This window comes from Epinephelus lanceolatus, chromosome 23, assembly GCF_041903045.1.
Source record: "Epinephelus lanceolatus isolate andai-2023 chromosome 23, ASM4190304v1, whole genome shotgun sequence".
NCBI lineage: Eukaryota > Metazoa > Chordata > Actinopteri > Perciformes > Serranidae > Epinephelus > Epinephelus lanceolatus.
The window spans coordinates 3425040-3559098 of record NC_135756.1 but is presented as its reverse complement, the minus strand read 5'-3'; the positions used below and the strand labels follow the sequence as shown (position 1 = coordinate 3559098).

Here is a 134059-nt window from a genome sequence, read left to right as displayed (position 1 = left end):
AAAGTCCGTCTTTTGTTATTGTTTTGATTGAGAGACCGCTAACAGCAGAAGTTACACACTGTGTGTTCAAGTGCAAAGTAGTTATTCTTTACTTGAGTAATTCTGTTTTCCACTACTTTATAGGACCAAATAGACTATATGACCTCTCGCTAAGCCCCACCTGCGTCACAGTCCGTCAAGCTGCAGTAAGCATGGAGCCCACACTGTGTCTAAATGCACTCCCTGAAGAAATATGATCATATTTTTGGACAAATGAAAGAGTGATTCCAGAGAGAAGCAGACAGAGGGGTCTACAGTCCAGGGCTGGTTCCAAAAAAGTACTGGAGGTACATCTTAGATCAGAGGTGGTGCACATGCCCGGCACGCTACTCAACACTAAATTATGCATTTTCCAGTCATTTCAAGTGGGATGATACCAGCCAAGCAAGAATACTTAAAGTGTCTTTCAAGTGCTTTATTGCAGCAATATTGTAGCAGAACAAAGAAAAGGCTACATTTAGTCTGGGCTACCTCACCCATCAGACCATCTAGCAACAGATGTTTCTTACCCTGAAAATAAAACATAGAAATTCAAACTAGGCATTCTATCTATAACAATCAGTGTTGTCAGCTCAAAACCATCACTGATTGTTTTAGGTAGAATTCCTAGTTTTTTTATTTTATTTTGTATTTCAAATTTGCACAAACAGTATAATGTGGTACATAGAATTTCTATGTCCTACCACATTATACTGTTTGGCCATAGTAAAACAGATGTCTTCACTGAAGACATCTGTTTTACTATGGCCAAATCCAAAATTTTTACATGTGTAGCAAAACACACCATCATTTTTGCAGGAATATTCTAGCCATTCTCTGTTATCGAACCATGAGCTGCAAAAGGAACGCTTTGCTCCTCCAGAAAATGATGATGGATACTTGAAGTGGCTCCTCTTTACCTAGGTCGTCGGGTGGCAGTGCTTTGGATGAGCCGGGCGCCTGCTCTGGGGCTGGGGGTGAAGGCAGCAGCTCGGGCGGGAGTGAGCAGGACGAGGCTGCCGCTTGCTCCCCAGCAGCTAGGCTAACTTCACGTCGAGGTCGAGTCTCTGTCTCGCTATCGTTACCGTTGTCTGACTTGTTGCTGGTCGTGTTTTGCTTGACCCATGTTCGAATATCCATGGCGATCTTGTTAGCGTTATTTGTGTTACAGGCTGTTAACGGTACAGCAGAAAGCTGCGTCCGGCTGGTGCAGCAGCCGCCGGGCCGGTAACTGAGCTGGATGCAAATGAGTGATGTGCAGTCACGCGGACTTGTCATGACAGACAGCATTGACAGTGATGTTACTGAAGAAAGGCAGGAATTTTATTTAATTACCATTGAATTAAAACTAAACTGGTAAATAGAATATATTGTTATGTCAACATTAATTTAAAAAACAAAACAAAACAAAAAACAGGAAAAAGTTTTTTTTTTTTCATTCTTTTCAACTGAGCATGCAGACACATAAAATAAGGGTGCAATGCATGCTTATGCACCCTCGTAGAACAGGGCCTGCTACAGTCTGTGTTTGAAGGATATATCCACAAGACAATGAATATAAAGGGAAACTTTGCTGATATTCAACCAGCTGTGTGGCATCGCAGTGTGTGCAGATGAACCATGTTTGGCTTCATCCCTTCACTGGTTCCTGTACAGCAGGGTCGGCCTTTGTTTCACTGTTATAATCATTGAAAAGCAAAAGCAGCATGTGTATACATTCAGTAGGCTATATCTTCAGTAGCTAGCTAGCTAACCCTACACTTTTCAGGGTTTGATTTTGGTTTTGGAACAGGGAAGAAACATATATCTTTTTCCAACCTCTCCAGGCACATTTAGCTAAAAATCCACCTGAAAATCAGAGTCTATAGAGCACAGCTGTGTTGTTGACGTACCAAAGAAAATATTCTAAATATAGCATACACATGAACTGGTATTGACTTGTTTGGGTGGCTTAAATACACTGCTTAGCTTCTGCATCAGTAGATTTGGTTGATCAAAGATGCTAGCAAAGCAAACAGTACACAGAATAAGCACAAGAGAAATGTCAGAAAGGTTGAATGACTGTGTTTAACTGTATGTCTTTAATCATTACAGGTATGGCTGAAAATGACATCTGAAATAATCAAGTTTGCAGATTCCACACATCTCTATGATTGATCGTTGCTGAAAGTATGATGTCACAGTGATTTGGCCAACATTTCTACTCCACTACATCTCAGAGGTAAATATTGTACTCTTTACTGCCCTACATTTGTCTGACAGATTTAGTTACTTTACAGACTACAGTTTTTCATCTTCTTCCTGTCCATTGAAAACAATCTATCTCCAGGTGTATTGATTTTTTCAATAAAGCCATTTCCACACTTTGTTAGTACTATAGATCCCCCATTGACCCGGGCAGTGTGATGGAAGGAGCTGCTCTCAGTCAGGTGTCCTGTTCCCTTCTTGTATCATATTAGGTTATAAAATATTCACATCTGTACTTTCTTGAGTGAACTGCCTCTACTGTACGAGCTGTCTGTAAGAGGAGAGGAGCCTACAGTATCAAAATGTCACTCAGCTTCTTGTGGTGTTCATATTGTGACTTCTGTGGATCATTTTTAAGCCTCTTCTAGCACCTTGTTTTTCTTTCCAGTCTCAGCTGTCCTCTGATAAATCCACTGTACGCTACCTGCTCAACAGCAAACAGCACACAGACACAGTGAGACACTAGCAGGTAAACATAGTGAAGCATTAAGCAGCTAAAGAGACAGATATGTCCCTCAGGAGGTGGTGGGGACCAAACATGGAGCTTAAAGTGTCAGTGTGTTGTGGAGTTCTTCTGCTTTAAAGTGTCAGAAAAGTTCATTTAGGTGCAAGTTGAGACACTTTAGTAGAGCTGTACCCGACTTCTTTTCCATATTAAGTTTTAAAGTTTGAACGGGGTTCAGAGGGACATTCAGTGCGACAAGGGCATTCATGTGATATTTTTTGCCGACACCAGATATCAAACAAAAGCCAGAGCTGAAAATTCAGCACTTCCAAGCAGAAGTGAGAAGATAATGTTATCTCATTAAAAGTTTCTCCTCCTGTCTGCAGCCTTCTGTACCAAAGTGTAGGATGAAAGTCAAGAGCGTTCAATCTGCAGCAAAATCTGGGGACCAAAACATCTTCAAAAGTACACTGCACAGCACACTGACTAGCAAGAATACCCCAAACACAACTGCTTGACTTGAAACAATCTCAGTTGACTGAGGGGTCTGTGATTGACTTTTTCTTCTTCTTTGGTGTTTTACGGCAGTTGGCATCCTTCAAGTTGCATAACTACCTCCTTCTGGTTTTACCAGACCACTGTTATCCTAATTTACTACAGTCTTCTGATACGTCCTGTCACTTTCAAAAACCTCCCCTCCACTGTGTCTCCACTCTTAAAGGGATAGTGCACCCAAAAATGAAAATTCAGCCATTATCTACTCACCCATATGCCGACGGAGGCTCAGGTGAAGTTTTAGAGTCCTCACAACACTTGAGGAGATCGGCGGGGGGAGCGGCTAGCACACCTAATGGCAGACGGCGCCCCAGACTAACGTACAAGAACGCAAAATTGAATCCACAAAGTATCTCCATACTGCTCATCCGTAGTGATCCAAGTGTCCTGAAGCCCCGACATAAAAAGTTGTTTCTAAAAACATCATTTGAACTCTGTTTTTAGCCTCATTGTAGCCTGTAGCTCTGACTGCTTCTCTGTGCTCCGCGCTCACGTGTGCGCGCTCAGGGTGATCGGTGATGCACAGTCTCTGAAGAGCAGCAGAAAGTCTTTGCTGCTCAGACTGGGAATTGGCGATGCCTGCACTTGAGAATCTGGACATCAGTACTGACGAGACTGCTGCTCTTCAGAGACCGTGCAATTCAATTCAATTTTGTGTTCTTGTACGTTAGTCTGGGGCGCCGTCAGCCATTAGGTGTGCTAGCCACTCCCCCCGCCGATCTCTGCAAGGGATGTGAGGACTCTAAAACTTCACCTGAGCCTCTGTCGGCATATGGGTGAGTAGATAATGGCTGAATTTTCATTTTTGGGTGCACTATCCCTTTAAGCACTTTCTTAGGCTTTGTTTACATGGATACTGATACAAATAAAAACGCATTCTTATTTCTTCGGTAAAAAAAAAATCTGGGTTTACACAATCAGTTGTGAAAACAATATCCTCGTTTACACGAAAATGCAAAAACGGCAGCTTTTTGCTGCAATTAGCATGCCAGGCCAGTAGGTGGCAATACGCCATATGTCAAACACCATAGAAGAATGTTATGCGCATGCACAGTGATTTGTTTTCCTCTTGGCGTTAGTGATTAAAACAATGATAACCTACATTTTAGCCTTATGTAGCATAGCAGACGTCTTTGTGCGCTGATGTAGCAAAGTGTTGATGCAGCAGTGATAAGTTAATTTGTAAGCTCGTAAGTAGTCCCAAAAGTGCTAACAAAACGTAAACAACCCGGCATATATCCGCCATTGTTGTTGTGGTTCTCGGGCGCATAATGGGCATGCACGAACTGGGTTGCAACGTCATCGTTTTCCAAAATCTCCGTCTATCCTGTTTACATGTCTCCATAGAAACAGATATTTTTAAAAACTTTCACTTTGGAAGCCGTTTTTGAAAATCTCCATCTTTGTCGAGAAAAAAATCGCGGTTACGTGTAAATGATAGGTGCAAATGCAAAGATAAACACCCATTTTCAGAAATATATGGACTTGTATAAACAGGCCCTTAAACCTGCCTCCCTTCATCCTGCCCTCTGTAGTCCTGCCATCATCATCATCCTTTCTTCTTCATACTTCCTGCATGAAATAAAACATGCTCCACTGACTCCTTTACACTGACAATACACAGTTGGAAGTTTACTTAATAGAAAAAGTGTTCTAGTCAAGCTGCTGTGACTTATTCTTAATTTGCTAATAAAATTTCCCTCCAAATGCTTTTCCCCTCTGATTTTGAAAGTTTATTCTGATTCGAATCTGCGACTTTCAAGGGGCAGCCCGACACTTTAGCAGGTGCAACAAATTAGGGAGATTCACATGCTCCAACAGAAGAAGTGTAATCACCCAGTGAAAGTGGAAACACCTGTGTGGGCTCACCAAGAACTTTGGTCATCTGTGGAATCTGTCTGTCATTCACGTGTTAAAACCCTCGTTAATGCAGGAGCACGCTTAGATTTATTGTTAAAATCAGCTGTGTTACAGGTTACTTACTCCAAGCACATTACAGCAGTCTCAATATGAAACATTTAAAGGTTAAATGTTTAACTGGAGCTGTTTGTTGGCTGCGGTGGCTGAGGTTTGTTGGTAATTTAAGCAGAGACATGCTGACTTCCTCCTGCCTGTGTGTCTGTCTGTGCGTGTGTGTCAGTAACGTGTCAGTCGAAGCCAGCAGCAGCAGCAGCAGTTCATCATCATCACCTGTCCCAGCATGTGATCTTCACACGTCTCTGCAGGAACATGCCCCGCTAAGTGTTTCCATAGACCTGATCTTTAGGAGCCTCTCCAGCTCTCCATGCACGTGTCCACCACCACTGCCTCCTCCTCTGGAAGACCCAACACCCTCCATGTCTTTTTCACACTGTTTTTACTTGTTGAATCTGCCCATTTATTCTCCCGAGTCTGGCCAGCATTAACCAAGTGTTTATTCTGTTCCTAACTCTCTGTGAGAGACATGCTTTAAATTTACTCTTGACCTTTATCTGACAAACAACATGGTGTTAACACAAAGCTTATGGGTTTGAATTTTGAGAACTGTGAGGAATATGTGATTTACATATTTGTCCATATTTGTTTTTCAGAAAAACAGTTTATTTTCTACACCTTCATGATATTGATTTTATGATAATTTCAGCCCAGTGATGCTTTTACAGAAACTGTTCTGTTCCTCTGACCTCTCACACTGACCGTGATGTAGGAATAATGAAATCATTTCGGTTGCATGTGAACCCAAACAGACATAAGTCATCTCTGGATTCTTTTCCAACATATCGTCATGTTTTCCAATTCGAGCGGCGCTGCTCTCGTTTCATGCTGTGCACTTATGTTCCTGTCTTCCTTCTGCATAAATATTTGTCTGGCGTGGCCTTAAAATAGCGACGCAAATGACACATTTTTACATTACCGCTGGTGATGAGCATGATGGGCTGTCAATGGGTCGCCTTAACGAAATGTAGCATCCCAAATCCCCTCTCAGCTGCACTAATCTGATGTGAGAAGAGGGAGGAGGGAGGAGAGGAGGGCTGTTAACCCAAAGACCGACCACTGAGTGAACTCCGCTGACGTAACCTGCAGAGACGAAACTGGGTTCAGACAAACATGGATTGAAGGAGCTGACCAGGAAGTCTCTTCAGGTCTTCTCAGGATGTCACTTAGTCCAGTTACAGACCTCATGTTTGGGGACTTTGGGGTTTTCTTGTGCTATCAGTATCGTTTTTGTACAACAAATATTAAGTAAAATATGTCACATTACCTAATAACTATCACTGAGCTGTGACTTTGACATAAAGGTCTTCAAAGTTTGCAGTACCATGGACACAAAGGTACTTGACATAGGCCATTGGTCTTCCAAAGTGGGAGTACATGCAGCACTCCAGGGGTCGTCCTTGAGTGACAGTAACACAGAAAAGGTCGGGGACAAATAAAAGGGAAAAGAAACATACCCAACAACACCATTAACTGCAGCCCGTTCAACAAACAAAGTTAGCATACATAGTTGGCGATGGACTTCACGCGTCAATATTCACAACTTGGATTTAATTTTTTGTGAAAACATCCTTTCAATCTTTTTTCCCACCAGCACTGTCTCCATGTTGTGTCCAGCAGCCAGTGGCCGTCTCACCTCGGAGTACTTGTCTGGTTTTACACCCCGGCAGGGATCCAGTCTGTCAGCTGCCCGCTGGCCGCTGGCATGTGAACAACAAGAGTAAATGATTGATACCAAACAAAGCTCTCTGAAGCAGGCCTCTAAATGATGGATGAAACAGAGCTGCAGTCAACACACTGAGAGAACTCTTGAGTTACAAGGTGCAAAGTGCAAAACCCGACAGCTGATTTTGTCACCTGAGACTGTGTGAGTGTCTGTGCGCGCGCACGTGTGTGTGTGTGTGTGTGTGTGTGTGTGTGTGTGTGTGTTAAAGTAAGCAGGAAAACAAACCAAAGAGCCACTTACCAGGCCGGGCAGAGATCAGAGAGGCACAAATAGCAGCACTCATGTCAACGTACAGTAACAGCAAAAACTGGCTCCCACACAGGATTATCTGTCCCTCAAGAAAACCTGAAATCTTCTCTGTAGAGCGATGACAACAAACCACTGTTAGCCTGTACTTCAGAAAATGACGGAAGCATATTTATATCCCAGTAAGAAATGGGACCATGCCGTTGTTCTGACAACCCAAAATTCCAAAGCTAGTATGTGTAGCATGCTACACTAGAGACATATGTTAATTACAACTATACTTATTTTAAGCCAAACCAAGGTGTTTTCTTTAAACCTAACTATGCACTTTTGTTGCCAAAACCTACTTAGTTACTTTTGAAACAATCTGGAAATCCATCGGTAACAAAAAAAAAAAAGGGATTTTTTTTCTTCCTTAACCTCTGGAGGCACTGCCCATAGTTGACAACATGGTTATCGTAGATTAGCTGGGCTAACCGTTAGCTGTTAGCCCCATTAGCGGTGTCTGTAGTAACTCGGTACCTCAATAAACGGTCCGTGAAAAAAATATTTTTCCATTAGTTACAACATGATTGAGCTAGCAAAGCAGTTTTGTGTTGCTATGTGTGGTATTTATTCAGTTTTGGGAAATCACGATGTCTAGAAAGCATCAGTGGCTGCAGCTGACAGGGACAGCTAACAGCAGCAGCAAAGCTAACATCAGGACGTCATCTGTTAAAAGCCTCCTGTTGTCGGATACGACATGAAATTACTCCAGTTAGCTCAATCATGTTGTAACTAAGACATCCGCTGGAAAAAAAAATGTTTTCACGTTGATGAGACGCCATTTTGGGTGGAGCGGTCGCCATGGACACGGAGCTTGCTGTTTCTGTAGGTGCACATTTCCTGGGGACACCTGCATGTCTCGGCCCCGCCCCCTCTATTGTGATTGGCTAAATCGTTCAAACTCAAAGCCCCCCCACCCCCCGTAGTCGTCTTTCACACAGGGCTGCCGACAGATTCTACAATGTAAATTGCAGAATCTGTCTTGAGAGATTACTTTTGAAAAAGCCTGAATGCATGTAACAAGCAGAGACTGCACATTTCCTGTGAAAACGGAAGTATATTTTGAAAAGACACATTACGTGTGACAAGCATAAATTGACACTCCGTCCCTGAACGTCCAACACTGACGCAGGAGGTTACCTAGCATGTCAAAATTTGACGTTTAGCTTCACTGACAGAAGGGTGGTATTTGAAAAGTTGAAATGAGCGCAGTTTGGATAATTTAATTTAATTTAACCAGTTTGTCAGATATTCATGAAATATATCGATCTCATTCCTGCTCTCCAGACGATGAACCCCTCAGATGTTAATGACCCAGTGAACTTTGCTCTAGCTGCTTTTTTTTTTTTTTTTTTTTGCCTTTATTTGATAGGACAACTTTAGGGTCAAAGGAGGAGAGATGGAGTATGACATGCGTCAAAGGACCGTGGGCTGGAATCAAACTTGCAGCCGCTGTGGCAAGGACAACGCCTCTTCGTACATGGGGCACCAGGTGAGCACTGGGCGCCCTCCTGTGGTTACTTTAGCCATAGTGTGTTGGTACGGGAACCATGTAAAGGAACAGATGGACCTCAGACGTAAACACGGAGGCAGGTTTTATGATGCTGTTTATATCTCTGTGGATGATGTTGCCCGTGTTGCAAACACCACATCATACAGTTATTTATAAAGTTCTTTCTGTCAAAACTGGCATGAATAAAAGGTGAAGTCACTGTGTGAGTAATTCAAGAACACACTGCTGCTGCTGTTGACGCCCGGAGCTGCGGCTCTCTCTTAAAGACCACGTTATGAAAACTTAAAGTACACTCAGCTGCGCGAGCGTCCACCTCTTCCTCCGGCCAGCCTCTGCATCATTTACATAACCCTGCCCCTTACCCTTTGTTGTGTTGGTTTTATTTTTTCTGTCTCTGGTTTGTTTTCACTGCTGTCGTCACACACAGGCTCACTGCCCTGCAGCGAGGCCTTTCACAGGACGGGACGACGTGTCCTTAACACACATTGACAGCGGATACTGGCTTTCTGCTTGTGTACGTGCGCATACTGTAAGGATTTGACTGCCTTTTAAGGCCGGAGACAGAACTCTAAAAATAGCTAGCTGTGAATAATACGTCAAAACAATAGTCTTCAGGACAAAAGGACAGTTTGGAGGATCGTCTTCGGAGGACGGAGGAGCTGAACGGACTGGTGTCAGCTTAATGTCAGTCAGAGAGTCTGTAGAGGACGCTGCTTTGCTCAGAGAAGGAACCAGAAATCCTGCACACTTGTACTCGATTTATTTAATTACAACAGTCTTTACTGTCATTTATTAATTTATGACAACACATATGACAAGTTTGACTGATTCTCAGTGGCTGACAAAAAAAATACATACAGTGCAGAGTAGAGCTGAAACAATTAGTCCATCATACTGGTCCTTATTAACCGCAAAGCACAGGCCTCCTGTCCTCGTCTCCCAAAGGCCTCTGCTCTGTCAGATCAGGGGTGAACATGGTGGACCTCAAACCTGCTAAACATCAGCATGTTAACATTGTTTTTGTGAGCACATTAGCAGGCTAAAGTTAGCATCACAGCTGATTAGTTTTGCTTATTTGATTTTTTAGCACTCAAATTTGCCTGTTCCAGAAAAATGTTTTACTTTAAGGTGATAAAGATTTAAATTATTTCATGAAATAATATTTACAGTATATGGTGTCTTCAGATTTGTCATATCAAAGGTTAAGTTATTTGACATATTTAACACATTTACAGCTCGACTGTCCTCATGTCCTCTGCTCTGATGTCTCATTTATCATCCGAGTCTTTTTATAAACTTGTGTCTCTGCTGGTGACTTGTGCAGCCAGCAGCTTCTTCACAGCTTGTGGGAGTTTTGTCATCAACTTTTTCTGGGTCACCGCTGACTCCCAGGCTGTGGATCAGGTCATAACCTAAAACTCACCAAACCCCTCTGCAGGGACGGCTCGCTTTTAACTACAGAGCAACGGGACGGGGAGGCACAGAGGACGCCTTCAATCAGGTGTTAACACATCAGACATAAGAGATATTTCATGACTTGTTTGTAATATAGTTTTCAGTTTGTGTTTGGATCAAAGGCCAAAACATATAGAAATAATATATTTAAAAAAATACCTGTGAACATGTGGACGAGGCCTTACTGCGTGGTTCAGGCTCTACGTCCTCTGAGATCATTCATCCAACCATTATTTATACTTGTGAGATTAGTAATTAAAGTAGTATTAACATAGCCTGGAAATCCAGACCCAAATCTAGAAAGATTTAGGGTCTGGCTATGAGTAATGCAAATGGCCCAACTCGAGGGGCACCAAGCATGCATTTGAAAATATCACTGCACGCAATTGGATAACACTACGAGCAATCAGAACAATACACGGGGTGACGTACCCAGAGCGCTACCCAGCGTTGCCAGGTGTACGATAATTATCGTATTTGTACGATAATTTGGCCCTCTGTACGATGTACGATCAATAATCCCAAAAAAGGCCAAATGTACGATAATTTCATGAATGTGTGGTTGTAATCAGTATGCCAGAGTTTTTTTTTGTGAGCCCTGAAGGCATCTGTTCCCATGTGACATGTTTCCAGCCAATCGCACTTTGCTTAGCGTGAGATACGGGTGACGTTTGTCTCTGAACAATGAGCACGATTGGCTGAATGGTCAGCTGTACCCGCCCCACGAGGCGCTAGGACCCGTCAGGAAGTCGAGCGAGAATGAGATTCAAAACAGAAGAAGAAGAAGAAGGAGAAGAGGAAAAACAGAAGCAAGGAAAATGGAAAGAAAGTAAACCAAAAAAGTAAACACTAGAGTTACTATATTTGCCTGAAGCGCATCAGTAGGATTGTTATTTTGGTTATGACTGATGTACGATAATTTCCCTCAAAATACGATAATTTTGAGTCTCTGGTACGATAATCCTACATTTCCCACCTGGCAGCGCTGGCGCTACCAGCAGAGCTAACTGGTAGATTAGACTCTTGCCGTATCCGGTCGGCAAAACAGCGAAAACGTCCTTCTTGCAAAGGAAAGACTTGAGCGCCGTCTTCTGTTCCTCTTTTAGAGAAAAAGCCAAGTCTAACTCGTTCATTGTAGCGGCCAAAGCTGTTTCAAACAACTGGTGTTCATCCGTAGCCATCTTGCAATGTTTACTGACTGATTCCGGACTTCGTCGTCGCAGTGCTGTCGTCATCTGTTTAGCTCGCCTCTGGCCCGCCTATATCAGATACACCGATGTGATTGGTGCAGCTCGGCTCCAACGGCATGGGTAATGAGCATCATTACTGATTGCCAGAGTGACTCGCTGAGCAAATTCAAATTGTGCTCTCACGAGAACTCTGGATTTCCAGGGTAGTATTAACATGGAGTCGATTACAAAACAAAGAGGGTCAACAAAACAACAACAACAACAACCAGAGAAAGGCAATGCCCCTATAAAATGCATGAAATTAACTTTTTGATTAGGGAAATAATTTGATAGATAAATAAATACATTATAATAAATAAATGTGTAACATAAATGAATAAATATATAAAAACCCACCATAAAAAAGGCCAAAACATTTTGCAATTATTGTAGAATATTTAAATTGAAATTATTCAGAAATTCAGATGTAAAATATAATATTTTTGTGTTAAAAAAAAAAAAAAAAGCCTCACATTTTGCAATTAGGGTCGATAATTTGACGGATAAATTACAATCAGTTATTTAAAATGTTAATTAAAAGATTTTAATTAAAAAACAATCCAAAACAAATGAACAAAACATTGCAATTATGGTGCATTATTTGGCAGATACATTAAAATAATTAAATGTCCTTAAGGTATAAGTGAGTGTACTGACTGAAATCTTTTTCTCAGGTAAACACAGCAGCATATGATTCCTAATTTTATTTCAGTGAAAGGACAGAAGTTAAAATAAAAGCATAGGTGGCAGAATATCTCCTGTCAGAGTATTATATTTCACTCTTACATGTTAATATTATTATTACTGATGCATTTCTCTGTAGATTTAATTTACAGCAGGTCGTCCAATTTTTAAACCTCATCATATAAACTATAGCTGTCAGATAACTATAGTGAGGCAGGTGTAAAGTCATATAAATGTTTTTTTTTTAATCAGACGCAGGAGGAGATGACAAACAAAAGCATTTCACCCAAAATGTTTAAGTGGTCCTTTTTAAAAAAAAAAAAGAAAAAAAAAAAAGAAAGCTCTATTTGATCCAAACCAACAGCGTGTGTGAAACTGCGTCTCATCTGAAGCGAAGTGTAACAGCCTGAATCCTTTAATAATAATCCTCCTTCATAACAGCAGGCTGTGGTTGCCATGGACATGATTGGCATTTACGAGAGAGAAAGAGAAACCAGAGACACTTTTACTGCACACACACACACACACACACACACACACACACACACATATCACTTTTCTTCTGCCAAAACCCTGATGTCATCCTGAAGGCCTCCGGCTCCACCTTGTGGCTCCACAGCAGCGCTACAGTTTAATAGAAACCAAAACAAACAGCACATTATGGAGTACACATCCCCATATCCAATACACAATCCATCACACCGCCGTGGGAGGGGATGCTGCGCTCGCATGGAGACGAGCCCTGGCAACAGGCAAATACTACCGTGCGTCGCCATGGCAACCTGTGAAGTGGTGAGAAGGGACGAGAGGAGGAGATGTCAAAAACTGAGAGAGGAAAACTGAATGTTGAAACATGAGAGGAGACAGTAAATAACAAACAACAGTGGCTCAGAGGAAACGAGATACGATGACATGACTTGAGAGAGAGAGAGAGAGAGAGAGAGAGAGAGATTCCCCCAGGTTTATTGTTTATTATTATTATTACTGATATGATGAGATGATAAAATGAAATAAAATAAAACTCAGCCTGTCTTCAGAAATAAGGCCAAGGCAGCCTCCAGGACACTTTTGGTGCTTCTACCGTTTTACTTAAATTGCCGTATTCTGTCTTTTTTATTTTTTAAACTGAGTCACGTCCATGATGTGTGACCAGTTTAATGAGAGATAAAGTAGGACAGCCTCTTCCTGCTGGGCACTTCTCAAACAAATCCAGCTCCCTCCCACAACACCGGTAAATAACAAACAAACAAGAGGAGCACGAGAGGAGAGGAGAGGAGAGGAGAGGAGAGGAGAGGAGAGGAGAGGAGCACGAGAGGAGAGGAGAGGAGAGGAGAGGAGAGGAGAGGAGAGGAGAGGAGAGGAGCACAGTTTTCATGATGTTAAATTCAGACTGTGTGGATTATTATGTGTACATACAAGAGCGACCTGGCCAAGATGGCAGCACAAACATTGTTACAACATGTAAACACAAGCAGACAAGAACAACTGTGACACAGCACAAGTTAGTGAGCACAACATCCAGTTCAAAAGCGACACAAAAAGAACAGTCAGACACAAACGTGCAATTTTCTTAAATGATTTCAGTGAGAATTTGAGTAGCAATCACACTGACCAAGAGTGCTTTATTCTCGATCCTTTATAACCGACTTTAATTCCCCCCCACAGTAATCAGCTTAGACAGTTCCAGATCCTTCTGTTAATTATTCCAGAAAGTAGAGGCAGCATATTTAAGAGCTTTATTGCCTAATTCCGTTCGAACCTCATTTTGTTTTTTTACACGTGTACACCGATAAGAGGGAACCAGCCAAAACAGAGATTTATATACAAAAACCAACCAGTGTGAAATAGTGATGGGCAAAGCAGTTCTTTAGATGTTACTGAATCACTAGAATCAGTTCATTTAAAAGATTCGTTCAAAAGATTCCTTCGTTCAGTATCGTTCAGTGCTTGGTGGGAGGAGCCCTGACTGTATTGCGTAGTCCGACTCACTGAACTGATACACGGCTGAGCTGCTGCTGCGTCTGCTCTGCACTGGTGAGTCTCATTACTGGCCAGCCTAACGTTTTAAGTTTGTTTATCTGGAAACTAAGTCTGTTAAAACAATGGGGAGGTGTGTGATTGTGTTCATGTGGTTTGACTCCTGGCTACATTAGCCATTAGCTTGGAGAATTGATTGTGATTTGAATCACTCAGGGATCAGGGTTACGTCGTTCACTGAGTGATTCGTTCAGCGAGTGATTCGTCACACGGTAGGCAGTCCCTCCCTGCGCCCTGGCTGCCTCGCGACACGTGAGTGATTCATCATTCGCACAGACCGAATCAGCAGCTCCACTCCTGGCCTGCACGCTCGCTGCTGAGCTCAAATGAAATGAGAAATGAACAAATCAGTTTGGGAAGTGATTCAGTTCAGTACATTCACTCAACAGATTCATAATTTTGAACGGTTCGCTCACGAACGACACAACACTAATGTGAAAGTCTGCAGACGCACAGTGACATGTTACATGTTTAGTGGCTGCACACAGTGTACAGTGATGAATAAGGTTTTCATGGCCAGTAATAAATGGTAAAGCAAAATGGTGTCTCACTTCTTTAGGCAGTGGTCGAGCGCATAAAACATGATCTATTCCAAACCATAACCAAGAGCTTTTTGTGCCTAAACCAGGGGTCAGCAACCTTTACAATCAAAAGAGAGATTTATGGCCAAAAAACATAAAAAATATGTCTGGAGCATTTTCCTCGGAGCCTTTGTGTTTTTTTGGATTCGGCATCCAAAGCTAGTCCAGCTAGGAAAAGTTAAGACAAGCCAGTGCTGTTTGGGCTCAGCAAAATGTATAGGAAAAGGTATCAGGCCATAGTATTAGAAAATTAAACTGTTAAAAAAAACAATGTAATTAATTTCCGTATAATTTTTTGTCAAAGCCACATGTGGCCTAAACAATCCAAGACAATCCTGCAACTTTGTCGGACTCATGATTGGTGGTAAAAATAGATGAATAAATAAATGAAATTGACGCAGCAGAACCTTCTATTATTCCACAGTCTTGTCTCAAGGCCCAGTGTCTACATTACCCACAATACACCTCTCCCTCAGACAGTTGTGTGTGAGATGACGGTGTGTAATGGTGCGTCTGTTTTGTACTCGGAGGTTGGAAATTCCCAGTTCCCAGTCGGAAGTTTAAACTCAAACGCACCCTGAGATCGGATTTCCAACTCGGAAATTGCACCACATCATCCCCGACTTATGAATTCAAGATGGCTGCCGGTGACATTCATAGTGAGTAAACACTCTGCTAAAGTACTGATTATAGCAGTTCTATCTTATTTGTTTTACATGAGGTCAGCCATAGCCATTATACTGTTCAATTTTTATCCGTGGGCGTGTTGCTACACTGTATGTGCAAAATACCACATAGAGCGTTGTTATCAACTGATATTGCTAACAGTGGCTACGGCTAGCCCAATGGTAGAACGGTAAAGTCCATGTTTTTTTCCGACAACTAGAACGCAAAAACTGGAGGTGACGTCATTCCCACTTCCGACAAAACAAACGCACCATTATGCTAGCAGCAGCTAAAGTAGCCTGCAGCAGGGATGAGCGGTGGGCTGCAGAGATCTCACTTCTTTCTGACTCCACACCAGAACGTTTAGTCTTAAACTGACTCGTGACATAATTCAAGGACATTTCTCACACACCTCCCTCTGGAGACACTGAAGGCTTTATATGACTTTGCACCCACTCACTCACTCACTGGAATTTATCATCTTAAAATCATGAGGAATTCTGCACACAGCAGCAGAAATCTTTGTTAATGAACCTCGGGGTGATTTGTTGTCCACATTAGGGTCAGCAGAAAAACACAAAGTAACTGAAACCTGCATGAATCCGGTCTGACGGACAGTGACACAAAGATCTGGAGCTCGAATATCAAAATCATCCCAGACGAGAAAAGGAATGTGTTTGCGTCATTAAGAGGTGAGCACATGAAGAAAACAGGAAACAACAGCAGCAGAACTGTCCTGTCGCAGAAACTAACAGCGTAAACTGATGCTTGATGGGCAGCGAGTCTGAGAGCCAACATGGCGGTTTAAAGTGAAGCGATGGTCAAAGTCCCCCGAGGTTTCACAGATGCTGTCTGATGTGAAAAAGGGCTCCGAAATTATATAATGACCTCTGAATGCAGACTGAAGGCTGCCGGCACAGTAAGGAGCATAGTAGGGCAAACCTGTGTGTGTGTGTGTGTTTGTGTGTGTGTGTGTGTGTGTGTGTGTGTGTGTGTGTTCTGGTTGGGAATTCAATGTGCAGGATGATGTTCCCTCATGCTGAAAAAATCTGTCCTTCCTTTTCTTGTTTCTCTCCTGGGGTGTGTGTTTACATATATCCGAGTGTGTGTGTGAGTGTGCTTTTAAATGTGATTTTTAATGTGTGTGTGTGTGTGTGTGTGTGTGTGCGTGTGTGTGTTGCAGCTCTCTGCGGGCTCTGAAGGCATCTGGTTCAGTCTAAACAGACGCTGCAGAGTCATGTTCATATATTTTGTGTAGCTGCAGAGATTCATATGTTCACATTTTCAGAAACATGTTTTTATCACGCTGTAAAATAATAATTACTTTTTTTTAATTAAAGGGTAACTTCAGCATTTTTTAACATGGACCCTATTTTCTCATTTTTGTGTGTTTAAGTGACAAATGGGGACAAGAGTTTTTTTAAACTAACCCAGTATTGAGGAAGCGCGCTGCAGCCAGCAGCCGTGACACAGGCTGCAATGAAACCACATGGGGCAATTGTGCACCAGCCGCATACGTCGACTAAAAGTGTTTGTTTTTGTCACTGACAGGCTCAGATTGTTATCATAAGTGTCTGACAACATTATGGAAAGGGCCCCCCGATCCCATGGATGTATAAAGAGAACTGAATACACCGTTCATTCCTACTAAAGCTGCTCAGTGGTGAAAAAAGACGCAGAAAAAGTTAATCTGTTTTGTATTAAATTACCAAGACGGTCAGCACTGCCTCCACACTGTGTGGCCCATAGAACACACTAAACACTTCCACAAGCTGAGCCAACTATTTTGGTTTAGCGCTCTGCTAACGTGAATCGGGATAAAATGATTAAATCTTGCAGCTCTTCAAGACTTCCCAAGTGTTATGGGAGCAAATGGATTAAATCCTGATTGTGAAACAAGTAATTTTTCTGGGGTAGTGACGCTAAAAAATGAATCCACTGATTTACAAATGTCTATTTTGCCACGTAAGTCAATGGAAAAAAAGTCTTTTTGGGCTGCAGGAGATCATGTGACGATGTAATTCTTCTCTTTGGGGCTGCCTAAACCAGGTATTTTAAGCCAAAACATGATCTTTCCAAACCCCTGAGGTCCTTTGACATGTGTGTGGAGATGTTGACCATGTTCTGTCACACAGTGGTGCCAGTGCAGTTCTCTGTGCTGCAGTGTGTTGGGGAAGCAGCTTGACAGACAAAAACACCGAGCGTTTGGGCTCAGTGCTCGGCAGGAGACTGGACCCACTAAGACCTGTGGTGGAGAGGGACACATTGAACAAACTGAAAGCTATGATGGACAATAGCAGACACCGTCTCCACAGCCTCCTGGAGCGACAGAGGAGGAGCTGCAGCAGTCGGCTCATCTCACTGCATTGCAGAACAGAGCGTTTCAGGAGATCCTTCGTCCCCACGGCAACAAGACTGTTTAACACGTCCTGAATCCAGTCGCACACACTTACACACATCACATCAGCCACAACTGGACTGTGGAATGGAATTTTATTTTAATGTAATGTCTATTTGTACATTTAATTAATTTCAACGTATTTCATTTTATGTCTATTTTAATACGACTGTGTTGTCATTGTCTGTTCTATAACTAATGCCCCTTTTTCCATTGTCACTCTTGGCCATGCTGAGTTACGGAAGCGTATTGCATTCACTTGACAAATGAAAAAAAAAAAAATCTGTTTTATTGAGTAATTTTTGTTTTGTTTTTCGGGGTAATTTTTTCTGTTTTTTTTCTGAGTTAAGAGAGCAATAGAACAACAGACGCTTTCATTCCTTTCTTGAGAGCTCGACATAATGGAAGCAGACATGACTTGTTTAGTTTAATCCAGTTTTACTTTGTTTTGGGTTTGAGACACTGGGAGGTACTCTTGTCTTTAAGTCATATAGATGGTGTTATCATTAGTTTGTCGACTTTACGCAGGCACCGGTCACTTGCAGGTGCCAGGTGGGAGCTTCTCACGACATTTTGAAGTATCTCGTCTCCTCGTTCAGGAAAAAAAATTACTCAGAAAAACAGAAAAATAAATAAATTACTCCAGAAAAAAAAACAGAAAAAATACTCAGAAAACAGGGCTTTCTTTATTTGTCAAGTGAATACAATACACTTCCGTAGCGAGTAAAGCCATGCTGCGCCGATTTTTGTTTCCATTGTCGGTTTAGATGTGCCATGCCACGCCAAGCCGCGCCGGAGATGGACCTTCTCAGGAGTAGGTCTGAAAGCCAGGCCACCTGCCCTCAAGCAGGTAGTGGAGATGTTACACCAACCGCAGCCAAATAGAAGTTTATCCATAACAAAATAACAGGGGACTTTTATTGTGAAGGATCTACAGGAAATGAAATGTGTTATCACTGAATTAGCGGAACTTTGTGAGCTGCTTTTCTTAAATAAAGGCAAGTCTAATTGATACAGCAGGGAGGAAGAATTAAAGCACAAACCGCCACAGTGAGATGCTGATGAAGAGCTGCAGACAACAGGCTCTTACTGCACCTCTGCAAACAGCTCACCTCCAACAGGTGAACTGCTTCCACCTGCCCTGCTGTGGACAAACACATGCAGCACAAATAACCGGAGACTTCAGCCGTGGATCAGCACCGTGGTGTTACTACTGTTACTTTAAGATCTGAATATGTGCGTGCATACATCTACATATGTACAGTAAGAATACTGAGACATATAGAGTGACATGGGATGTGTGTGTGTGTGTGTGTGTGTGGGAGAGAGAGAGAGAGAGAGAGAGAGAGAGAGAGAGAGAGTAGAAGACTCTTAATACCTCGCTCTTCCTAATGCTTTTCACTCTTAATACCCTCGTCTGAGAGAGGCAGCGAGGCCGGGCACTTACGCACAGAGAGAGGGAGAGGATCTGTCTGGGGATTTGGACAGCTGTCAATTAAAATCCCTCGACACAATCCACCTCTCATCAGACCGACATCCCTCTGCTCAACGGCACTCCTGCAGCACACATCACTGACCGTTACACACCTCCCCTCCCCCCCCGCCGCACCCTCCCACACCTCTACCTTCTCCTCCTCTTCCCTCTGGGTCTGATAATGCATGTGTGTATGTATTTATGTGTATAAATGTATTAATGTGTGTGTGTGTGTGTGTGTGTGTGTGTGTGTGAGTGCAGAGCTGAGGCAGTTGTTATTATTTCTCCGAGGCTGTAATCCCCTCACTCCCCCCTCCTACAGTCTCTGCTGAGTTGTTGTAGCTTTGGCTGTGCATGTGCATGTCTGTGTGCATGTATGTGCATGTGTGTGCAAGCATGCGTGTGTGTGTGTGCGCGCATGTGTGCGTGCATTGTTAATATCCTCTGTAGGCTGCTGTGAACAAGCAGAGATTTTCTTTTTGTATCTGGTGATCTGGGTTCCTGAGGGCTTTTCAACACAAACACACACATACACACAGGCCTGAGAAGGGCTTCCCCTCCTCCATCCTACCCACCTCTGTGTGTGTGAGCGTGCATGTGTGTGTGTTGGGGGGGGGGGGGGGGGGGTGTACCCAGGCTGCATGTTAAAGCTGGAGGTGTGATTCGTGACCAGTGGAGGCCGATGATTGGCCCACGGTTCCTCCAGTCGCAGTTATTTTCCAGTTCAGTGCTCATTCAGTGCACACACACACACACACGTATGTGCTCCTATATTTGTGAGGACTCTCATTGTCATAATACATTCACTTGTTTCTTGCACTGAACCTTAATGTATAACCTGAAAGCGTTGCTTCAACCAAAACTGCACAAACATGTTTCCCATTTTAACTTAGCGGTTCTTATTCATGCAGAGAGTCTCACTCATCAAAACAAACAGCATGCAAGAGCCGTGCAGGACACACAACAAGCACTGGTGTAAGTAATAAAATCAGTTTGAGCGTCCTGGTTTTGTTCATGCTGACTCAGAGTGCATCTCAAATCACATACTTCCGTTTGTACACTCCAGTGTAGTGCACTATGTACAGTACGTACTTCTTGTGTGGTGCACTGATTTCAACAGGGTAGTGTTGTCTCAAATTGTACACTGCTTTTGCACTCACCAGAAGTGACAACGGGTTTATTTTTTCAAGCTCCTCTTCTTCTTTGTCGTGCAAACAGGTCAGGTTCTCAGCCGCCATGTGAAAAGTTGAGAAGATTGTGATGAAGCTTTTGCTACATCACAAAGATGGCGACCGTTGAGGGTGACAAGTGTCCGTCAGGGTGCCAGTAGTACACTGCATTTTCCTGTACTATGCAGTGTGAACACACTTAACACAATACAAATATTAAGTGTGTAGTAGAGAAGTATGCGATTTGAGACACACTATCACTGTCTTGTCTCACTTGGACCCATGAATAGAACAAGGTCGTTATGTTATTAGTAACACCTGTGCTTTTCCTGCTGTATGAGAAGTCAGGTTATATGCTACCTCTTAGTAACATCACCTATCATTTGCGATCTACATGCAAACTGTGCTCGTAAAATGCTTGGTTGTGTACGGGGACCTGTTTCCTTGTGGTCTAATGGGCAACACATACCAGCTGCAAATAATGTGTTTTAAACACACACACACACACACACACACACACACTCATCACTTTCTAAGTGACACCGCTGTTTTGATGATGGCTGAACATAATTAAGCCGCTGCTGCTGCTTGTCAACACGTAAAACTGCAATCATGCCTCTGTGAAGACACACAAACATCTCAGCAGATGAAATGGTGACTGTAGGTTGCACATGGGCAGAAGGTAAAGCTTCTGAGGGGAGTTTGTCTTTATCTGAACCAAGCATCTGAAGATGAGGGTGTCATATGTCATGTTGAGGCAAATTTGTGATTTTGGGCTTTAGAAATGAAACTGAAGAATGCATCATATGAACATGAGCGTCAAACATGCTGACTGGTTGATCAAACTCCTGTCAGGAGGTGGAATGAACGAAATTAGAGAAGAAAAAATACCTGCAAACATTCAACATGTTCTCATAGAATGGCCCGTATGATATCCTATGAAAAATGCATGCACAACAGTTTAGTTAGGTTTCGGAGAAAGGACACGGTGAGGACGAATCTTAATATTACTCAAACGTCACTCAAAGTTCACAAGGACTGGAACATGCAACTCCAGGGGAAAGTCCTGGGTGATCCATCCACCACCCCAACCTCTTTACAAGCGCTTGGAAGTACTTCCTTGTTTACTGCCATCAGCACATCGGTCACGTGATCGCAGCCTTTCAAAAAATACGTAGGATATGTACATATAAGGGTGTCTTGGTTTTTTGGAAGAAAACGTATGAACATTTTTTGAGAACAGCCTGAAACATTATACATTTTTATACTCATATAGGAGCATGAAACAACAAATTCTACCAGTCCCTGCGAAGTCTGCACGACCTTGCAATTTTGTCAAATCACCGCAACTTTTCTGGACATTTGACCAATCAGCATAGTTTCCCATGAGATTCACCAATCAAAGCAGTGCTGTACACAATATGTGCGTTCACATGGAGCCATGTATTCCTTTTGCATTCGGGTTGGAAGCCCTACCCGAATAGAAATGCTCCTTGTAAACACCTCAACCCGAATGAAAGAAAATCTAATTGGGTGCACAGGGGTGGAATATTCCTTTTCAGAACCCGAATGGAAGAATTTTCCTGTCTTGTATACACCTCCTACCCGATTCCAGCCATTCCGTTCTTTCTGCGCATGCTGGTTTCCTTGCCCTTCTGGCGCAATGACGTATATAGCGCGATAGCAACGGGCTGAGATAGAGCAGTCGGACTCGTTGCACTCACTGGTTTCCATTCGCCACAGCACGGTCTTCTGTCTCCCTTCTTCGACCTTCTACCTCCCTTCTTCTCCTCAACAGACGAAGCATTAGCAGAACAAGGTTGTTGTCGTACTGCTGCTTCAAGAATATCAGCAAAACAAGCCCGAAAAAGGCACTAAGAACGGCGTCATCAAGCATCTTGTTATCTGGAGCGAGGACTACAGTGTTTTCTTCCGGTAAACGTAAATACGTAACATCCGCCCCGCCCCCTATCCAATCAGAAACCTTCCCTGCCCCAAACCTTGCATGGACCCGAATAAAGGCGATTAAACTGATCTCTGTGTAAACCCTCATTCGGAATGAATATTTCTCATGTAAACTACCTGGAAACACTATAATTCCGAATGATTTCATTCAGATTGATTTCATTCTGAATGAGAAGCCATCATATAACCGCACCTATTGTCACGAGACTTACTTCCATGTTCCTGGTTGTGATATGCAGACATATGCAACACAAACATCTCATATCTACCATTTACTAAAACAAATGACTGCTAAAGACCGTGCAAGGCAGTTCTCTGATGATCTCCACAAAACCCGGGGTAAAATTGTTGTGATGGAACATGAACAAAAGTCATCAGCCCAGAGTTTGCACTATAAAGCTGCTATGAAGTCCCTTCTTTATGTGGCCTTTGCATTTTTACACAGAACCGAGCTCCAGTGTGTGCTTATACATTGCGACATGTAAAACATCAACATTGGTCTCTAGTGTAACATATAACATACATGTCAGCAGCACTGTATAAACAACAGCAATGGCATTAACGTGTCAATACCAATCATTTATTGTCCCTGTTATATGGCAGCTGATCTGGTCCTCTGCTCAGAGAGTAAGGAGCTCACAGATGTCATTGTTTTCCCAATGTGCAGACATTTACGACCGCTGCGCTTCCTCTTTGAGTTAGCCGCTAACTACTAACAGGTACTTTTTAAATCCCCTGTGCAACCAGCGAATGGCTGAAACGAGTGGACAACAGATGAGACGAATCACCATCACAGAGGCTGTTACGTTTATCTCACATGCAGCAAGAATCAAAGTGAATTAGATTAAATTTGCAGGGTGAGTGGTGACATCAGGGAAAGAGAGACAATAAACTCTAAACAGTGCGGTTGCCTTTTAATTAATGAAATAAACAAAAAAAGCAACTGTTTAGTAATTTGACCTGCTCTCACAATTTTACTGCAGAAAATGGCAAAAAAAACTGCAACATGCATCATTATTTTTTAGAAAAGCTGCAGCAAACCCCCCTCACAACAGCCGCAAAATCTTGGAATGAGACTTGTCTTCATACGACCCACGTGCATTTTGACCTACATGCTGCTGGGATGTGCCGTGACACCCTGTAAGATGCACCACTGTTCTATTACCCAGCTCATTTAATCATCATATCATTTAACGTGCATCATATAATTCAACACTTAAGATAGCATGGCGTCATCTAACCAGAGTGTTCCTGGTTTGAGTCTGATGGGACCTTTGGTGCATGTCAGAAACCTCTCTCCCAGATGTGTCCAGCTGACTGCTCATTATCAAATAAAGACACAACACTTAGAGGTTACTGTACGAATGTTTTGCTTTGTAATTTGAGTGTACTGACCCTTTAACCCTCAACCAGCACTTCAGGACCGGCCAAACTGTCCTTTAACCCACAGACTGGTCCTCACACAGATAGAAGTACGCACACACACACACAGACACACGGTGTGGAGGAGGAGGCGGTTAGATTGGAGCCCATTTTAAACCGCTGCCATCTTGACACTGATGGCCAATTCTCTAAAGCAGAATGTGAGCACGCTCAGATTGTTTCCTGCACAATCAGGACGACAAGCGAGGACATGATGTGACGCCTCGGCGACCGAGCTGCCTTCACCAATGTGACTGAACGTGTGTGTGAATCATTTTGCAACAATCAGGACCTGAGCTCGTTTTTGGGGGTTTCAGCTCTGAGTGTGAGTATTTAAGGAGCCCAAACATCAGATTGTGTAAATGTTTGGCTTGTATGAGTTGGAACTGAACTTGGCCTCCTCCTCCTCCTCCTCCACATCAGCATCTGTTCGAACGCTCGCTGACAAATCTCACTGCAGCCACCAATCACCAATCATACTTAAAAAAAAATCAGATCCTCTCCCCGGCAACGCTGCCTTGACCTCATCAAAATACATAGATAGTGTTTTAAATCCGTCCTCGGCTATATTTCACAGGACTGATTTACAAATCCATTTAGCAGCATCTGCAGCCTTTTCTGCATATAATCTGTGTGCATGTTTTAAGCTGCGAGAGGAAACTGTTACTTTAAATGACTGGCACGCATGACGTGGTGTCCTTGATTTTCCTGCTTGCACATGTCCTCTCTGTGTGTTATTATGCAGGCATCTGCTGTCAAGACTTCTTAAACTCATCGCAGCGTTCCTCCTGCTCTCCCCTCCACGCCACTCTCTCCATGCAGCCGCCCTGAGCCCATAAACACACACACACACACACACACACGAGTGCATGCAGAGTGGATGAGGACACACAGTGTGAAACGTGCACAAACACACACACACGCGCACGCGCGCACACACACACAGAGATATATGATGATGGGAGGTTAGTGAAGCTCCCTCAGGTGTTGGAGAGTCTGACTCAGGCCTACTGTCAGCCCCGCAGCGCCGCTCGTCTCCTCACATGCACCAAATCTGACGTTTTACTGCTACTGTACCAAAACACACAGACACACACACACACACACACACACACACGCTCGGGAACAAATCTCTGCTTCCTCTGTTATGATGGCTGACAGGTGCATTAAAGGAACACGCTTTATTTCTACAAAGTCTGATTTACTAAAGAAGCATATGACATTTTGGGAAACACGCTTGTTAGACTGATACCGCTCTCATGTCTGTGCTATAAATATGAAGCCACAGCCAGCAGCCTGTTAGCTTAGCTTAGCAAAAGACAGGAAATAGGGGGGAACAGCTAGCCTGGCCCTGTCCAAAGGTGACAAAATCCACCTCATTGACAAACTTGTTACTTCTGGTTTGTTTAATGACTTTTAAATTTGGGTTTAGACCGAGGTACTCAACAGTCACTAGATGAAGGTAATGTAGTGGGAGCAGTGTTTCTGGACTTGACAAAAGCCTTTGATACTGTGTACCACAAAATCCTCTTAAATAAACTGCAGAAATTCAACTTTTAAAATTATGTAATAACTTGGTTTAGGTTATATCTTGAACACAGAGAGCAGTATGTTAGAATAAATTCTACCCAGTCATCTGTGTAGATTTGCTGAATGGGAATTCCACAAGGCTCAGCTTTGGGCCCCTTACTTTTTAGTTTCTATATAAATGATTTACCTGGTAGCTGAAAAAGAGTCACATGCCAAATGTTTGCAGATGACACATTTATATACGTGTCTGCAAAAACCCCTCAGATAGCAGCAGAACTGCTCTCAAAAGAAATGTCTGGTGTGTCACAGTGGCTCCAAAATAATCATCTGACTTTGAACTACAAGACAGTGTCAATGTGCTTTTTAATAAAAGGAAAGACAACGAGAACTTAAGAATAAAGATTGATGAGAAAGAGACAGATGAGATACATAAGTTTAAATTTTTAAGTTTGATAGACCATGATGTTTTCCCACTTATTATACAACTAATTACACCCATTAGGTCATTACATAAACAGGCACTGAAAGTAATGGTTTGGAAACCTGCTGGATGGCTCCACTGCCTAATTCTACAGAAATACAACATATTAAGTTTTGACAACTTGTTAATTTTTTTTATTTATCCTCCTGAGACCCAAACTTTTGTTTGGTATGCATTTTTAATTTCTCCTAGCTATTTGAGATCAGCAAGACCTAATAAGTATAAAAACCTGAGCACTGTCAACAGCCATGTTTCCATCAGCCTGTTTAGATGCGCATCTAGAAGTATCGCATCGGAAAATTATGATGGAAACGCCAAAATTCAAATTAAAATCCCCTGATTCGCACAAACTAAAATACGCTCGCTTTAGCCGGGTTTTAGTTGATTCGAAAAAATGTTGATTCGCAAAACGGGGGATGGAAACAGTTATGTTTGAATTAAGTCTGACGTAGCGCACCTCTCTCCATGGTGATATCCACACTCCGGGTCGGGAAGGCGGTAATGCATTTACAAGCTGGTTGCCAACCACCAGAAAATGTAGAAGAAGAAGAAGAAGAAGAAGAAGAAGAAGAAGAAGAAGAAGAAGAATGCAAGACTTGTTTTGTTTCCGGTTCTGTGTAGTTTTCACCAAAGTCCGTACATTTAACAGAAACACACAGGATTCGAATTTCTTTTAATGCGCATTGCCCAGTGATTTGAATCACTTTTGGATGGAGACATAGCTTATGATAATTAAGTCCCAGTGTCCTTAAACGAGACAATAATAAAGTCTCAATGTCTTCAAACAAGTACTTCCTAATTAACACCATCTTAGCTTGTTACTGTTGCTAAAATTAATCATAGATAAACAAGTTTCAACCATATAATGTGATCAGGTTTTAGACCTTATGCACTTTTGTATCGGGATCGGCTGCAGACAGACTTGGCAGAGATGGCTGCCATCTTGTTTGTACGTGGATTAGTGTATTGTGCTCTTACTACCATTAGATGGCACAAAAAATGTTCACGAACGAGGACAACAGGCCTGAGTTCAGTAGAATGAAGTATAAGGTCAAGTAAACCCAAAATGTGATGTCCTCATTTGTGGACGTAGGGTCTTAGGAAGTTATGAAACTAATTTTTAAGTGTGAGAACAACCTTGCATCAGAAATACTCTGTCAACTGGTGAACCAACAGCATGGTGTAATCAGAACCAGAGTGTAACAAGTGGAAACTGTAGAGGAGTGAAACACAGGACATCATTTGGTCAATCATCATTTTCAGTAAGAGGTTCACAGCATACAGTATGTTGTTTTTATACATTTTCACATATTTGTGTTTATGATAGTTGTGTCTATTCTTTCTACCTTTATTTGTTCAGTGTTTTTTTTTCAGTCAGATTCCATGTATGTGCTCACATATTTGGCCAGTAAAGCTGATTCTGATGTGACTCCTGAACTACGTGACTCTGTGTCATCACAATAAATTGCTAAATAAATACATGGATAATCCCATAAAAGTTCAAATAAGACTGCAAGATGATCTTTCTGCGTGCACTCTTATTAATAAAGTTGTGAATTTCAATGTTTTGACGTGTGAATATTTTGTATCCACACCATGAAAACTCCTGAAAACGACTCTCTGTAAAATATACAGACACTAAACTGAATGAACCAAAGATGAGGAGATGTGGGATGGAGTGAGAGTGCAGTGCAAATCCACCACAATAACAACAACAAGCACTTAGCACTGAGGACACAAATTGGAGGATTTCCACTTCATGATAATAACCGTAAATCTGGTACACTCATTATTCAATGTCGACTCTGTTGGACTGATTCTCCATCAGCGCTCCGACCTCCAGCCCGACGGAGGTGAGCTGCAGCGGCGATGATACACGGCTGCTGTTTCTTTTTTTCTTTTTTTTTTAGAGAAGCCTGTTGTTATCAGCAGCAGCAGCAGCTCTGAACTGTGCCTCTGTAATTAGAGAGCTAATTTGTGAGTTGCAGTCGTTATGGATGCTGGTTGTTAGTGGTTACCTGTTGTTATGGTTACCGTTTCCCTCTGTAACTGGCAACAAGACCTCAAGTACCACAGAGTGGGACTCGGCTCAGCTCCCTGTCTCCCACACACACACACACACACACACACACTATGGCATAGTTTCTGGGACATTAGGTGAAACTAACCCTAGTTAACGTAACTTAAACCCTAAACGGGAACCAGTGTAGCTGCTGTAGTCAAACCAAACACCAGTTTTACTCATAAATTAACCGTCTCTATCAGCTGGTTTCAAACTTTGTCCCCAAATGAGAAGAAGTTGGATATTCACACATCAAGCTGTTCAGTCTCATATAAGTCAACTGCAGAGTTTTGAAAGACAAACTCAATTTGGATTTGAACATTACTGCATTATTATTATTATTATAATTATAATTATACTGAACATGTGGCTTTATTACAGAGAATGCGCCCAAAGTTTTTCACCTAAAAGACATGAAACTGGAGCTCAGGTTTTGACTACACGTGAGGAGGAACAAAGTAAAGTAGAGCAGCCCACATCCAACAGTCACACTTACTGTAATCCTGACCCTCCATTTACCATGACTTTAGATGTGTTATTATTGTTAAAGGGACATTGTGTAACATTTTCAGTTGTTAATCGGCAAAAATCGATGTCTGCATTCATAAATATGTCATCATTGATGTATCATTATCTCCACCAATAATCTGACTTATTCTCGTAAAAGGAGAATTCCAGATTTGTTTGTACATTGTGCAGGTAAGTCGTTTGGGGGGTTCCATAACGTTTGCCATCTTGAGAATACATCTGCCAGCGAGGGACATACAGCACCGCCTTCTGTGTTTTCGTTGAGAGCCAGGCCAGCGCTGCGTGGCTGAGGAGCCGAAGGAGAGGAGCAAGAGGCTTTGCTACGACCCCGGCACTACTGCAGCACAACAAAGTCCCACTCTTTGAGCATAATGCAGGATCACGCATATGCAGCATCACGGGAGACGGAATCCTCGTCGCCAAGAAAGTGCAAAAGGGAATCAAAAAGGCAACGTGAGTGGCGAAATCTAAAAACGAGGGTCAACATCGGGGCAGCCTTTCCCGGGTGGAGAGAGCTGCTGAAGGAGAAAGATAATGCAATTACAGCTAACAGCTGTTTATCGGCCAGCGCCACTGTTAGCTGTTAGCGCTGCTGTTAGCACCGCTGTTAGCTGTTAGCCGTGATTGCATCATCTTTTATAGCATCATTTCTCACCGTGGTCAGTTAGCCTGCCCTACAGGCATGCTGTGTTTACATGGCAACTCGCGCGAGACTAGCTGATGGCTAGTGGTGGTGCTAGTTCTCGAGTCTCGCATGAGTTCCCATGTAAACACAGCACATAGCTGTTATTCCGGCTAGCTGTTATCCTCCGATACCCTGAACGAGTTTTGTGGATTAAAAAACTACACTGGACTTCTTGTTGGCATGAGGGTCAGTAAGTACTGTCTGTATTTTCACTCTAAAGTGGCCATTTTCTTTAAATTAGTGATACTAATACCTAACACCTGCCAAACATCAGCATGTTAGCACGCTGACATTAGCACGTAGCTTAAAGCTCCACTGTGTCTAACCTCTGATAGTATGATAGTATGACTGCAGACATGTTCATATGTAACCAAAACCACTATTTTAGGTACTTTGAGTTTCACCAAACATTATCATAAAAAGACTTTACTTACCAAGAGAATCAGAGCGTATTGGATTTTGCAAATTAGTCACATATGAACATAATTAATGGGATGCAGGGCTGGATTTAGAACTTTTTACAGCACACAAACGCAACATGAGTCAGCTGCATGGTCTTCTTATAAGATTAACATTAATAAAGTGTAAGACACATAAAAGCTTCAGAATTCACAGACCTTATTTCAGTCACCTTACCAAAATCCATTCAAAAACACATTGATTTAAAGGCGAGGGAACCGTGAGTGCTGAACTGCTGACTCATTTCTGGGTTTTAGGACTCATTCATTAAATATTCACCAACAGTTTACACCTTTTTGTGGCAATGTTCTCACACGAAAAAATCCTGGCAAGACCTAAAAAATAAATAAATAAATAAATAAATAAATAAATATATAAAATAAATCAAATTAATATAAAATAAAAATAATGAGAAATACTTATAATAAATAAAATAAAAAAATAATAAAAAATACATTCAATAAAGTAAGTACATAATAATAATCATAAAATATATGTATCAATAAAGAAATAAAAAATTATTTTTGTGAAACTGTTTTCCTAATGTGACAAACAAAAAGGCTTCAAGACACTTCTTATCTCTATGATTTATAATTCTTTGTTTAATGTTTGGTGTTTATTTGTAAACTATCCCCTGTATAGTGAATCTGTATAATGCTCTTTAATGCTCTTTTGTGTAATTATATATATTTTTTTAAAAAGTGCTTCATAGTCCTCTGAAGTCAGAAAAATCCATAACACACACACACACACACACACACACACTGCATATAATATGATAAATAATCTCTTCATCTCTGCACTACACGAACAACATTTTGCTCTCTCCTCCTCCTCCCTGTTTCCAGCTGCAGTTTCATGTTCTTTAAAGCCGCCGTCGTCCGCATGACAAATATTATAAAGTTTATTGTAAAAACATCCTAATGGCTGTATCCAGTGCGTGAAATTGCAGCGTTGCCAGTGGCCAGTCACACAGTGAGATGGATGTTGGTGAGTTATTATTCATGGCTGCGGTCTGAGGACAGTGCACTAATCCAGGGGCGGGGAGATGCACATAGTTCTTATCATGATGAGGCTGGAGCATTAGATAAGGAAAAGGATAAATATAGTGCTCGTGCTTTGTTTTCCTAATCCACCCACGGGGCTAAGAAACTAACCTTTTAAATAGGTCACCTTCTCTGCTTTTAGAAACCAACGCACTCACGCTCTGTGTTTATGTGTGTGTGTGTGTGTGTGTGTGTGTGTGTTGTTTGAGATTTGGATGTTCAGAGCGACTGCATTTTGGACGGCCCTCAGTTAAAGGGTCAGTTCACTCAAATCACAAAACAAGAAAGAAAGAAAGAAAGAAAGAAAGAAATACAGAAATACAGAAAATATGAATCACTCACATTGCAGTTTAAAAAAATATATAATTGTTAATTAAAATATTATTTCAATTCATCTTTGTTATCATAATATCTTCAAAGAATGTTCGTGTGATTGTGATGATCTGTGACTGATTCGTAATGTTGTTATCTTGCGAATCACTGAACTGATCCTGAGGTGAATTATGCTGGTCTGAAGTGAGGAATGATGACCAGCTGTTGTGGCTAATATCGTTAAGCACTTTCATTGTGAGCTAGCAAATGTTAGCGTGTATTGTCTTTTCAGCAGACAATGGCGCACAAAAACCTTCACAGTGCACCGTGGTGAACACTGAAGCATTGCATAAATATACATGTGTTTTTCACAACTGTTAAGATATTCTCATAGAATGGTTTGTATGATATCCTGAAGTTGTCCCCCACAAATGACGTTACGTCCTTCACGTACAGTTATGAAATTAAGGTAAAGTTACTGAGGTTAGGTTTAAGAAAAGAAACGTGATGAGGACGTACCTTAAAGCGACTCAAAGTTCACACTGACTCCCAGGTGAAAGTCAGTTTTTTTTGTGACCCATCCACCACCCCAACCTGCCTCCTTACAAGCGCTTGTGACTGTTTCCTTGTTTACTGCTGTCAGCGCAACGGTCACGTGATCGCAGCCTTTCAAAGTAAATGGATATGTACAAATGCAGACGCACTGCTTTCCATAGGAAACATTTGTGAGAACAACCTGAAACTATTGTCAGATAAGCCATCAGGTTGTTTACTGGGGTAATTCTGTGATCATTTGGTGTTTATGTATGTTAACTTGTCTTAAATGTAATAGATTTTAGTATTAGGCCTATTTACACTACAAGTGATGCTTTCGCGTAGCGCTTGAGAACAATCTCTGTTTACTCACGTTTTCATGTCAGCGAGCATGTTAACAGTTTAGAGCATTCACACCGCATCCGTTCTATGTGCTGCTCGATACGCGCTGCTTTCCTGAGCAAGCTCGAAAATTGAAGAGACGCTGACTTTTTGTGCAAGTCGCGAGCGAATGGTCGCTGTATTCAACAAAAAGTCGACATCTACGGTGGCCAAGAGAGGTCATAACACACGCAAACTTGTGTTCAGTAGTAATACAAAGCAGACAAAGACTACTTACCCATTTGTAGTGCTAAATATTTATTCTCCAACCATTGGAATAATCACTGCTGCATGAACCTGTCCACCCTGGGCTGTGGTTCCAAACTCACTTATTCTTCTTTGGGGTTTATTGGAGATTTGCAAACACGGTGCACTACCACCACCGACTGTTCAGGTGTGGTTAGTATTTTGACGGGACAGCAGCGGCCACTGCACGAAGCGTCTGTTCGGTTTTGGTGTGAATGCAAGTGTGCTGACGCTACGCTTGTCGACCGCTTCGTGAATGCATTGCTTGCAGTGTAAATGAGGCCTTAGATTTGTGGTCAAGTTGTGGATATTTGCAAAATGTGGCATTAACTCTGTAGATCAGCTGGTTAAAGAACCAGCCAGTATCAGCCACAGACATTCAGAATGTGCCATGAAAGTATGTAGTATTCGTCAAATGTTGCTGATAATGCTCCGCACCAGTTGCAATTTGCGAGAAGAAGAAAAACTGTCAAAACTTGTGACGGTCATTTCTGTTAAGTGCACAATGGCTGTGTTTGATTTAAGGGAACACTACCCTAACAAAATCTGTGCACTATGCAAGTAAGAACAGAGTGTACACAGTGTACTACATGGAAGTGTGCTGACAGAAGCACCTGATTTAAGACACAGCGTTGGAGGCTGTTTGGTTATGCATCCTCACAGTTAGAAATGGTTTTGTTTACTACTTAGAGAAATATGTTTTCGGAGCACAGGGTCATCAGTACGTGCAGCTCCACTGCTGATTGATTAACAGATTTAAAACTGCACCTTTAAGAACCTCCAGTTATCCTTTTCAAGTAATACAACTAAACTGTGCTTTGTAGGATTTTACACACAACAACACCTCCCCCTCTGAGACGGCACAATTCAACGTGGCATCGACCGAAAGATCAGAATCTGTCATTTGGTTTCCTGTGCTGGTTTCTTTGTGTTATGAGCGAGAAGTTACTGATAAAAACAAAACTATGATTTCAGAGAGTGGATGGTAGTGAGACCAGAGAACAAGGAACAACTGTGGTCTTTATACCACAGAGGAACATGTGTGTGTGTTTGTGGAGGTAAAGAAAGGAGCCGTCCATCTCCTTCAAAGGCAGCAGGACGAGGAAACATCAGGATAAACAGTGCAGAGGACAGAGTGTGGCCCCGGGGCCCGACCTTGCATCCACAGAGCAGAAGAGGAGCTCGGACACAAAGACAACAAAGAGAGAAGAAGTGAAAGAGTCCATGGATGTCATCATGTGGAAGCAGGTCTTTGTGCTCCGCCTGTAAGGAAATGGATTTGTGTGCATTAAGGATGTTTGAAGAGAGACTCTGATGTTATATAAGATCTAAGAAGAGAACATGAAACATAAAAACAAGACAAACAATATGAAACAGTGGAACACGGACAGTATAAATTAAAGTCAACAGCACATAAAGTACCAGCTACAGTAAAACACGACACGCATTAATAAAAAAATGAGGCTGTTAAATAAAATACAAATTTGGAGTCAGAACTATTTTTGTTACTTTCAGGATAATCCACGGAGCTTGTTGTGAGCAGTTTCATGTAGGAAATTTTCTTTCTACACCCAACAATTATATCATGGTGCAGAAGGAAGTGTGCATCTACTCATGGACAAGGGGCCTTTCCCAAACCACCTTCTACACCCTCTCCCTGCCCACTTCCTGTTTCTGCGTTCATGTGGAGGGTTGACCACGTTGAGTGCGTTCCCAAACCAACTAGTGAGGAGTGGAGGTGAGTTATAAAACCCTCCAACAACGAGCCTGCACCAACGCCGACTTACTGACCATGTGCAACACCGTATTGTGTTCGTCATGGAAGACGCTAAGTACAAATAAAGTTCTGTGACAAACTTAACCTGCTCAAACTAAGATAGACTTTTACAGGCCGATTGTCATACAGACATTAACATGACCTCGTCACATATCGATGTTTGATCATGTACTTTCCACGTCAAGAGACAACGTCCAAGGTGATGTGTTGGTTGTTGACATTCTGGGACGCCGTGTCAGGACAACCTGTTACATGCATTGTCTGTTTTCAAAATACACTTCTGTTTTCACAGGAGATGTACAATTTGCATACAGTCTCTTTCAAAATAAAAGCACTACGTCAGTACAACACCACAAATTGATTTTTTTCTTCCAACAACAACCACACGTGGTTAGGTTTAGGAAAAAAGAACAGGGTTTGGCTTTACAGTCTTACAGGACATGAACATCGCTCTCTAAGGTGAAGGTTGGTGTTTGTTGGACCCATCCACCAATCGTCCCACCCACCCTACGGACATTCGCCACCTTAACTTTCTTCTTGTCCTGCTGCATTTCCCAGAAGCCACCGAGCGCTGTCAAACCATGACAGCAACCAGCGAAGTATCATGCTGACGTTATAGGACGGCTTCTTTCGTCAGTGTCTGACGCCGCAAGTCACCGCCCAAGCGCCAGATTTCGACGACTTCAGAGTGAGACCGAGTTGTATCCACAACATAATAAAGTGCGAAGGAAACGTATGGAGCGCATAAATGTACAATGCCAACATTTTTTCTGGCAGTTGGGTGGAAAAATTCAGTTATTGCAGCAGCACAAGGACAGAAATAGATAAATAGAGAAATTTAAATAAATAAATAATTAATGGTATATGAAAATAAAATAAACCCTAAATGAAGAATAAAATAAAATAAAAAATTAAACTGGGGGGGGGGGGGGGGGTCCTGACTCAGGTGGAGGAGTGTAAGTATCTCGGGATCTTGCTCACAAGTGAGGGTAGGATGGAGCGGGAGAATGACAGGTGGATTGGGTCGATCTACGTTCCAACCCTCACCTATGGTCACAAGCTCTGGGTAGTGACCGAAAGAACAAGATTACGAGTACAAACATCCGAAATGAGTTTCCTCTGCAGGGTGGCTGGGCTCAGCCTTAGAGATAGGGTGAGGAGCTCGGACATTCGGGAGGGACTCGGAGTAGAGCCGCTGCTCCTCCACATCAAGAGGAGCCAGTTGAGGTGGTTCGGGCGTCTGGTAAGGATGCCTTCCGGACGCCTCCCTTGGGAGGTGTTTCGGGCATGTCCAACCGGGAGGAGACCTCGGGCCGTCCCAGTACACGCTGGAGTGATTACATCGCCCGGCTGGCCTGGGAACGCCTCGGGGTTCCCTCGGAAGAGCTGACGGAAGTGGCTGGGGAGAGGACTGTCTGGGCTTCTTTGCTGAGGCTGCTGCCCCTGCGACCCGGACCCGGATAAGCGGAGGATGACGAGTACGAGTACGAGTACGAGTACGAGTAAATTAAATTAAATTAGAAAACTCCACAGAGCGTTTGGAGACCAAAATTGCAAGGTAAATCAAGTCGGCAACAATATTGTGTAATTTCTACATGAGAGAAAGGAAAGAAAAAAATGGAAACAAATCTTTTAAGTTGAAAAATTCAGCACAGGAAGAGTTAAATAAAAGTTTGAAGGCAGAGTAAAGTGGTTGGATGATTGTGTTGGAAAAAATATGGCTGTATTTACTTAAGTTATCAGGATAAATTTATATAATTTAGAGCAAAATAGACCTCAAAGTATCAGCTTAATGTGATGTAATTTGTCTCTGTATCTTTTGTTATAGTAAAAATTAAAGACCGAAATCAGAAGTCTGTCCAGCACGCGCTTCGTCACCATAAACCCAGCAAATGAACAGAGCGCGTGCCCGCCCCCAGAGAGAGAGAGAGAGAGAGAGAGAGAGAGAGAGAGAGAGAGAGAGAGAGAGAGAGAGAGAGAGACGACAGCTTGTCTCACATCCACAGACATTTTCAGAGGCGGCTAAACGGTCTGAACAGCACTTTTGACGTCAGGAATAATCATTACAGCCTACTCTCTCATCCGGGTCCTCTTGCTCTCCTCTCCTCTTGTGGTTTTAATATTTACTTCATCCACAGCAGCAGCAGCAGCAGGAGCAGGAGCGGCGGCGGCTTACAGCCTTAACGACAGCAACAGCAACACATATGCATACATGTAAAGAGGAGCAGCGGCTGGAGGAGCAGCGGCCGTGATCCAAACCAACTCCATCTCCACCTGTTTTTATTTTTTAGAACTTTTTTCTTCCCTGAATTATCGGAGAGGATGTTTGCGTTCCGGCTCAACAAGTCTCTTCTGTTTTTCACACAGTAACTGTGGATGGCTGCGGAATGGAGATAGCCTTGGTGAGTTTTGAGAACGGCGGCGCTAAAGGGAGCGGTGGTGGTGGAGGAGGAGGAGGTGGAGGCAACAATGCCGAGGAGAGCTGCCGGAACGCGCTGGATGTCCCTCAGTCGGGCTTCGTTCAAACTGGACTTGGAGAGGACTACAGTAAAGAGCTGAATACCCGGGGAAGTCCTCAGCAGCAGCAGCACCATCCTCCTCCTCATCATCATCAGCAGCAGCAGAGCTCCTGGAAAATCAACGACATGAACAACACTTTCAGCTGCAGCGAGAACGCCATGGATGCGCTTTTACGCGCGGACCACAGTCCCCATCTGTTCGACGAGGACATGCTGGACATGGACATGGACACAGAGAGCAACGAGAGGGTGCTCATCAACATAGCCGGGCTGAGGTACGAGACCCAGCTGGGCACCCTGAACCAGTTCCCTGATACTTTACTGGGAGACCCCGCCAAGAGGATAAAATACTTCGACCCGCTCCGGAACGAGTACTTCTTCGACCGCAACAGACCGAGTTTTGACGGGATTTTGTATTTCTATCAGTCAGGAGGGAAGATCCGGAGACCTGTCAATGTGTCGATCGATGTGTTCGCGGATGAGATTAGGTTTTATCAGCTGGGGGAGGAGGCCATGGAGAGGTTCCGTGAGGATGAGGGGTTTATAAAAGAGGAGGAAAAGCCGCTGCCTCAGAATGAGTTTCAGAAGCAGGTCTGGCTCATATTTGAGTATCCGGAGAGCTCCAGTCCGGCTCGGGGCATCGCCATCGTGTCTGTGATTGTCATCACCATATCCATCATCACCTTCTGCCTGGAGACGCTGCCAGAGTTCAGGGATGAGAGGGAGCTGCCGGTCAACAGCCGGCTGGACAACAGCACCGCGCCCCGGCCGTCCCTCACCTTCACCGACCCCTTCTTCATCATCGAGACCACATGCGTCATCTGGTTCACTTTCGAGCTCTTCGTGCGCTTCTTCGCGTGCCCCAGTAAGTCGGAGTTCTCCAAGACCGTCATGAACATCATCGACATCATGTCCATCATGCCTTACTTCATCACAGTGGGCACGGAGCTGGCGGAGCAGCAGGGCCAGGAGCACCAGAACGGGCAGCAGGCCATGTCTCTGGCCATCCTGAGGGTCATCCGCCTGGTCCGGGTCTTCCGGATCTTCAAGCTCTCCAGACACTCCAAGGGGCTCCAGATCCTGGGGCAGACTCTTAAAGCCAGCATGCGGGAGCTCGGCCTCCTCATCTTCTTCCTCTTCATCGGAGTCATCCTCTTCTCCAGCGCCGTGTACTTTGCAGAGGCGGACGAGCCGGAGTCTCACTTCTCCAGCATCCCGGATGCCTTCTGGTGGGCCGTGGTCACCATGACGACCGTCGGCTACGGTGACATGAGGCCGGTGACGGTCGGAGGGAAGATCGTGGGCTCTCTGTGCGCCATCGCCGGCGTGCTCACCATCGCGCTGCCCGTGCCCGTCATCGTGTCCAACTTCAACTACTTCTATCACAGAGAGACGGACCAGGACCAGTCCTCCCTGAAGGACGAGCCCAACAGCGGCAGAGCGAGTCCCGAACTGAAGCGCAAAGGGAGCAAATCATCAAACAAGTCTCAGCAGGACGTGGAGAACAACGACGGGGGCGCATCTGTGGAGAAGGCGAATATCAAAGCGAACAGCAGCATGGACTTCAAGAGATCCCTTTACGCTTTTTGCTTGGACACGCGGGAGACAGACCTGTAGTCCTGCTGTCCTCACTTTATTATAAAAAACTATTAAAGCCCATAGTTGTTTAGAGCAAACCCCCATTAATGGGCTCTTAAGTCTTTGCACATAGCAGTTGGAGGATCAACACATTGCAATCCTGAAAAGTTTTAAGAGCGACGGGGTTGATTTATAAAAAGCACATTTTAATCCCTCTCATCTGGGGAGCACATCCATCAGAGGAAAAACTGTTTTGAACAAACCACAGTGCATGTGATGCAACACAGTGGCCCTTTAAAGCAGGAACACCTAAAGAACATTGAATGAAACTCATGGATCAATCAAAACAGGACATGTGCTGCAGATAATCACGAGCAGGACTTGGAATAATTACTTGACATCGCAAGAGGATTAACAGGACCAAGCAGACTCTTGTACATAATGTAGGAAGCAGTCCATGTTCAGTAGTGCAACAACTGAAAAACAAGCCAAATTTTATTTTTTCGTACCTTCCCTACAGTTAGTCGTTATGTTTACGCTGAAAAGTTGCAGCAGATGTGTACATATTTCCCACAAGCCTACTCTTTATGAATCAGATTATGGTGTTATCGTAGATCTGGAGTAAAAACAAGTATATTTTTGAGACGCAGACACCTGTTTTTCCTCCGCTCAGGTTCTGTCAGAGAAGTGAGATACTTTACCCTTTTTTTCTAAATGAGAGCTGATTCACTCAGAGGACCTGAAGAGATTTTTAGCCTTGTTTATGATCATTTCAAACTAAAGAACATTTTTGAATTTTTTTTTAAAAAAAGGACAAAATGTGGAAGTAAACTGAGGGAATGACAGCTAAGAAAAGAGGACAGAGCAGAGACCATCTGGGGAGATCAAGCAACACAGATACCAGGTTAGTGACAAATGTGGTTAAAAATCTGTTTGTATTTGTTTGTATTTTCAGATTTGGTCACTGATGTGACTTCATAGAGTGAGATGGTGCTGAAAGAACAGCTCCTCATGTACGGAGTACCATTAGTGACAAAATTCAGCCCTTGTGTCTAAGTGCCAAAACTGATACTGATATTATAGAGTCTATATTTCTTTACAGAACATAAAATAATCAGCCCGTTTTCTTTTATTTATTTACTTCATAATTAAAACTTAAATAGTTAAATAGTAATTCACAGGACTAAAATAAAATAAAATAAATTTGTCAGTAAAATGTGCACTGACAAAGTTTTCCTAACATATCTGCTCGTAGCAACAAAAACTGTGGTACTGAATTTTATTATCGTTATGTTCAGGCACTCACAACACTTAGTTAAGCTGGTTTTGGTTGAATATTGAATCACAGAACACGTCATGGTTACTTTCTTCAACCTCATTACTTTCCGAGCCATTAAACTGGATCTATTATGCTAATTTTCTGATTAATACTTGTATTTTTGGACTTCTAGGGAGAACATAAGCAACTAAGATTGCATTACCTGATTTTAGCATGTAGCTACATGTAGCAGTGTACTTGCAGCTATGGAGTGACTGTAAGGTCAAGGTCAAGTCATCGTAAACTTTATTATCCCACAAGTGGGAATTTCATGTGGTCATTCCACTCTCCATCACAGAGGCATTAAAAGAAGACAAAAACAAAGGCATGTAAAACAGTAAAGACATTGAGTGAAAACATAATAACATTAAGTCAAAACACCTCAGTAAAGCAGTCACAATGCAATAGAACGACAGTAAAAGCAATAAATAGAACACCATAATAAAAAAAATGGAATTAAATACAAACAGACATGTTCCAGCAGCAATATGATCGCTAATCTGGGAGGAATAAACAACAGCAACAAAGATTACACCTTTTCCTGACATTAGCATGCAGCTACATGTAGCAGTGTAATGAAGAATCGTGGCACTTCCTTGTGTGAAAAATCAGCAAGCTTCTAAACAAAAAAAAATTCCATCAGGACATGTTCCAGCATGAATATAATCTGTAATCCAGGAGATGGCATTGGCAATTAAGTTTATATGTTTCCCTGACATTAGCATGAAGCTACATGTAGCAGTGTACTTGCAGATGGGGACTGACTGTCACAGAGAATAGCAGCACTTTCTCATGGTAAAAATTCACTGATAAAAGCTTCTTAACACAAACTGATATTTTTCAGCATCAATATGATTAAAAATCTGGGAGAAATGAAAAACATCAGTAACAAAGATCACATGTTTTCCTGATATTAGCATGTAGCTACATGTAGCAGTGTACTTGCAATTGGAAAACGACTGTGTATGGTGACACTTTTTCCCATTAAAAGTCACCAATAAGAGCTTCTAAACACAACTGGACATGTTCCAGAGGGAGTATGATCTGAAACTGGGGAAAAATTAACAACATCAGCAACCACGATTATATGTTTTCCTGATATTAGCCGGTAGCTATATGTAGCAGTGTACTTGCAGCCGGGGAATGACTGTAACAGAGAATAATAGCACATTCTACTGTCACTAGTAAAAGCTTTTAAACACAACTGGACATGTTCCAGCAGGAATATAATCCAGAATTGGGGAAAAATTAACAACATCAGCAACCGACATGTTTCCCTGACGTTAGCATGTAGCTACATGTAGCAGTGTATGTAAGCTAAACACTTGCAGTAGCGTGCCTGGAGCAGATGACCAAATAAATCTGTCACAAGCTGACGTCATCTTGTCTTGTTGGAAACAGAGTATTCAGATCGGTGTGAAGTCTGAGGTTTTTTGCTCTCAGGGGTCACTTTTACATACCTTTACCTCGTTATTTAAAACTAGGAAATAAGGAAAAGCATAACAGGTCCCTTTTAACCAAAGTGCTTTTGTTGCCTTGACTTAACCACATGCAGGACTCAGGATGTGAAACCTGGCCTCTAGTGAGTTTTTTATGTGAACATAATTTATTTATTTAATTAATTAATTAATTTATTTATTTATTTTTATTTTATTCATTGAAAAGAAAAAGAAAAAAACAATACAATATAAACACAACATTCCCAAATCTGAATGAAAGGGAGCAGGAAGAAGAATAATCTTATTTAATCTGCCCCTTTATCCCAAAAAATCAATTTACAAAGCACTTAAATTAAAACAACAACAACAACAAAATAAACAAAAATAAATAAAATAGCTGCCGGCCACAACACACACAGTCACGTTCTTTTTAGTTCCCGAGTTACAATTCAATTAATACCATGCAAACATTTTTTTTATTTTTATTTTTTTTATATACTATACCTTTCATGACAATGGGTATGACAATCAGACATAACTAACATATTTCAATATATTTCCGTAACATACTGGCTTTAATTGTGTTTTAAATGTAATGTTTGACTTGGATTCTTTGGTTTCTTTGTTCAGATTGTTCCATAAACTGATTCCTTTCACAGAAATGCAACGTTCCATCAGTTTAGTTCTGGATCTTGGTTTTTTAAAGATCTCTGTTCCTTTTAAGTTATACTTGCTTTCTCTTTTTTCAAATCTTTTCTGAATATTGATTGGTAAAGTTTTTTTATGAGCTTCAAACGTAATTTAAAGAATACTGTAATCTACTAATTCATGAAATTTCAACAATTTTAACTGAAGGAATAATGGATTTGTTGGATCTCTATATCGCTTTCTACTGATTATTCTTATGGCTCTTTTTTTGTAACATGAAAATTGACTGAGAATATGTTTTACAAGCATTTCTCCAAACTTCAACACAGTAGGTCAGATACGGAACAATAATGGTGTTGTATAAAATGTACAATGTTTTATTATCTAATGAATCCTTTACTTTGTGTAACACAGCAATTGTTTTTGATATTTTTACCTTTGTATAATTTAAATGTGATTTCCAACTCAAATTCTCATCCAGGATGACATCCAAAAACTTCATTTCCCTTACTCTATTAATTTCAGTGCCATCTATATTAATTGAAACATCAGTGCCTTTCCCTCTGTTACTAAATATCATAAAGTTTGTTTCAAGATTTAGCGATAATTTATTTATATCAAACCATGTTTTTATTCTTTCAAATTCTTTTTTAACCACATTCAACACCTGTGTTATATCTTCCCCAGAATAAAATAGAGTAGTATCATCCACAAACAGTATACATTTGAACAGTTTGGATACATTAACAAAATCATTAATATACAAAATAAATAGTTATGGTCCGAGGACCGACCCCTGAAGTACACACTTTATTTGAGATGATTCAAATTTTACATTATTTATCTGCACAAACTGCTTTCTGTTTTCTAAGTAGCTAGAAACCCATTGATGTGCCACCCCTCTGATACCATATTTACTCAGTTTGTTAGAAGTATGATATGATCTATGGTATTAAAAGCCTTTTTGAGGTCAACAAAAATACTTAAAAAATAATGTCGCTTTTCGATTGCAGTGGATATTTCTTCCGTTAATTCCATTAGTGCCACTGATGTGGAGTGATTTGTTCGAAATCCATACTGACTATTGCTTAATATATTATATCTGTCGATGAATTTGTCTAACCTGGTTACAAATAATTTCTCTAATATTTTTGAAAACTGTAGAAGCAAGGATACTGGTCTGTAGTCAGAGAAAACATGTTTATCTCCATTTTTATAAAGTGGAATTACTTTGGCTGTTTTCATACTTTCAGGAAATATCCCTGTTGAAAATGATAGATTGCATATGTATGTAAATGGTTCAATAACCAATTCAGTTATGTTCTTTACTAATATCATGTCCATATCTACACAGTCAGTGGATCCTTTACTTGCACAAATAAGTATAATTTGGAAGAGCTGATTTTATTTTATCATTTTCTGTTGCACTATTTATTATTCCCCATGTAGCCTTCATATTGCTTCTATTTTTATTTAGTAAATCACCATAGTATTCCTTTTTATGTCTTCTTATTATCCATACTAATTTATTTTTATATTTCTTATACCTATCTTCTGCTTCTTTTGACCTTACTTTTAAAAAAACATCTATATAAATATTTTTTCTTCTTGCAGGCATTCCGTAGTCCTTTAGTCATCCATGGTTTGTCAATAGCATTTTTCTTGGCAAGACTCCTGAGTTTACAGTTTTTTTCATACAAATCTATCAATAACGTCATGAATGAATCATAAGCTATATTTACATCATTTACATACACTCCATCCCAATTTTGTTTTTTTAGGTCTTCTTTCAGTGACTCCAAGGCTTCTTTTGATCTGTTTCTTATCAATTTTTCTGAGTTGAATTCCGTTGTATTACATTGACACTTTTTATAAACTGTAAAAACAGGTACATGATCACTTACATCAGTTATCAAGATCTGTGATCCACTGTGAAAATATTTTCAATAACAGTTGCACTCTGTGATATGATTCTTGTTGGTTTAGATATCATTGGAAACAGACTCAAACTATACACTGAATTTATAAATTCACTTGTTGTATGCAGTGAACTTGGATTTTCAACATCAATGTTAAAGTCTCCACATAAAAAGACAGTCTTTTTATGGCTCCTGTCAAACAGCTCCATTATTTTGTCTGTAAATGTCTCTACGCAGGAACCTGGTGATCTATAGACACAACTGATTATAACATTTTTAGCTTTTTCATTAATAATTTCCACTGTGATAATTTCCATAATACCGTCGACAACGGTTGTCATGTTACCAACAACCTTACAATTCAAAGTTGAGTTGATTTACCAAGTTACCCCTCCACCTTTTTTATTCCTTACATAATACAACTCATATCCCTCTATCTGAAATTCATCCATATCCCCATCCTTCAACCATGTTTCTGACACTGCAATTATACTAAAACTCTTTCTGAACTGCTTTAATTAATCTTTTATTTTTGATAAGTTACAATTTATACATCTATTGTTGAAATGGATGATAGACAGTGTTCCATTCATCTTTAGTTTATCATTAAATTGCTCCTCAGTGTAATACTCACATTTGTTGTTAACAGGAATTAATATGTTTTTGTTTGTACCCTCTCAGAATCTGCATCTAAGTTTGTATATGGATCCATGTTCCAGTATATGTATCTATTCTGTATCCACTCTTCAATCCATTACCTTACACCTATAGCAAGTACTTTGATTTCAGTTACATCAACCAAGCTTCATTATCCTCTTCTGAATTCATCTAGGTATTTGAGGCTTCTTCCCTAATCCATACATTGCCATTTCGGGTCCATGTTGCTGTGATTTTTTTCTGTTTTCTCAACATCCTTGCCTCTCGTGCGATGTCCCCATTTCTTCTTGTTAAGTGCTCATTTAAGTATACATTAGTACCTCTCAGTTTCTTTGCTTGCATTGACAAATCATTCCTCTGCTTTCTACTGATGAATCTTATGATGATAGCTGGTTTTGCTTTTTTTGTCTTTCTTGGTAATGTGTGACAAACAGACATAGCATCACTTTGAATGTTTATGTTCTTACTGTGCAGAAAGCCCACCACTTGTTGTTCCAGTGTCAGCAGTTCTTCCTGCGGGGCATCTTCTGTTGTCTCCAAGTTTGCTGTAGCTCCAGCATAGGTGCGGTGTCGAGTGCAGCAGTGACAGTTTTGTGCCAAAAGGCTTCGCCGAAGGTGCACTAAAAGCTCGGCAGCTGAAACCAGGTCTACTGTCAGTGCAGGGGGAGTGCAGCCGGTGTGAGTGGAAGTTTGGCTGACCGGCGGACAGTGCGCACACGTCACCAAAACCTCACAGGCAGGTTTCCAGAATGTCCGGCACATTAACGATGCAATAAATAGCCAAAAAACCACTATTCAATGCAACTATCTGCAATCAGCACATAAATGTATCTCTATATCAACTGTCCCGTCACATCTGATGTCAGATCAAAGGGGATTGGCACCGTTTGGCACGTTTGGCACGCGTAATGGAAACCCAACCTGATTTGATTAACACAGCTGCAAACTAATGAGTTCACATCCCTCTCAGCCAACCACAAACAGCCACAGCATCAGATAGGGAGATAGGGAGTATATATTCAGCATCTGTCATCTTAGAAAAGAAACAGAGTGAGACTGCGAGAGAGAAAGAGAGAGCGCACACAAGAGAAACGCAACATTGATTTACAGTTGTGGTGACCTCCTCCCAGGCTACCTTTGCATCATCAGCCCGTGGAGGTCTGCTCGCAGTTCTGTATATTCGGACACTTCGAGCAGACCTTCCAGACCAAAACATCAGTTACCTCCTGGGAGAAGTTTGGCCGTCTGATGCTGCTGCTCTCTTGCTCTGGCGAATTGAGTAAACTCTCATTACGCCTTCGTGCGGCACATTTAAGGGCGAGGAGAGGGGCTCATTTGATTGGTGTGATGTGTGTAAACCCACTCCACGCCTTCTCTCCTCCCTCTTTCTGACTTGCGCATGTAGGAGGGACGGAGGTGGGAAAGAGGAGTAGCTGCGCCAGCACGCACGGTGTGCCAAACTTGCAAAATCCGCCTGGCCACACCCAGTTGGCGAAGCGCAGGTGTGCTGCGCCCCCGCCTCACCCGGTCTGCGAAACTAGAGGCCGTTGTCTCTTCTTGTGTATTGCTCCAGTTCATCCACCCTCTGCTCCAGTACTATTATCTTTCTGTCTTTCTCTGTCAGCAAGGCTTTCAGTGATTTCACTTCCTCCATTAGTCCAATTAGTCGTTCCTGCTGCGATGTTAACTTTGTCAGCTCACCTGACATAAAGTTTAGAGATCTTTTAATCTCTTCCAGGTCGTCTGTGGTTGTCATGTCTTTGCCCCGTGTGTTGTTTCTTCCATTCAGCATTTCTTCCTCACCAGCTGCTGGCTGGGCAGGTTATCTGGGCTGCTCCAGATGCCTGGGCCTTTTGTTAGCTCCCCGGCTAACACTGATGGTGGAGCAGGCAACTCACTCAGCTGCTAGGCTAATAGCCTATTGTAGTCCAGAGTGTAAACCAAGTGTGCCAGCCGCAGCCGAGGAAATTCACCTTCCCATGGCAACGGTCTGAAACCACCACGGTGTCTGAGGAACAAGTTGCCGCTGTAGCATCAACGCTTGAAAACAACTTGCAGAAGACGCTGAGGAAATTTTTCAACTTCCACAAAGAGGCCTCAGACAAACTGAAGGAGGACGAAGAGGAAAACGCTTCATCTGATGTCAGCCCTCCTGGGCGTCCGCACCTGTCTTGTGAATTTCTAGAAGACAGAGTTCTTCAATTAGACAAAAGAGACATTATAATTGGAGATCAGGGCATCTTGAACGTCGTCCCCTAATTAAGCACCGACTATGTTTGATCAGATTTGTTCCTTGTGGGAAGATTTTGGATTCATTTTCTCACAGCCCACAGTCTGACATGGCGAGTATGGATTAGGTTACAGTCCTCAAGGTAAACATTAATCCTCCTCATGGTGGGTTTAGTTGTTTTTGGGTTGTATGTACAGTATTTTGTTTCCCGACCTCAACATTGTTCTCACAGACTGTGCGAGCAGCCGGCTGGCAGGATGAACGCTGAGTTTGTGTTTGACCCGTTTGACTGGATGACAAGTTGGAAATCTTTCAATGCAGATTATAATGGGCTTTCCTGCGTACCATTACAGACGGATGTGTGTGTGTGTGTGTTTGTATAACTGGGCTTGTGTGTGCGGAATAGGGAGGACTGAAAATCATTTTTCCTCCAGTCCAGAGCATTAACAGTGGAAAGAAAGTGTTTTGTGTGCATCTTGCAGCCTTATTTAATGAACCACTTGTGTCAAACAAAAATAGGAAGAATAAAAACAAAAATATTTTGACACACTGCACTAAAAACACTATGGAATAGTCAGTACCCTTACAACAAGTCCTCCAACCCATACTGCCACATACATGTGTTCCTACCATAGACTGTATATAATAATGAATGTAACCATGGTGACATTTTTCAGCCGCGGAGGTTTCCTAAATCAGTCATGTTAGGTACGTCACCTGGGTGTGTTTGACCCATCCATCCACCCCAGCCTCCTCTGTACACATTCCTACACAATTTCTCAGGTTATAAGTACAACAGCCACTAGAGGTCGCTACCTAACAAACGTAAAACTGGGTTGTAATAAGCTGCTTGTACAGTCAGCCAAAGGGGACATTTTTTGAGGAAGCACAGTCTTGTTTATTATGCCAGCATCACACTACATGATATCAGACTGATTATAGCCCAGTGTGGCTATAATCAGTGTCGGCTTGGATCATGAATGACATTAAATGTCATACATAATAATCCATAGTTTCATCTTGTGTAGTGTTTCATAGTAGACGACAACACGTCTGGGACGCCTCACGATGTCCCAACGAAAAGTCAGGCATGTTTGATTTTCTTTTTGTTGTTCACGTCTTCACCCGTCACAGCCGTCACTTTGACCAATAAGAACACAGATCAGTTTGCTGCCATGGAAACTGTAGGGCATGATATTTCCTGTAGGGATGTTAGCACACAGAGGCATTTTATCATCCCGCTGAGTGCTGCCATTAGCATCAAGCTAGCAAAGAATGTTCTTTCTTCATAATGGAGGATATAAAGGAATAACAATTTTAAAATTGTTATTTTGTTACAGTAACAGTTCGGCTGGGACATGAACAGCCACAGTGACTGAAATCATAGTAATAATAATAAAAACAGGATAGGAATAATCTAATGACATCACACATGCTGTGAAAGACGACCAGGGGTGATTGGTGTAGTCTGTCATGTCTGTCAACCAAGTCACGGGAAGATTTTATGAGCCCACAGTGGCCTAATCTGACTGAACGCAGCATTAAGACTTCCTAAGTTCATTTATTTTTTTATTTTTTGCTTTTCTTGGCAGAAATAGGCTTCTGTACATTCTTCAGTATACAAGACTTGCATAAAAAGTCAACATTCATACATTCAAAGGGAAATATTTGTCCTTGAAATCTGGCTCTCTTTTAATTAATATGGTGATCCCGCTACGAGCAACGTAGCAACAGACCACAATTCATTTGCAATTAAAGCCAGTGACATGAAGCTACAAACTGGCGGGTGTGATGCGACATGCTACAAATCAAAGTTGAGCTGGCCTCAACTTTCTTAAGCATTTCAGTGATGTGAAGCATTAAGCAGTCATGTTTTTTGTGTGGTAACGTTACTGTATTATTTATCTCAGTTAGCTGATGCTATGCTAGCTTTCTGTGTCTTGCAGTGCACACAGGGATGCAATGGGGCGTCGAAATGTGATGTTAAAATGGGGCTCAGACATTGATAAAAAACTGATATTTTTATGACCAAATACAAACTTTAGATGACGTTCACTTGAGTTGCTTTGAGGCCAGCAGCAGACACACACACAAGGCCATGACGACGTAACTACCTTAATGAGTACTTGAGCAAGACTTCAACAGTGATTGGGTCGTCATGTAGCTGGTCACACTGTTGCTATGTCACTCGTAGTGTGAACTCAGCATTAAAGTCATTTTATTTTTAAAATCTTTGTAGTAGCTGTTTTATAGATTTCAGGGTCACTCTCTGCTGCTCACGACCTTCTTTTGACTTGTTTTTTATGAAGTCAGTACAGTTTTGTGAATTGAACTGGTGAGCAGAAGGCAGGAAAACAGAGTGAGAGTTTGTGAAACACTGACGATCAGAGCAGGGAGGAGGAGGAGGAGGAGGAGGAGGAGGAGGAGGAGGAGGAGGAAGAGGATCATCAGGACACCTTACAGACTTGTTAGGATCTCAACAAGCTCCTATCATTAACATATACACTAAACAGTCTGTTGTAAATCATAAAAATGTATGTTCACCTTTATTCTAGCTGAAAAGTAATGGAATAATATCAAACATCAGTATTGTCTACATATACTTCAGGATTTGAACTATACGATACATGCATATAAATACATATAATAAGAATATCAACATAAACACATTGTTGAACGCAGGTGTGTGCGGAGTCATTGATGTCTCTGTGTGGTTCAGTCGGACTGAAACATCCCTGCAGGCCTCCCACCTCCTCACACTGTGCAAGGTGGATGTGAGATTTTATTTTTATTTTTAGTTTGGGTTAAAAACTGCAGCGGACAGATGGAGTCTGCAGGCGTGTCAGCCTCTCAGCTGTCTCACTGGGTGTTATCTCTGAAGCAGCTGGAGGCTTCCTGCACTTTTGTCCTGAGAGACCCTGAACGCCTCGAAAGGTGGGACGAGGGCGTCTTAAAAAGGACCAAAGCAGAGATTTTTAATCTGTTGCCTGTTGATCCAGTGAACTCTGATAAACACTGAAGATTTTACAGAGTGTGATGAAGTGTTCTGAGTATACTATATAATGACGAAAGCCCTGTGTGTGTGTGTGTGTTCCATGTTTTTCTCCTCACTGACTTGGTCAATCCATGTGAAATTTGGCACAGTGGTAGAGGGTCATGGGAGGATGCCAATGAAGCAATATTACATCAATTGGCCAAAGGGGGGCGCTATAGCAACCCATTGAAATGTCAAACTTTGAATGGGCATATCTCATGCCCCGTATGTCGTAGAGACATGAAACTTTGCACAGAGATGCCTCTCCTCATGAGGAACACATTTGCCTCAAGAACCCATAACAACAGCTTATATAGATTTTCTGCCATTTTGAATTTTTTGAAAAACACTTCAAATGGATCTCTTCCTAGGAAGTTTGAGCGATCTGCATGAAACTGGGTGAACATAATCTAGGGACCAATATCTAAAGTTCCCTCTTGGCAAAAGTTGGAAAACTTACTAAAACTGAGCTTCTATAAGGCAATGAATATTGCGGAGGGCGTGGCTCATCACATAAAGGTGTAGAACATCTCAAGGGTTTCACCCATCACCATGCAACTTTGTAGGCATATGACCACACATAATCTGAGGGGACCCCTCCATTATTGACCCCATCAAACAAAATGGGGGCGCTAGAGAGCTCATTTCTTATCTTGGCCTAACCGCCATATGGATTTTTACTAAACTTGGTAGATATGTAGAACAGGACGCCTCAAGGTGACTGGAGAAATTTAACTCTAATTGGCAACTGGGTGGCGCTATAACAACAGAAAAATGCTTCAAAATGGCTAAAATGCGACCGATCGCTGTGGCTCCCCCTGTGGACCAATGTTGGTGTTGTTTTCTAATGTTTGGTATGACTAAGTCATGGTATGGTATGCTGTACATAATCACGGAAACTGTCAGTGTGTCATTCTGTCAGTCAGTCATTCTGTCTGTCCCACGTTTTTCTACTCACTGACGTGGTCAATCTATGTGAAACTGCACATAGGCATTGAGGATTGGCATAGGTAGAAGGTGACAAAGCTACCAATGGCTATGGACTAGTTAAATGTGCTTTCCTTTTGATTTCAATTCAGAGGCGTAAATATAGACAGTGCAGGTTGGAGGGGCCCGTAGAGAGAGTGGGCCCTTGCAAGTTATTCAGATTGCCACCTTGGAAATATACCTGTGTTCACAGATAAATGATTAAATCAAAGAATACTATTAATTTAAAAATGGTGCCATTTGCTTATATATGTCCTCATAAACCCATCTATGTCATGATTTTGTTTTTATTTTTTTTGAAATAGTCAGTAGCTATGTAAAACAAAAGTCTATTAATATGGTATAAAAACGATTCAATTAAATGATTAGTTTCCTAATTTCTTTGATTTTTTTTTTTGTCAGATATGCAACTATGATTGCTGGATAATATGTATGTTGATATGATCCAATGTCAGGTCCCTATTTTTGTCAAGTCAATATATGCACGACAGCGTGCACTTTGGCACATCACAACAGTGTGCACTGGGGCCCGTCGTACCTTACGCCACCGTTTCTGTTCATTCTGTTATATGAAAATCTCCTTGAAGAGATTTAAAACTTGCTTAGATACGATGTTATATAAAAGTTATCAGGCTATTTTTAAATTAATTATCACAAGCACAAATACATAATGATAAGATCAAACCTATAAAAAAATAAATAAAAATAAATTAATTAATTAATGAAATACAGACGTTCTTAAATACAAACATGGACATTACAGTGAAAGTAGAAGTCAATACTGTGCACATTATGAATATGTAGAGGATAATGATAGAGACTGACAGACTGCAGGCTGTATGATCTTATTACATCAGGATTAAGCGTCTGTTGCTAACTGACTGGAGATCTGCCAACAGAGTCAAAGGCTGCAGAGACGTTTACAACAACAGAGCCTGAAGACAAAACATTTAATATTAATTTTTTAGAATATTATAGATTTAATTTAACAGCCTGCTCTAGTGGTAGTAAACTACATGACCAAAAATATGTGGACAAGTGAACTTTGCAGCTCATACAGTATCTGATTAAATTGTGACACTAAGATCATTAATGTGGCGCTAACAGCCTCCACTCTGCTGGTGTCAGGCTTTACACCAGATGTTGGACCTGTTGTTGCGTAATGCGACTGCAGTTTGGTTTGGATTGAGGTCGGAACACCTTCTCACCACAAACCAACCACACCAGAGTTCGTTTGTAACCAGGCCGAGACCACCTCTTCAAGAAGGTCTTAGTCCGGTTGTTTTGGTGCACACCTGAGTGTGATCGCTGTGTTCACACCTGCCCAAAGGAACCGCACTGAGGGGGCAAATGAACTTGAGTTCGATTGAACCGAACCAAACAAGGCAGGTGTGAAAGCACCCTGAGTAAGCGTGGCTGCATGTAAACAGCAATATTAGTGGAACATTCAGTCCCCATAGCCATGTGAACAGCTGAGCAGGAATAGTCTTTTTCAGAATAAGGACAAAGTGGAATAACGTGGAAAGGAAACCAAACTTGAAGGAATTCCTTAAAGCCTACATTCAGAGATAAAAAAGGATAAAATGATTAAATGTCATTATTAAGGATATTTCCAATGTTTCACATTTAATTTGTGAAATTAAAGTCTTCACAGAGAATCATAAGAGAAAGAAAAACTGTTATATAAGAGATAACTTGGCATGAAAATGAGAAGTCTGCACATTTTTCAAAAGGTCAAACCATAAAGATGCACACTGATGTAGACAGAGGGTGTCCACATATTTTTGGCCATGCATGATGCACTGTATTGCTCTTTTTCATGTAGATATTTTGTGTTCTTGAGGCCCATTAAAATATTTACTCAAAGGCTTTTAAAGAACCTTGAATTTAAAACAAAAATTGACTTTTATACTTTTGTGTTTAAATATGAGGCATCTAAACATGAGAAACTGCATTTTTATGTGTGTGTGTGTGTGTGTGTGTGTGTGTATGTGTGTGTGTGTGTTAAATCATCTCGACTCGACAGTGCTGACCTCATCATCCAGCTCTCCTGCCTTTAATCATTTCAGGGGCTCTTCTCCTGATTTCCATGAGCGATCCAGGTCTCCTCTTTGCTGCCCGAATCCGGTTAGATTACGTAACGTTTTGTTTATTTTTTTTCCCTCCACACGCTACAGTACGTGCACTTTATAACCATGACAACAGTTGCCTTTTTTTGCATGAAGAAAACAGTCATTTAGCATCATCCCTGTTGTGTTGAGCTTGTGTGAGTGAGCGGAGAGCTGCAGGACAAAAATCTGTCCTGCAGATCCACGTGGCCTCACCTACGCTGACACACCGCCAGCAGTGCAGCATCTGGACGCAGTCAACCAGAAGCCAATGTACATGTTAGCCTGCATCTTTTATTACTCTCATCTGATTTCACTCGGTAATTACAGCCTCCATCACCATCAGCTCTTGTTTGTGTCGCTGCCGGAGCATCGTGCATGCTCCTGGTTGCTTGTTAAAAGCTGACTTCTGTTTGTTTGTCTGCTGAAACAAGAAGTGAGCCACAGTGGAGGTTGTGATATCTGTAAACACGAGCCAAAAACGCTCCACTATCCTTTATTTTACATTTTATTTTCTGTTTTTTAATTCCTGAGCAGAATCTGACAGAGTGGCAGACAGTCAGTGTGAGTTAATAGTGGCTGAGGGCAATCTGAGCGTCAACAAAGCCAAATGTTCACAATTACAGCCCACAGATATGACATGAAAAGAAAGGAAGGCCTGTGTGTACGGGGACTACATCAGCTGCACTTCTCATAATGTGGCAGACCTTTTAAAAATTCAAACCTCTCAGCACATGTGCTTATTTATAGCTTAGTCAATATTTGTCTATGTATTTAAGAACTATAGCTTGACTCTCGTGTCCTTAAGAGCAAATACCCTTAATTGGTCATACTATTGAGCACATTTTTAAGCTCTAATAATGTCTTAAAGTTTAGTTTTCTTGCACAGAGACGAAACATCTTCCCAGTTTGCCCCAGCAAACGGCTAAAGGCTCATTTCTGCTCCCTTTATATACAAAAATAGATTGAATGATTGCATAGATACAGCCAATAGATGGCGCTAATGGAGACAGGCAGAAGGCTCCGTCTGTTTCTGCATGTAACGTTGAGCATAAATTAGCCCTAACAACCCAATCACCAGAATAAATATTGGCATTGTACATTTCTGCAAACCACACATACGTTACATTGGTATGTAGTACCTTGAAACTTTGCATTTCAACAACGCTGTGGTTAATGTGTGGTTAGACTGAGGCACAAAAACCACTTGGTTATGGTCAGGAAAAGATCATCTTTTGGTTAGAATACCTGGTTTTGGTGGCACTATATCTCGGCAGAAAACACAGTGACAGGTCGCTAAAAGCCACCAGTATGTGGCGGTTAAAAAAGTGGAAAACACAGGGATGACTCGCTACAAAACAGCTGGTTTAGATGTTTGTTGGTCTTGAACAGTGGTCTGCAGCTCCATCCATCCACCCTCCCTAACCTCCAGATGACAAACTCAGCTCATGTCCTACATCACTTTAGAAACGTTCATATGATATGTATGAAAGATGCAAATGTTACATGTTGAGTTTTTCAAGTTTTGCCATCTAGTTCCGTTTCATTGGCAGACACCTCTATGGCTGATATCTCCAACACTAGTAGAGTACTCTACTACATCTCAGAAAGAAATATTGTATTTTTGTACTGCACTATATTTATTTGATAATTTCAGTTACTTTAAAAACTAAGATTTTTTTGCACAAAACATACGAAGAGCTTTAACTATGCAAAAGTTTATAAAAGTACAGCTGAAACAATTAATCAATTCACAGTAAATTAATCGCCAACTATTCTGATTATTGTTGGTCTTTTTTTTGTGCAATAATGACAAAAATCTTTTTTTCCCCCTTTTAATTATTTAAAACTATTAATTATTTGCTTTTACTTTCAGTATTTTAAGTGCATTTTCTCGATAATACTTAAGTAATATTTTCACAGCAGGAGCTTTACTTGTGGAGTATGTTTACAGTGTGGTATTAGTACTATTACTGAAGTAGGATCTAAAGGATCTGAGTACTTTTTCCACCACTGTCAGACTCTTCCTGATGAAGATCATGTGATTTGATTAAAAGCTCCAGAACAGCTTGTAGTGAGATTGTTTTCTCAGTTGTTGTTTCTAAGATCCAGAAAGAACCTCAAGAGATTTTAAGTCTTCTGTCAGAATCATTTGTCCACATACTTTTGGCCATGTGGTGCAGCAACCACAGTGCCATCACATCCGCATCTGTCCCCCACTGTTTGGTTTCATCACACTAAACTGCTCTACAGCCCTCGTTATCTGCTGGACGCATCAATTAGCCGGATATATCAGGACTATTCACGAGCTCTGGGACGCCGTCCAACTCTCATAAACAAATTTCTGGCAGAGCCGAAGCTGCTGTGTAATCTGGTGAACTGGCGGCCGCTCCGCAGATCCCAATTAGGGGAAGCCGTCTGCTGTGGCTCGACCAGCACTGCCGGGGATCAGCATCATCCACAGATACATGAAAACAACCTGCAACATCAGATACGACCTCAGATTTCATACTTTACAGGCTGTAATTTATCATAGGATTTACCTGCTTTAGGCTGTAAAAGGAACACAGCACAGGACATTTTGGAAAATAAATATATTTTCAGTGTTACTTAGGGTCCGTTTTCAAGTAAACAGTTAATGTACTAGTGAACACATACGGACTAAATGTTTCTGAACAGTGACTTTAATTAGAACAAACAACTTCAGTTTGTAGTGAGGTTCGCTGGTCAAGTCAAAATGAAGTGCTCCCTCCTCACAGAGCCCTCTGTTATATTACTGTGGCATACTGATTATGAATACAGTCCATCTGATGCTGGTTTTGTTTCATCACTGTAGCCAGTATCTCACTATCACTATCCTCATTCAGATTTTAAGAAGCTACAAATTATATTCAGCCACAAAATAAGTCTGAAAAGCTGCAAATCAGAAAGAAGTACAGAGAGTTGTTGACTAGAGATGATATGCCGTCTCATGGTGGTCACTTCCTGTCAACGTTACAGATCAGAAGCACAGAGAGTTGTTGACTAGAGATGATACGCCGTCTCATGGTGGTCACTTCCTGTCAACGTTACAGATCAGAAGCACAGAGAGTTGTTGACTAGAGATGATACGCCGTCTCATGGCGGTGAGTTTTTACAACATCGCAGAACGGAGTGTTGCAAATAGTTGCCTGTTTGAACTCGTCTCATCATGAATCTTTGGTCCAAACTGTATTTCATGGTACTTTTTCGTCTTCTCTACTATATTTTAGAAGCAAATATTGTAGTTTTACTGGAATTTCTTTCATAAAGTTACAAGTTTAATGCATTACTTTACAAATAATCTACCCGATAGTGTTCATAGTATCAAAAATTGGCTCCACATTGACAAAGTACAACATTAAAAACATTCTTAACATGGTGATATAAACTGAATATCATAATAGAACACCAAAAGGAGTCATTCTGCATAATGACTTTTACTTTTGATACGTCTAAACTTTGACTCAGCATTTTGAATTCAGCACTTTTACTAGAGTAAAGGATCTTGGTACTCAGCCCAGTCGCCAGAAGTAAACAAAGCTGTTGAATGATTAAGTTTAAAATATCCACTTCAAAATGCTGTACAAGATGCAACATATTTGTGGTTTGCAGAGATGTACCATGCCAACATTTTCTCTAGTGATTGTTTTTGAGTAAAGCAGCAACCCAACATTTTGGGAAATTCCCATCAGCCATCTGCAGATGAAGAGATGTGATGACAGCCAGGCTCCCTGAGAGGTATATAGGGTATTTGTTAGGTGATTCACCCAGGGAACTCTAAGGCAACAACAGTAACTAAACTAATTGGCACTGACTGTCAGTTTGGCACAGAAAACAAACACAACTCTCTTTGTGACAGTGGACCAGCTCCATGCAGGTGCATCACACCAACCACGACCAGCAGTCCTTTGTTACTAGTTGACTTCGATGTAAACAAAAACTTTGTAGCTTTAGCGCTCTGTAGCATCCACCTCACTCTTCTTTAGTGCTTGTTAGCCTAGCTTAGTACAGAGAATTCAAGCAGGGGGAAACTGCTAGCCCTAAAGTTGGTTCTGGGCTGCATTTTGGTGTAACAGTCAGCTCTGGTTAGCAGCTGTCAGGTTAGCTTTTTTTTTTTTTTTTTTTTTTTTTTTAGCAAATTCACTGCATGATCTCAGTTTGAAAGTCCAACCTGGTCTCACTTCCAAGTCGTCTAAATCCGACGCTGGGTTAGTGACTTGTGGCATTATAGGCAGCCGGTCGCTGTTATTGTTTAATGATGCCCGGTGGTGTCAGGGGGAAATGTTGCGGGACAGTTCAGTCAGTGGAAGTCCAAGTAGGGCAGGTGGAGCGGAATTGGATGGGTCCAACAACTACTGACTTTTACCCGGGAGGCCAGTGTTTGGTTCCCGTATGACTGTAAAGCCAAACCCTGTTCATTGTTCCTAAACCCAACCATGCGTATTTGTTGCTGAAGGAAAAAAACATCAACTTGCGGTGTTGTACCGACGTAGTGCTTTTATTTTGAAAGAGACTGTATACAAACTGTACATTCCCTGTAAACTGAAGTTTATTTTGAAAACAGACAATGCATGTAACAGGCGGAAGTTGACACGGCGTCCCAGAACGTCAACAACCAACACACCCAGGGTACCTTGGACGTCATATGTGGACGTGGAAAGTCCATGACCAAACGTGGACATGTGACGAGATCACAGTGAGGATGAGTTGAAAAATCAGCATCAAATCAGTGTCACTGAAGTTTATGATCATTTCACAAACATATAGAAACATTCAGGGACCTCACTGACGTAGTTTCAGCAGGTTTTCAACACCAATGCACACCATCGAAACATCAGTTTGTCTTTACATGTTTGCCACATTGTCAACTGATAATCAAAATTTAATGGTCATTTATTTTCACTTTTTTATTCTGCACACGTCGACCGACAACAACCTGCACAGCCTCTGGCTCTGGCGCAGGAAGATCAAGTCTTTATTCTTCATTTAGAAAGATCTGACTGGCTCCTGTTTTGAATTACTAAAACAAATCTGAGATGTGGATTCCGAGGTCTGGAATCAGATTAGCGTCAAAGTGATGGCACCTTATTTACTGTGTATCTATAACGTGTCCTATCTCCTCTTAAGTTGCCCTTGCAAGTGCACCTGAGGTTTTTTTCCCCACATGACTTTTCCATCATTTGTTGTCCATCCTTGAATGCCTCGTGGCGTCAGGATTTAAGCCTGAACTTTGAAGCCGTGTCCTCAAAAACTTGGACGAGATTAGAAAACTTTTGCACGCTGACAGAAACATCCAGTCACAGCTGTCAGATTGATTGACATCTCATTTTACTGAGCGCTGAGAGATGGTGGAGAGCGTCTCCATGACTAATCCAAACTGCTCTGTTGTATAAATAAACACACATAAGAAGTACAGTATTTACATGCGACGTATTATCAGGTTTCTATTTTTACCCTCATAAATGCATTTAATCCGGGGGCGTCTAAAGCTTCGCGTGACACACAAGAAGTAATACTGAGGAGCTGCTGTGGCGCAACTAATTACACCGCTGCTACCACACCACCCCATCCACCGTGATTAGTGCTATTAAAACATGAAATATTAATATGTGACACTGTAGCTCAGCTGGCGACAGATAACTGAAGCTAATACCGGCTGCAGCGGCCCAACACGGAGGCAGAGACGAGGCTGCCGAGCGCTTCCTGTGATTTCTGAGGGTGAGGTGATTAGCGTGAGCTTCTCTCTGCAGCCCTCCTGACTCCTATAACCCGCGCTCGGCTGGGAAAGCGCTGCGAGCGGGAGAGACAATGCAATGAGGAAGTTATATAACACACACACACACACACACACACACACAGTCAGTCCTCAGCTGCAACCTCCACTGCTGCTCAAAAAAAGTGGGGAAGCAGTGAGAGAGCAAAGATGGGGCTGAATGGCGGCGATGACTCCAGAGGAAACAGTGTTTTCCATCCAGGAGTTTTTTTTTCTTCCCCAAAATGTAAAGGTTTTCAGATTTGTTTTAAATGACAGGATCGTGACGATGAACACCATGTTTCAAATATACGTGGTTAAGGTTAGAGAAAGATGGTGGTCATGGTTCCTGATTGTTGTTTGGAGGAGACGGGGTGCAGATGGCGGTCTTCGGGGTCACAGGCGTTCTGGAGCTTGAAATTTGGCCGCCAACCAGTCGTCCAAACTTAAAGTACTTTGACACTGATTTCCAAAACGACCCATTTGAGTAATTTCTCGTGATGTTTCCCTGAGGGCTGGGGTCAGTAATGAGGTTTAATCTGGGCCAATATCAGGCCAACATAGTGTCATCAGTACTTATTTTAGTCCTTAGTATTTTATGTCTTTATTCAGTCTGTTCTCACAAATGTTTCATATGTTTTACTACAAAAAGCAATGCACCCAAATTCATACATATCCCACACCACTGCAGTCACGTGACCATTGTGCTGACGGCAGTAAACAAGGAAGCAGTCCCGAGTGCTTGTAAGGAGGCAGGTTTGTGTGGTGGATGGGTCACAAAAACAAAAAACAGACTTTCCCCTGAGGCACATGTTCAGATCTGTGTGAGCTTGGAGCCATTTTAAGGTTCGTCCTCACCATGTTTCTTTCTCCAACCCGAACCACAGGAACTTTACTTTAACCACGTAATTAACATCATTTGTGGGGCGCAACTTTGTGGGATATCACACGAACCGTTCTGAGATTTTTATGATGCCAAATCACAACAGAAGTCATCTTAGGGTAGTTTTCATACTGAGCGTTTAAAGACCGCGCTCTTTATCAGAATCAGAAACACTGAATCGATCCCTGGAGAGAAACTGGGTCAAGTTACAGCTGCAGCTCTTACATACATGTACTCAGATAAATTATACGACAATCAGAAAAATAGGAAGTATGTTAAAATATGTGCCTCATGCTACAATATAAAATGCAATATATAGAGAGAAGATAAATAAAGAAATATAAAAAATATGTACAAACAGTATAAAATAATGATAAACAAATAAATAAATAAATAAATAAAAATTAAAAATGCTGAGAAATGGGATCTATAAGTATGTTACATAAATAATGATAATTATTTTATTATTAATTATGATGTTTGTATATAAAATAAATAAAATGAAATAATAAAATGAAAATGTAAATAAGATAAATATAATGAATAAATATAAATGCAAGAATAGCATAAATAAAAATTAAATATACATCATTTGGGATTATATATCTGTACAATGTACTTTTTTTTGCACATTTCTGCACAAACTATTTCAAACTGCACTGTTCTTTCATTTTGATTCAGTTATATGGGACATATTTTTTGTAGTGGTAGTTTAAACCGCCAGAAAAACGGTGTGTATATGGGTTCAGTCACAGAAACTACCTGGTTAAAGGTTAGTGAACGATGGCGGTCATGAAACACAGACCAGTGTTGGCTGTTCACTGGACACAGGATGTTAACAATGATCTAAAGGCAGGGTCACAACTGACCCAATGTTGGTGAGCGACCGCTGGCTGCTGCAAAATATGATGTTATTGGTATTTTCTTATTTTCCATTCTTGTCTACCGACTCACTGGCAACAATCAGTGTCTCCTCCACACATGCTTCTATGCTACTGATTGAAGCTGTGACTGCTAAACTGGCACAATCCAAAGATGTAAATTTGTTTCACTACCACAAGCAAATGTTTTATTCGCTCCTCTGCTCACACTGAATGGAAGTGAACAGGAGGTGAATATTCACCAATGTTAATTCGGTGCATGTGTGACCGTACCCCAGTGAGTCCATAGATCTGTAATAATCTGTCAGACCTGTGGAGTCGTGTTGTTCTGGTGTGTTTGTAATGACCTGAGCTGCCCTGGATGATTGACGAGGTGCACCTGTAGGGTAAAATACAGGGTGACTCGTCGTGCATGCTTCATTTAGCTCTGAGGAAAGTCCAACATGGACGGGCACGTTCGTCTGCACAGCTCTGTGATGTGAACAGAAGCATTTAAAATCCAGGCTGAATCTAGGTTTTGTTCTCTGTGTGAGAGTCTTGCTGCTCCAAAGGCTGTAATTACCACTGGAGATGGGGCGAACATGTCCTCTCACTTTTACACTTTCATTCACTACGAGACTTTCAAAAAGGTTCAGACCAAAGATTCACGAGTTGAAACAGGGAACTACTTGCAATGTGCCGTTCTGCAGCGCTCTAGAAACCTGCCTGCAAAAGTACATACACGCCGTCTGCGGTCAATTGACTTGACCAGCAGGCTTCACTATAAGCTGATTGGCTGTTGAAACAGGTGACGTGCTTTAAAACCAGCCACCGGCCATTTGACCAGCTGAGTCGCAGGCGACATCATCTGCTGGCTTGAGTCGAGCTCAGACCGCTGACTCTTTTCTCTAACAATGTTTCATCTCGTCGCTGATCTTTGGTCTGAGCTTTAAACTACCAGAATCCACATGTGAGACGCTTGGAGTTGATCAAAATGTTGATAAGGGTTTGTTAATCCTCCACCCCGTCTCCCTTTATGTCCCTGTAGTCTGTTGAAGCTGCAGCTGACTGGGTAGACTGGGAGCTGTGGTCCTACTGCTGACTGGTTATCATCTGGGCTGATGTCAGACCCATAGACTGTATAAAATAATGCACGTAGCTACCAGTTTTGAAGCCTTGACTTTGGCATTTTGGTCATTGCCACCTTGATTTTTGGGACCAGAAGTGACCACATTTGGATGAGGGGGTGGAGATAACCCTAATGCTAGCTGTTAGCCTGGTTAGCACAGTGGATTCACAGTCTTTTTCAGTCAGTTGTTTTGTCGGTGAACCTTGTGAGCTGTAATGGAGCCAAATTTTGTGACGTTACCTTAGTTAAATGTCAGCTAGTGTTTTGGAGGTGTAACAGCAGAGTGACACAGACACACCACCGCACACGTATACATGCTCACAACAGTGTAGGCCATGTGCCGTGGCTAAGGGGTAGGTTCTGCATAGAGCTAAAGCACAAGTATAAATCTGCCCTCAAGTGGCCATTTATGGAACTGCAGTTTTTGGCACTTTATGTTGGCGTCATTATTTAGCCATGGAGATGGCTGATTGGTCAGAATAGTGAGCTGAAGGTTGGCTGGTGAAGAAATTAGTTTCCTCACAGCTGTCAGACACTTTGATAATCAGTTCATGTGAACAACTCACCAACTGAAGTTTCACAGCAAGTCTGAAAACTTCATCCAAACTCTGCCAAAAGCCACATTATCACCAGCGTAAACTGTCACTGACGTCATCTTAAAATGCAAAACGCAATGTGCACCTCGTGTTACGCTGCAGAGAGCAGAAGTCTGTGTCTCTCTGTGATGTTTAATCTTATTTGTGACATTGAAACAAAAACAGAAAATATATTTTCTGACATGAAAACCAACAGTGATTCACAGGCCAGCACAAACTTGCTGCTAAGTCCGACACATTCAGGTGTTTCTCTGGAGAAAAATCACACTCGCTCTCATCAACAACAGCTGAGTCATCATGGAGCCTCAGTGGAGAGCTGAGAGCAAACACTCAGAGTAAAAACTCAGAGAGCTCTCTGAAAATATATTGTTTCATATGATCCTGGAGGTTTGAGTCAGCGCTTGTGAATTTGCACAAATTAAATATTGTTTAAACTACTGAACTGAGGAGCTGAGGCTTGCAGCTAAACTGTGAGTGAACCATACTGAACGTATATTCAGAGGCTCTTCCCTCCATCAGTTCTGCCCCCACAGTTACTCTCTGTAATCTCTGCTGAAGGATTTAAGCCTCCAGTTGCATAAGAATCAATCCTCTGTATGGAGGAGCACAGGTAGAGACATCACAGCTCAGGTCTGTGGGCAAAGTCAAAGTAATGACAGTAATGCTTTTCTTCAGCGCATCAGAACATTCACGCAAACATTAAATTAAACTAGTAAAGCTTAAAGATATAAACAGGATTAAATACATTAATGTGAATTCTTTACTTCAGAAATTGTTTTGGGATTTCAGTTTAGTTAAATCACTGGGGAGGAACATCGTAAACACCACACTGGGCCCTGAACACACCGTAAGCACCACACTGGACCCTGAACACATCATAAAGTAAGCACCACACTGGGCCCTGAACACATCATAAAGTAAGCACCACACTGGGCCCTGAACACATCATAAAGTAAGCACCACACTGGGCCCTGAACACATCATAAAGTAAGCACCACACTGGGCCCTGAACACACCGTAAGCACCACACTGGGCCCTGAACACATCATAAAGTAAGCACCACACTGGGCCCTGAACACACCGTAAGCACCACACTGGGCCCTGAACACATCATAAAGTAAGCACCACACTGGGCCCTGAACACATCATAAAGTAAACACCACACTGGGCCCTGAACACACCGTAAGCACCACACTGGGCCCTGAACACATCATAAAGTAAGCACCACACTGGGCCCTGAACACACCGTAAGCACCACACTGGGCCTTGAACACACCGTAAGCACCACACTGGGCCCTGAACACACCGTAAGCACCACACTGGGCCCTGAACACACCGTAAGCACCACACTGGGCCTTGAACACACCGTAAGCACCACACTGGGCCCTGAACACACCGTAAGCACCACACTGGGCTTTGAACACATCATAAAGTAAGCACCACACTGGGCCCTGAACACACCGTAAGCACCACACTGGGCCCTGAACACACCGTAAGCACCACATTGGGCCTTGAACACATCGTAAAGTAAGCACCACACTGGGTCCTGAACATACCGTAAGCAGCACACTGGACCCTGAACACATCATAAAGTAAGCACCACACTGGGCCCTGAACACACCGTAAGCACCACACTGGGCCTTGAACACACCGTAAGCACCACACTGGGCCCTGAACACACCGTAAGCACCACACTGGGCCCTGAACACACCGTAAGCACCACACTGGGCCTTGAACACACCGTAAGCACCACACTGGGCCCTGAACACACCGTAAGCACCACACTGGGCTTTGAACACATCATAAAGTAAGCACCACACTGGGCCCTGAACACACCGTAAGCACCACACTGGGCCCTGAACACACCGTAAGCACCACATTGGGCCTTGAACACATCGTAAAGTAAGCACCACACTGGGTCCTGAACATACCGTAAGCAGCACACTGGACCCTGAACACACCGTAAACACCACATTGGGCCCTGAACACATCATAAACAGTACACTGGGCCCTGAACACACCGTAAGCACCACACTGGGCCCTGAACATACCATAAGCAGCACACTGGGCCCTGAACACACCGTAAGCACCACACTGGGCCCTGAACATACCATAAGCAGCACACTGGGCCCTGAACACACCGTAAGCACCACACTGGGCCCTGAACATACCATAAGCAGCACACTGGACCCTGAACACACCGTAAGCACCACATTGGGCCCTGAACACATCATAAACAGTACACTGGGCCCTGAACACATCGTGAACACCATGCTGGGCCCTGAACACATCATGAACATTACAGTGGGTCCTGAACACATCATGAACACCACACTGGGCCCTGAACACATCATGAACACCACTCTGGGCCCTGAACACATCATGAACATCACGCTGGGCCCTGAACACACCGTAAACACCACACTGGGCCCTGAACACACCGTAATCAACACACTGGGCCCTGAACACACCGTAAGCACCACACTGGGCCCTGAACACACCGTAAGCACCACACTGGGCCCTGAACACATCATAAAGTAAGCACCACACTGGGCCCTGAACACATCATGAACACCACTCTGGGCCCTGAACACATCATGAACACCACTCTGGGCCCTGAACACATCATGAACACCACGCTGGGCCCTGAACACATCTTGAACATTACAGTGGGTCCTGAACACATTGTGAACACCACTCTGGGCCCTGAACACATCTTGAACATTACAGTGGGTCCTGAACACATCATGAACACCACTCTGGGCCCTGAACAGATCATGAACACCACACTGGGCCTTGAACACATCGTAAAGTAAGCACCACACTGGGCCCTGAACACATCATAAAGTAAGCACCACACTGGGCCCGGAACACACCGTAAGCACCACACTGGGCCCTGAACACATCGTAAAGTAAGCACCACACTGGGTCCTGAACATACCGTAAGCATCACACTGGACCCTGAACACACCGTAAGCACCACATTGGGCCCTGAACACACCATAAGCACCACACTGGGCCCTGAACACATCGTAAAGTAAGCACCACACTGGGTCCTGAACATACCGTAAGCATCACACTGGACCCTGAACACACCGTAAGCACCACATTGGGCCCTGAACACATCATAAACAGTACACTGGGCCCTGAACACATCTTGAACACCACGCTGGGCCCTGAACACATTGTGAACACCATGCTGGGCCCTGAACACATCGTGAACATTACAGTGGGTCCTGAACACATCTTAAACACCTTGCTGGGCCCTGAACACATTGTGAACACCTTGCTGGGCCCTGAACACATTGTGAACACCACACTGGGCCCTGAACACATTGTGAACACCACGCTGGGCCCTGAACACATTGTGAACACCACGCTGGGCCCTGAACACATTGTGAACACCACGCTGGGCCCTGAACACATCGTGAACATTACAGTGGGTCCTGAACACATCTTAAACACCTTGCTGGGCCCTGAACACATTGTGAACACCACGCTGGGCCCTGAACACATTGTGAACACCACGCTGGGCCCTGAACACATTGTGAACACCACGCTGGGCCCTGAACACATCGTGAACACCACGCTGGGCCCTGAACACATCGTGAACACCACACTGGGCCCTGAACACATCGTGAACACCACACTGGGCCCTGAACACATCATGAACATTACAGTGGGTTCTGAACACATCGTGAGCACCACAATTTTGTGGATGAAAACAGCAGTGTGATGTTCACTACATCCTCACGTAGGTTTATTTTAAAGCTGGGTGTCACCGGGTCATTAACTGGAGCTGTGAGCGCAGGAGCAGATAGAAAATGATTGCCTCATCGGCGTGTGATAATTAAGGGTTTTCAGCCCGAGCTGCTCAGCTGGCTCGAGGTCTATGACATGGAAATGTAAAACTCAGATGAGCTTACGTAACCTAATTGTTTAGCCTGGGAGAAGAGCAGTTATCTTTAAAATGGAAAGCATTGTGAAGGCTGAATTAATCAAATATATGTAAACTCTGCTGAGAATGCTAATTAATCCCTCTCAGTGTTCCCGCCCTCCGCTGCCAGCTCCTTCCTGCTGTCACTTCCTTTACTGTGATCAACCAGAGGGGAAGGTCGACTTCTAATTGTGCTTCACACACACACACACACACACACACACACACACACACACACACACACACACACACGTTAGCATCACCTCCACACTGATACCACACTGACTCATCCTGACAAATGTCTCTGTGATTAATAAACGCTGTTCGTATGAGATGCAAATAAATAGAGTCCTAATTATGCTCAGACACATATAGAGACACACGACGTGGTAAACAATTAGATCTTGAACAGAATCACAATCAGCTTTATTGGCAAAGTATGTGAACACATCCAGTCATTTGACTTCAGTTTTACGTTGCTCTGAAGAAACCTGAACAAAGCTGCTGGATTTTGGACACAGTTGTCCCCCTGTCCTCGACCACCCAAACTAGTCTGCAGTCCATTTTGTAAGGGAGTTAGTTAGTTGGTCACAGGTAGACTTACTCAGTCTGGAAAGTACTACAAGAAGTACTAGATTACTTGATATACATAAAGTAGGAGGTCATTCACAGTGTACATGTCCATACACAGTTTATACAGACTGTAGGATTTATGATGAACGTAGACGTTAATGTGTATTCAAAACTGTGTATATCAGAGTGGCCTCCCCCAAAAATGGCTGCATAGGTCGTCTCTGCAAGCAGCTCATCATGACCCATATTTACATTTATTTTCAGGTGGTGACGTAGTATAAAGAGCAACAAAGTTCGCACACAGAGGTCAAGATGGATGATTCAAACATCACAGGATTAAAAAGGTCTTTGCACAGTCTGTTTTTAATCAGTCATCTGAAAACAAAAAGTTACACAGAGAAACCTTGCACACTGAGTCTGAGTTTTATTGTTCTGTTTGCTGTGAAAATTCACAATATGTGACAAGATATAAAGACACATTTCCTCCTTTGCCTCTCTCCACAACAGAGTTACCTATCTGGCTGTCACCACTCTCCCCATGTCTTATATCTGGCACTGCAGCTGAAGGTGCTGACTGGTCCTCCCTCTCGGTATCATCATCCACCTGAGTGTTACTATCTGACCTGTTGAAAGTAGCTCTCTGATTTATGAAAGGATTCTGTGTGTCCAGCTCCTCTGTCTTGTCGTGGCTGTGTGCTGCCGTCACATTTTCGTCACTGACTCCTGGTCAAACGTCTCAAAAGCCTCTGACAGATGTGAAAATGCAGAAAATAGAACCTGCTCTGAAAACTTAATTGACAGATGAGTCAAGTTTCGGACTCAGTGTGCAAGTGTGACTAACACAGCGTGAGGTTGTATTTTTAGATGTGTAACAATTTCAGATGAAAAAGTCAGTGTGCAAAGACAGTGAGACCCGGGAGACTGATGTTTGTGTCCCATGTGAGACCAAAAGTCATCGTTGAGTTACTTTAGCTTACGTTCTTGTTTATGTTACGTATGTAACGTGGTTATGTTAGGTACTTAAGTAGCTTAAGTAACATATGCAATGGTGTAGTGGTGGTTGATGAGTAGGTTATTAGGGAGGAAGTGGGTATACCGTCCTATATGTTCCTATGGCTTTTTGGTTGATAGATAGGTATACTGTATACCTACATATTCCCTCCACTACACCACCCAACATGCATACATAACTTTAGTTACATAACGAACTTATTTTAACAAAAACTATAATCTTTTCGTGAACATACAACCAAATAGTTTTGTTGTGTAAACGTTGACAATGTGTTTAAAACGGCTGCTGTTTCACAATGTTAAACAGCTCCTGTCGCTGGTTCTCTCCAACAGTCATCCATGTTGTTTGGGGCAACAGACCAATTGTGTTGTCTAGGTATGGGGACATGTTGGTGTACTTGTTATACCTATGGAGTTAGATTGTGTCTTTATTACATGCGAGAAAATAAATGATATGAGAAAAAAAAAATATTTGAGAGAAAAAGTTTTCACACTGATAGCAAAAAATAATAATATTTGAGACTAAAAAAAGTTTTGAGAGAAAGTATTTTGTCATTGAATTTAAAAAATAATAATTTGAGATTTAAAAAATGATTTCCGAGAAAAAAAAAAAAAAAACTCTCAAAAAACTTTTTTTTACTCTCAACTGAATCATTCATCATCTGTGTCATCATCTTACCCAAACATTGGAGTCTCTGCTCCCAAATAACGCAGTGCATCTATGCCGGTGAATCCACCATGGTGGATGAATGATTCAGTTGAATTCGACTCCCAAGACGATCCTCACCCAGCTGTCAATTCGATTGAGACTGGCCAATAGGAACATGGCCCTGCCCATGATATTATTTTGTCAAAATCCTGACACGAGAGCAAAGACTTAGATTTTGAGAGAGAGAAGAAAATGTTTTGAGAGAAACAATTTTTTTGAGAGAAAATGTTTTCACACTGATAGCAAAAAAATAATATTTGAGAGTAAAAAAAGTTTTTTTTCTCGGAAATCATTTTTTAAATCTCACATTATTATTTTTTATATTCTATGACAAAATACTTTGTCTCAAAACTTTTTTTGTCTCAAATATTATTATTTTTTGCTGTCAGTGTGAAAACTTTTCTCTCAAACATTTTTTTTTCCTCTCATATCATTTATTTTTCTCACATGTAATAAAGACACAAATCTAACCCCATATTATACTGCTCTTATCCTTTGTTTTTACCTCTTAATTATGCACATTTATTTATTGCTTGTAATTGCTGCGTTACATCTATATGTGAGCTGCTGGATACCCAAATTTGTGCGTGTAGTGATTGCACTTAATCAAGGTCTGCAGCCCTAGAATGAAAAGTCACAGCAAAAAGGACCAGACGAAGGGCAGTCACAGAGTTAAGAGGTGACAAGAATTGAGATGAGAGAGATGGCTGTCATGGTTTTCACCCCGAGGCCACAACTGATCATAATTCTTACTGTACAACACGTAGATACTGAATCTTTAGCATGTGGTTAGCAACAAATATACAAATGATTGAAACAAAATTTGTCAGTAAGTTTCTCTGTACGTTTATGAAGCAGATTAATGCAAAGGCGTATTTTTTGTCCTAACATGTGAGGGACAAACTGAAACAATGGATTTGGGGCTCCTTCACCACAATATTGAGCATCACACACTTAATTTCCTGCATTCTAGTGAGTGTTGGTGCCTTTTCTGCATCAATTGATGGTGAACATGTTAAACATCACCCCTACTTTCATATTTTTAGTTTGAGGGATAAATGCACATGTCCTAAATACTGAGAGGGACATGTCCCCTGTTTCGCCCCTGAGATCTACACTATGGATTCATGAAGGACTTTTTACACAGCGTGAATTTGCATCTTTTGTGTGCACTTGACTTTAAATGCCACATCTAAAATATCTGTCTCAACCTTCTGTTCTTTTGGGAATATAATTAAATTAAACAGAGCGTTTAACTGAATAAAAGGCTCAAAATGAGTCTATTCATCACATCTGATTTTGTATTTTGAGTAAAGCAGTGCAAATATTGTAACAGAGAGCATGATAATAAGACTGCAGTATGAGAAAACGTAGAGCTTGTGGCACACAGACTATCTACAAGAGAGAGAATAAAAAAATAATGTGTCAGAAATATCAGTTATCTTTTATTGAAAAGGGCATTAAAAAGATTCAATGAAATAAACTTGATAAATTGAAGATGCAGTAGAAGCTTTTTTTCCTCATATTGAAGATAATGTTTACCTTCAGATTTTACAGTTTTACAGAGAATATGAAAACATATTAATCTGAGCACTTGGCTGTGACAAAGGTCGATGACATCACTGTTGTTGATAAGCATATCAAGCAGAGAAAACCTGTAGATTTACAACGCTCCCTGAACACTTAGTCAGTGTGGATGATATTTTAGCATCAGATGCATTTCAGCAGTCCGGATCACCACTGACTGCGTTGCTTCTGCGAGCAGAGAGCAAAAACTGGAATAAGCAGAAAACAAGCAAACAAAGAGGCATCAGTGGAACGTTATCTAACCAGACCGACTGAATGCAACGTTTCCACATGAGCGGCTGCTACCATCACTTCTGCATCAGCTGCTTTAAGTGCAGCGCCGTAACTGGGAGCCACAGGGCAGCACAGCACCTACAATGATGATGATGGTGATGATGAGGATGACACCTCAGGGTGCTGCTGCTTACAGCCAATCAGATATGCAACCTGCAGAAACAAAAGGCGCGCCTTGTTTGTGCCGTTGGTTTTTGGGTCTCAGAGGTTGTGTTTGAAGCAGTTACAGATTACAACACCTAAAGACCTAAATAAACTAGATACATTTACTCCAGTACTGTGCTTAAGTACAGTTTTTATGTACTTGTACTTTGAGTGTTTCCATTTCTGGCTGCTTTATATGTCTACTTCACTACATCACACAGAAACATTACTGCTCTACATTCATCTGATAACTGTAGTTACTTTACAGATTCAGATTATTAAAAACAAAATATATGATGATGTATTATTATAGATTAAACTACCCAGGCGAATATAAAGTCATTAAAATGAGCTCCACCTTTATGAGCTGCAACTTTAAAGTGATGAACACATGAATGCATAAATAATTAGAATACAGTAGTAATATATATTATTCAGAAATGCATTCCACATAATGAACACCTTAACTTTTGGTGCTTTTAACATTTTGAATGCAGGACTTTTACTTAGAGTATTTTACATTTTGGTGTTACCGCTTTTACTGAAGATCTAAAAACGTCTGATTACCATTTCTAGCTGCTTAATTATTTTTTACCTTGACTGTTTTTGGATATTTTAATCATTGCCACTGCATGTTTTAAAGGCATCAAGCTTGGGCACTATGCATTTCTCATACCTTCATTACATTTCACCAGAGCGGCAAGTTCCTATGTTTCAGCTTTGTCCTGTAACATTATCTTTTTCAGCTCAGCTCCCTGTTCCACCGCTCAGAAATAAATCGGTTTTATGAAGTGATAATGTTCAGGTTTAGATACAAAACAAATAAGAATATGAAAGCAGTGTGTCATGTGTCTCTGGTGGCAAATGATGAGCGAAATCTGCAGCTCCTCTCGGCCTCATGGAGCTTTATGGTGACATTTTAATTTGCCCACAACTTTATGGTTCACTCCCACTGCTGTCATAGCGTCAGTGTACACGTCCTGCTCATCAGCAGACAGACACAGTTAAGACTGTTTTCTCATATGAACGCTGAAAAATGTCCGCAGAATCAGGTCCGCAGTTTCTGTTTCACACAACAGGAGGTTTAGGTTTTGGTTTAGGCAAAAGGAGGCAGGCCGTGACAAGGATTACACCGTGATGTCATTCCTTTAATTTGATTATTTCAGCTTCCTTCCCTATGAACAAAAGTTCCTGTATCTTTTTGTCTTTTGACATTTTCATTACCATCTTTGTGTGAATAACCCATCGTCTTTACCCTCGGACGACTGCTGTCTTCTGGTTACACATGATCTGCATGACAGAAACGTCATCAACACGCCCACTCACTTGCTGTGAATTCTTCAAAAAATTAACTGCTATATTGACACATGGGCTCACTCAGACATACACAGGCTTTGTACTAGGGAGCTGGTCGGATAAAGTCCATTTAGTGTTTGAGTGTGTCCTCACATGCAGCTTCTCCGGGTAATGTCGAGGTAGTTTAAGGTTTGCAGTGCATGTGTGATGAGATCAGAGATTAGCTGGTGAACAAAGTGGAGCATGTAGCAGCTAAAGTGGGGACACTAAAAAGGTTTTGAGACCAGGTTGCAGTCAAACAATAAATTCAGTTTCCCTCATTGTCTTGTGATCAGAAAAACCAAAACGCTCCTCATCAATCAATACCAAAATATGCTTTTTGTAAATTGGGTGAACTGACCCTTTAATCTTGCATTTGTTTCTGATCACATTGAGCTCTGCCTCATGGTCACATGGAGCTGTTTTAGTGCTAAAAGCAACATGTAAACGTGACGTGTTTACATAATGCAGGAGGCGGTGGGAACTGTCGGCGTGCATGGCTTCACTCTGCAGAAACATGTCCGCCAGCCGAGCATCGAGCTGCAGACAGTCTGTCTGACAGATCAGAGGTCAGTGTGGACGGTTAAATAATACGTGGGCATGAAAAAATAAAAATAAAAAAAGACAGTGCAGTGGGCAGCAAGAGACATCAGTCAGAAACACATGTTGGTGTGTCTGAACAGGCAGATTTTAAAGGAAGAAAAACTGACATGAACATGTAAAAACTGTATAAAAATGGATTTAAAGCAGATTAATTCTATGATAAAGGGGCAGATTGGATGTGAGACTTGGTAAGAGTTGTGATTCTAACAGAATATTCTGATGAATAAATAATTTCTTACGTGTTTATTAAAGTGAGAATCCTCAAGGCTCCTTTTTTTGGCACCGTTTTTGGTGATAGGCTGTTGTTGCTCTTTGCTGTTTCGCTCTCATTAAAAGCTCTGACCACCACCCACATACACAGCAGAAACAACCCCGTCACCTACAAAATATGTTTATATACAGCAAGTGTTCTTTAGCAAAATATGTTTTGTAGGAACTGTAGTGACGTTTTTTTAATCACCTAAATAATAAAACATCCATATTAAATATTTCTGCAGACATATCATCTGCATGAGTAACATTTGTGGTTATGTGTGAGAAACTCAAGAAAACGTTTGCATTGTGTGTTTCTGCAGATTATGAATGTTACATTTGTACATTTCATAAGAATCAGACCAGTATTTCTAAAATGACGTAGTATATAAGTTGACTTTGTCATCTGGAGGCAGAGCAGCCATGTGGACAGGGGGACAAGGTTTTCCAAATTGGGCCCCTCATCTACACCCACCACTATTCCACAGACCCGTGCTAATAACGTTAGCATGTTACATTTGCTTGGAAAAAATGTTTAGTATAAGACAGTTGTTTTGTCAGTGAACCTTGTGAGCTGTAATGGAGCTGATTTATGTAACGTTACCTTTGTTTAATGTTGCTGTTGTCCCTGGTTTCATATGAGAAGAGGAAAAGTCTGCTAGCTGCTAGGCTAATTTATACAATGGAAAAAACCATAGGCTTGTGCTAATAACGTTAGCATGTTGTATTTGTGGGGAAAATGTGTCCAGATAAAGACAAGTGTTTGTCTGTGAATGCTGCGAGTTATAGTGAAGCTGATTGTGTTTGAAACTGTCTCTATTAAGCCATGTTTAATGTGTGTTTACTGTGTTTAATGTGAGTTTAATGTGTATTTAATGTGTGTTTAATGTGTGTTTACTGTGTGTTTAATGTGTGTTTACTGTGTTTAATGTGTGTTTACTGTGTGTTTACTGTGTGTTTAATGTGTGTTTACTGTGTTTAATGTGTGTTTACTGTGTTTAATATATGTTTCCTGTGTGTTTAATGTGTGTTTAATGTGTGTTTACTGTGTTTAATGTGAGTTTACTGTGTGTTTAATGTGTGTTTACTGTGTTTAATGTGTTTAATGTGTGTTTACTGTGTTTACTGTGTGTTTATTGTGTGTTTAATGTGTGTTTACTGTGTTTACTGTGTGTTTATTGTGTGTTTAATGTGCGTTTACTGCGTTTACTGTGTGTTTAATGTGTGTTTACTGTGTTTACTGTGTGTTTACTGTGTTTGCTGTGTGTTTAATGTGTGTTTACTGTGTTTAATTGTGTTTAATGTGTGTTTACTGTGTTGTAATGTGTGTTTAATGTGTGTTTACTGTGTTTAATGTGTGTTTAATGTGTGTTTTGAATCAACTAAACATTACAGCACTTCACAGAAACTCCACTGACTAGTGTTTTGAAGGTGTAACTGGTGATGCACAAGTATAAAGACACCCTTAGCTTTAATACCAGCACAGTCCATCTATCACCATTTTCAAAGCCACTGTTCATAATGGGTTAATTTATGCAATTCCAAGACTGTGTAGAGACCTCGATATGTAGAATTATATTGAACTACAATATAAAAAAAAAAAAAAAAAAAAAAAAATGACAATGCCACTTTTTTCTTGTCAAAATTTAGCCTAACTTTGGAGCGTTATGTAGTCCCTAAAGAAGATAGCATGACATGGTTGATGCTAGTGGATGCCTTAGGTTTTGCTTCATATTCTGCCAGTATCTTCACTCTACCTTTAAAAATCGAGCCTACTAGCGCAACCTGGTTTCACTCCGAAGTCGTCAAAACCTGGCACTTGGGCAGTGACTTGCGGCTTCAGACACTGACAAAAAACGCTGTCCTTTCATGACGGCACAATACGCGGCTGGACACTATTCCAGTTTAACAGCACTCGGCGGTGTCAGAGGGAAACATGGCAGGATAAGAACAAAAACTAGGGAGGGTAGTGCTCACATCCTGTAAGATTATAAAGCCAAACCCTGTTCTTTTCTAACCCTAACCACGTGCATTAGGAAAAAAAAAAAGTCAATTTGTGTTGTTGTACTGACAAAGTGCTTTTATTTTGAAAGAGACTGTATGCTGACTGTAAATTTCCTGTGAAAATGGGAAGTGTATTTTGAAAACAGACTGAAGTTGACACGGCGTCCCAGAACGTCAACCACCAACACACCCAGGGTGCCTTGGACGTTTGATTAAACCATAAATTTGTGTTTTTAAAGATTTATGTCTTTAGTAGGAGCCAGTGAGCTTGGAGCTGAGGGCCACAGACAGGAAGTCAGTATTGAGAGACGGACTAACGTGTTGGTTTTGGTCTTTTTATGGGATTTGTTGACATTAAGAAAACTATAGAATAACTCAGACATGCTATGTTTAATCTGTGTGTAGCTTTAACCTGAGCAGACATTGATCTAAAGGTTGAATTATTCATTAGAAGATAGTTGTCAGCGCTCATTATTCAGCTCAGAGCTCAGGATCAGACCCTCAGCAGACAGAACAACAACATGAACTGTAGGAGCGATGAGACACGCAGTTATAAATAAAGCTTTCAATATGCCAAACATCACGTCTTCATCAGAACTTTGTCCCCGTCAGATGAACACTCAGCCAGGTCACAGAGCTTCTCCTCAGATGTGACCACTGCTCTGCAGAGATGACGGGCACATGACGCCGGCCCCGAGGCCTGTGTGGAGCCCCCCGCGAGGCGCCGCCGTCCACCCTCATTTGTGGTTTATGGAGAGGACTGGATGTGCTGCGTTCTGCAGGGCCGCGTAATGAATTCACTTTGACCAAAGGTCAAACTGAGGCGGATCTTTTCCAGCTCACAGTCTGTCCTCATGAGTGTCAAACGTCTCAGATCAGACGTGAAGCGCTTCGTCTTTCTCGTCTTGTGTAACATCACATCTCTGAAGGAAATGATAGAAAAGTAACTGCAGCAGTCTTAACTTATTTTATTCTGAATCACTTCTTAGTGTCCTCTGGAAACAGTCTGTTGTGAGCTTCTTGCAGTGTGTTTTCTAAATGCTATGCATGTGTTGTCAGATTGGTGAAGATCTTTCTTAATCTGCATGTGTTGTGTTTTCAAGAAAAAGATCTCAGGGCCGCCATATATTCTCCTTTAATATTTTTCATAATGACTGACAGTACAAATGACGACATAAACCTGTGAGACCTGGTTCAATAGCTGCAGATCTGAACCCTCCATTTGGCTGAGAGGATGGAGTGTAATGGACGCCCCCCCCCTTCTTCCCCTTCCCTGAATTTAGGAGCTATTTTTAGGGACTTAAAGAGGGAAAATCCTGTTTCATTATCCACAGACGAGGTGGCACAACTGCGTCATATAACTCTGTTTTTTTTATTTATTTATTTTTGGGTGACAGGCTCCAGCGGCACGTTCGACTCCATGTGCCACATCAGCCATGCATGAACACACAGATTTGATTGCTCAGTGATAATATTCACCAACCACAGATATAAATAGACAATATGTTGAGTGTGTGTGTTTGTAGTAATCAGAGCGGAGCTGCTGTTGGTGTCACAGTGCGGCGAACACACACACACACACACACACACACATACACACACACACACACACACACACACGGAGGAGGCAGGGTCACATGCTTCCAACAGGCCAATCAGAGCAGGCCTCGCTTGATTGAATTTCATCGGTCAGCCACTGTTAACGGCACGACTTCCAATAAAGCTTGAGGCGAACTGCTGTTGGTGCTGGTCACAGATGTGTGTCAGCTCTGATGCAGACGTAATGATGTGTTTGTGGAGTGTAAGGGACTGTTCTTTATTTATTGGGGGGGGGGGGCTTTGTTTTTGTTTAGCTACAGATATTTTTCCTTAACCTCCCTGAGCGACTGGGAAAATGCACGACCCTTCCTCAAATTTTAAAACTTTTCCTTTGATGTTTGAAAGTTAAGATGAAATTCTGACATAAAGCCTCAGTTTTTCACTCTCGTGCTGGTTAGTTCAGGCAAAGTGGTTTATTTTGGGCCAAATTTTAAATGAGTTGTTGCATAAAGTGATTTTGATGAAAAATCACTATTATAAGCTCGGATTTGTTTTTTATTTTTCCTGATGGAAGTGTACGTTGCACGCGATGTGTCCAAGGACCGTCGGAAGTTTGAAAATCCAATGATAATTTCTATTTTTACAGTTTCTGGCTGTGATCAATGCTGTCATTTTGGCCAAATGTTTTTAATGAAAAAATTAGGGTTTTGTAAGACATGTTTTCTTTACAAAAAAAAAAAAAAAAAAAAAAAAAAATAAAAAAAATAAAAAAAAGGCGGTAAAATAAACACAGATTTAATCCAAAATAAACTCAAGTTCCTCCCCTTTGCTTAATTTTTTTTTGACACGCCTCCCCTTTTTTTTGCACCACCCTCTCTCCCCACAAATAACAAACAGTCCCTAACTCAGTACATTTACTCAGGTACTGTACTCAAGTACAAAATTTGAGGTCCTTTTACTTTGAGTATTTTCATTTTCTGCTACCTAATACTTGTACTCCACTATGTCTCAGAGAGAAATAATTTACTGCACTATGGTTATTGAACAACTTTAATTTCTTTGCATTCGTAAAAAACATTATTCAACCAATAAATAATATATTATTATAAATTAAACTACTGCATAAAAAGTTAATTAAAATGAGCCCCACCTTTACTAGCTGCAACATTAAAGTGATAAACACAATAATGCATCAATAATTATAATCCAATAGTATATTATTCCATAATGAACAGTTTCCTTCCTTAAGTTTCTAAAACGTACAGTGTGAAAATATTAGTAAATGATGGATCGGTACTTGTGGCTCACTGCTGTTTTGTGACAGAGGCGATTATGTGATTCAGGTAACCTGCCTCCTAGAAATTATATTTATTTATCTCTAATTAGTTTCATTATTCAAGTTTTAAGGTGTTATTGATAGTGTTTTGCGGTCGTATGTACAGTACATTTCTTTGACACTGGTCATTTTTATGCCTCAGTGCCAACAATAGCATTATGTACTGGGCTGTCTGTCTGTTTGTCCCATCTAATTAACACAATATCTCCAGAGGGCCTTAAAGGGAATTTCTTCCACTTTGGCACAAACGTCCACCTGGACTCAATGATGAACTAATTAAATGTCAAAACTCAAGAAGTCATAGGCTAATGAGGAAGTAATTTCACACACATGTCTAACCGGATAGAATAATGATGTGATGACATTTTATATCCAGAAGGTCAAAGGTCAGATCCACTGTGACATCATAATGTTCTGGCCATTACTCAATGTCATTCACGAGCTAAACGGGAGACATTTGGTCAGATACTGAATTGGTGACTCTGATCTTGAAACTATGCTGATTGTTTAGATCTTCTGTGTGTGAAGCGTCCATGTTTTCACTGACATGGATGTAACATGTAACTACAACTCGACTGGTTCATGGAGGCTCAGAACCACAAGGCTGTGTTTCTAGCTCCCTTATGCTGCATCAGAATTGCCTTCAGGGACAATAAAGATTTATTGAATTAAATTGGTCAATTTGGGCTGCAAAACACACACACGTCATGTCTCGTGCTGCAAGTCACTGTTGCCACTACGCTGCTGATAGTTGTGGCCGAGGGCATTATATTTTCAACTTATCTCTGCGTTTCAGGAACGCCTTGAGAAAGTTTCCTTTAATTTGGCGCAAACGTCAAGTCAAGGATGAACTGATTAGATTTTGGTGGTCAAAGGTCACTGTGACCTCACGAGACATTGTTTTTTTGCCATAACTCAAGAATTCATACACTAATGACAAATGTATCTATTATTTATATGTTATGGTCAGATACTGAACCATATCGCCAGAATAAATGTTGGCTTTGAACATTTCCACAAACCACAGATACATTTATAAATTATTTTGCAGCACAGGTGTTGAAACTTGGTTAATGGTTAGAAAAGGATCCTTTTCTGCCTGGATACACAAAAGCCACTGATAAAGCAGAGACAGAAGCAGAGACGGTGAAAAAAACAAGGCTCGGTGCCACAAACACCGGTAAAGACGCCACGAACGGTCGCCAGAAAACAACCAGTGTTTGTTTGTTGGTTTTGATCAGTGGTCTGCAGATTGGCAGGTGTCTCGCCTAGGTGTCACACCATCCACCATCCTCTCCGTCTCTAGATGGAAAAAATCAGCTCATATATGACATCACTTTAGAAACGTTGATATAATAAGTATGAAACACTCAAAGCCAATGCATTCATGGTTTACAGAAACGTACAATGGCAACATTTTTTTTGTGTGTAGATCTTTTCCTCATTATGTGGATAGAAAATGTGATTTAGATAAAAATGTTTTTATCCAATTAGTAAACATAACGTCTCTGAGACGTGGTTGGATCCAGAGGTCTTCAGGGGTCACAGGTTTCAACATCTGGTCTTTAACTGTGTCTGCTGCAGTTTAGTGAACAGTGAGCAGCTGAGACTGAGCCAGACAGGAAATGTGCCGCAAAACCAAAACTAGGAGCTAAAAGAGGTTCGAAATCTGTAAAGCTGCAGAGATGGAGGTGATTCTCTGTGGGTTTGTACATATGAGTAACTCCTTCAACATGTCGCAGCCTCTCTGTATGATAACTCTGTATGAACGCCACTTATCACAGGATCTTCCCTCCTGTCGTGTTTCCACTTGCGTGTGAAGTGTTACCTAATCTGAGACACAGTTCGAGAGGCATGACTCTGTGATTTGGTCATTTCTGTGATGTAACTGCTGCAGAAACCCCTGCAGACTCGAGCAGTGTGTTTTTGGATAAAATGGGTTCACGTCTCCTCTGTGACTCTGTTGAACATCTCCTGTTAGCAGACAGTCTCACTGCAGATCATCTCCATCACACCTCCCTCTCAGTGAGGACGAGGGTGTGAAGTCGTGGGCTTGTGTTGACGCCGAATGTTCTCATTCATCTCAGAAAACCAGAGACGGAACTGGAGGAAAACAGGAGATTATTTAACAAGCCTCCTGAGAGCTGGTGTTCACCTGATGGCAGATAGTTTACCTTTTAATAAAGGCGGAAATGTAAAGTAAAGGCCTCTGTGACAGGAATACTGCAAACATGTTCCTGTGGTTCCTGAAGTGTTGCTCATGTTTTCAGACAGAATTTACACCTAGAAAGTGGATTATTTCATGTCTGTCAGGATGTGTAGGAACCTGCGACCTCTATATTCTCTGCTTCTTTTAGGCCTTTTCCTGGGATACATCTTTACCCTTCTTAGGAGAGATCAGGGTTGATTAGCACACTTCACTTTGTGCCATAGTTCATGTTAGAATATTCTGACCAGCAGCAAACGAAAGGTTAAAGTCTCAGCTGTAAATACATTTTTAAATGTACACAGTTATTTTCTAAAATTAGGTGATTTGTGTTAAAAGTCATGTGGTTCATATGCGCCAAACAGCCCCATCAGGGCAGGGGCGGATTATCAGGCAATGGGCTCCAGGGCACAGACATGCAAAAGGGCCCCTCCACCTTTCCTACACTGGAGCGAGATGCGTTCACTTTAGTTGTTTAGCCTTGTTTTGTGTTGCTGTTTTGCAACTCTTTGTAGTCGTAATGCATCTTTTTGTGGTTTTGTGTTTCTTTGCAGTTTCTTTTTGAAGTAATTTATTGTCATTTTTGTGGTTAGTTTGTGTCTCTTTCTAGTCACGTGTTAATTTGAGTGACAATTTACAGGTGAGGGCCAGGGGGGCCCTCTTTTGAGCCCCTTGACCTTTGCCTGGCAGGCCCATTCAGTGATCCTTCCATGTGTCAGGGGGTTGGTTGGCACAATGTTGAAATGCTATAGTTATGGAGAGAAAAAAAAGCTATCAATTGAAAACTTTGAACTTTGATTTCAAACAGGAAGTAGAAAACATGAACATTTAATTCAATTCAGAAGAATGTCCAATTACTTTTGCCACTGACCATTCAAAATAATGCGAAACAACTTTTAACTTTTAATCCTTCAAAATAGTTTCTCTCAAAATACAGTTACAACAGTGAGTCAACACATGTGCCAACAAACCTCCAAATCAGTGTGCCAACCAACACTGATCACATTTGGCACAACTTTGTGATAAAGTTGTGTCGGCCAGCGTCTCTAAAACAATTTTCATAATAGCCAACATTTAGTCCACAGACCACTGTTTTATTTTTTCCCTTTTGATATTATAGTACTGAACCACCACCAAAACACACTAGTGACTTAAATGTTTTAACATGGTAGACGAGTGCAGGTCAAGAAAACAAAATAGCTGTGTGCCAACCAACCCCGGTATCCCCTAACAACAGTTTTGGTCTCTATAGCTAACTTTCAACATTCATGACAACTGTAGAGGGCTGAATTTGTGCATAACTCATGTGTTTTTTTTAAGGCTTAAAGGGATAGTGCACCCAAAAATGAAAATTCAGCCATTATCTACTCACCCATATGCCGAGGGAGGCTCAGGTGAAGTTTTAGAGTCCTCACATCACTTGCAGAGGTCCAAGGGGAGAGGAGGTAGCAACACAACTCCACCTAATGGAGGCTGACGGCGCCCCAGATTCAAACGTCCAAAAACACATAATTGAAACCACAAAATATCTCCATACTGCTTGTCCGGAAGCCCCAACATACGCACACACGTGAGCGCGGTGCCCAGAGAGGCAGTCAGAGCTACAGGCTCCAATGAGGCTAAAAACAGAGTTCAAATGAGGTTTTTCCAAACAACTTTTTATGTCGGGGCTTCAGGACACTTGGATCACTACGGACGAGCAGTATGGAGATATTTTGTGGTTTCAATGATGTGTTTTTGGACGTTTGAATCTGCAGAGTTGCATTGAATCACTGAACACTAATACTCTGCAATGAAATGCTAAAACATCATAACTCACAGTCCGACCCGTGAGATTGATCATTCTCAGGGACTGTTCTGTTCAAAATTCAGTTTACCCTTTTTTATCATTTGCAGAAAGAGGTTTATTTACTGTTTATAAGCCAAAACCTTAATGTAAAAACATTCTTTTTGAAGCAACTACGCTACTTCAGTGCTATTTGCAGTGATGAGGCTCCATAAAGTTCATCTTTGTTGAGAAACTGACACATCTCTAATCATGGCTGTCTATTTTATTATGCATCTTCAAAGCCAGCCCTGGTATATTTGTACATATGTGTGTACGATATATTGTAATGGCTACACGCTTCTTCTTGAGTGCCCATAACTGTCAGATCTCCCATCACTCCCGTCCATGCAAAAACACAGCCAGACCGTCCTTGGATTATGTAGGTTGGGTGTGAAAACAGATTTGGATACGGTCAATTTATGCAACCAGATTTTAAGTGTGTGTGTGTGTGTGTGTGTGTGTGTGTGTGTGTGTGTGTGTGTGTGTGTGTGTGTGTGTGTGTGTGTGTGTGTGTGTGTGTGTAATATTTTTCTGCTCCTGCCAAGGTCTGAAATGTGTTCAGATCCTTTTAAAACTGCAGTCGTATTTGTGTAATGGTTGCAAAAACACTTTGGCTCAAGTTAAGTCCTGCAGGCGCTGTGCCGACTGATGCCGGGACCCGTCCAGTTGGGATTTGCAGTGTCTCTTATTAAGTACATAATGCCGAGCGCGCTACGTGATCCGCCGGCCATCTTCGCTGCCAGAGGTCAGCGAGGGTCTGTGGTGAAAAACAGATCCACACCTCTTCTGTCAGCACTGTCTGTTTTAATGCTAAGACTGATGGTTTTGTATTGAAGCTGCTGATTGAGGAATTATATTCGATATCACTATTACATTACTGCCTCTAAAGTGAATATATAGTCACTGCTGGTGTCCATAGAGAGCTCCTCACTGACAACAGCTGCAGGAAATCAGTCAGAACTACCAGACATGATGCATTACTATATTTTATTTCATTGTTTTTCTGTAATGAAATTAAAACCAAATGATTTGAACATTTGAGACAGTAACTACTGAAATGGTTGTATGTGTATGGAGTCCCAAAGTAACAAACGTCACACAACTTAACACACAGTACACTAGATTTTTTTTTTTTTTTTTGTGTACAATCACCTGAAACCAAGATTTATTGCATTTTCATTACCTTAGATTGAGCTGTTTGTATCCACATAGGGAGCAGGTCGTCTGCAACGGTGTACGCAATGTTGTTTTAAACAGTAGCTCAAAATGGACAAACCAAACAATGGCACCATAGAGAGCATTTGGTATCTGTGTTGCCTGAAGGCCACCATATAGAGGGATGAGGTGAGGGCAATTCAGTTAGTTGCAATCTGCAACATCACCACTAGATGGCACTAAATCTGACATTTTGCTCCTTTAATTAAACGTTCGGGAAGAAAAAGACATTACAAAATTGTCCAGTGTTGATATGACAGAAGCAATTTATTTATTTATTTGCTCAAAGTCATAAATTTAATCTCTGTTCCTGAGATTTGGAGCAGACCTCAAGTTTCCTGGGAGTTTGTTTCAGATGAAAAATAGATAAAAAATACTTTTTTTTTTTCTTACAAGGTATTAAGTATTTTTATGGAAGCCCCAAAGTGACACATGTCAAAAGGGGTTTATGTGAATACATGTATAGAGAATTAGGTGGATAAAAACATTTAAAGAGAAGAATAAAGCAAACCATTTCATAGTATAATACACGGACTGGGTGGTTGATTGATTTTTTTTTTTTTTTTGACACACAACTTTAAAATTGAAAGATTTGCGTTACTTATTAAGAGTTTACTTATTTTCTTTATATTTAATTCTTTATTTATTTTTTTTATTGTCTTAATTTTGATTTACATTTATTATCATACTGTGTTTATTTGAACACACATCATTTAGTATTTCTTTAATATTCTTATAACCGTATGGGTTGTCAGTGACATTTGTCACCACTTGCACTCCGTACACCCGCCTGTCACTTGATGTTTAATAAAAGCTTAACGTCAGTGTTACTGAAGTCGTAGTTCGGAGGACTGATCTGAAACAACCTTCAGCAGCCACTTAGTTTTATTATGATGATAAATATGTCAGATGAAAGAGAGAGTCAAGGTCAGAAAAGCTTATCGTGAACTCAGCTTTATTCCAGTTTGGAAAATGGTAACCGTGGCAACCACAAATACATCGAAATTAGTAGTGGAACAAAATAAATAAAACCTCTCGTACTTGCTGAGCTGACAGCAGAGAAAGAAAGAAAGAAAGAAAGAAAGAAACACCCTCCAGGTTAGCGTGATGTTTCACAACCCGAGCAGTGAATCATCAGATCTAACACACACACACACACACGCACGCACGCACGCACGCACGCACGCACGCACGCACTTTTCTCTGTGCATGTATTCCCACTGTGTGAGCGCCAGACATGCAGGACATGTCTTCAGTGGTGACTCGTCCACTGAGCAACATACATGCAGAGATCTCTGTGTTTAATCTGCTTTGCATCGAGAATCTCACGACTGGTCGAGAGGCGAGGAAGACTGCTGGAGCGACACACAGCGCCCAAATGTCACTGTTTACATCTTAATGTACATTTACATGTGCACAGGTCAGGCTGGGGGAGAAACACACAACAACCACTCAATTTAAAGAGTCTCCTCCAAAATCTGCAAGGTTTTAATGATTCCTGGAGATGAGGAAAAAAAAGTCTTCATCATAGAAACATTTAGAGGAAACTACAGCAAAATGAAGTAAACAAAAACAGAGCAGCATCTCTCCTCTGAGCCGCCCCCCCCCCCGACCAGAGTATCTGAGGATATGACAGAGGTGTAAATATAAAGACATTTAGCACTAAATATAGATTTTTATTTTTTAATTTTAATTTAATGAGGGTCCAACATAGACCTCATCAGTGTCCAGTGAAACGTGCATCTTCAACTCTGGAGATTGAGTTAAATTAACTGAAGGAAAAAGATCAGTTTATGGGATGTATGTGTAACCCACTGCCTCTGCACACCCGTCACCAGACTCTCTCTTCACCTCCCCTGCAATTTGCGCTGTGTTGTTCAGAGAGAAGGAGGCACCAGACCCTGGATTGGGGATGGTGGTTGAGACCTTGAACATCTCTGCTGCCGACATCAAATTCTCAATAAATATTCTCAACCGTGCAGGGCAAGAGAAAGTAAACTTTGAAAAACACTGTGTCCTAAAGAGACCAAATCTCAAAACTACAGTGTCCTGCCAGGGACAAACAGTGTGAACTGCCATGTTTGCCGGCGAAATAGACAGCTCAACAGTGCATCTTAGTGGCTTCAACTGGTAACTGCCATGTCACCAAGCTAAAAGCAAGACAGCTTTTCTTAGTTAACAAGAAAGTGGCCTATAGAGGCAGAGACATCTTAGTGAACACTCTCATCCCAGCTCTTCAAGTACGACCATTTCATCAGTGGAATTTTGCATCTAAATATGTAGCACTAGGTGTCCTCCTGCGTCACTGTTGACGTTCCAGGACGGCTTGTCAATGTATGCTTGTTACATGAATTGTGTCTTTTCAAATTACACTTCTGTCTTCACAGGAAATGTACAGTTGTTCCCACCCAGCGGTGTATCATTGTATGTAGGTATCTGACACTGAAATCAGCAGTTCTAAAAAGTTCTCTTGCATTACTTCTACTCTGCCACTGTTAAATGTTTTTTTTTTGGGGAAAACAGTAGAGAAGCTTTAATAAACACACAGGGGCTTAAAACTTCTTTGTGTGGCAGCAGTACACGTCAGCCTTCACCCAAGAACTAGAAATATTTATCTGTGTGTATGATGTAGGGAGTGAATGAGTGAACCTGTCCTGTTAGAACAAGAAAAAAGAAAGTTTACACAAAGAGGTGTTGATAGGACAGCTGCCTGCCTGCAACACACTGGCTGTCTTATGTGCATGAGGAGCACAGTGCCCAGGTGTGTCTCATGATGCTGATTGTGCTCACCGCACTCACTGTGTCATGAGACACACCTGGGCACCTGAATGAGAAAGCACCGGCACAGCAGAGGAACCAAGTAGAAAGGAAAGAAATGAGCGAAAATAATTAAAGAAATAGTGGAAGAAGAACACCATAAGGCATGGAATCTTTAAAATCTTTCTTTTTTATCAAACAAATAGGAGGAGCATTTGTTGGGGACTATTTTCAGCAGCGGATTAATTCAGGTTTGGTGCTCTAGTGAGTGTTTGTGGCAGCAGGATGGTGTGTGTGAGATTAAGTCAAAATAAACTACAGTGTGTGTTCATGGTAATAAAGAAACACGTTTTTATAGCAACCTGTTTTTCCTGCAGCTCTTTAGCCCCAAATATACATATTTTTTTTGCGTGAGCCATAGGTGTTTTTCCAGTGGAGATAGTGCCCCAAAAACATTTATTTTTTGTTAATAACAGAGACATGACTGCTTTCCCACCTGGGAGTGTACCCACAAAACTGGGTATTATAAGCCAAAACATTATGTTTTCCTGTATGAAGCAGTGTTTGTGACTAAACCTCCGACGTAACAGCGTACTTGAATTATACAGTTTTAATATATCTGCTACATAATGAGGTACAAATGTAACATATCTGATGTTAACAATATGTGCCATTTATATATTTTTAACACAAATGAAGCTCCATTGCAAAGAGGAAGAAGATTATCAGGCTTCCACACACACACACACACACACACACACACACACATAATTTTTGTTAGTAAACACATTCACTGTTAGTTCGAGGCTGTGTGTGAATTAACGTAGAATATCTGTTTACTATACTTTCAGTAACAGTAACGTGGTGTCATACCAGGGGCGTAAATATAGATAGGCCCTGGGGCCTATGATGTGAGGGGGCCCACAGTCTCTTAAGGCCCGTTTCCACCGCAGGAACGTCGGGGTAATTTTACGGGGCCAGGGCCGTTGGTGCGTGTCTCCACCGCAGGAACCACCCCCGAAGGACAGAGTTCCGGAACTTTTACAGGGGCTAAACAAGTCCCTGCCTCGGGGTAGGTACTCAGAACGGCCCCGAGAGACTCCTGGCTGGGGCTTGGGGATTACTTGGTGCTGATTGGATATACTCAAGGCGGGATGTGATGTCAACAGAAAGCGACAAAATAGCCGGCATTTTTAAAACTCAGCAGACCAGGGTTAGCTCGTTCATATAGCTTCAGTAACTCAATAAATGATTGAGCTAACTGGAGTAGTTTCATGTCGTATCCGACAACGGGAGGCTTTTAACAGATGACGTCCTGATGTTAGCTTTGCTGCTGCTGTTAGCTGTCCCTGTCAGCTGCAGCCACTGATGCTTTCTAGACATCGTGATTTCCCAAAACTGAATAAATACCACACATAGCAACACAAAACTGCTTTGCTAGCTCAATCATGTTGTAACTAAGATATCCGCTGGAAAAAATATTTTTTTCACAGACCGTTTATTGAGTTATTGAGTTATTACAGACACTGCTAACGGCTAATGGCTAACAGCTAACGGCGTCCCTACGTCGCCCTGGTCAAAATGGTCGCGCAACGATTCCGTCACATCCAGAGCCCGGTAACTTCACAGGAACCTTCCTCGTACTCCGCTCTCTCAGTGGAGACATGGCGGTTGAGAGGGCCGAGCGAGAGGACGTTCCTGTAGTAGTTCCTGGCCCCAAATAGTACCAGGAACTTCTTCAGTGGAAACAGGCCTTATGTAGGGCAGAACGTGGGGCCTTGTGGGTAATTCAGATTGCCACCTTACATATATAAAAATGGTGACATTTGAGCAAATGCAATTGCTCAGCTATAGGCCTTTGAAAAGGCAAACACATCCCCATTATTGTTCTCTTTTATTTTAGTTATTTATTCATTTTGTCAGTAGTAATCTATAACAATTATTCTACCTGAACTTTAAATAAGCTCTGAAAAAATATTAAATTTAATGAGTAATTCCTTATTTTCTTTGGTATTGTTGTCACATATGTGTGATGATTATTTATGGGTGATATGTATGTTGGTGTTTTACAAGTGACAAGTCTCCATGTGATCACGTGACGAGGCGATAAGGTTACACAGTGACTAGGCTCATAAATAATACGGCCCATTGTAACTACCTCACACTGCTGTGTCATATGTTTTTATATCCATGGTGACAGTTTCTTAAGTGTCTGTGATTTAGACAGATTTTCTTCATTTGAAGATTAAAATAACAGATTTTAAATTATGACTAGTATGAAGAATGTCAGTCTCAATCAGCAACATGTGAGTCTGTGTTTGGATATACTCTGGCTCGTTTGATCACTGCAAGAAAAACAACAATAAGCTTGACTTTGACAAAAACCAAAAGTATTAATTAATAAAAAACAGATTATGATAGTTGTTAAATTTAAGGCATCGTAACAGGTCTAACCCTCCCTCCCTAAGATTTTCCTCCTGTATGTTCGTTATTGATTATTAATGTCTAAAAATCAAAAAAGGCTCCCGCACACTGTCTCACTCTCTCATTTGGTGTTCTGTCACCTTCATTAAATTTACTTTAACTTTTAGCCACCTCTCTGCTTGTTGCTCCTCAGTACCTGATTATAATAAAACAAACCTTGGTAACTCTTTTGTTTCTTAATCCTGAAAAAATTTGAAAAACCTTTGTTGAGTTCTGAATCTATACATGAAATAAAACTAGTGTCATCAAAACTCCCCAAAATGGGGGGTTATCTTTCCCTATTGCCCCCCAACCCTTAGACTTAAGTGTCATTACTCTCGAGGTTACAGACTCACAGCTGGGTGAGTAATCATTAATCTGTGGCGGCTCCAGACGTCACAGTGGTCACAGGCTGATCGCAGGATAATCGATCATTAAGTCATTCAGAAAAATCCTCACAGACGAGGTCACAGCGAGTTGAAGAGGTTTTTTCATCTTATGAATGAAAAAGAAAAATGTAACTAAGTACACAGTTTCCAGGTACTTACGCTTAAATTATTTCTATGTTCTGGTATTTTCGACCTCTGCTACATTTATTTTACAGCTTTAGTTCCAGATTAATTTAAAATATAATCAGTATTAAATTAAATGAGCTCCACCTTTACAGCTGCAACATGTTGAACACATTAATGCAATAAAATATAATAATATAATGTATATTATTCTGAAATGGGACATTCTGCTTTAGGTATATTTTGTTGCTGAAAAATTTCTACTTTTACTCAAGTGAGATTTTGAAAGCAGGACTTTGTAACAGAGTTTTTCTACACAGTGATATCACTGATTTAACTAAGATAAATTATCTGTGTATTTCTCCCAGCACTGTCTGAAGACTGATGTCAGATTCTAAATGAATCATGCATTTTATAATATAAGTTTTAGGCTTAAATGTGCATATTTGTGTATGTTGGAACTATCAGCTGTGATTAGGAGCTGCTGATGGAAAACACCTGATGTGACTTCACTGATTGAGGCATGGAGAGCAGCTGGAGCTTTATGTTCATCTGACTTTGTGCTGAAGAACCTGTGAAGCGAAACAGCTTCAATAAATCTTCAGGATCGACAAATTACACGCTGCTAAAAACCTAAATGACCTATGTTTACTGCTTTTATGTAAACATTTATTTGGTTTGCATGCATGTATTTTTAACTCTATCTACTGCCCTCACTAGGCCACGCCCCCATGTCTAAGTGGAGGATTCCACACAACTTTCCTTTGTTTTAACAGCTTTTTGCTCTGATCAGAGACACAGGTTATTTATAGAAACCAAATGATGTGCACTGTATCTGATCACTTTCAGTTTTAGTGACAGAGTTAACTGCAGGTTAGCTTCTGAATTCATGCTAAAGTCAGACGTGTGTTTGATCAGATGTGAAACGACCTGTCAGTCTGATAGAAGACAGTGACACCTTGAGTTTGACTATCTTATCCCTGCCACATGAGAACACTTAAAGTACATTTTAAAGACTAAAGCCTGGCACCTCTCACATCTACTGAAGCTCTGAGATTTTAGTCACACACTAAGATTTTGCAGAGACATTGGGATCTTGAAGGGACACTGTTTGGAGACTACAACTGGATTCCTTTCCCACACCAAACTCCCTTTAAGAAATACAACATTAACAGTTCCTTATGTCTTGGCATAAATATAATAAGCGTTTGTATATCAACTTTACATTTTGGATTTTACCTGAATCTGCTGCCAGCCTTCGTTGATTAGCTGCTCCATTTTAGTGGGAGGAGACTGTGGGAATAAGAGGTGAACCATTTCAAAAATAAAGATTTCTCACTAAAATAAGTGCTGGTTGGTGGATCAGATTCACAGCGAATTAAACATGAAATCTTGCTCACTCCACAGCTCCACCAGAGCCCCCCCCCCCCAAGTTTACTATCTGCCTGGTTTGCTTCCTGTTTAGTGCTTGAGAGCGTAAATCCATGGGTTGTTGATATTCATGTCATTGAACTTCAATATTTGAGCCAAGGCTAAAAAGTTATGAATATTTCTAATTTATCAGAACATAAAGAAGTATCATGACCACTGAATAATCCAGATCACAGGAGCACACACTAACACTTACTGAGGTAAAACTCAGATTTGATATTGACATTACCAGTTACAGTCACCAGTAAAGGGGCTAAAATGAGTGCATTCACCCAGGTGTTGTAGTTCCATCACTGCCAGTCGCAGCTGGAGCCGATAAATACCTGTGATCACTGCAGAGTCATTTGACCTGGGAGTTAATGCCAGTTGTGACCTTTCCCATTAATAAAAGCCAAATCTTGGCTACTTTTCAGTAGGAAAGGGTCTTTGCAGCACAGACCTGAAACCAGTGTTTCAGCAGGGGTAGAGCCACACTTTACCCTTTTCCACCAAAGCAGTTCCAGTGCTGGTGCTGAGCTAGTGCTGGTACTCAGTTGGTTCAACTTGCAAACTAACTGAGAACCAATTTGCTTTTCCACAGCTTGAGGTGGTCGAGTTTGTTTTGAACCTCTGCAGACGACCATAAGGCAAGGAGACAGCTTGTTTCCTCGACAGACCACTGTTGCTTCGATGTGTCCGTGGCTTCACTCTTGGCTTCGGTCTTGTTTATTGTTGGTCTCAATAACCCCGCCCCCTTCCCTGTGACGTATGTGGTTCGTTCTTCTAGTCCAGCAAAGAAGTGGTGCCACTCTGGAACCGGTTTTTCTGGCCCAGAGCCAGTTCTTTTGTCTGTCGAAACAGGAAAACCGGTTCCAAATTAAGCACTGCTTTGGTGGAAAAGGGGCCATGATGGAGGTCAGACCAAACCTAGAGGGGTCTGAGGGAGATTTCGTCCCCATTTACTCAACTCAACTTTATTTATAAAGCGCTTTAAAACAACCACAGCTGAAACAAAGTGCTGTGCAACTTTATGTTTTTTTTTTTTTTAAATCATTTGAGATGATGCGATGCTGAACATATTTGCCAAGGTCGTTGTTGACTCTCTTTATCATTCTGAAACCAGAACACAACCAAAGGTTGGGGAAGACGTCACCCCTGAAGTCTTTTAATAGGGCAAACATTGTCTGTCACTTTTAAATTACCTAACATAGGTTGGGACTTTGGCGTAAACAGCCTCACTAATCTTGAAACCAATTAGAGTTCACAGAAGAGACCTTTATCTGACCAATCTGCTACATTTGAAACCGTGACACTTAAAGCTTGGTGCGTTTTAGTGACACACTTTTGTGCAACTTAGCCTTGGTTTGTTTAGCGACATCCCTGATCGTTTCCTAACCATAACCAAGCAGTTTTATTGTCTAAGCCCCTCCTGCATCAGGGTACAACACAAAAGGCTGCACCACAGCATCGGTTAAGTAACGTCTGTCTCTGCCCGAGCTGCAAAATATGACAAGTAGGGACAAGATCACGCTGGACCAGAGATTGCTGCAGCACCAAAAACTGATTCAGCAGCCAGTTAATAATGAATCAATGTAGCTGATAGCAGAGAAACTGGTTATAACATGGATCAATTGATTGATTGATCAGTGCGTCCCTAGTTTTATTGTGATTCTCACCTCTGGTTTGAGTTTCGGGTGAGCCTGATGAGATTAAACATTTTATGCTAATCTCAGTTTGCAGAATAAAACATATCAAAGTGAGCTTCACCTCAGCATGTGTGCAGCATGTTGAGATGTTGGAGGTCTTGTCAACACCTCGTGGCGTCCTCTGAGGGCGTTTGGCGAGGGGAAAGTGAAGGAGAAGTTCTCCTGCCTGCTGGATTTGGCCCTGCGGGCTGCTGCATATGCTGCGATGGATTACACTGATCCAACTTAATGCCTAAGACCATGCAATCATTCATAACTACAGGAGCTGTTGAGGGCGCAGCCATGGATGCTCCCCGCACCATCTGCCGCTGCGGGGAGGATTAACTTCGAGGAAGATGTTGAAAGGTGGGGGTGGGAGGGCTCGTGTCGACCCTGAGCTGTTGACCACCAGAAAACAGAAAACACTCACTCTCAGGAACGTCACACTTTGACAAAACATCACACTTGTTTTTTTAAGCTGTCTGATCATTTTTAATTAAATCTGTCTGTTTAATAACTTGACAAAGTGCCGAGCAGAGACTGTGTAAATTAAGGGATGTAGCCGTCATGGTGTTAATTAGTGGTTTGCGGACTCCCGTTTTAAAGACTCGAGTTTGGCATTTCTGCCGCTGTTTGAAAAACTCCCGAGTCGTCTTCTTAATAAAATTCCACACTAGATCTTATAAAACAGGACTCTGCACCTGCACGGTTGTTTTTGCCGTTTCATTTCCTTTCCTGCCCCAAATCAGTCAGCAGCAAACAGATTTCTGTCTGACCCGATGTGATCACTCAGACTGGGTGCGCAATAACAAATGATCAAACGAGTGTGTCATGCATAAAGGTGTCTCTGGTAGTGATGAACATCCAAGAGAATGATCAGCTGAATCTGCAGCTCCTCTCAGCTTATACGGAGCTTTGAGTTTCAGCTCCATGTTTATCTGTACTGCAGCGAAAGACAAAAGACCAAAAGAGGAGTTAAAAGAGAGAATATTGGACTTGAATTCATCAAGTAGGTACAAACCCTATTCAAATTTTATATATATATATATATATATATATACATACACATACACACACACACACACACACACATACACACACACACACCAAGAATTATAACAAGGTGCTGATCACTAGCAGTGCTAGTAGCAGCACCTTGTCATCTAATGATTATCAGCTGTGTGACAAGTGTTGACTACATAACAGATCAGTGTACCTGTGTCTCAATATGATGATCATTAAGAAGGCCCAAAAGCTGAAATATCATCATCAAAATAAAAGAAATGCATATGGAGCCAGAGTGTGCAACACCGTAGTTCAGTCAGGACCACTTTAATCAAAGAACTTTATTTCCATTTGCAGTCTTATATTTGGTGATATGGCTGTTTTGGGGCATCTCTGCCCTTCCTTGGGTCTATGCAGAAAGCCTAAGGTGGAGAGAGCACACCTCTCTGCCCTTCCATGCGCCTACATGGAAAGCGTAAGGCAGGAAGAGCAGCAGCAAAGACCCCCTGGGAACAGAACAGAGCAGCATTATTGACAAACAGAAATGACACCATCCACCCATCTGCCAACACTGTTGGTGTCTTGTGAGACTCTAAAGCCAAACCCTGTTCTTTGTTCCTAAACCCAGCCACTTGCACTTGTTGTTGAAGGAAAAAAGTCAATTCGCAGTGTTGTACCAATGTAGTGTTTTTATTTTGAAAGAGACTGTATGCAAACTGTACATTTCCTGTGAAAACAGAAGTGTATTTTAAAAACAGACAATGCATGTAACAGGCTGAAGTTGACACGGCGTCCCAGAACGTCAACAACCAACACACCCAGGGTACCTTGGACGTCATATGTGGACGTAGAAAGTCCATGACCAAACGTGGACATGTGACGAGATCAGAGTGAGGATGTGTTGAAAAATATATACTTTTGAGATGTAGAGAAGGAGTGTTTGAATTTGTACTTAAGTGAAGTGCTTGAGAACATGTACTTACTTACGTTCTATAACTGCTCAGGAGTCCGGCTGAGAACAGCTGCATGTTGCCTTTAACCACTTTTCCCACACTCTGACCTCTGAAACAAGACCAACACTAAAATCTTGTCCTGTTTGTGTCCCCTCAGAGAATTGACGCCCTGCCCTCCAATCATCAGGAGAGTCGATCCGCCCACAGGAACCCCCTCCACCAGGACACACACACAAACTGCTGCTGCTGTGCTTCAAGAAACAGCATCTGCCGCCCTTTTTTTGGAACTCTGTGCCTTCAACCAAAATTCACCAGTGATACTTCTGAAGCTTTTTTTTTTTTTTTGAGCAGGACTCAGTGGATTTACCTGCCTGATGTGGGAGGGCCTGGAATCGTGCTGCTGCTCTCACACTTTTTGTCTCTGGAGTTAAAAAGAAAACCTATCGAGGACATGCAGCTTCTGATCATTTTAACGTCCTTACGTGTTTTTTTTTGTTTGTTTGTTTTTGGTTTGTTTTTCTACAAATTGTGTCAGTGATTTACTTCGTATCGGAAGAAATCCCTCGCTGTGCAATATCAGTCCATATTTATGTGAAGTTGTCATGTGGATGTAGACTTTGGACGAACTTTTTGGTTTATTTTTGTAACGATGTTTTCCTGATTTCTATTTTTCTAAAACGATGACGGTGTAAAGACAGATGAGTGAGGAGGAAAAAAAAATCATCTGAACACATTTCAAGGGAGAGAGGACGTTTGGTTGTTGCTGAATTTGTCCAAGTTTAGTTTTCCTCGACTGCACCCCCTCCTGCTCTGACTAGAGCCAAAGCCATAGCCTAACTCAGATAACAACACACCAGTGTCCCCAACAGCAAGATGCATTCAGGGTCTCACATCGGGGGCCGACACCACAGGCTCCTCTCGTCAGCTCATCTTAGCTGTTGGATTTTATGAGCGATGTTTTGGTTTCTACTGTTTGTTCAGGGGCTTGAATCTGAAGTATTTAGTATTTCTCTACCTTTGTGTGGCCTGTTCTTCTTGCTGTTATTTTGTACTTCCTCCTACATATCAATCAAGCAACTATAAGTGGCATGAGTATGTGTGTCAGTGAGAACAATGAGTGAGTGTGTTCGCCAGAATGGGAGCTGAAATACTGTGAATTCTCAAATAAAAGCAGAATAATGGCCATATATCCTGTGACTGAAAGGCTGGAAATGAAGGAAAGGGAGAAAGAGTTTAAAAATTTAGCAGTGGTAAGAAATGCCAGTTTGATTAGTTAGTCAGATGCTGTTATCTGGTCTCCAGCAGTTTGATGTTTGGCCCTAAGTCACATGTTTTCTGCCCCTCTGAAGATTAAGGAAGATTTTTCTTTAACAGGATTAAAGCTGGAAAAGGCAAAATACCCCCTCCTCCTGCAGCTCTCTACCCTCCGGCACACAGTTCATTCACTCAACCCCTCCTTGCTCCACTCTCTTTTGATCAGACCACAAGAGTATCTTTTTACACTGCCTGTTCAGGGGATTTAAAATGCAAAAGAGGAATAAAGAAGGGAGTTTGTAGCGGCCCAGTAGCGAGATCTGTTTAAAAGTGCTAAGAATTAGCTGCTAGCCACTCCGCTCCACTCTGGTCCCTCCGCCTCACTCCCCACCACTGTGGACTGCTTCACTGGGAGGAGAGCAGACAGCAGCTTGGGAGACGGACCTTCGATGGCCGGCTGTAGTGGGTAGCATTCAGCCAGTGCTGGGTGTCACAGTGGGCTTGTGGTCAGCGGCAGCACTAGGTCTAATCCTTGTAATGGCAGCAACAGAAAGTTTGCTGATACGGCAGCGAGTGGGGCTGTCCCCGGAGCTGGGGTTTGCAGTGGCTGGATTCAGGTTACTGCAACCGATGACTGGGGGTCAGTCACCAGAGCTGCTGCTCACTCTTCTCCCTGCGAGGTGGTCTGTAGTGGCGGGGAGTGAGGTGGAGGACAAACTGTGATTTGAGGTTCTAGCTAACGTTGGCTACAAAACAACGTTTTGACAGACGGAGCCCTCTGTCTGTACCCTGCATTCATTTCATGGCTATCTGTGTACGTTTTCTGAAAGCTTACAGATGAGACAAAACACAGCAACACTGCAGGAAATCATGGGGGCAGTGTAGCATAGCTTCAGTGAGACAACTGTAGGACAGAAGGAAGACATTTCCAAAAATTAATTGGAATGAATCGTAATAGTCAAAAGAATTCTCCATCCATGTGTTGCAATGTATTTGATTCTGAAAGCTCAAATATATTTAGCTTTGGGAAACAATAGTACTAATTAAATCCCAGTTTAATGGTTTATTTCTCAATTTTAACTGTCACATGATCAATTCTGCAGTCTTCCTGCCATCTTGACAGATGTCATGGACTTTCGCAAGTCAAAGATTTCCTATCTTTACCATTTATCCAATATGATGTTAATGCAGCATTAGCCCCGCTAATAGTTTGTTAGATTTGTGCCTTGTTAGTGGATGTCAGGTTGGTAGCAGCTAAGCTACTGATGGATCTGTTCTTCTAATGGTGAGAAAAAGGATGGAAACACGAGACTTTCGGTAACAAGATAATGTGAAGAAAATGTAGGAACAAAGATTGATCTAAAAGTTTAAGTGTCTTGTTATGAAAAATACATTTCTGTATATGTTTCACACTGTAAGTCTTATCAGGGAAATGAAGAGACTGTGGACCCTGAACATCTGGAAGGCTTGTAATGTGAAACAGAGGACAGAGGAAGTTAACAGATCAGGAACGAGGGATGCTTCAGAACAAATATGATTGAATTTACTTTCAAAAACAGACTTTATTCAGAATAATTTCCTCTTTCTACCAGAAACTTGGGCCGCTGTTTGAGAATTTACAGTATTTCCTGTTTTATTGTTTTGATCCTGTTTTCTGCAGTAGGTGAAACGTGTTCTGTGTGTCCTTGAAGCTGCTATCCCTGTACTGTGTAGATCGGAGATGTCCAGCCTTATCCCTGAACTCCTGCAAACATCCTCCATTAGCGCTCCATATACCTCACACACTAACACACTTTCATCAAGAACTCAATTAAACACATCAGAGCTTCAGTTTGTGCCTTTCAGGGAATCGTCCTTTTCATGTTTAAGAATTGATTTTCATCCAAAAAGACTCTTTTGAAATTGTACAGTAGATTTATTTAACATGTTTTACAGGGTGCATCTGTAACAAAGATGTTAACGACTGTAGAGGAGATACAACAGGCTATAAAGTATGTGGAGACGTGATGGTTGAACATGTTTTGATTTTGGGACCTGGCTGCAGAGATTTCCTGTCATCAGGATGCACATTCAAAAATTCCCTGCAGGTGCCAGGTAACAATTATCTGCAAAAACAAACAAACAAACAAACAAAACCCCACAATGCCATCCTGCTCCCAGTTCTTTTATTCTGTTTTGAAATGTCAGTGATTCGAACACACCTGAGGAAGATCATTTGTGCTTCAAACCAGTGGTGAACTAACAGCAACGAAGGCCTTCTGCTGTGTTGCCGTGTCTCAACCAAAAAGACTACAGTTGACGGTCAACCAGCACGTACGTTCTGCACCCGCATGAGAGGAAATAACTCTACACCAGCAGACGGTGGTCGTCTGTAATCATCTTTCATAAAGGGAATCTGGAGGACGGTCTTGACGCTAGTTAGTTGGCTAGCATGTTAACAACACAATCAACATTGAAAGAACAGAGCATGCGTAAGTGTGCCAGTGAATAATGTGAACCATCAGGACACGTTTCTGCTAAAGAGCTCAATAGATAAAGCAAAATTATTTTATGCTGTGTTTAAGCCGGGTGCAAATAAAACAATTCACATGACTGAATTTCATGAAAGTCAAAAGACGTGATTAGACGCAAATTCCTGTTTGGCAGTGCGATGGACGTGACTCAGAAATGCAAATTAAGTAGCGCAATTTAGAGTCATGCATTTTGGCGAGAGTTGCAAGTCAACACAATATTCTAGGGCTCAAACTTGCACGACATAAAGGCCTTTGCACACTGAGTCAGTTTTTTTTTTTTACCTGAAATTGTTGCACGTATAAAAATAACTTCACCTTGTGTCAGTCACGTTTGCACACTGAGTCTGAAACTTTCGTGCATCCTCAGTGTGCAAAAGCCTTAACGTGACACGACCATTTGCATCATGTTTGGTGTGAACACATTACTTTGTGTAACAAGTTTGTTTTGGTCTCAGTCCCTCTGGACTTTAGCTGTCCGTTCATGTTCCTCACTACTGTTTCTCTTATGTGCTGAGGGCCCAACAGTCGATCGTCGGCATGGTGTGTCATGGTGGAGGCTGTGGGTTGCTTTTTATTTAAACATCCATATACATAAAGATGGATGACGTGTCTCCACTTCCTCCCATTGTACAAAAATGAAGCCAAAATATTGCTTGGTTTTGTTTGTTTGTCAGCAGGATTGTGGGAAAACTGGCCCAAATTTCATGAAACTTGGTGTAAGGACGTAGCTACGTCAAAGGAAGGACCTGTTAAATTATGTGGCGTATCTGAATCAGGGGTCGGATACATAAATTATTTTTCACTGTCATTACCATTATCGGGCATTTTGGTCTAGTTAAAGAGTCCAGCTGTTTTACTTCTGTCACCGAACAGAACTTGTAATACACAAACTCTGATTTCATCTGAGGCATAAACTGAAGCTCCTGGTCCACCATCAAATTAAACATTTTGCAGAATTTTTGAACATTTCTTGAAAAGCGACTGTTTCTTTTCTTTTTAAATGCATGGTTCTGACTGAACACAGCCCCACATTCATATCCACCCAGGGACGTTGTGTTCTGCCAACAGTAGTGGAGGTAGTTTCCTTCTGTGTGGAGTCCGTAGACTTTGCTGCCTGTGAGTGTGAATCATCCGTGAAGCGGACCTTCTGACTGACACCATTCCCCAAAACAAACGCTGCCAAATTGGTCTGAATAAGCCAAAAGTCTGACGTTCTCTGTGTATAAGTGGTTTAAGTGTATCACATGTTAAACCTCATCCCGTTAATGTTACATTGTGTTTTTAACAGAAAAGAATCCTGTTTGTTAAATTGTTAATAATATATGCAGAAGAGTTATGAAATAAACTGAAACACTCATGTCGGCTGGTTGCATTTCATTGTTTGTCCACTTGATGGAGACATTTTCTAACTTTCAAACTCAACATCTCTCAGCAGTGTGTGGGCAGGTATTTATAATGTGGTTATTTGATTGAACACATTCATGTTAGGGTTCTTTAACATGATGAACTAGATTTTGACACAATGAGCTTCCAGGGTGCCCTTAGAGACTGAACTATTGACTCAAAATTTGTTTAAATTATGTGTAGAAAGATGCAATAATTTAAAATAGCCTAAATAATAATGAGTGTATGAGTGTCCGCTGGGACTGCACTTGGACGTGTACTGAAGTAAGCATGTTGTGTCATTTCCGGTGTTTCTGTGATAGTGTCTCTGTGCTGCTCTAGCGAACTCCTACCAGCTTGTTTTCTTTTTCTCCTCACTTCAGTTGCTTAACATCTAATTTATGTCTTAACCCACACTAGTTCTGTTTAAGCACTTAAAGCTCTCCTCTTTCTAATGACTTTCTTGCTAATCTTAGCTGTTTGCACGTTATTAGCCTTGTTAGCTACATTAGCTTAGCAATGGCTTCTCCTTCTGCTCTTTCTTGCTCAGTGTGCCAAATGTTCAGTTATGTCTCTGCCTCCTTTAGCGACAGTGGTAAATGTAACAAGTGTAGCTTATTTGCTGTGTTGGAGGCGAGGCTCAGTGAATAGGAAGCACGGCTCCGCACCATGGAAAATCACTCTGTAGCTGTGGTAGTTAGCCAGCCCCCTGTAGCTGGCGCGGCACCACTTAGCATAGCCTCTGCTAGCGGTCCCCTGGTGACCCCCGTGCAGCCCGGAGGCTGCGTAACTGTCCGGGAGAAGTGCGGTACCAAGCTGAAGCCCACGGTTCACCACCAGCCTGTTCATGTTTCTAACCATTTTTCCCCACTCAGCAACACACCCGCTGAGGATAAAACTCTGGTTATTGGCAGCTCTATTCTGAGGAACGTGAAGTTACCAACACCAGCGGCCATAGTCAAATGTATCCCTGGGGCCAGAGCGGGCGACATTGAATCAAATTTAAAACTGCTGGCTAAAGCTAAACGTAGATTCAGTAAGATTGTTATTCACGTCGATGGCAATGACACCCAGTTACGCCAATCGGAGGTCACTAAAATTAATATTGCCTCGGTGTGTGAATACGCAAAAACTATGTCGTAGTTTTCTCTGGACCCCTCCCAAATCTGACCACTGATGACATGTTTAGCCGCATGTCATCATTTAATTGCTGGCTGTCAAGGTGGTGTCCAGCAAACAATGTGGGTTTTATTAATAATTGGCAAACTTTCTGGGGAAAACCTGGTCTTATTAGGAGAGACGGCATTCACCCCACTTTGGATGGCGCTGCTCTCATATCTAGGAACCTGGCAAAGTTTATTATTAATTCAAAACCCTGACAACCCAGAGTTGAGATCAGGACTCAGAGTCGCAGTCTTATATGCTTCTCTGAGCTTCTAGTGCAGTTACCCACCCATAGTTTTATACAAACGTTGTCTGTCCCCCGACTACCTAAATTATCTAAATCTAAAATTAAACAAAGATGAGTTGTGCATAACAAAATCATAAAAATTAAAACCTCATCTGTGACAGACAGACAAAACAGGAGAATTAAATGTGGACTGTTAAATATCAGGTCTCTATTGTCTAAAGCAGTGTTAGTAAACCAAATGATATCAGATAATCATTGATTTACTCAGTCTCACTGAAACCTGGCTGTGTCAAGATGAATATGTTAAGTCTAAACGAATCCACTCCTCCCAGTCATAATTCCCACATTCCTCGAGGTAGCGGCCGAGGAGGGGGAGTTGCAGCAATTTTTAACTCTAGTTTGTTAATCAGCTCTAAACCTAGATTATAATTCCTGTCACTTGCATGGCAGTTGCATGTGCTTGAGCTCTTGGCATCTTGAAGAATTTTATTGAAATTCTAACATTTTTTAAAAGATTTTTAATCAATCTTTTGTACACTTAAACGTTTCATGAAAACCCACATGTATATGAAGTCTGGAGTGGTGGATGGTTTTTTCTCACTGTGATATCTGGATTCCTGCTACCTCGGCCTACTACATCTACCGTGGTTGAGACAGCCTAAGCCAGTGAGAAGATCACTTCTGAATTTTTGGACTGGTGAAAAGAATTCTGTTTTGTTGAGTGTATTCCTGCCTACGGTACATCCTGGTAAGAGTTCTATCCTAAATCTGCTTGAGAGTGAGAATATTATCAGATTTGAGGATGTCAACCCGCAAGAATATAAACACTCGCAAGATTTGAAGTGATGAGTCAGTTGTAACTATGGACATGCTCAAGGACATGTTGGAAAAACAGAAAAACTAGCAGTTCTTAGAAGGGCAGAGCATCTCAGGAAAAAGAGGAGGAAGAAGGAATATGCTAGGACAGGTTTTTCTTCAGGGACCCTTTTAAGTTTGTTAAAGGATTGTTCAGCCAGGAAAAGGGAGGGCAGCTTAAAGCAGAAAGGCTAGAGGTTGAAGAATATTTGTGAAATACATATTCAGATTTAGAGAAGAATAGGATAGTAGGTTTTCCACCTGATATCCCTCCATTAGGAGGGATAGTGCATGAGATGGATGTCAGGCCACCTACGTGGAAGGAAGTTCAGGAGGTGGTCAGGCGTGCAAAGGCTTCTTCGGCCCCAGGGCCTAATGGAGTCCCCTACCGGGTTTATAAAAGTGCACCTGATATCCTTAAATTTTTGTGGAAACAGCTAAGAATAGTTTGGGAGAAACAAATTATACCAAGAGCATGGCGTAGGGCAGGGGGTGTCCTTATTCCTAAGGAGAAGGAGTCTGTGGACCTTAGCCAGTTCCGGATGATTTCTCTCTTGAATGTAGAGGGGAGGATTTTCTTTTAGTGTAGTTGCACAGAGATTAGCTAGCTACTTAGAAAGGAATAGCTTAATAGATACCATGGTGCAGAAGGCAGGAATACCAGGTTTTTCAGGGTGTTTAGAGCATACTAGCATGATCTGGCACCAGATTCAGGCAGCGAAGATTAACAAAAGGGACCTACATGTAATATTTTTAGATCTTGCAAATGTGTTTGGTTCAGTACCGCATAGCCTCATTTGGAGTGCGTTTGACTACTTCAGAGTGCCACAGGTAGTTGTCAACTTAGTGAAAGCATACTTTCAGCATATTAGGTTGTGTCTAAGTACGGCAGGCTTCACAACAGGTTGGCAGAGGCTAGAAATAGGCATCATGGCAGGGTGTACAATTTCTCCATTAGCATTTACTATGGCGATGGAAGTAATAATCAGGGCTTCTAAGTGGGTGGTAGGTGGGGAGAGACGGCAGAACGGGTTGCATCTTCCACCAGTTAGGGCTTACATGGATGACATGACACTGGTGACCACAACAATGCCATGTACAAAGAGGCTACTAGAGAAGGTAAATAAGAACCTCAAGTGGGCCAGCATGAAGATCAAGCCTAGTAAATCTAGAAGCATCTCGATATGTAGAGGGAAGTTAAGTGATATGAAGTTTGTCATAGATGGTGAGGAAATCCAAACAATTAGGGAAAAGTCAAGGTGGTACAATGTAGAATTGAATGATAAGGAAGAGGTGGTGAAATTTAGAAAACATGTGGCTGCAGGATTGGATAGAATAGATAAATCAGAACTACCAGGAAAGTTGAAGTTGTGGTGTTTGCAATTTGAGCTATATCCTAGGTTAATGTGGCCATTGTCAGTTTATGAAATTCCAATATCTGTTGTGGAGAGAACTGAAAGGTTGGTTAGCTCCTATATTAGGAAGTGGTTGGGTGCTCCTAGGTGCCTAAGTAGTGTTGCATTGTATGGAAAAGGGATACTTCAGCTGCCAGTATCCAGTTTAACAGAGGAATTTAAATGTACCAAGGTCAGGACAGAGCTCTTGTTATCTTGGAGTAAGGACGTGGTAGTTAGGAGTGTGGTTCCAAATCCAACCAAGGCGAGGAAGTGGAACCCAAGATCGGCAGTTCAGGAGGCAGAAGCAGCTCTTAGATATGCAGAGATTGTAGGTAATGTTCAGTTTGGCTGGGGAGGCCTGGGGCTTGGTTCAGGTAAACCGGTATGGAATAAAGCAGGTCTCAAAGATAAAAGAAAGCTGGTTGTGGAACAGATACGTAGACAGGAAGAGATGCTAAGGGGTGCAAAGGTAGTGGCCAAGGCTAAACAGGGACAGTGGTTGAATTGGGAAAGTGTAGAAAAGAGGAAGCTTAGTTGGAGGGACCTGTGGAGTATGGAGGAGAATCATATTAGATTCCTGGTAGGGGCTACATACTATGTGTTACCAACCCCCCAGAACCTAACACTGTGGGTAAATGAGGACCCATCATGCCCATTGTTTTCAGGTACCGCAACCTTAAAGTATATTTTGTCAGGCTGTAAAGTTAGCTTGTCACAAGGCCGATATACATGGCGACATAACCAGGTGTTGAAATGTTTAGCTGCAGGCATCGAAGGGAAACGAAGACAGGTGAATTCAGAAGGTGTTAAGGATAGGAGTTTAGCAATGCAGTTTGTCTGTGAGGGAGAGAAATACAGAAGGGATAAGTTAGTAAGGAGGAGTAGTATCAGCCCTGTTTCTACCTGGAGCTCGCATGTATGGAGCCTGGGTTTGTTGAAGGTGGTGGTCCTGTTTGGGCTGAGAAAGCCATGTGTAAGTAAGGTAAAGGGGTTGGTGTGAGGAGCAGTGAGAGCTGGCATCAGGGGAGTGTCTCTGGGACGCCAGAGATCACTGTCTAGCCTCCTGGAGGTGTCGTGGGACCAACTAGACAAAACACTGGTGAAAGGAGGTTCCCACCCAATGACCCCAAAGACATGTTAGTTATCACTGCTCACTGGTCTGTATCGTTAAGCCTTGCCATAATGGCTTATTATAGGGCTTAGGTTATTCACTGAGTGCTGATCCTTTCTCTAGAGCACAAACTTCTTGTGTTTATTTGAATTGAACTATGAAGAATTACTGAAGAGACAAAAAGCCTCTTAGTGCCTTCACCCAATTGATCCTGGATTCAACAAGAGCTGATTCTCTGCTGACTGAGATTCAAGAGCTAAAGATCAATCTGAAATACTCTCAAAAGGATATTGATGAAATGAAAGAAAATCAGTCCAGATATTCTGTTGAGGTTAAGGATCTTGCAGAACAGGTCCTAGATATCAAATCAAAGCCATCGGATCCAAAGCACAGTGAGGAGAAGGTGGATTATCTGGAGAATCTAACTCTGAACAATCTAGTAATTGAGGGCCTCAAGATTGACAATCCAGATGAGACCTGGGCTGAGACTAAGACCAAGGTCCGAGAGCTGTTCACCTCAAAACTCAAACTGGATGCTGACACCACTGAGAGAGAACGTGCACATAGGAATGGAAACTTTAGGGGTGATGCTGGGAGGCCAAGGCCATTTGTGGTGAAGCTTCTACGCTTTAAAGACAAACAGCTCATCATGGATCCAAATAAACAAATTCCTTTGAAAGCCTTGTTCTTAGTCTTTTACATCCGACCTGGAAAACCTCACAGCCACTTATTTTTAGTGTACCGTGCTCCTGGCCTGTATTCTGAATTTGTATCTGAATTCTCAGTTTTTATCCAGTTTAATTCTTAAATGAGAGTTATTATTGTAGGCGATTTTAACATTCATGTCGACGTTGATAATGACTCCATTAGACTCCATTGGCTTCAGTCAGGTTGTACATGAACCCACTCACTGTTAACCATATCCTCGATCTAGTTCTGACGTATGGAATTGAAATTGATAACCCAACAGTCTTTCCACAGAATCCCTCGCTATCAGATCATTATTTAATAACTTTTGATTTCTTTATACTCGATTACATGCCACTCAGCAGCAGTTACTCTACTAGATGTTTTATCAGAGTGCGCTGAATTCAATACCAAGTCCTTCAGTAACAGGTTTCCCGTACCGACTTTAACCTCTCCCGAATTGATCATTTTGTCGATAGCGCCGTAGGCTTGCTGCGAATAACACTCGACTCTGTAGCTCCTCTTTAAAAAGAAGTTAACAAAGCAAAGAAAGTTCGCTCCTTGGTATAACTCTCAAACCCCTAAGTTAAAACAAACATCGCAAAAATTTGAAAGGAACTGGTGATTAACCAAACTGGAAGAATCTTGCTTAGTCTGGGAACAAAGTCTCAAAACATATGAGGGGCCTCCGCAATGCCAGAGCAAACTATTACTCAGCATTAATAGAAGAAAACAAGAATAACCCCAGGTTTCTTTTCAGCACTGTAGCCAGGCTGACTGAGAATCAAAGCTCTATTGAGCCTTGTATTCCTTTAGCCCTTAGCAGTAATGATTTTATGAGCTTTTTTAATGACAAAATTCTAACTATTAGAGGCAAAATTTATGACCTCCTGTCCTCAGATAGTACCTATCTAACCTCAAACACAGCTGTAGAACCTAATATATATTTAGATTGCTTCTCCCCAATTTCTCTTCAAGAATTGACCGCAGTGATTTCTTCATCTAAATCATCAACGTGTCTCTTAGACCCCATCCCAACTAGGCTACTTAAGGAAGTCTTACCTTTAGTTAACACTCATATTAGATATGATCAATATATCCTTATTAACAGGCTATGTACCACAGTCTTTTAAGGTAGCTGTAATTAAACCTCTCCTAAAAAAGCCCACCCTGGATCCAGAGGTGTTAGCCAACTATAGACCAATATCTAATCTTCCCTTTATGTCAAAGATCCTTGAGAAAGTAGTCGCAGACCAGCTGTGTGATTTTCTCCAGGATAATAATTTATTTGAGGAATTTCAGTCAGGATTTAGAGTGCATCATAGCACTGAGACAGCACTAGTTAAAATTACAAATGAGCTTCTGATTGCTTCAGACAAAAGACTCGTCTCTGTACTTGTTTTATTAGATCTTAGTGCGGCGTTTGACACAGTTGACCATCAAATTCTGCTACAGAGACTAGAACACTTAATTGACCTAAAAGGTTCTGCACTAAGCTGGTTTAAATCTTATTTATCTGATTGTTTTCAGTTTGACGTTCATAATGAATCATCCTTATGTACTAAAGTTTGTTTTGGAGTTCCACAAGGTTCTGTGCTCGGATCAATCCTATTTATTCTTTATATGCTTCCCTTAGGTAACATCATTAGAAATCACTCTGTAAATTTCCATTGAATTTATAAATTGTATTTATCACATCCAGACTGGACTATTGAAATAGCATCCTCTATGGCTCATCATTCAAACTCCTCAATAAACTTCAATACATCCAGAATTTCGTTGCCCCCCTGCTCACCCACACCTGCTCCCGAGACCACATCAACCCCGTCCTCCAAAACCTGCACTGGCTCCCTAACCAGGCCCCCTCCTACCTCACACACCTACTCCACCACCACACCCCCTCCCGCGACCTCCGCTCATCCGAAGGAAATCTCCTCTCACTACCTGCACGGAACCTGGGGGGACAGGGCCTTCTCCATCGCTGCCCCCTCCCTCTGGAACTCACTCCCCAAACCCATCCGAATCTGCGCACACCTCCCAACATTCAAGATCATGCTGAAAACTCACCTTTTTAAATGAGCTTTTAATGTATAAGTTTGTGTTTTATACTGTTTTATTGCTGTTTTTATTTTGACTTGGCTCTATTTTTTTTTTTTTTTAAACTGTATACTGTCTGAGCATTTGTTAAAAACGCTTACAAATAAAATGAATTCATTTATTTTTATTATTATTTATTTTTATTATTATTTATTTTGGCTTTATAGATAATAGAAATAATAATAAAAATAAATGAATTCATTTTATTTATTATTATTATTATTATTATTATTATTATTATTATTATTATTATTATTAATAATAATAATAAATAAAATGAATTCATTTATCTTTATTATTATTTCTATTATCTATAAAGCCAGAAGAAACTGATCAATTAACTAAACTTAAAAAATGCCTTAAAGACATAAAAACCTGGATGAGCACCAATTTCCTGATGTTAAACTCAGACAAAACTGAAGTTATTGTTCTTGGCCCCAAACAATTCAGACTCTTTATCTGATGACATAGTTTCTCTAGATGGCATTGCTCTGGCCTCTAGCACTACCGTAAGAAACCTGAGTAATATTTGATCAAGATTTGTCTTTTAATTCTCATTTAAAACAAACCTCACGGACTGCATTTTTTCATCTGCGTAATATTGCGAAAATTAGGCCTATCCTGACCCGAAAAGATGCAGAAAAATTGGTCCATGCTTTTGTTACCTCTAGACTGGATTACTGTAACTCTCTTATCAGGTAGCTCTAATAAGTCTTTACAAACTCTCCAGCTAATTCAGAATGCAGCAGCACGTGTACTAACAGGTCCACGTAGAAGTCTTCGTGGAGAAGGCCAGCTGCTTGGTCTAGGTTGGTGAGGTGGATCTTGATAAATGTGGTTGGTTGCTAGGTGGATTTGCTGACCATTCTGTGCATTCTGGTGATGCCTTGTTTTTCCAGTTCAGATTTGACCTGTTCCTCTGGTGTTTGTGTGGAAGCCTTTTTGATAACCAGAAGTTTAGTAGGGGGTTCAGACGGGGGTGTAGAGCTGGGTTTGCGTGCCAACCTGCAGGTGAACTGTGCTCCATTAAATGCTCCTTCAGGCCACGGGGTGAGGAGAGTTCAGGGAGGGGATTTATTTGGGGAAGATGAGGAGGTTGCGTCTTGTTTGTGTCTGATGTTCAAGTAAACAATTTAAAATATATAGTTGTCACCATCTAGTGGACATAATCTGATACTGTGAACTTAACTTTTTGTGCACTTGATAAATCAGATCTAGAATGTTTCTCAAAGTGGTAAGAGGTGAAACTTCTTCTCCATCACAACTCTCTGCACTATTAGCCTACAATGATCTGTCCATCCATAATGTTCATGTGATCATGATGGAACTGAAACAGTGTCAGTGTAACATTGAAAGTCACTTCCTGCTTCCACAGACAGCTGACATGTATTTGTCAGTGTGTTTGGTCATTAATAGGACAAAGTTATGAACTATTTCAATCTAAAGGAGTCACAGCAGCAGCTGTGATGGGAAGTCTGGCTAAACTGCACCATGAGCCTCGGCCATCAACGGCGTGTTTGCTGCCACCACAAAAACGTGACTTTATTCCAAAGTCATCAACAGCACATGGTTGTTTTTACACGGAGTCCCTGAACAAACATGTGGGCCAGCTGGAAAACGGCTTTTGATGGAGCTGTGATGCATCTGAAATCATTTTAGGAGAGAAATGAGTGGGAAAAGCCGCCGAGCAGCGCTGGCCACGGCGGCAATAGGTGAGGTTTGGAGGCTCCACAGACAAAATGCAGAGAGCATCAGAGCTCTACATGACTTGAATATGAAGAGACACAAGTCCGCTATCGGCCCCTTCACTGTCAGCCTTCAGCACCTCTCACACATTTAGTTTGGACTCTTTTAGCAGTCCAGAGAAAACACAAGTTGCACGGCATCCACACTGCACGGAGGAGCCACGGGCTGGCTTGAGTCTCCACGGTTCTCATGATGTGTTTAAGGACAGCCTCCTGCTCGGAGCTTTCCAACAGTCCAGTCACGCTCTCGTCTTGTCCTGAATGACAATACAACAACTGTAATAGAAGATGGCAGAAGTAGCTCCAGCTCCAGCCGCCGCCACTGCGCCGCCCAAAGCGGCTAAACCAGCCAAGAAGAGGTCTCCCGCAACGAAGAAGAGCAGCCCCAGCGTCAGCGAGCTGATCGTTAAGGCTGTGGCCGCATCCAAGGAGCGAGGCGGCGTGTCTACGGCCGCCCTGAAGAAGAGTCTGGCTGCCGGCGGCTACGATGTGGACAAGAACAAGGCCCGCGTCAAGACCGCCATCAAGAAGCTGGTGGAGAAGGGGACCCTGGTTCAGGTCAAGGGGACCGGGGCCTCCGGCTCCTTCAAGATGAGCAAGAAGGCAGACGCCCCCAAGGCCAAGAAGCCAGCGGCCAAGAAAGCTGTTAAAGCCAAGAAGCCCGCAGCTGCCAAGAAGCCCGCAGCCAAGAAACCTGCAGCGGCCAAGAAGACTGCGGCAGCCAAGAAGGCAGCTTCCCCGAAGAAAGCCGCCAAGAAGCCCACGAAACCCGCAGCGGCCAAGAAAGCGGCCAAGAACACCAAGAGCCCTGCAAAGCCCGCAAAGAAGGCTGCTAAGTCCCCCGCTAAACCTAAGGTGTCCAAGAAGGCACCTAAGAAAGCTGCCGCCAAGAAGCCTGCCAAGAAAGCAGCACCCAAGAAGAAGTGAGCTGTCATCACTCTCAACAACGGCTCTTTTAAGAGCCACCCACATCATCATTAAAGAGCACTGTTTTCTATTGTATTATTAATATCTGCAGACAGTACGTCATTTAGGGTAGTTAGAAGGGTAGTTAGAATACACCAGATCGCCACAAAGGTTACATTAAACAAAGTAGATAATGCTGCTTAACATGATAACAGCTGATGAGAGAGTAGAGGTAGACAGGTAGAGAAACTAAAATCATTTCTCTTCATACATAAACTATGTTAGAGAGCTATACTCATACTATACTCAGAATCTGGGGTTACAGTACGTAACCAACGTTTCTCTCCAACCACTCGCTGCGTTGTTCTTCAGCTTTATCAGCTGACCAATCCTGTGCGAGCAACAGCACAGTCTCATTTACATCAGGTGGGAGACCCTTCTGCGCTCTGTCACCTCACTCTACTGTAGAGGACCTTCCAAATGTACCTGTGCTTAAAACCACCGTTAAAAGTTCAGACATAAAGAAATACATCCCGTAAGCCATGATCTCATTTCTCTCCTCCCGTTGGTACTGTATACTTCCGACTTGTATACAAAAAGTTGACACAGATTAGACAAAATTATGCTATCATTAACGATGTTAAAGAACCATATTAAAGTGTCATATGTTTATAATAAAATCACATGAAATAGATATGATCTGATATGAAGCGGGCCTACGTCTATGTCGAGCATTAGATATCAGAGGAAGCTTATTTTATTTAGGTAAGATTAAGATTAGGTAAATTTAAGATTTAATTATATGAGGCGAAACAGTCATTCATTTTCCATAAAAGCCAAAGCGTCTGCAATTTTTGAGGACATTCAGGTTTTTACCAACAGCAGCAAGCAAAAAAAAAAAACCACAACAAATCAACAACTGTACTAAACATTATGCTGACAGGGTATTATTAAATTGCTTTAAATTTTTGCTGCTGAATTACGCCCAATCCGGACTCGATTTTAAATAATAAACATCGAAATATTATGACACTATCCATAAGCTTCACTTGTAAATAAATGACGCGGTAGCAAACTTATTGTATCACCTTAAAATAATATGCATAATCCCGCAAGAGTATGTTACATAATTAATCTTGATCAATCGTCATACTACTCACGTAATTGTTGTTCTATTATAGGGTAGATCATGTAAAGGTTACTTAGTAGTTAACAACAATATCATACAAAATAATGAAAAACAAGAACAGAAAGGAGCTCTTTGGTTGATGTGTGTGGCTCTTAAAAGAGCCGTTGTGTTGAGGTGAGCTGAGGCAGTGATTTAACCTCCGAAGCCGTACAGGGTGCGGCCCTGCCTCTTGAGAGCGTACACCACATCCATGGCGGTGACCGTCTTCCTCTTGGCGTGCTCGGTGTAGGTGACGGCGTCACGGATGACGTTCTCCAGGAAGACCTTGAGCACCCCGCGGGTCTCCTCGTAGATGAGACCGGAGATACGCTTCACACCGCCGCGGCGAGCCAGACGGCGGATGGCGGGTTTGGTGATTCCCTGGATGTTATCACGGAGAACTTTACGGTGACGCTTAGCGCCTCCTTTACCGAGTCCTTTGCCTCCCTTGCCGCGACCACTCATCTTGTCCGAATCTAGTTTGTTCCGACTGATGATACTCGGCAACAAAGTATCAGTACATAAATGCTTTCTGCGGACGTAGTTGAGCACCGCTGGGTGGAGACCCGTTTTTTTCCCCCTAACAAAACCCTCCGCCTTCACAATAGAAGCAGGAAATCTCCATTCTACTGTGAATAGATGAGTCATCTATCAGCCCCAATCGATCACCCCACACCAAAAGAGAAATAAACAGACTCCAAAGCACCATCAAATCACAACTCACCCTCCACAAACAAAAAACCTGGAAATCATTCTACCACAAACTGGACCATGACACAAACCCCCGGACCTTCTGGCAGAAAATCAAGAGCATCAATGGAGATCCACAAAGCAACACCACCCCCCACTCAAATCATCTGGAACAATCATCACTGACAAAGACAAAGCCAAACTCTTCCGCAACCACCTTGAAAATATTCACTCATGCCCAAACGACCCCACGTCGACAGCACATGGAAAGATCTGGTAGACAGGCAATAAGCCCGTTAATTAAGTCTCTTAATTCTGATCCGCTAATAGCTGGCAAATATGTTAACAACAATCTTAATGTTAAAGCCATGACATATGCGGATGACGTCACGGTCATAATTAAACAGTTGTAAATGGATGTATTATGTAACCATCTGAGTTTGTACGAATTGGCCTCTGGTGCCAAGTTAAATCATATGAAGACTGAGGGAGTTTGGATCTGAAAGAAAAAAACCTGATTTAAATATTCAAATAAAACACTTGGTAAAACGTTTGTAACAATAACTGCAGTGAACATAACTGGAATGATAAACTGACTATAGTAGAAGAAGAAGTCAAACAGTGGCAAAATAAAAACACTAATTATAAATCAAGAATCAACATTATTAAAACGCATATCCTATCCAAACTCCTATTTTTAGCAAACATCTTTCCTCCTCCCCCACCATTCTTAGAAAACTAAACAGTGTGTAAACTTGGTCTGGGGCACTACTAGAGAGCTCACAAAACGTGAAAGTATTCAGTATTCAGCTAATAATACAACCAAACAATGTTCCATGATTTATTGTGACAAAGATGAAACGCAGCAACATGTCTTAATGGACTGTTACGGGGGCCAGGCTGTTTGGTCTGTCTTGCAGGGCCATGGCCTAGTTTTTAATCTGAACTATAATTGTGTCATGTACGGTCTCCTGGAAGACACGATGCCTCCAAAGAAAAAAGAACTGTTTCAATTGATCATCAGCATCGTAGGTTTTAAACTGTGGAAGACCAGATGTGTCATGATCACTAACCAGACTGTTATTGACTGTGACATGGTCGTCAAGCAAGTTCTGACAGACCTCAGAAGGAGGAGAACTTTGGACGGGGCTCAGAGCCTCCCCTGGAACCTGCTTGATTTAGAACCTCCAGACTGAACTGAACCCTTTGCTTCTTGTAAAATATGCACTTTGGCACTGGTAGCACTTTATTTTTAGATATACACTATATTGTATTGTGATATATGTTTGATTTGTACCTGTGAATCTCTTCAGTAAAAATGAAAAGTAGACAGGAAAATCACAAAACATGACACATCACTGAGAAATGCAGCTGACCCCACCACAGAGCACCACCCCCTCACCAAACCCATCACCACCCAAGAACTTCAACTACACCTGGGGAAAAAAAGAAGAAGAACAAAGCACCGGGAGAAGACACTGTGGACACCGTATTAATAAAACAAGCACTGATCACCTACCTTCAACACCTTGGACACCTCTTCACCACCTGTCTCACCACCGGACACTTCCCTTCATCCTAGAAAACTGCACTTGTCACCATGATCCATAAACCAGGAAAAGACCCCCACAATGTCACCAGCTACCGCCCCATAAGTCTTGCATCACGACTCAACCACATCGAATCAATGGGCCTCATAGAAATACACCAAGCTGGATTCAGAAAAGGAAGAGCCACCACAGACAACATGCTCCGTTTATCAGAAGACATCCAGAGAAATGTCAACAAAACACAAATAACCCTGGCAATATTCTTCGACATTGAAAAAGCATTTGATAAAGTATGGCATAATGGACTCAAATTCAGACTTCTGGACTCAAACCTCAAACTCCCACAACCCACCCAGTCCATCACCTCCAACTTCCTCAGTAACGATAAATCAGAGGAGAAACAGGTAACAGCATTGGGACCAGATTACATCAGCACCTGTTCAGCATCAGGAAGGTGAATCTGAGACCCCTTTTGGTTCAACATTTCCAAATACATCCCATTCCACACCTTATCATCTCTGGTGTGGAAAGCAAACCCAACTGGACTCCTGGTCAAAGGAGGAGAGCGGAGGGAACCTGGATCAGGAAACTCAATAGCAGACAACCTTATGGTCTTAACGAACGCCTCCTCACAAACAACTAAGAGTTCTCTTTCACAGCCCAGTTCCAGATACAATATACAGTACGGTGCATTCAATACACAATTGTCAACAAAGATTAAATACATGAAAAGCTCATCTCATCTGCTTTTTTCTCGGTTGTATACAAGGGTCAATACACACTGGTTCATATTGCATACTCTGGTGGGTGTGATTCATCATGGCATCCTGTATATACATCCTGAGCTGCACCTCTGTTCATTTGGTTTATACCTGAAAGACAACACTCCAAAATACCAAATGACAACTTAAATCAATTCTCTTAAATACAAATGTCTTTTTTGTGATGTTTTATGTATTTTGACTTTGGTTTGCATGTCAAAGTTGCCTCCACCCTCTCATCACCTTTCACCCCCCAAGCAGGAGTTCCCCAGGGTGCAGTTGTAAGTCCCCTCCGCCTGCACTACAATGTGAACTTCAGTTATTTTCCACCTGCAAAGTCGAGTCTTTCTGGCATAATTCTCTAGATAAGTGAGATTGCGCTCTAAAGATGAACAGCAGGTATCAGCAGAAGACACATAGTTATAGATCAACACATGACAGACTCACTAAAGCGGAAGAGCAGCTCAATGGGAAGTATGAAAATATTAATTAGGGCCATAATATGGATATCAAAATAAAGTTTTGGCCCTCGATCACAAATATCTTCAGTGACACAGTTGAGAGCTGCTGTTCATCCTCTGGATGTAGATGTCGGTCCATTCAAAAACATTGAGGAGGAAACCAGACCTGTGTTCTGTGTTATCTGAGTGAGGTGGAAAATAAAGTTAATTTTCCATGAAGTAATTCAACAAAACCCAGAAATATTTTGATTGAAATGTTTGTGTTTCAGTTTTAAAACGTGTATCAGGGCTTGTTACTGAAGGACAACAGAGTTTTTGTATTTATATCAGAATAAAGTGTATTGTTGTTGCACAGAGTACAGGTACTGAGACAGTGAACAGCCATTGTAAAAGGATGTAAAGTGCATAAACATTTCTAGATGCATTAGACACATGATGTAGAACCTCTGCTCCCTGCAGACCTCACATATGAAGACTAATCTCATGTGTAATATCTACACTTGATGCATTCAGTCACGTAAAACTTGCCACTCAGCCTGTCTATTGCTATTTTACTGCCTATAATCAGTCAGGTGCTGTATCTATACTGTCTCTTATTATATATGTAGTTTTCTGATATTACTACTTTAAATAGTCCTTTGCATTTTTTTTTTTTTACTGACGTCTCCCGTTTGTACTTTGACTTCATTGCTGGAATGTTGCAGATTATTATTATGTTATTATATGAGGAACCGAGGTCTTTGTGAGGTGAGTGTTTGGCTCTTAAAAGAGCCTTTTTGGGGTCGTGGTTTCCAGCAGTCAGCGGGTGTCCAGGTTTACTTGGCCTTGGCGGCCTTGTCGGTCTTCTTGGGCAGCAGCACAGCCTGGATGTTGGGCAGCACGCCGCCCTGAGCGATGGTGACTTTGCCCAGCAGCTTGTTGAGCTCCTCGTCGTTGCGGACAGCCAGCTGCAGGTGACGGGGGATGATCCTGGTCTTCTTGTTGTCGCGGGCGGCGTTTCCAGCCAGCTCCAGGATCTCAGCGGTCAGATACTCCAGCACCGCCGCCAGGTACACGGGGGCTCCGGCACCGACACGCTCCGCATAGTTTCCTTTACGCAGCAGCCTGTGAACACGGCCGACTGGGAACTGAAGGCCGGCACGAGAGGAGCGGGTCTTTGCCTTGGCTCTGACTTTCCCGGTGGTTTTCCCGCGACCAGACATGTTGCGATGTTTCCTGGAGTTGAGACTCAGAGACAATGCTGCACCTACAGCACAAAGCCTCCTTTATATGTGTCCGGGACGGCTCCTGTCAGACCAACCAGAAAAGAGGCTTCCAGCAGAGCAGCAGAGGGCGGCACACTCTGCACTTTGGCGGACATTTTTCAACCGACTTTGGGCCAATAAGCGGCGCAGATTCAGGCGGGGGGTCGCTGGTCGAGGCGGTGCTGAGCTCCATGAAGAGCCGCTCACCAATGAGGAGCCGGAGGTGTGAAGCAGCGTCAGCACGTCACAGCCGGTCCCACAGTTTAAGAGCCGCGTGTCTCTCGGTGTTTCCTGCATGTTTGTCGAGACCAGAGAAGTATTAAGAAGTCATGGCAAGAACCAAGCAGACCGCCCGTAAGTCCACCGGAGGCAAAGCCCCCAGGAAGCAGCTGGCCACCAAGGCTGCCCGTAAGAGCGCGCCGGCCACCGGCGGCGTGAAGAAGCCTCACCGTTACAGGCCCGGTACCGTGGCTCTGAGAGAGATCCGCCGCTACCAGAAGTCCACCGAGCTGCTGATCCGCAAGCTGCCCTTCCAGCGCCTGGTCAGGGAGATCGCTCAGGACTTCAAGACCGACCTGCGCTTCCAGAGCTCCGCCGTCATGGCTCTGCAGGAGTCCAGCGAGGCTTATCTGGTAGGTCTCTTCGAGGACACCAACCTGTGCGCCATCCACGCCAAGCGGGTCACCATCATGCCCAAAGACATCCAGCTGGCCCGCAGGATCCGCGGAGAGAGGGCTTAAACTCACCCGACTACACTCAACAAACCACCACGGCTCTTTTAAGAGCCACCTCACTCTCAGCTCAAGAGCTCCTTCCTGCTGATGACACATGAATATTAACTGAATACTAATATTTTAATTGAAAATGCAGTGATTCTGTGTAATATTATATAGATTTTGCACAGTTACCTCGTGATGAGAGGATCTGACAGTCTCAGCCATGCGTTTTCTCAAACTGCGGGTTTTATACACTACTTGTTACATGCTGTGTTATACTGTATGTGAGTTGTTGTTTACTGTGGCAATTTAGCAAAGTTAGAAAAAAGTTATTTCTCTCGGGATGAATAAAGTGCCTATTACACTTGAACACACCACGCAGTAGAGATGGGATTTATGGCTCTTTGAGAGGAGCCGGATCTTGGTGAGCCGTTCAAAAAACTGGCTCATTTGACTGATTTTTATATTTATTAAGTTTTAAGAAGCCAGCCTGGTGGTAACTCATTTTATCTTGGAAATAATCACTGGGAGGCATGATGGGGTAAGATTTGGAACAAAATAATACAAAATTAGATATCCCACCAATATCTGAGTTTGAATTATTCTGAAATATTGATTATAACCTTGTTTGACATGTGTGGACTAGATTTTAAAGATTTTAAAGTGATCTGGATTCATTGTAAATATTCCACAAGGTTGCGCCATATCACTTTGCTTTGACACTGACATCACTATTTTGGATTTACCCTTTATACAAACTGTATGTGTGTAAAGCTACTATGACTTGTTATTCATGCAGCACCGTGACCTTAACACTTACAAATAAATATTAAAAAACAAAGCAGGCTACAATGAATTTTGCTCAGGGGAGGAGCAAAGGAGGAGCACACAGTGATATTTAAAAAAAAAAAAAAAAAAAGAACGGTTCCCAGCTGCGACTCGGTTCCCATCGTTCATGTTAACGAGCCGTTCAATAGAATCGGTTCGTTCGTGAACGTCACAACACTACCACGCAGCTGCTGCTCTGCACTAACTGGTGAGTCTCACTCTTCTCATTACTGCTGCCAGCCTAACATTATAGGTTTGTTTATCTGGGAACTAAATCTGTTAGAACAACGGGTGTGTGTGTGTGTATATGTTTGTGGCTTGACTTGAGTGAAGTGCAGCAGTCAATAAGTCAACATGTTTCATTATCAGTCAAATACATTTAGTAATGTAATTATAAATTACAGTTTTTAAATGCATTGTACCTGTAATATTTAAATGTATTGCAAATATCATACCTACACAGGAATTCGTACACTTCATCATTTTCCTGACATCTTCAACACTGATGATAATTCTGTGTGAAGCAGCAGGTATTATACCTTTAAGTATTTCAGTGCACTTATTGCACTGATTCAAATCTGTCAAAGTATTTATTTTTTTGTATTGGCAAAATGCAGTTCACTGTCCGTAACGATGGGTTTATCTGGAGTTGACATTCCTGTCATTGATTTCATGCTGTCCCACTCTTTTTAGGATTATTGGCTTCCAGAAGCTCTGTGTGCCACTTTTGCTTTGTTGCTTGCCTCAGTTTGATTTTCAGTTGTTTTTCTGTCTCTAAGTGCTCCAAAATCTTGATTTTTGATCTCATAAAAAAGTATGAAGTACCAGATAATGTAAATATTGAAATAAAGTGCAACTACCTCAACAACGCCGACTCCAAAAACGTTGGGACACTGTAAAATGCAAATTTAAAAAAAAACACAATGATTTGTAAATTCTTTCTGACTCATATTCAAATGAATACAGTCCAAATATAAGATATTTAATGTTCAAACTGATAAATTGTTTTTTATTCTGCATTTGATGTTGCAACATGTTCCAAAAATGTTGGGACAGAGGCAACAGAAGACGGGGAAGTTGTTGGATGCTCAGATGTGTTGAAACATTCAACAGGTAAAAACAGGTTCATTAGTAAGTAGTGTCTTCAAAAGGCTCAGGTGTGGGCAAACAGTCCAACAGTTTGAGAGCAACTATTCTCAACATGCAAAGAATTTAGGGATTTCTTCATCAACAATCTAAAATATCATCAAAAGATTCAGAGATTCCAGAGAATTCTCTCCATGTAAGGGACAAGGCTAAAAACCAACACTGAATGGCTGTGACCTTTGACCCCTCAGAGGGCACTGTATTAAAAACTGACGTGACTGTGACGTGGAGACCTGACACCTGAGATATGTGTCATAGAGGTAAAATGAGCTCCCTGAACAGAGATCAGCTCTGTAGGTGTCAGTTCAGCACCTCGGACAGCGACACAGGTGAAGAGGACACCTGGGGGTGTTCCAGAAAGCGGGTTTAGTGAAAACTCCGAGTATGTTAACCCTGAAATGAGGGAACTCTGGGTTTTCAGTTCCAGACAGAGAGGTAAGTCAAACTGTGAATCAATCACCATGGCAACTGACTCTGTGAACTGAACCTGCTCGCTGGCAGGTTTTCTATAAGAAACTCTGAGTTCACCCTGTCTCCTCCCTACTGCTGAGCCTGAAGCAAGCTGGCACACATGGGTTGTCTGTATGTAGGAAATCCTAAGTCATCAACCATCTATATGTGCTTAAAATAGCTGCTGAAATTAGCAAGGATTTCTTTTTAATATTTTTTGGGGGGCACTTTGCACACATCTGCAAGTGTTTGTTGCCATCATGTTCACAATCCACATTCTTGTGTGCCTGTGTGTGTTGTGTCTATAATGTGTGAGCTGTGTACCTGACAATTATGTCACCCCTATGCATGTGTTTCTTACAGCACTGTTTTTTAACCCTATGGGCCCGAACGACGCATAGTGCGTCTAAATTCACACCTGTTCTTCTCTATTGATTTTCTCCGCAAGAAGCCACGCATATCACGTGAAACAGCGGAATTGTCGGTAGTCCAATGTTTTCACAGCGAAAAAAAATGATAAATTTACACTAAAATTATGTACAGTACAGGCCAAAAGTTTGGACACACCTTCTCATTCAATGCGTTTTCTTTATTTTCATGACTATTTATATTGTAGATTCTCACTGAAGGCATCAAAACTATGAATGAACACATGTGGAGTTATGTACTTAACAAAAAAAGGTGAAATAACTGAAAACATGTTTTATATTCTAGTTTCTTCAAAATAGCCACCCTTTGCTCTGATTACTGCTTTGCACACTCTTGGCATTCTCTCCATGAGCTTCAAGAGGTAGTCACCTGAAATGGTTTCCACTTCACAGGTGTGCCTTATCAGGGTTAATTAGTGGAATTTCTTGCTTTATCAATGGGGTCGGGACCATCAGTTGTGTTGTGCAGAAGTCAGGTTAATATACAGCTGACAGCCCTATTGGACAACTGTTAAAATTCATATTATGGCAAGAACCAATCAGCTAACTAAAGAAAAACGAGTGGCCATCATTACTTTAAGAAATGAAGGTCAGTCAGTCCGGAAAATTGCAAAAACTTTAAATGTGTCCCCAAGTGGAGTCGCAAAAACCATGAAGCGCTACAACGAAACTGGCACACATGAGGACCGACCCAGGAAAGGAAGACCAAGAGTCACCTCTGCTTCTGAGGATAAGTTCATCCGAGTCACCAGCCTCAGAAATGGCAAGAGATAGAGACCAGATGAATGCCACACAGAGTTCTAGCAGCAGACCCATCTCTAGAACAACTGTTAAGAGGAGACTGCGCCAATCAGGCCTTCATGGTCAAATAGCTGCTAGGAAACCACTGCTAAGGAGAGGCAACAAGCAGAAGAGATTTGTTTGGGCCAAGAAACACAAGGAATGGACATTAGACCAGTGGAAATCTGTGCTTTGGTCTGATGAGTCCAAATTTGAGATCTTTGGTTCCAACCGCCGTGTCTTTGTGAGACGCAGAAAAGGTGAACGGATGGATTCCACATGCCTGGTTCCCACTGTGAAGCATGGAGGAGGAGGTGTGATGGTGTGGGGGTGTTTTGCTGGTGACACTGTTGGGGATTTATTCAAAATTGAAGGCACACTGAAGCAGCATGGCTACCACAGCATCCTGCAGCGACATGCCATCCCATCCGGTTTGCGTTTAGTTGGACGATCATTTATTTTTCAACAGGACAATGACCCCAAACACACCTCCAGGCTGTGTAAGGGCTATTTGACCAAGAAGGAGAGTGATGGAGTGCTGCGGCAGATGACCTGGCCTCCACAGTCACCGGACCTGAACCCAATCCAGATGGTTTGGGGTGAGCTGGACCGCAGAGTGAAGGCAAAGGGGCCAACAAGTGCTAAACACCTCTGGGAACTCCTTCAAGACTGTTGGAAAACCATTTCAGGTGACTACCTCTTGAAGCTCATGGAGAGAATGCCAAGAGTGTGCAAAGCAGTAATCAGAGCAAAGGGTGGCTATTTTGAAGAAACTAGAATATAAAACATGTTTTCAGTTATTTCACCTTTTTTTGTTAAGTACGTAACTCCACATGTGTTCATTCATAGTTTTGATGCCTTCAGTGAGAATCTACAATGTAAATAGTCATGAAAATAAAGAAAACGCATTGAATGAGAAGGTGTGTCCAAACTTTTGGCCTGTACTGTATAACAGAGCTTTCATACAGCTCTGCACACACAATACTCTTGGATGGATTACTCGCAAATGCAGGGTCGCACAAAAATGCCACGCATATCACATGAAAGCGCAGGAGCAGATTTTTCTAGTGATACCACACACACCATTGTGCTGTCATCCCATCACGCTATAAATCCAGATTAATTGTCTACAAAATAAAAACCTGACGAATTTCTTTACAGTCCATTATACAGATCTTGTTATCAGTCACTTCATATAGTGAGGAATATCGTATCTTACCACGTCTTAGGCTTGCGTGTGTTTCTCCCTGTCTATCCACATTTGTAGTCCGGCTTTCAAGATGCAAATATCTCCATATTGTCCAGTTGACACTCCATCAAACTTTGTATGACAAGACCAGCCACTTCACCTTTGCACCCAGACAACTGCAGCCTAATTATGCATGCTGACAGGGCCGTAGTCACCATATACATTGAGGGGGACACGTGCCCCCCCCCCCATGCCCAAAATGCCCCCCAATATATAACTGAAACTGAAAAACAAATATTATCTTGGAGGACATCATTGCACTTGGTTGACTATTTTCTATGATCTTAGATGTAAATATTGCATGTTTCTTTCAGATAAAACACATTTTTGACTTGTGAATGAGTCAATGGAATTTCTTACAATAATGAAAAAATACTGGCAAACATGTCCGCCTGGCACAAACCACATGTTTTGGACAGCTGAAGTGACAGAATGTCCCACCATCATGGTTCTTATATTGCTTCTTATGTATTATCTCCCCTCTTCATATATGACAGAATATGTCATTTTCCAACTTGCTATGGTGAGACATGTAAAAATGTAAGAATTTAGTCACACAGATTTGTTTTTTTTTTCATTGATATAAAAATTAATATAAAATACAGGCACATAGAAGGACATGAAATGATGGCAAATCTGGTTAGCCCAGATTGTCCAAGATAGCCTATAGCATGTGTATGTAGCCTTTATAATGACTGTGATATGAGCTTAAAAGTAAAGGCAGTAAAAATACCCCAAAAAACGCCTAGGGCCCATAGGGTTAAAAGTGCTTTAAAAATACATTTAGTTGAATTGAGTAGTTTGTCAATACAAAATGAAACTCTATAACTCCCCTCCAGTTGAAAGCACGAGCTCAAAGCGTTCTTGGAGTAACAGGCATTTATTTGCACATCCATGATATCAAACATGCGATCAAACATGCTGTCCAACATGCCGTGAGAACTAGATAAAATAAAAAACACACACCATAATGAGTCAAAGGTAGTACAGAGCATTCTCATAGAGAATGATTAAACAGTTTACATATACATCCAACGAAAACGTGAGCTATCACGCAGCTATCGCGTGAGCTTCACTAGCATATCTAATTAGCGTAATGAAAACATAAAATAACTCTGCATACCTCATTGGTCGCGTTAACTCAAGGGAAGTTAGAAGGGAAACTTCAGGCTTAACAAGTCTTCATGTAGTCCAAATCTTGGTAGAATGCACAGCAAAAGAAAACTTAAAGATCAAAGGTGCTCTGCCCCTCCTGGCACTGCATGCATATACAGGTGTAGCAACAAAACCGACCCGACCCACAGCAACAAAAGAACATTAGTTCCTCTATGAAATATAAGATGTATGTTACCAGGTTTTATGTTCCCAATTGTTTATCACGTTACTTATTTGTATTTATTTACAAATCATATTCTTTCCTAAAACGTAAATTATTCTTTTTATCTCAAATATTAATTGAACTTAAACTGTATTACTGCCTCTGATGGCAGCTACAAACTCCGTGTGTCCAGGTTAAGTTGTGTTGATGTTGCTCAATACTGCACATGATGCAATCCAGGTAAAGTTTATATTTCTGCCTTGTGCTCAGATACTGTAAAGATTAAACCAGCACTTTCTTCAAGTTTTTGATGCCAAATCACAAGTCGACATGTGTCAGCTTACTCTTCTTCTTCCTAGTGATTTGTCATCAGCCACAGTGAAGTGCAAACAAAAGGCTTTGGCAGCACAAGCAACAGTGGATGAATAATTTGAAGCAGTAATCAGAAAACTTTGCTCTTAAAGATATAGTGGGTGGCTCTTAAAAGAGCCGTTGGTTGAGTAGTGGAGGCAGCAGCAGTGTCTACTTGGAGCTGGTGTACTTGGTGACGGCCTTGGTGCCCTCAGACACGGCGTGCTTGGCCAGCTCACCGGGCAGCAGCAGGCGGACGGCGGTCTGGATCTCCCTGGAAGTGATGGTGGAGCGCTTGTTGTAGTGAGCCAGACGGGAGGCCTCACCGGCGATGCGCTCAAAGATGTCGCTGACAAACGAGTTCATGATGCCCATGGCCTTGGAGGAGATGCCGGTGTCGGGGTGGACCTGCTTGAGCACCTTGTACACGTAGATGGCGTAGCTCTCCCTCCTCTTAGTCCTCCTCTTCTTACTGCCGCTCTTGCTGACGTTCTTTGTGGCGCCTTTCTTTGAGCCCTTCTTGGCCGCTTTGACTGCAGTTTCAGGCATGTTGTAGCTCTGGTGTTAACCGAAGAGTATGTGCTGACGGGTCGGAGCGCTGCTATATACATGAAACCGTATGCAAATACAGTGTGCTGTCGCAACTCTGCCACTGGCTGATATTCAGAGCCTCATGCAGTGTAGAAACTTTCCCCGGATGTGACTCATGTTTCTGTTGCTGGGCTGGTTCAAGGATCAGAACCGTGAAATACAGTTTTCTTTTGTTTCAAAACCATCCAGTCAGGAGTCACTTTGAACAACAAGAACATTACATTTCTACATTTGTTTTTTAAATGATGTCTCATAGATAGATAGATAGATAGATAGATAGATAGATAGATGATACTCTATCTAGGAAGGAAATTAAGGCACCCAGTAGCTTTTTACACAACACATACAGACACACAGATACACACATAGATAGAAAAAAAAATAGGTGCAAAAAAAAAAATAAAATAAAATAAACACACCGCAGTGAAATGATCGTACCAGGATCACTACAGAGAGCTGTCACAGTGATATGTTTGTGATGTTAGTACATATTTGTAGTTGACAGCGCAGGTATTGCAATGTAAGGTGATTAGATTAAAGTGTGAGAGCAGTGCAGTAATTAGAAGTAATTAATACTTTGCTATGGATGATAGGCATAGATACATATATGTACAGACACCAGTGCAGATGCAGACTTTAATTTGTTTATCTTGTAAGAAGGAGCTTAGAAGTAAAGTAAAGACTGTAATAAATAAGGAATGCTGGGAAACATAAAAAGCGCATACTGTTAAATATGAAATGCTAACAGAGGATGAATATTTAGACAAATACAAATGCAAACAAGGAGAACAGATCTAAACATAATGTGGTTCGTTCCAGCCTGCTGTCGTTGGGAGGTGCTGAATAACCTTATGACCTGGGGGACAAAAGACTTCTTCAGTCTGTCTGTCTGTTGAGCAGGACTGAGAGAGAAGTCTACCACTGAACATACTCTGCTTAGTGAGTGTGCTGTGCAGAGGGTGGCGGGCATTGTCCATGATGGACAGCAGTTTGTTAACAGTCCTTCTCTCTGTAACGGACATAAGGGAGGTCTCGTCCTCTGGAAGTCCACCACCATCTCTCTGGTCTTATAGGTTTTCAGCTGCAAATGGTTTGACCAGCACCTTTTCACAAAGACCTCCACCAGTCTCCTGTACTCGCCCTCTTGTCCACTTCTTATACACCCAACAATCGCAGTGTCATCTGGGAACTTCTGCATGTGGCGTGACTCAGAGTTGCACGTTAAATCAGAGGTGTACAGAATGAACAAGACAGGGGAGGGCAGATAAACATCCACATGAGGTCCCCAGGAATTCAGAACTAACTGGGAATTTATACTTCTGCGTTGAATAGACGCTGCAGTGCACTTTCAGATGCTGTGGCTGGGCTTCAAACCAGACTGAAACTTTTCATAAATACTAAAATCCTCTTCAAGATGCAGGATAGAAAGGGGAGTTTGGAAATTGGTCTAAAATTAGAAAGAACTGCAGGGTCCAAGTTTCTCTCTTTTAAAAGAAGTTTCACAACTGCATATTAAAAGCAGCAGGAACACACCCTGAGCTAAGGGATGAGTTAACCAAGGTTAAAATGCTAGACCCAACAGTATTAAAAACATCTTTAAATAAACAAAGAGGAATACTGTCAAGAGAGCAGTTTGCAGGATGTAGATAATTAATTATATCACATAAATGAAACTGGCTCAAACTCCTGGAAGACAGCCGGGCACAAAGGAGGGACAGAAGGGTCCGAGACAGAAGTGTTAGAAGGAAAACTAAAAAACAGAGATTTTATCAATAAAATATCTCAAAGTTTTCACACAGAGATGAAGGCTCAACTGGATCTGTGTCTCAGGGATTAATAAGAGAGTTAAAGACATTTGAAGGTTGTGAAGGTGTGCAGTTGTAGGTATGGAGGGAGTAGGGGGCGGAGCTAAGCACACAATCTTGTGGTGCTACTGTGCTGAGGACAGACTCGAGGTGTGAGGCGAACTCTATCCTCCTGCCCCAGGACGGCTCTTCCAAAGCACTTTAAAATGATGGGTGTTGTGCAACTGGTCTACAGTCATTCAGAGAGCTGATGTTGGTCTGCTTGGGCACTGGGATGATGGTGGCTGTTTTTAGACAGGTTGGAGAGATTACAGATATCAGTGAAAACCTCTGCAAGCTGGTGAACACAGTCCTTGTGGACTCTGCCAGGGACCCCATCCGAACCTGTTGCTTTCTTGAAATTCACACCTTTCAGCATGCGTTTGACCTCAGGTTGGAGAGATTAATCATTGAAAACCTCTCGTTTGATGTCTTGTGGCTGCAGCGTAAACGAGGGGTCAGCAGTGTCTGTCCAGCTGCGGTGAAACAACAGTCCAGTACTTTCTCCAATCAGCAAAGAAGTGTTTCAGTCCCTCAGACAGTGAACTGTTGCCTGTCAGTGGGTCTCGGCTGCTCCTGAAGTTGGTGAAGTGTGATTGTTTGAACAGAAATCATTTTTCAAACTGTACTGATACATTTACATAAATACATGAGCTGTTTATAGTGAATAAAGGTGAATTTTAACTTCAGTTATTTACTATGAGGTGGTCATGACAAACATGTTTACCCTGTTATTTATTACGTCTCAGTCTTCATCATGTCAACCTGTTAATATCATTGAAGTGGTACATTCTCTTTGTATAAGTTGCTGACAAGAAAATGCTAATAAAAGAATAACAAAAAAATAAATAAAAGGAGTTTAGTAAAGTAAAACTGTTAAATGTTTATTGTGAAAAGAAATGTGATTTGGGAGGAAAAAGGATGATGTTAAAGGCTTGGTATGTTTCACAATGTGTTGTACATACATAACATAAAGTGTTAACTGTGGGCCAGTTAAATCCTCTGTGTCTTGTTTGTGTCTGATGTTCAAGTAAACAATTTAAAATATATAGTTGTCACCATCTAGTGGACATAATCTGATACTGTGAACTTAACTTTTTGTGCACTTGATAAATTAGATCTAGAATGTTTCTCAAAGTGGTAAGAGGTGAAACTTCTTCTCCATCACAACTCTCTGCACTATTAGCCTACAATGATCTGTCCATCCATAATGTTCATGTGATCATGATGGAACTGAAACAGTGTCAGTGTAACATTGAAAGTCACTTCCTGCTTCCACAGACAGCTGACATGTATTTGTCAGTGTGTTTGATCATTAATAGGACAAAGTTATGAACTATTTCAATCTAAAGGAGTCACAGCAGCAGCTGTGATGGGAAGTCTGGCTAAACTGCACCATGAGCCTCGGCCATCAACGGCGTGTTTGCTGCCACCACAAAAACGTGACTTTATTCCAAAGTCATCAACAGCACATGGTTGTTTTTACACGGAGTCCCTGAACAAACATGTGGGCCAGCTGGAAAACGGCTTTTGATGGAGCTGTGATGCATCTGAAATCATTTTAGGAGAGAAATGAGTGGGAAAAGCCGCCGAGCAGCGCTGGCCACGGCGGCAATAGGTGAGGTGTGGAGGCTCCACAGACAAAATGCAGAGAGCATCAGAGCTCTACATGACTTGAATATGAAGAGACACAAGTCCGCTATCGGCCCCTTCACTGTCAGCCTTCAGCACCTCTCACACATTTAGTTTGGACTCTTTTAGCAGTCCAGAGAAAACACAAGTTGCACGGCATCCACACTGCACGGAGGAGCCACGGGCTGGCTTGAGTCTCCACGGTTCTCATGATGTGTTTAAGGACAGCCTCCTGCTCGGAGCTTTCCAACAGTCCAGTCACACTCTCGTCTTGTCCTGAGTGAGAATACAACAACTGTAATAGAAGATGGCAGAAGTAGCTCCAGCTCCAGCTCCAGCCGCCGCCGCTGCTGCGCCGCCCAAAGCGGCTAAACCAGCCAAGAAGAGGTCTCCCGCAACGAAGAAGAGCAGCCCCAGCGTCAGCGAGCTGATCGTTAAGGCTGTGGCCGCATCCAAGGAGCGAGGCGGCGTGTCTACGGCCGCCCTGAAGAAGGGTCTGGCTGCCGGCGGCTACGATGTGGACAAGAACAAGGCCCGCGTCAAGACCGCCATCAAAAAGCTGGTGGAGAAGGGGACCCTGGTTCAGGTCAAGGGGACCGGGGCCTCCGGCTCCTTCAAGATGAGCAAGAAGGCAGACGCCCCCAAGGCCAAGAAGCCAGCGGCCAAGAAAGCTGTTAAAGCTAAGAAGCCCGCAGCCGCCAAGAAGCCCGCAGCCAAGAAACCTGCAGCGGCCAAGAAGACTGCGGCAGCCAAGAAGGCAGCTTCCCCGAAGAAAGCCGCCAAGAAGCCCACGAAACCCGCAGCGGCCAAGAAAGCAACCAAGAACACCAAGAGCCCTGCAAAGCCCGCAAAGAAGGCTGCTAAGTCCCCCGCTAAACCTAAGGTGTCCAAGAAGGCACCTAAGAAAGCTGCCGCCAAGAAGCCTGCCAAGAAAGCAGCACCCAAGAAGAAGTGAGCTGTCATCACTCTCAACAAAGGCTCTTTTAAGAGCCACCCACATCATCATTAAAGAGCACTGTTTTCTATTGTATTATTAATATCTGCACACAGAGTTGTATTTAAAATAATGGAGATTGCGAAGAGAAGCATAGTAATAATACACCAAATCACTGCAAAGGTTTCATTCAACAAAGTAGGTAAAATGCTTAAAATAACAGTTGATGAGTCATCAGAGAGACAGGTAATAAACCGTATAATATATCCCCTATGGTGGGCCAGCCATATATTCTGCCTCCAGTCTAATTTCTCCTGATACTCTTGATCTCTTTGATGCTCTATGCTACTGTAGGAGTTAACTTACGACATATTCAAAACGAAACAAGTTCTTTCCTGTTCCAGTAAATATGAGCAGCTACATTGGAAAGAAGTGGCAGCAGCTCCATCTTTTATATCAGTAAGTGTATTGAAATCGCAACATAATATTTTAAACTCAATATTAACTGTATTTTCTCTCCTTTCTCCCCCAACCACCCACTGTGATGTTCACCAGCTTCAGGGACTGACCAATCCTGTGCGAGCAACAGCACAGTCACATTTACATCGTGGCTGTAATTAGACCCCTCTGCGTTCGGCGTCACTCGACTGTACAGAACTGTGCAGCTGTGACTGTCTGAAACCACCGTCAAAAGCGAAAGAGCAGTTATGTTCTGTTTTATATAACCTTTTAGATACTTTTAAGATAATTCAATAATTTGTTTATATGAGTATAATGTATTTTCTAGTCAGTATATTATGACTATTCTGTATCACATACATTTATAATAAACTGTAGTAGTTTTGTGAATGCAAAACAATCATTTGGCAAAATTGTGGTGTATTGTCATATGATAATATAATAATATAATATAATACAATATAATATAATAATGGCAGGAGGGGTAATATTCGTGTTCTGTATCACTTCTGAAAATTGGCATTAGTTTAAGCAGGCAGAGGACAGTGAATGTGCTTGTGCAACTTTCACAGTGATGTACGGTACAGAGGATGTTCCATTCATTCTTATTAAGAAACAATAGTTAAAAAAAAGAAACCGTCTGAGCCCCAGCACTGTGGAAAAGTTATTTCTAAAAAAAAATGAATAAAATGTCCCTAGTAACATAAGCACAGTCACATCACAACCCTCTCCCCAATTTGTTTCCACTTTCCCTTTTGACTCCGCAATTGTATCATACAGACAGACATCATATTGATAAGTTCATAATTTATGTATTGGCATTACAAACATCATTCATTCAAAGCTTCACACACCAAAGCCATGGTGCCATTATAATCACTCTGCCTGTTTTACATTTATTGTTCACTTGATGGCACAGTAGAGCAAATGAAGCACCATGAAGCTTCGGCCCATCAGCTTCATCTCGCCATCACTAATCACTCGTGCTCTGGTTTACTTTTGTTGTCCTTATGTTGTTCTTCTGTGTATTTTATTTTCTTTTGTTGGCACTGATGATTTGGGGTTTGACACCAACCTGCCAACGGGACTGGAGATGAAAATAAGTCACCTGGCTGTAATCTCATGCATGTACATGTAAATGTCCCATTAACCTCCCGGCAATTCATTTTCGTCCTCTGTGGGGGACATGAGTCTGAGACCTAAGTTAAACATTTATGCAGTCTATTTGAGTCCCACTGTACTGTCAAGAGGACATCCTGGGCTTTCTAATGATGCCACAGTTGTGGGGGTGTGGCTAACAGAGCACATGCACTCTCTTTTCAACATGGCAGGAATCACAGCTTCCACATATTATGGCATCAAGGGAGGGAAGTGATCATTTTTTTGCAGATATCATGTTTCTGTTGCTAATAATCAAATTGTTTCTTCAATATAAAAGTCAATTTAGTAAGATTTCAGAAATGTACAATATTTTTAACCCCGTCAAAACACAACTTTTATTCAGTGTCGTTTGTAGGGGACAGCGGGACTTGCTAACTTCTGTTTTTAACCAATTTCCATACTTCCTAAACTGTGAAGTGCATCAAATGTAACATTTGTGTTTCGTTCGTAACGTTTGTGTGTTTCAAAGACAAAAAGCTGCTTCCTGTTATACCATGCATTATCTGTTTCTACCATGTCGTCTGTTTCTAATGATGTTTTAGTGTTCAGATGTGTTTCCTTCATCTGTTTTTTTGTAAACATTTTTATTGAATGCATTTAACTGTTTTAAATGCTCATGAAATGAAAAGGAATTGGATTCATCTGTTTTAAGTGTTCAGGAAGTGAAAAGAAATGTAATTTATGTTAGAAAAAAAACAAAATTTGACACCAAGCAAGACCCGACGTCCACTGTAAGGGACATTTGACAATAAATAAAATAACATTAATTTTCTTTTTTTTTTGCTGTAACATATTTCTTTCAACTACAATACTTAACCCTAACCTAACTATAACCATCTAAAAAAAATCTAATTATCAAAACCTTTTTTCTTCCAGGTCTCAGGAGGTTAATGCATCTTGTCCCATTTAAAAAAATGAATATAATACATCTCAAAACTCTTTTGGCCTTTGGTGCATTACATAGACCTACTATAGACTTTATTCTCTTATCCAAGTATTTGTGAACGGAAACGTCATGTTAAAGTCATATGCGTGCATTGTTCAATATTGTTACATTAGGAGAAACGAGCTCTGCGGTTGATGTGTGTGGCTCTTAAAAGAGCCGTTGTGTTGAGGTGAGCTGAGGCAGTGATTTAACCTCCGAAGCCGTACAGGGTGCGGCCCTGCCTCTTGAGAGCGTACACCACATCCATGGCGGTGACCGTCTTCCTCTTGGCGTGCTCGGTGTAGGTGACGGCGTCACGGATGACGTTCTCCAGGAAGACCTTGAGCACCCCGCGGGTCTCCTCGTAGATGAGACCGGAGATACGCTTCACACCGCCGCGGCGAGCCAGACGGCGGATGGCGGGTTTGGTGATTCCCTGGATGTTATCACGGAGAACTTTACGGTGACGCTTAGCGCCTCCTTTACCGAGTCCTTTGCCTCCCTTGCCGCGACCACTCATCTTGTCCGAATCTAGTTTGTTCCGACTGATGATACTCGGCAACAAAGTATCAGTACATAAATGCTTTCTGCGGACGTAGTTGAGCACCGCTGGGTGGAGACCCGTTTTTCCCCCTAACAAAACCCTCCGCCTTCACAATAGAAGCAGGAAATCCCCATTCTGAATGAAAACAGGCTCATAAACACAAGTGACAGTGCTCCTCAGCTGGTAAACTGCATTTTTGGTTTGTATCAAATCCATTAGAGTCATAGCAGGATATGTAACTGTACAGTCAACTTCAATCTTTATATCCTGAAGTCAACTGGATTTCTCTCCAGATGATACTTGATGTTGGCTGCTGCTGTTACAGTTTTCATCACTTATCATAAACTTGTTAAGTTAAGGTAAATATAAATTAAATCTAAGTTATCTGTATCTCACATATTCAACAACCACCAACAGGTAGAAGTGAGCTTCAGTTATTTTCCACCTGCAAAGTCGAGTCTTTCTGGAATAATTCTCTAGATAAGTGAAATTGTGCTGTAAAGATGAACAGCAGGTACTGAGACAGTAAACAGCAAAATCCTTGATAAAGCAACACTGGGTTGAGTTACCGAGTTGATATCCAGCGTCGTGATACCGATTATCCTGATTGCCATTGTTAGGGTTAGTCAACCCAGGATAGGTCTGGGTAACCCAGGAAAGGTTGATCTCGCTTCGTGATACAGGCCCTGGGTCTTCGCCTTGGCTCTGACTTTACCGGTCGTTTTACTTTTTCTTTTTTCTTTTTCTTTTTACAAAAATACTTTATTGAATTCCATACAAAAAATACACTGCAACAACCAAAACATGTTCCAAAACACAGAAAATCAGACACGACAACAACCCTGACTCACAAAAAATACACTTTACAATAATAAAGTGCAAGTAGGCAACAAGGTGCACATATTAGAGTCCATTAAAAGTGCAAAATGTTCCACGGAAGAGTTTGATTCTTATCTAATGTCCTTCTCCTCCGGAGGTCAGCCTGATGTGTTTTATTACCATGTCTCCATCTGTAACAGTCTGTTGGAGGGACATGGCACATCTGGTTTTCCAAAGTTTGTATGAAGTGATAATAATGACCACTTGATACAGTTCTTTGTGTTTCTGTGGGATGTTTTCTGTTATGAGTCCGAAAGTTACTGACTTGTAATTGATGTCACAAGATTTTTTAACAAGACCGACCCAGGGTGCTTTTCTTGAGATGGCCTCTGACACACTCAAATCAACGGCGCCAAGGCCTCCATACTGTCTGCTTTTAAACAAAAGGTCATGTTTAGTGACTTCTCTGGTGGTTGCCCAGACCAGGTTCACACTGTTTATTTAATTGTTTTAATATGCTGGGAGTTGGTGGAAATGTGTTAGCAAGAAAGAGGAGTTTGGATAGAATGTATGTTTTCATTATATTAATTCTAGATTTATAATTAGTATCTTTGTTTCTCCATTTATTAATTTCTTCTTTAACAAAATTTTTTCATCCCAATTTCATTCACTACAATCATTATTACAGAGAGTCAAACCAAGTATTTTAATTTCTTCTTTTATTTGAATATTTAATTGAGGTTTTTTACTCTCCGTTCCTATCCAAACTCCCTGAGTCATAATGTCAGTTGGGGGCCAGGAGGGTACATAACTCCTCGAGATCAGGTGGAGAGACCCACTTCCTCTCAGGAGGAAATCCAGGAAGAGGAAGTATTTAAGTGTGGGAGTGGCCTATTTGAATCCATTTTGTTTGAGGCCATGCTGCAAGGTGAGTGTGTTTGCTGATCCTGTAAGTTCATTTAGCTCCTTTAACTTCAACTTATATTGTAGTTATGCTATGTAGCATGTGAAATAGAGTATGGTGAATGTGCTAGGAAAGGTAGTATCAGCACTGTCTCTACCTGGAGCTCGCATGTACGGAGCCTGGGTTTGGTTGAAGGTGGCAGTGCTGTTTGGGCTGAGAAAGCCATGTGTAAGTAAGGTAAAGGAGGTTGTTGGGTTGGTGTGGGGAGCAGTGAGAGCTGGCATTAGGGGAGTGTCTCTGGGACGCCAGAGATCACTGTCTAGCCTCCTGGAGGTGTCGTGGGACCAACTAGATGAAACACTGGTGAAAGGAGGTTCCCACCTGATGACCCCAAAGACATGTTAGTTATTACTGCTCATTGGTTTGTATAGTTAAGCCTTGCCATAATAGCTTATCATAGGGCTTAGGAGGTTATTCACTGAGTGCTGATCCTTTCTCTAGAGCACAAACTCCTTGTGTTTATTTGAACTCATTGTTGAATTTAGCACCAGACGCCAGTTCATAAAGACACAAATGATTAATTAAAATGTCCATCTCTAACTGATTCTTTATAATAACGGTAACGTCATCGGCATATGCCATTGTTTTAACATTGCAAATATTAAGTTCACCTGATATCAAAGGGTTAGCATTTATTATTTTGATTAAAGGGCTAATGACTAAGATGTATAAAGCAGCACTCAGTGGACAGCCCTGCTTTACACCTCTTTCTACGTTAAAAGAATCAGAAAGTACATCATTAACATTTCTACGGACACATGACTTTCTATACAGACATCTGATCATATGAATAAAATCATTAGACATAATCAAAGGCTTTCTTTTGATCCAGCCCGATAATGAAAAAGTCTTGTTTTTGTAGAGTCTCTCTCAATGTGCACAAGATGTCTCACATCAGACGTCCTTTAACTGCACGTTTGTTCTTTTTCTATAATATCATCTAGAGTATCATTTAATCTATTCATTATTATTTTAGCTAATATTTTGTAATCTGTATTCATTATAGTCAGGTGTCTGTAATTATTTATATCTGTCTTGTCTCCTTTTTTATATAATAAGTGTAACACACCTTCATATAAAGAGTCACCAAAAGTACCAGAGTGCAGAGCTTCATTAAACATAAGTGTGAGTGTGTGTAACATGTCATCTATATATAACTGATAAACTCAGTAGGAAGACCGTCAGGACCTTTATCTACATTCAACTGTTGGATAGCCTGAATCACCTCCTCTTTTTTAACTTCTCCTCACAGAAAATTATCGTTAAGTGCAATGCTTCTGGGAGCAGATTCGAGTACTAAACTAACATATCCAGAATCAGCCCCCAGGAAGCAGCTGGCCACCAAGGCTGCCCATAAGAGCGCCCCGGCCACCGGCGGCGTGATGAAGCCTCACCGTTACAGGCCTGGTACCATGGCTATGAGAGAGATCCGCCGCTACCAGAAGTCCACCGAGCTGTTGATCCGCAAGCTGCCCTTCCAGCGCCTGGTCAGGGAGATCGCTCAGGACTTCAAGACCGACCTGCGCTCTATATTCATCACTTATAATTGTATGCATCATATCATAATATTAATCATGCTATCATGTATACCACCAGATAATCCTCTTCTGTAGTCTCTTTCTGATGGTATGAAGTTAATACTTCTGAAGAAAAACTTAATATTCTGCCCTATAATACAATTTATGGATATTTATCCATAATGTCTAATCAAACTGAACAACCTCCCGGGGAGCCCCAACATTGGTCCTGATGGCAGAGGAAAGGGTTTTGTTCACATTAACAATCTGGACTCTGTTCATGAGGAAAGAGGCATAGCAGTGAATCAAATATGGATTTAACCCCCGCTCAACCATTTGAGACCAAAAGGTCAGGTTGAGTCGTACTGAAGGCAGATGAAAAATCTAGAAAGATAGCTCTTGCATAGGTGTGAGGTCTATCTAAATGCTTGGAAATGATATGAACCTTTTCTAGAGATTTCATAATCACTGAGGTAAGAGTGATTGGTCAAAAATCCTAAGGTTCTTTTGGACATGGGATTTTAGGTAAAGGCTTTATGTGTGACAGAGGAACAGTGTGTTTGTCTACAGACCCCTGAAAAATTGGTTGCCACACAGGAGCCAGCTCATTTGCAAAGCTCTTCAAAAGAAAGGCGCTACAATCATCTGATCCAGCAGCTTTCTTGGTATTCGTACACTTCATCATTTTCCTGACATCTTCAACATTTGATGATAATTCTGTGTGAAGCAGCAGGTATTATACCTTTTAAGTATTTCAGTGCACTTATTGCACTGATTCAAATCTGTCAAAGTGTTTAGATCATTGGCAAAATGCAGTTCACTGTCCGTAACGATGGGTTTATCTGGAGTTGACATTCCTGTCATTGATTTCATGCTGTCCCACTCTTTTTAGGATTATTGGCTTCCAGAAGCTCTGTGTGCCACTTTTGCTTTGTTGCTTGCCTCAGTTTGATTTTCAGTTGTTTTTCTGTCTCTAAGTGCTCCAGAATCTTGATTTTTGATCTCATAAAAAAGTATGAAGTACCAGATAATGTAAATATTGAAATAAAGTGCAACTACCTCAACAACGCCGACTCCAAAAAAGTTGGGACACTGTAAAATGTAAATAAAAAATAACGCAATGATTTGTAAATTCTTTTTGACTCATATTCAAATGAATACAGTCCAAATATAAGATATTTAATGTTCAAACTGATAAATTGTTTTTTATTCTGCATTTGATGTTGCAACATGTTCCAAAAATGTTGGGACAGAGGCAACAGAAG

At 41.7% G+C, this 134059-nt stretch overlaps 7 protein-coding genes and 1 pseudogene across 7 annotated transcripts; 4 read left to right on the top strand and 4 right to left on the bottom strand.

Moving 5' to 3' along the window:
• The first annotated feature begins 36020 nt into the window (after positions 1-36020).
• On the top strand, positions 36021-93694 carry LOC117249538 (potassium voltage-gated channel subfamily A member 10). The gene is made up of 2 exons (XM_033615258.2): positions 36021-38891; positions 93063-93694. The coding sequence occupies exon 1, from the start codon at positions 36278-36280 to the stop codon at positions 38024-38026; it is 1749 nt and encodes a 582-aa protein (XP_033471149.1). The 5' UTR covers positions 36021-36277; the 3' UTR covers positions 38027-38891; positions 93063-93694.
• Positions 93695-107602: 13908 nt separating this feature from the next.
• On the top strand, positions 107603-108329 carry LOC144461764 (histone H1 pseudogene; annotated as a pseudogene).
• A 1195-nt stretch (positions 108330-109524) lies between these two features.
• Positions 109525-109955, bottom strand: LOC117250418 (histone H4). Its single transcript, XM_033616462.2, has one exon. It carries the CDS (start codon positions 109895-109897, stop codon positions 109586-109588), a length of 312 nt encoding a protein of 103 aa, XP_033472353.2. The 5' UTR covers positions 109898-109955; the 3' UTR covers positions 109525-109585.
• A 3287-nt stretch (positions 109956-113242) lies between these two features.
• LOC117262889 (histone H2A-like) lies at positions 113243-114142 on the bottom strand. Its single transcript, XM_033636077.2, has one exon. The coding sequence runs from the start codon at positions 114094-114096 to the stop codon at positions 113710-113712; it is 387 nt and encodes a 128-aa protein (XP_033491968.2). The 5' UTR covers positions 114097-114142; the 3' UTR covers positions 113243-113709.
• Positions 114143-114447: 305 nt separating this feature from the next.
• On the top strand, positions 114448-115487 carry LOC144461752 (histone H3-like). Its single transcript, XM_078165146.1, has one exon. It carries the CDS (start codon positions 114468-114470, stop codon positions 114876-114878), a length of 411 nt encoding a protein of 136 aa, XP_078021272.1. The 5' UTR covers positions 114448-114467; the 3' UTR covers positions 114879-115487.
• A 5112-nt stretch (positions 115488-120599) lies between these two features.
• On the bottom strand, positions 120600-121970 carry LOC144461748 (histone H2B 1/2-like). Its single transcript, XM_078165129.1, has one exon. It carries the CDS (start codon positions 121951-121953, stop codon positions 121576-121578), a length of 378 nt encoding a protein of 125 aa, XP_078021255.1. The 5' UTR covers positions 121954-121970; the 3' UTR covers positions 120600-121575.
• A 3764-nt stretch (positions 121971-125734) lies between these two features.
• LOC144461755 (histone H1-like) lies at positions 125735-127115 on the top strand. The gene is made up of 2 exons (XM_078165157.1): positions 125735-126422; positions 126961-127115. Exons 1-2 carry the CDS (start codon positions 125779-125781, stop codon positions 126971-126973), a joined length of 657 nt encoding a protein of 218 aa, XP_078021283.1. The 5' UTR covers positions 125735-125778; the 3' UTR covers positions 126974-127115.
• Positions 127116-129081: 1966 nt separating this feature from the next.
• Positions 129082-129504, bottom strand: LOC117249469 (histone H4). The gene has a single exon (XM_033615147.2). The coding sequence runs from the start codon at positions 129468-129470 to the stop codon at positions 129159-129161; it is 312 nt and encodes a 103-aa protein (XP_033471038.1). The 5' UTR covers positions 129471-129504; the 3' UTR covers positions 129082-129158.
• Positions 129505-134059: the final 4555 nt, after the last annotated feature.

What these genes read in the sequence shown, in the direction of transcription:
- LOC117262889 (XM_033636077.2), bottom strand. Translation starts at nt 114,096, where the DNA reads ATGTCTGGTCGCGGGAAAACCACCGGGAAAGTCAGAGCCAAGGCAAAG.
- LOC117249469 (XM_033615147.2), bottom strand. Translation starts at nt 129,470, where the DNA reads ATGAGTGGTCGCGGCAAGGGAGGCAAAGGACTCGGTAAAGGAGGCGCT.
- LOC117250418 (XM_033616462.2), bottom strand. Translation starts at nt 109,897, where the DNA reads ATGAGTGGTCGCGGCAAGGGAGGCAAAGGACTCGGTAAAGGAGGCGCT.
- LOC144461752 (XM_078165146.1), top strand. Translation starts at nt 114,468, where the DNA reads ATGGCAAGAACCAAGCAGACCGCCCGTAAGTCCACCGGAGGCAAAGCC.
- LOC144461748 (XM_078165129.1), bottom strand. Translation starts at nt 121,953, where the DNA reads ATGCCTGAAACTGCAGTCAAAGCGGCCAAGAAGGGCTCAAAGAAAGGC.
- LOC117249538 (XM_033615258.2), top strand. Translation starts at nt 36,278, where the DNA reads ATGGAGATAGCCTTGGTGAGTTTTGAGAACGGCGGCGCTAAAGGGAGC.
- LOC144461755 (XM_078165157.1), top strand. Translation starts at nt 125,779, where the DNA reads ATGGCAGAAGTAGCTCCAGCTCCAGCTCCAGCCGCCGCCGCTGCTGCG.